Genomic DNA, 144,179 nt, shown 5'->3' on the forward strand with positions numbered 1-144,179 from the left:
TGGGGGACTTGGTTTAGTCATATATTTGGCACTTGCTCCTAACTGGAGGCAGAGCCAGCTGGCAAGGGGTCCCACTCCCCAGGACGCTGATTGGCCAGTGTTCTTTGTCTCCTTCCCCCCACCTACCTACCCAGCAAAACTCTTAAGTATGTTGGCATGGAGATAGAGCATGGCGGTATGTCTCCAGTTTGTCTAGCTGCTTAGATAAGTGTATGCATGATGCTGGCTATCTAGGTGGAAAGAAGGCTTCAGCTTAGCGGAATCAACATTTTATGGGTTTCTAGACTGATTACTTTGAAGGGGGGATGGGAGGTCCTATCTCTGTATTCAGTTGCAATTCTTGTAGAACTTTAACTGTTTCCCCCTCCTTCCCCCCCTCCTCCTCAAGCCTCCTTCCAATATGGTTGTGTTCCAGATCTGCTTAGTATTTTTGTCTGCCTCCATGAAAATTTACAAGCTGTGGACGGGACGGTTCCACTGGACTGGTAATGAATACAGCCAGCACTGTTCTCACGGGTTTGACTCTGGGATGCAACTGCCGTCCTGGTTGCTAAGTGCTTTGACTACAGAGGTACATGTGTTTGGGACACTGATCCTCATGCCTAGAGAGGATTGTGCTCTTCCAAAAAACGTTCTTCCAGGCTGCTTTGGGGAGCACATGTGCCAACATGCAGGTGGACTGTAAAGGTTGCTTCCATGCCTCCTGATTCCTGCTAGCCACATGTTCCTTTCCAAGTGGCTGGCTTATTTGTAGACTGTATCCAAGTGCAAGTATCCAGTGGCTGCTTTGGCTATGCATCTTCCCTGTGCTGACTTGAAGTTGTGTATAAAAATGGCACACCTGTACGCAGAACTTCGGTGGCTATATACAGTGGGTCCACCTTCTAGATGCGTGGCCTTTCCGAAGCTGCTGAACCAACTTTGGTGCTGCCTACACAGATTCCTGGTGTGTTGGAAATGAGTGTGTGTTGCCTGCAGGCTTTTTGGATATGCCTCGCTTTCTTTCGCCAAAGCATATTAAAGTTGTTGTGAATGTTCTGGTTTTTGGGGTTCTTTCAAAGCATAAGAACCATAGCTTCCATTTTTGTCATAAAAGCCATTCCTGATCTGTGCAGCTGTCTGAGCTGCTTTCAGATATGTTAGGTATCGTTGGAAGGGAGAGTGGAGGGTGGAGAGGAGTTGCTAGAATGTAATATGTATATATCAAATTTGTGCATGCAGGGATAACTCGCTTGTGATTTTTGGAACATATGGCATTGGCTACTTGCTAGCATTGATTTGAAACCACAGGATTGCTTTAAGAGCCTGGACTCTTTTCATCTGTCTCTAACTGGACTTGCTGAGACTAGGGGTGCAAAAGAAAACAACCCCTCCCTTACATAAAGCCGAGATCTGATGAAGCTATCAGATGGACAAACTGTTGCAGCCTCATGTCCAGACATATAATCCGTTGATTAACTTACATCTGGGTTCAGCCGAGATGCAGGTTGCTTGTGTGTTTCTGTTAGATGGGTTGTGGCTTCACTCTCGCACCAACGGTGAGCAGTGTGGGAGGCTCTGGAAGCGGGGCTGGTGCTCCATGCAGGAAGCCATTTGTAGATTAGCGACTAATTCTGCCAATCAGCCCACACAGTCTTTTCCACACCATTGCAAGACCCTGCCGGAGAATGTCTTACAGCTTTGTGGCGGAAACTGTGTGATAAAGACTTAAGTGCATTTGCCAGGCTCTCCCCATGCAGGGCACCTGTCGTACAGATGCACTTTCAAGCTGCTTCTGTTGCTCAGAGGAAGCGGGGCTTGGCATCGGTTGGTATTCAGCCGGCATAAAAGAAGATTGCACAATCTGGGGTGGTGGCCTTATTTGGTGTCAACTGTAGGTGCTGCCACTGAATTTTGAAGGGTCATGCTTCTTTCTAAGCTGTTGCCAACTTTGTCCCAAAGCAAAACTTGAGATGGACTTGGGGAGTGCTGTTTAAGAAAAGTATCTATGGTTAATTATAACAGAAGTTAAGAGAATATCAGGAAGGTTATAAGCATTTCTGAGGAGGAGTTCAGATATTTCTTTGTGATATAGTTAGTGGTTGCTGGTTTGGCCCCGGAGAATAATTGACACAGAAGGGGGTTATATTGGGGCGATTTCTGATGATGCAGAGGAAAGCAAGTGTCTGTGCTATACAGGAAGTCTCCTAATCTGCCTGATACTGGCTGTTTCCACACGGCTTACCTTGTTTGGAAAACAAGCGAAATCTCTCGTGAAATCTCACGAGAAGACGTTATCACGTGAGAATAGTGTCTTCTCGCAAGATTTCGCATGAGAACAGCATCTTCTTGTGCGATTTCATGCGAGATTTCGCTGTTTTCTGGAACAAGGTAAGCCGTGTGGAAACGGCCACAGAGTCCTGTATAGTTTGTACATTTGCATAACCTACATCAAAAGCATGCCTTCGCGGTAGTTGCTTGCAGGCCTGTGGATCTGACCTTGCATCTCCCCACCAAAAAATGCCTCAGGATGAGGCAGGTAGGGAGCACACACTGAGCCCAAAAGTATATGTAAAGCTAGATGAGAAAACTGCACAGCCTGGTCTGGTACTGTAATAATCTCTGTCAGCTGGCTCGTAGAATACAGTGCTAAAGCATTTTTCTGACACTGTGCTGAGGTTTTAAGGGGACAGGCTGTGCTGGAGCAGCACATCCCATCTGCTAAGTTCCATGCTGGTATTAGTCAAGAATAGTTCCCTGTTTTGATATAGCTGGAATGTACTAAACTTTGTTTCCAAATCAGCTTGAAAATTGTTAGAAAGATACCAGTGCCCCCAGAGGCATTAGTCCAGAGGCAAGCAGCCTCTTCGTTGCCCTGGGCTTCTTTAAAAATAGCATGGCCTGTAAGGGCATGAATGGGCTTTGGCTTTGTCCATGCCAGCCAGACATGCCCTGTAACGGTTCCTGAGCTCTCTTGCAAGAGGCAGTCGAAAATTATAGCCAAGCTCTTGTGAGGAGAAAGAATCTCGTAGGAGTTTGGGAACTGGCATGCCCACCTTGCCACACTGCTTTTGAAGATGTAACTAAGGACAATTGCCTCCTCCAGCTTTAACTAGGAAATTGCCATCAGGCAGCTGGGCGAGACAGGAGGTTGTCACCTCCCAAGTATGCTGCCTGGGGCGACTGCCTTGGATAATTTCATTATAGAACCAGCCCTGAGGAGCGCAGAGAAGACACTGACGAACATGAAACTGGAGGCAAAATTCAGCTTCCTGAACCTCTTGACTTACATTATAAAGGCCAGTTTCTAATTCTGATAGTCGAGAAGTTATGCTTTCAACTGTAATGCCTGAGGAAGTGTCAGAAGCCAAGGAACTAGTCAAAAAGGATGCATGGAGACATACGTAACCCCAACATGGAAGTTCAGCCGTTGCATTCGAAGCACATATACAATCTTCTTCTCCAAATGGAGCTTTGATGAAGGCGCTTTATCTTATTTGCAACTAAAGCTGGATTTACATAGCTCTCATTGGCCAGCCTCTGGTTTGAGTTGTGACGTTACTTCTCCTTCCCTGGAGCAGACCTTTGCGTAGCACTGGTTGGCTAGCCCTTGTGTCAGTCATGATGGCACCTACCCCAGCTCTGCAGGGCATTTTGTTCCCAGGGAGAAGTCGGTGTGTTGTGGCTTGAATGTCAGACTAGGACCAGAGATACCTGGCTCAAATGCCTTTTCATCCACAAAGCTGACTCGACCTTGGCCACTAGCAGTCTTTCAGCCTAAGCTACCTCACAGGGTTGTTGTAAGAATGAAATTGGGGGAGGGACTGTGGCCCCTAATTTGGATCATGTATGGCACCAGTAGGGTTCAGTATTCTTCAAGAGTGTGCAGTTTCCGAGAATAGTGGGAAATACAAAAAACAGAATAAGAAAATTTCAACTTAACAGTTTCTTTTCACATAGAATGCTGCTAGCTTTTTGCCTAATTAGTCTTGGCTTGGTTCATAGTTCTAGTTGAGTTAATTATACAGTTTCTGTGCTGGACAGATGAAATAGACTAAGGACATACCAGAAAGCAGTTATTCCTTGATGTTAGGAGAAATCATACAGGGGCTGATATCATATTGGCTTGCATTGACTTGCCATCGCCTATAAGTTAGGGGTGCCAGCTCCAGGAAGGGAAATTCTTGATGAATTTGAGTTGGAGCCTGTAGAGGGCAAGGTTTGGGAGGGGAGGAGCCTCAGTGGGGTATAATGCCATAGAGTTCACTTTCCAGTGCAACCATTTTCTCCAGGGAAACTGATCTTTGTCACCTGAAGATCAATTGAAATGCCTGCCAACCTGCAGGTTGGTAATCGTAGTGTAAGTGGACTTCTGCCAAGCATGTTAGCCATCTTTATCATACCTAAGCTTGCCGAGGAAGTAAAGAATGGAATGCCTAGACCTAAGTATTCTTCGACTGTGACTCCCTCCTCTTACAACTGGCTCAGAGACGAGCCTAGAGATGCTAATATAGTCCCATTTGTGCAGCTAAGCCATCTGCCTCTTACGAAAACCCAGTGTATTTCTGTTAGGAAGGATGGTATAAAAGTGTAAGAAGTGTCACCTTTTCAGCCTCATTTTGGTTGACAATTCTCCTGTCCTCAACTTCCTTCTTTAATTTGCTAAGTTGAAGGCTTTTTCAAGGACATAGTTCAGGAGGGCACAGCTGCAAGGCACCCTATGGGCAGCAAATCGCTCATACAAAGGCAGAGAAGTACAGATTTAGCATTAAATTGATGAAATTGAGCGTGTGACTTTTTTCACTATTTTTGAAGGTTGGAAAAATGAATGAAGTAGAACAAGAAGGATTTTTTTAAAAAAGAAAGAAATCAAGTTCACAATAGCCTCTGTAGCCAGCATCCACTGTGCAAACTATAGACGTTCACAGTTTTTCAATTATTATTGCCTCCAGAGCTCACCATGCCATGCAGCCCGTCAGAAGAGCTAATGTCACTCAGTTCTAAATGCAGGACTGCAAAAATTAACAAACTTCGAATCCACCCTGTGAATATGTCTGAGTGGTGGATTGCAAGTCATAGAAGACATCTCAACATGAGAAAAATAGTTGAAGAGTCTGAACATTAAAATAAGCAAGTAAAAACTCTGAGCAAATAAATTCCCTAGCAGGGGGCGGGGCGGGGGCGGAGAGGATATCCCAGCCTTGTAATCTTCCTGTGGATGAATTATTCTTATTCTTCAGCTAAATATTTCCTAGTTTATAAGGCAAGAGCTAGAATCTGTTATGTGCTATAAAATCAGATATTTAAATGCCACGTTGACTACACAGGTTACAGTCTTCAAACTACTTTGGACCGCACCCTTCTGTTAGTTGTTTTTGAACATTAGCCACTGTATTATGGCCTTGAAGGATATCCATGCTTAGGGTACCCTTGCACAAAGAACTTGCCTTCCAGAAATTGTAACAGTCCATATTGTGTGCATGTTTACAGAGAAGCAAGCCCCATAAATCGATTGGGGATTACTGTCAAATGTTCACAGCAGCGCAGCCTTACAATGCAGTGCCCAGAAATAAATCAATAGAACTTAGTCCCTAGTAAGAATACTTAGGAATATAGCCCAAGAGTAAAATCTTAAGCAGAGTTACCCCAGTCTAAGCTAATTGAAATCAATGGGCTTAGATGGGAGTAAGTCTGCTTAGGATTTCACTGTTAGTGTATTTTATAAATGGTTTTAGACCTACATTTGGATTTACCCTGAAAGTAAATTGCCTCGAATCTCAGGGGCGCTTTCTACTCCAGGATACATTAAGACTGAGCACCTCTTCAGCTTGCCAAAGCAGGAGATCAAGGAGGGTATATTTAACCTCAACCAAATATCCACAATTCCTCCAGGAATATGATTTGTAGGCAGGTTTTACACATCAGGGGAAGAGGTGATTGACTCATTCTGGGTTTTACCATTTAGAGTCTCGTGGGTGTGTGTAGGGAAGCCATAAAATGTCCCCCTGAAGTATGAAGTGTAATAAAATATACTGGACCACGGACCATGAGAAGCTGCGTTTGGCTGGGGGAGCCCCCATGCCTGCTTATGATTCATCCCCTTGACCCAAAGTCAGCTGGTCCAATGGACCTGATTTTAAGATTGAATGACAAATCCCAACTTATTCTTCATTAAAAAAAAAGAATTTGCGTCCCGCAAATGGAGGAGGGAGACCAATCTTCTTCCGGCGATATCCGTTCCTTCTGGATGGAGTGGGTTCTTGTTTGACACTGCAACTTGATCCAACAAGGAAGTCTCGCAGGCCTGCAGGCAAAAATAGTAACAGCAGAAGGGTTTGCATGGACATCTGTATTGATGGAAAACGTGATATTGGTCACAATTCCTTAAAGGATTAAGGAAATGTTATTTCGCTCTTTCAAACGGGGAGGAGCCAGGTGGCAGCGTTCAGTTGTTGAAGGCAGGAGACTAGTCTTTCGTGGGGGCAGAGACACTCTTGCAGTGTGCTTATAATACTATATTGGGGAAAGTTAGAAAAAGCCGAACATACGGAGGGCAGTGAAGCCTGTGAAATAATGTTCAGTAAAAAGGTTTTGTCTCTGCATGCTGCACTTTGAGCCATTGCAGACCGTTTTCTTACCTGTTTTCCAAATTTTGATAACATGATGACCTAAAGACTGGTGATGTGGGTTTAATTAACATTAGCTTGGCTCTTTGATGCCATCCTTTAGGACTGGAAATGGTATCGTCATTATTTTTATTGGAGCAGGGGCTGTTTTTACAGCACACTGATAGAAAACAGCCAGCATCACTCATCAGCATCACTGAGCACTGAAACAACACATTGGAAAGGTATTGATGCAGACCAGATAGCTTCATGGTTGGGGCAACAAAGTGCCGAAGAGCCCTACTTCCAAAGAAGCAAATTTTAAAAACAGTGAACAAACATAAGTTAAATGTGGGTTGATATGCATTGAAGATGAATGACTCTGCTGCCTTGGGACTGATTCATTCTGAATTCCTGCTTGCACATGGCTTTCCATAGAGTTAATCACTTTGGATTATGCCGAAAGTGCTGAGGCTATATCAAGGAGATGGTTCATGTGTCTCTGTGCTGTCATAGTGAAGTAGGTACATGTGGATTACTTCTGCATGCAAGGCTGTGATGTGCAAATAACCAGACAAGCTGTAATTGCTTTGACGTTTCCTAGAATGTATGGAAGGATCCATTGGCCCTTTTAGACCAACCCAGCAAATGTAGGATGTGTCACAAGAGATGGGGAGTTCCCAAACCACGCATTTTAAAAAAAACAAAAAGTAGTTTTGTGAAGGTGCAATGGAGAGGGGGGCATACTTACGCCATTTTCCAGCCCAAATGGATCTTCACATGATTCCGAAGAAGCTTACCCTCCGTGACATGAGTATGGAAGCCCATAGGTAGAAAAGCAATTTGGGAGAAGCCTTGAAGAAGGCTACTGGTGGGTAGTATTAGATATCGAGCCTGGTGCTCATAGTGATTTCAGCCCAGAGTGATTTCAGCTCAACAACATGCTTTATTGCCCGCCAGAACAGACAGACAACTCAACAGAACAGAAGGCCCCGATATATACATACAAACCCCGCCCCTGAATTAACCATCAACCAATAGCAACAAACACCTTAGGATACCATCATTTGCATGAATTATATACAATATAACATATTTACATGAATGTGATTGGCCTTTATTTAGAGAGGGCCATTGGCTGCTGCTGACTGAAAACATCCAATGAGAATCAGAGTCAGAGGAGCCTAACTTTTATCGCAGCTAGGGCCAGTACACAACAGATAGCAAAAAGGATTCTATTTCACCACCACCCCACCGCCCGCCCCGCCCCGTTTTTTTGCTCAGAATCTTCTCATCAAATGGCTTTTCCCAAAGGGAAAAAATCAGAAGTGCTGTCAGGTTCAGCTTATACCCATTAGGATGACCTTGAGCCATTGACCCAGCCTGAGGTGCCTCAGATAGTAGTTGTGACAATAAAATGGAGGAAAGGAGAGCTACGTAAGACACTCTAAGCACCTTGGAAGAAGTGAGATAAAAACTTGACAGAGTCGCCGAAGACTGGGGAAAAGAAAACAAAAGTCCAGTGGCAATTTAAAGACTAACCACATTTATTTCGATAAGAGTTTTCATGTGTCAGAGTTCACTTCTGGAGACTCACTTTGGGAGTCTGTCTGTTTCAAAATAGTAGAGTCCAGTGGCACCTTTAAGACTTAACTAGTTTTATTGTAGCATAAGCTTTCGAGAACCACAGCTCTCTTCGTCAGATGTATCTGACGAAGAGAGCTGTGGTTCTCGAAAGCTTATGCTACAATAAAGTTGGTTAGTCTTAAAGGCACTCCTGGACTCTTCACTATTTTGCAACTACAGACTAAGATGGCTAACTCCTCTGGATCTATGTCTGTTTCAAGAATTTGTAATCCTGCCTTTCTGTTTGAAGAATACACATATGGATTTAAGGATATCAGAGGCCTGTTGAATTAGATACAGGAGTGTATTAGATGAAACCAGTCTGCAAACACTCAGTAGTAGGGAAGAATGGAAACGGATGGCAGTAATCAAATAGTGAAACTCTGGTTGTTTGATACCTTTCCCAGAAATAATAGTGCCTTGGGAAACCTCATAGGTTGATGTGGATGGTTTTTGTGTTGTATTAAAGCTTTTCTACTTATTGTCTGTTAGAACACATGAAAAATATGTATGTGTCTATGCACGCACACTGGGGTGGCGGTAATGAATACGTGTTCTGGTGAAATTCCACCCACCTGTGCAGTCTGTTAAATGTCTACTTTAGAAAGGGCAATTCTTCAGCTAACCCTTTAATCCTTACCCCTTGGATTCGTCTCCACTCCTCTGCTGAGCCTCCCAATTCAGAAACTGGCAGAGATAGAAGAGCTTGGTTTGACTGAGCCTCAGTTAATGGAAATATGACTCATTACCCACCTGAGCTGTGCCGTGGAATTGCAGAGGAGAAAAGTAATGACAGAGAGCTCATTTGAGTGGTAGGTTCTATTTTACCGACTTTAATGAGATGTGTAATTGTTCCTAATCGAATCTCTTCCCTGCCCCCCTCAGCGGTTTCTCTAGAACCGTTTCGTTTTTTTCCCCCTTTTCATGTTTTTTCGAAGGCAAACACCCATTCCTTCCGTGCAAGTTAAAAAAGAAATTAAAAATGCAAAGAATGATCTTGAAATGCTGGCGCCGCCTCTTTCCCAATGGTGATATTTAGGCAGACAGCTTCTCCCTCCAAAAAACTGTCTCTGCTCTGCCCTGAGCAACAGCAAATTTATAAGCTGAAAAATAAATCAATAACCAGAGTTAATGAATTGAAGATGTCTGTGTTTGAAACATATCTGAGAAATGGCTAGCTGTTTGTGGTTTATTTCATTGTTATGAAGAAAGAGAAGTGGAAAGCTTACTTTTTTGAGGAACGTTTCTGAGACTGAGAAACATTTCTCTTTGTTTTAAATGTCAGAAAAATGTACTGACTTAGGTATATATAACACATGAATGTATACACACAGCCTTTGTTGTTTTTATGTGATGTTCTTAAGCGTTCATTTTTCCCTCCACTTTCTAGGATGGCTTGTTTTTGTATTATTTTATTTGCATATCCAAAGCTATTCTACTCTTCTTCTATGGAACTCAGTGTAGTGTAGATGGTACATGTGTTCCTTCTCCACCTCAACCACCCCATCTCTTCACAACAGCCCTATGAGGTAGGCTAGTGTGGGCAGGGATGATCTTTATGGCTGAGAAGGGATTTGAACATGGGAGGGGCAGTTTCAACCACTCTGTCCTCTGTAACTGGTAACTTAGTGGTTGTCATCTACCATAATACCTTGAGCACCAGTTCTGGCGCCTACACATGCCTCCAGTGGTTCCCGGGGGGAAAGTCAGAAAGCCTGAAGCCATTGTGAGAGTATTTAAATTTGCTTCTGGTATGGCTGATGTCTTGATATGAGCATTTATTTAGGATTTCCAGGGCATAATTGACAGATGGAGCAACAGTATGAATGAATTCTTGGGAGAGGTGTTGGGATATTTTATTTCATTTATTTTACTTCATTTATACCCTGCTTTCTCCCCTGAAGGGGACCCAAAGCGACTTACATAGTTCTGCTCCCCACCATTTTCCCCTCACATCAAAACTTGTAGAGGTAGGTTAGGCTGAGAGTTTCTGATTGGCCCAAGATCACCCAGCGAGCTTCCATGGCAGAGTACGGCATCAAACCTGGGTCACTCTAGCCACTACACCACACTGTCTCTCAGTGTGATGCTGAGGGTGAGCTTTGGTCTTCGGGCAGCATTCCTTCCCATTGGGATGACTCTGTTTTCAGTCATGCTGACGGGACCTGCACTTGTACATAGGCCTGCCTTCAATACATTCTCATCTCTTCTCTTTTATGGATGCCCTTCCCTGCCAATGGCAAAATCCCCCCGTTACATGCTTTTACTGATCTGTGTAAATTTGGCTGAGCTGACTAATCTGTAGATAGTCCTGTGAACACACAGCTTTACTGACCTTCTGCCTGCTTTGGCCAACAGCCCCTCTTCCTAATGCCATCCCCTCTGGTTACTTGGATGCTGCAATGAAGCTAATGCCTCTCCTTTCCCCCCTTCCCCAGGTCTGAGAGCAGCCTCTCTAAGTTCACACACCGATTATCAATTAAGCAGAAGCAGGAGAAGACAAGGAAAGCTGAGTATGGCTCGGCTGAGCTGCCTTCCCGCCGTCCCAGGTCTCTGAGCATTGAATGGTAAGAGATGCAGGGTGGGCCCAAGAAAGCGCCATTCTCACCCCTGATGTTTCTGCTGCTGCACTTTTCCTTGCAAGATCCTGCCACGGCCACAAAAGTGCTTTGGAAGGAGAGAAACCAGCTTAGCAAAGGCACCAGAGGGCGTGTGCCTTGTAAGTCTGCTATGGGGGCTCAACTAAAAGGGCTCACTGATAGCTGTGAACCTCCACAACAAGCTCTTGAGATGGTTGTTGTGGGTTTTCCGGGCTTTATTGCCATGGTCTTGGCATTGTAGTTCCTGACGTTTCACCAGCAGCCATTTAAATTCACAAGCATAAGCAAAACTTCAACAGGAAAGAAGAAACCTTAAGAATGAACAGAGCATGGTTTCCAGTTCTGAAAAACACCAGGCTAACAAAACACTCTACACCCGACAATAGCCCTGCAGAGAAGATTAGCACATCAAGCACCAATCCATATGCAAAAGAACCTCCTCAGGATACAGTGAAGCCTCCCGCCATTAGCATTCCACACCCTGGGAAACTCTTACAGGATGACTCAGCCCAACCCCACCTTCCTGAGTAGATATAAATGACCTGCCAACATCTTTTCCACATTGTGACACTGAGAGATCTCTGTCTTTTGGTGCTACACCTCTGAAGATGCCAGCCACAGCTGCTGGTGAAACGTCAGGAACTATAATGCCAAGACCACGGCAATACAGCCCGGAAAACCCACAACAACCGTCATTCTCCGGCCGTGAAAGCCTTCGACAAAGCTCTTGAGAGTCTTGTTTGCCAAGCAGAGAGAGCGCCTTTGCTCACACTGAGAGTGCTGGCTGAATCCCAGCGGAGAACGTGCTTTGATGCCAGATACAGATGAGTTGGAATATGTGGCTAGAGGGCAAGCCGGTTGCAGCAGAAAGTGTGCGCGCTGTGTTTATACCAGTGATTACATAACGTGTGTAAAAGGGGGAGATTTGCACCTCCAGACGCACAGTACACCTGTGCCAGGGACCGTGGCTTGCAATGTTCCCTGAGTGTTTGGTGATACCTGCTTGCCGTTCACACATTCCCAGAAATATGCAATTAATGCTGACTTTTATATAAATGTTGCAATAGTGCAAATGTGCAAAGTGCAAAGTGCAAATAACATGCAATGAATACAATAAATATAGTTAATACAATTCAGTTGTGACTTCCTCTTTAGTATATCCCCATTGTGGGTCTGTTTCGGACATTTATATTATGACTTGGACAACTGAATTGTATTAACTATATTTATTGTATTCATTGCATGTTATTTATTTGCACTTTGCACATTTGCACTATTGCAACATTTATATAAAAGTCAGCATTAATTGCATATTTCCGGACTTGTTGCTTGTACTCCTCACTATCCGGTTTTCTCCCCTTGTTTGGCTTAGTTCACACATTCCCGGCAGGGAACGCCGGTGTCAGTGTAGCAAACTGCTGCTCTGGCATTTTGAGGGCCTGCACAGCTATCGAAAAAGCCACCCAGCTGAAATCCTAGTCAGAAGCAAGCTAGATAATTATTGATTCACGGAACTGCTCTATAGCCAGATTGCTTTATTCTTCAGCTTGAGTTACTCCATGCACACAGTATGCTGATCCTCCAAATAATTCATCACAACTGCAGACTTCAGTTTGGCAAACCTTTACCCTGCCCGCGCTGAAAAAGTTTGCAATAGCACGCCAATTGCAATTTATGCTTGTGACAAATTATTGAGATAATACGATTGATTTCTTAAGGTTCAGTCCAGGGTGGAAAATAAGAGCAGCTGGCCATACTCAAAAAGCTTGTGCATACAATCAAGGTTCGGAGATTATTCTCTCATGGGCATTACCATGATAGAACCTCAGGTAAGCTAATACAAAATCCCAGGTTTTTCAGCCTCACCCACTTGCCAACGTGGATCATTCGCACGCCACCGTGTTCCTTCTGTAAAACTGCATACTCTGTCCACCAGAGATAACAGTTCTGCTTTTTTTTTCATGGACACTTTTCCAGATGTAAAGAGGAATAACTCCGAATCTCAGATTAAATTCACTTTAACCACTGATGTGCCCCTGTTAAAATGTACACAGGTAAAAGTGGCCGTGAATTCAGGCTTGAGTTTCCTTGGAAAAGCTCTGGAAGATCATGAGCGCTTCCAAGAATTCTTCATATCTCAAAAAAAAAAAAACCCAAAACCCCAAACAAATTCTGAGATTAACAAGGTGGAGTTGGGGTGGACTCTGCCCCTTAGCGTGAACATGTTCCCTATTTCGCTTTGAAGTTGAAACCTTTACTCATTTGTACTCATTAATGTGTTCAAATGTGTGTCCATAGTTGAGAGTTTCCCTTTGAGTTGTTTGGGAGAATCAACTAGTTTATTTATTGATGGTTGTTGTGGGTTTTCCGGGCTGTATTGCCGTGGTCTTGGCATTGTAGACACTGAGAGATCTCAGATCTCTGTCTTTTGGTGCTACACCTCTGAAGATGCCAGCCACAGCTGCTGGCGAAACGTCAGGAACTACAATGCCAAGACCACGGCAATACAGCCCGGAAAACCCACAACAACCATCGTTCTCCGGCCGTGAAAGCCTTCGACAATACATAGTTTATTTATTTATTTATATTTAATTTGTATTCCGCCCTCCCCACATCAGTAGGCTCAGGATCACAACCAAGTTTAAAAACGTATTTCATCATATATACAATTTAAAATCATAAAACATCCTAATACATAGATTAAAATACATGTAAACATATTCACACACACACACACACACATATATATGTGTATGTATGTATGTTAACACAGCGGCACGTAATCCAAATGACCCCCCTATTTAGCCATCTCCAGAGTATTTTGCTAGGGATGTATGAGAGATGGAGATGTCGCTAGTAGGGAGGGCATATACTGTGCTCCCCCGGCTAGGGGGCACCGCCCGGCATCAACCATATGCCTGGTGGAACAGCTCCGTCTTACAGGCCCGGCGAAGTGCTAACAAATCTCGCCGGGCCCTGGTCTCATTGGACAGAGCGTTCCACCAGGCTGGGGCCAGGACGGAAAAAGCCCTGGCCGATGCCAGGCAGGCCTCCCCAGGGCCAGGAATCTTTAATAGATGCTTATTGCTAGAGCTAAGAGTCCTCTGGGGTTCACATGGGGAGAGGCGGTCCCACAGACCACCGGCCAGATGGAAACCCACTTGCACGTCCTTCTCTGAGGGTTAAAAGAGGAGCAAGAAAACTTTGAGGCTGCAGTCAGCACAGCTATTCCTGTTGGCCCTGTTAGTCCATGCGTTTTTCCCTTGGCCTGTGCAGCAAGCATGCGCTCAGGCTCGTGTGGGCGGCAAGTGATGAATGCTAACTATGCTGGATGGATGCAGCACCAGTCAGAAGTTTTAATTAAGATAATTCTGACTTTCGAGGGATCAAGCCAAACTTTCCACAGCAGTGTTGGACCTCAGCGCAAGAGGCTTTCAGACTTGGCGCATCATTCGTACTCTCCTTTGAAGGGAACTGCTGAATTTAAATATCTCCTTGCAAAACTTTGCATTCCTTAACTACCTGAGGCAGAATAGGGAGCAGACGGTACACCAGGCAGTTTATTGACAGTTCCTGCAACCTGACTCCTTAGACGCTCTTCTAGCTCGGGAAGCCAGCATTATAGCTGGCGTCATGCCAGAAGCACGCACTCTTAATTTGTACGGGGTTCGAAGTTTTGACAAGAAGCAGTCAAGCCTGGTGGTGAGAGCTCTGAGCTAAGACCCAGTGGCGTTTTTGCATGGGATCTGTGTCCTCCTTCTAGAGTTGTGTTCTTCTTGAGAGGATGGACAACTTTGACTTTGTTTGCGTTGTTCTAAGCTGTTCTGTCTTTTAAAAACTGTAACAAACTATCCAAAACTGTGCATTTGTGAATAGTTTTTAGAATTTCTTTATTTATGGGAACAAGTGGGTTTGAATGCTTCCCAGGTCTCTGTTGGAACTGAGCAGACCTCAGGCTTTGAGGGCGGGCAAGGGTGATGGTTCTTGTGAGCCCTTTCTGCTATTTGTCCTGCTAGATTAATCAATGCTGGACTATCTTAATGGACTACCATGTGGTCAATCAACCCTGCAGGTTGTCGGACAAGTGGAGCCCACCCACCCCTCCAGCTCATGTAGCCAGTCAAATGGACATATGCGTGCTTTGCATAGCAAATGACGCACACTAAAGAAGTTGTGCAGAAAAATCTCAAGAGGTTTTAGATCTGCTCTTGTCATTCCTGTGTCACAGCTCTCACTCTCCAATATCTGTTATACCCACCTATACTATGATGTCACAAACATATCTGTCTGGTGTCTGTATCAGCCATTTTGTCGAATCTGTGTCTACTTTGTCCTTCAACTGTTCTGCTCTGATTCTCAAAATTTTATCTTATTTATTTATTTTATTATGTTATTTATGTTCCACCTTTCTCACTGAGACTCAAGGCTGATTACATAGTGTGAGATTAGTACAATTAGTGGCAAGGAAAAGGGCAGGCATTTCCATACAGTGTCAAGAACATTTCCATAAACAATGTCATAGGGTAAAAGAATACAAGTTTACAAAGATAAAGTATTAGCAAGGATCCAGTATGGGGTTGAGGAATTGCTGAAACAACAATTCTAGGACTTACATTGAACAACATAAAGCACAGGTAGGATATAGGAGTACATATTTAAAGCAACAGATATTATGTAAGGCAACATAATGGTGAAATCTATGGTTTCTAACTCATTAGCGAAACATCTGGGATCCCTTTCCTACAATACCACCCTCTTAGCTGAGGAAAAAAGTCCTTTTTGAATAATACAGTTTTGCATTGTTTGCGGAAAGCCAGGAGGGTGGGGCCTCTCCTGACCTCCTCAGGCAGGCCATTCCCTAGGGTAGGGGCCACCACAGAGAAAGCCCGTGTACGGGCTGCTGTTGATATCGCTGGCACCTGCAAGAGCCCCTGTTCAGATGAGCGAAGCTGCCGTGGAAGGACATAGGGAGAGAGGCGGTCCCGTAGGTATGCTGGACCAAGGTCATGTAGGGCTTTGTATGTAATAACCAATACCTTGAACTGAGCACAGTAACTGATAGGTAGCCAATGGAGTGACTGTAGGATGGGAGTGATGTTCAAGCTCCTGCTCGCTCCTAATAATAATGCAATCACAATTTCCCCTTCATCAAACACATTCCAGAAATGAGTCACAACTCAAGATAATCGTCAAAATATACCATCTATTGCAGTTAATTTAACATAACTAGACAAATTCCCTCTAATGGTCATAAATATATACAGTACATATGTCTTGTTGAAATAAGCTGTGCACTCTTGCCCCACTAGTGTGCACTAAACCTCAGTCATACAATGATTCCAAGTTCATCAAAAAAACCATAATAGGTAAGTCTCTCAAGTAAATGTCCAAAACAATTATCTGAGATGTTTCTTCATAAATAATCAATGAGTAATATCCTTTTCAAGTATTGAAGAAAGCACTGTTGAACGCCAAAGAGGCGTCCTTCGCCCAACAATCAGTCATCGCCCCGGAAGAGGTTATACAATGAAACAACAGGCTACAGACGCCGGCCCACACAGTCTTGTGTGGGTTAAATTTTAATGTGTTATTTTTCAGCCATTTTACCAGTTAAGTGTTTGGAGTTTTGTTTGAATTTAGGAAAGGTGGTCAAATTCTTATGGCAAGCTTTTTTTCACCCCAAATAGATGAAGGCATATACATTTATAGGTGAACTGATTAAAATCAAAATATTAAGCAGAAAGACCAGGTGGGAACTGTCAGCAAACCTACTGCGGGTGGGAAGCTGTTTTCAACACAGTGGAAATTTGAAGTTTTCAAATGAGCCTTTGGCTTTCTCTTCTAGAGTCTTCCAAAAGAGTTCATATGTTTTCTGGCATCCATTCAACCAGGGATCATTTGGTAGAAAAAGAGCTGGAGGAACTCATTAGCATAATTCATTAGCATAACTCATTAACCTATGCTACACCGGAAGTGTGTCATTAGTATAACTGATTTGCATATGCCACACCCCCTGACCACCTATTCTGGCTGTTTTGGACCGATCCTGGGCATTCAGGGCCGAAATTGGGCCCAAAATGGCAAAAAGTGGCTGAAAATGGCTGAAAAGGGGCCCCAAATGGTGAGGATCGGGCTGCTGATGAGCGGGAGAGTGATCCACCACCCATCAGAGGCCCGATCCTGGCCGTTTCATCCCCAATCCAGGCTGAAACGGGCCCAAAAGGGCTGAGAGTCAGGTGGACGGGGCCACCTGCCATGTGACCTCTTTGGGGAACTGCCGGAACTGTGTTCCTGTGCGTTCCCTCTCGAAATGAGCCCTGCGTTCAACACAGAACAAGAAAGTCCTCCCAACACACAACCCTGCCCTTTTCAGAAACGGTCCCTTAGCACTGGTATGGAAGGATCTGATGAGAAGGTGGAACTGGGATGACATCATCTTTCTATGCTATAAACACCGGTGTTTGTGTTGATTCAGGTCTCCTCCTGGGCCCACGTGCCAGCCAGCGGGAGGAGTGTGTAATGCATTTTCTTTCCCTCTCTCACACATGCACGCACACGCAAAGAGTGGTTTTGGCAGCTATACGCTTGATTTTGATCGTGCACCATGGCCTGCCACTCACTGCGCCGTCCACGCTTCTGGCCCCAGGTAGTACTGTGGTGGTTTTCAGTGGAGCAGTCACAGGAGGTGGTGAATTGTTCAATTACTTTTGGAAAATGAGCTCTAGGTGTGTGGTTAGCAGCTGGCAATAAAAACAATATTTTGAACCTCATGCAAACCACTCTGAACTCTTCGGAGAAACGAGTGGTGTCGGTGTCATTAATAAATTAATAGTTTTCACGCAAAAGAGACGGAGCCTTGATGCTGTTGAAATGGGAATATTGAAATAGCACGAACCCTCCCCCCCTCTCCCCTCCCCTGGTCTCTGCTTCTCTAGGAAAAGTGGGAAGCCTATAAAGGGACTATTCACTCCCCACTTCTATTAGTGTAGTCCCCACTGGAGTCAAAGGGACTATACCAGTGTAAGTGGTCTGTGACTCACCTTCTTGGCCATCCGTACTCCTTTGGAAAACGTTGCCTTCGGATAATTTCTTCTATAGAGCCCTTCACAGAAACAATTCATGCATTAAATGTTGCTCTGCTCTCTTAGGTGGATTAAGTGTGTCTCTGCTTATTTCCCATGCGGGGGAAATGGAGACGTACAGAGCTTGAAGGCTGTTCATTTTGCTGTGCCAAAACCGAAACACCCAGAGCCCAGTATGCAAAGGTATTGAACATTTGCAATGCCTGAACTCAGAGGAAACGGAGGATTTCAGCAAGTCTGAGGGTCCAAATAAAGATCACGTTTTCCTTTTTTTTTAAATTAGTTTTTCGTTCCAGCTTATTCTGATAGCAGAGTTAATAAAAAATCATACATTTTTTGTTTACATGATATAATACCATGCATTTCATTTCATCTTTACAAATTCCATCATAATTATATTATTTTCCACTAAGCTATTATCACTGTAAGTCTACTTTCTTTAATTCTAGTACTTTTTTTCTTTCCTCATTCATTTAATTGTGTTTTGCTAACATACAGTTATGTCCCTATGTTATACTTCTGTTCAACCCATCTATAGAGCGGGGTCCATTTTTGTTTCCCATCATGTTTGTTTTTTTCTTTTATTAATTCTGTCAGTGTGTCCAGTTCTGCCGTCTCTAAGATTTTCTCTATCAATTCTTCTTTTGTTGGTATATCTGTATTTTTCCAATATCTGGCATATACTATTCTTGCTGCTGTTATTATATGGAATATCAAATATCTATTTTCCCTGTTTATCTCCTCCAGCATTATATTTAGTAGGAGCATTTCTGGTTTGAAGGGTATATTCATTTCTAGCACCTCTTGGAACAATTCATGTATCCCTTTCCAATTTTTCTTCGCTTTTTTACATAGTCATCATATATGGGGAAAGGTGCCCGTTTTCTCTTTACACTTCCAGCACTTATTAGGTACTTCAGGATACATCTTGGCTAATTTTTCTGGTGTCACATACCACCTATAAAACATTTTATATAGGTTTTCTTTGAAGGTGGCTGATTTTGTTATTTTGAAATTTGTTCAGCAAGTCGGAGGGTCCAAATAAAGATCACGTTTTCCAGAGGCTGGAAAATGTCCGGCAAATTTAGTTGGGTCTCCTCTAGTCTGGATGGCATTTCAAGGCTTCTCCTCTGAGGAAACCATTAGGGCCTGTTTTGAGCACGACATGTGTATTGTGTGTATTGTAAGGTTTTTTCATTTGGGCTTTTTTTCTGGGAAAAGATTTGGTGGAACTCAATGGGTTGCCAGCACAGGAGGCAATTGTTGGTGGAAGGTGGTGCCCCTGGTACCACATGCACACGCGCAAAGTGCACACACGCTTCCAGGACCACACAATGATGTCACTTTGGATCAGCTGGAACAAGGGGGGAGCTTTTTAAAGTTTAAATCGCCCTCAGTGAAAATGGTTGCATGGCCGATGGCCCCGCCCCCTGATCTCCATTTATAAGATGACAGTTGCAAACATTTTATAAACAAAATCTGTTCACCTGCCCCAAGGCTTTCTTTGGCCCCCTACCCATAATCATCAGACCCTGAGTAAGCCAGCATCAACCCTGCCAAAAGCCTTGGATCAGAGGACGATGGAGAACTACAGCAGGGTGCCATCAACATGCTACCAAAACCCAATTCCAGACCTGTTTAACCAATCACAGAGTTAGATGGGACTGGTCTGCTTCTGTGCCATTGGGCAGGCTCATCCAAATCCACCTGTTAGTTCCAGATCTGACCGCAACTAACTACAAGCAGAGAACTTCTGCCAGGCAGAGCAAGTAGTTTGAGACTGTGCAGGTGAGTCGAGCACCATGCTTCAGGGGAAAAGCCTCACTCCTTCTGCTGCTAGGCTCAGACTTTGGCCATTTCCACACGTCTTACCTGCCTGCGGAACATCGTGCAAAAGACCCAGAAGACACCGTCTTCTCGCACGAAATTGCGCCAGGAAGACGCTGTTATCCGGGAGTTTTGCGTGAAATGCACATTTGATTGCATGGAGCTGATGGAGACTCAGGCAGAGGTGAAGGACATAACGTGGTTAGGCCCTCAGGTTGGGGGCAACATTAACCCCAGGGTTCCCAATCTCCCCGTGGTGGCTGGAAATCTCCCAGAATTACAACTGAGCTCCAGACCACAGAAATCAGTTCCCCTGAAGAAAAAGGGTGGCTTTGGAGGGTGGGCTCTATGGAATTAGACCCTGCTGAGGTCCCTCTGCTTCCCAAACCCTGCCCTCTCCAGGCTCCACACCCCAAATTTCCAGGAACTTCCTTGCCTGGGCCTGACAACCCCAAACCCCTTCTGTAAAGATCCCTTCCCTGCTACTCTTCCGCCTGTTTAGAGAGGTGCTAGCCTCGTCTGTGCATGTCAGAGAATGAGGCAACAGTGAAATAGTGGGATGCTGAGGTGGTAGAATGGATGGAACCAGTGTAGTCTGGGTATGAAAGAGCTCTATTTTCCCTTGCTTCCCTGCATTAATAGTTCCCTGAAAATGGAAAATTAGCACAGGATATGAAAGGCTAGTCTATACCTTTCTCCTTCATGTGCTAATTTTTTTAATCAGTAGGGAGTTTTTACATGGGGTGCATTAAAAATGTGACACCCCACAGCTGAAGTGGTACAGTTCATTCTTTAAAAAAAAAAAAAGGAGTGCCCTCAAGTCATACCTGACTTATGGTGCCCCCTGGTGGGATTTTCATGGCAGGAGACTAACAGAGGTGGTTTGCCACTGCCTGTCTCTGCAACCCCGGTCTTCGCTGGAGGTCTCCCATCCTATTACTAACCAAGGCCAACCCTGATTAGCTTCTGAAATCTGAGAAGATCAGGCTCAACTGGGCTACTTGGAATTCTGCTGTCTAGATGGGGCCTTCAGTTTTACAGACCTTCACCTGAGTGCATCTGGTGTTCCAAGCCCCATTTTAACCTTCAGGTTAAGAAAATCCCATTCACCTCCGAGAAGTGCACCACCAAGCACACACGCAGCAATGCTGGATGTTGATATCCCCATGAGTCAGTGCCAAGAGGGCTTCCCAGCTCAGTTCTTCTCCCCTGTCACAAAATAGAGGTACCTGGTGGGGTGGCCGCTATCCTAGTCTTCCCGCATGTTCCAGCAGCTACTATTTCAAGGGCTGCAGTGGAAAACTGATCCGTCCTGTCCACTCACCCCACCTGGAATTGCATTGCCCATACGTGGCACCATCAGATTTGAATCCAGGCCTTTCACAAGCCAGCCAACCACTTCTTTCAATTGCATTGACATGGAGCAGCCCCCCACCCCACCCCCAAACTCAGGGTTTTTTAATGTGGCTTTTTTCTTTCCAGAAATGGAGAATCCTAGAAACAAAGCTCCGAAGGGACAGGCACTCCCAAACTTACTCGCTCTCAGAGCTAGCCAGTATCAAAGCACCAAACCAGCACATTTTTAAGCCAGTGCCTCCTGGGCATTCCTCTTGGGCTACAGTGCTGGTTTTATTTAGTCAGCGCAGCGTACGTTTATGTACCTTGAAAAATGAGGGAAACAACTTTTTTTTCTTACTCCAGAGTTTAGCACTAACTATGCACCAAGTCTGCTGAATTCCACTTGTAAAATAAAATAAAATAAAATAAAATTGGGGAAAGTGGCAAGGAAAGACGGTAAAGTATTGAGAAAACACTTATTTCATTCATATGATATTTACTAAAATAAGTACTTCATTATTAGACTTTTCTTGGGTGTGTTTTTTTTCTCAAAGCTGGTGCCACAAAGTCCCTACTGTTAGGGACCTATGAATGTGCTGTGCCATCTCAGACCGTTGGGCCTTCCAGTGTTCTTGGATCTTGCCTCTGGCAAATGTGAATACTTAAAAATTTTCAAGGGCCAGGTATCCAAGCTGCTTGCTGAGCAGGCGTGTGGAGAGACAGAGAGGGAGGAGATGTTGATTTTTTGGTTTTTTTACAAAGATTATAAAGGATGCTGAAGGGTTTTTTTTTCCTTACATTTTTTGTCCTACTCTGTTATTTCTGCGATATTTAGGGTTTGCTGTATATTTACAGGATTGCTCTGGATCAAACTCAGGGCCAAGCTACAAGTGACGAGTGACACTTGAACGGCAAGTGAACAGACTCACATGTATTCCTCCCTGTTCACTTGTGCCCCACTTACAAGTGGAGCGCAAGTGAACAGGGAGGAATACACGTGAGTCTGTTCACTTGCTGTTCAAGTACATTTGTCACTTGTAGCTTCAAGCTACAAGTGACTTTTTTCACGTGGACAACACTTGATCATTTTCGCAAGTTTTCCTGGGCACTGAAGTCCCAGTGTCCTTCTCCTCTCTGTTAGAATCGTTGCCTGTTGATGTCACTACATCAACAGGCTGGGGGGGGTTCTCTGCCTCTTACGCTCCCCCCCCCCAGCCTGTTGATGTAGTGACATCAACAGGCAGCGATTCTACAAGGAGAGCGCAAGTGAACAGGGAGGAATACACGTGAGTCTGTTCACTTGCCGTTCAAGTACATTCGTCACTTGTAGCTTCAAGCTACAAGTGACTTTTTTCACGTGGACAACACTTGATCGTTTTCGCAAGTTTTCCTGGGCACTGAAGTCTGAGTGTCCTTCCCCTCTCTGTTAGAATCGCTGCCTGAAGAGCCAGAGAAAGCCGGCGGCTGCAGCGGCTTTTGCAAATCGTTCCTCCAGTCACAAGCCTGCTCTCAACGATTGTTTGGGGGCGGGCAGCTGCTGCTTTCTCCCTGGGCGTCCTGCTCCTGGGGAGCTGCTCTGGAGAAAGCCGCCGTGTCAGTGAAGCTCCAGCCACAGCGACAGCAGAAGAATCTGCTGCTGCTCTAACATGCCCTCATTCCAGTTTTTTTCTCCAGGAGCTTGGGAGCAAGGGAAGGGCATATTAAAGCAGGAGCAGATTCTTCCGCTGTCACTGCGGCTGGAGCTTTACCGAAACGGCGGCTTTCTCCAGAGCAGCTCCCCGGGAGCAGGACGCCCCAGGGAGAAAGTAGCAGCTGCCCACTCCCAAATGATTGTTGAGAGCAGGCTTGTGGCTGGAGGAACGATTTGCAAAAGCTGCTGCTGCAGCCTGCTTTCTCTGGCTCTTCAGGCAGCGATTCTAACAGAGAGGGGAAGGACACTGGGGCTTCAGTTCCCAGGAAAACTTTCGAAAACGATCAAGTGTTGTCCACGTGAAAAAAGTCACTTGTAGCTTGGCTCTTAGATGCTTGTTGAAGTGACATGATAGCAACTGAATGATTAGGAAAGCAAAACCTGGAAATTCTGTAAGGGATGTATACATTTACACACCCAAAAAGTTGCATTGCAAGAGTTCAAAATAATGGAGATGTTTCATAGAGATAATGAGCATGTTTGGTGATTTTTGTCTTTACAAAAATTCCTCCCCTCACACAAATGTGTATAATTAGGTATTTCTGCTTCTGCATCAAGCCACCATTTTGCCAAATCAGCAAATTACAGTGGACGTTCTTCTTGCCAAATCACACTTTGAACTTGCAAGCCATAATTTGCCAAACTTTGGTTGCATTGTCAAACTTTGATTTATCTTAGAAATATCTACTCAGATCACTGAGGAATAGAAAGAAGGGGGAGTGTAAGAGGCAGAGAATCCCCCCCAGCCTGTTGATGTAGTGACAAACCCTAGTGGGAACCATGCCACAGGATAGGAACCGTGGTAATGTAAGCCTTGGCTATAGCTGTAAATTAATATGCACATCAAACCTTAAGATATGGGTCTGAAAATTTCAGTTTCTGTAGCAAATATGCCTTGTTTGTCTGAGCAGTTACATTTTCAGAATTGTTCTCTTGCGTCTTTACCATGTTTGATGGTGACTAACATTCACATTTTTTGTGATAAATATACATCTGCCACCAAAAGAGACCAGCAAGGTGCACTTCAGCACATGCGAGCAGTTTCCTTGTTGAAAGAATAAGTCTTCCTTTCTGTGTAAGACCTAAAGATTATGAGTCTCTCTGCATGAGATACCTGGACGCATGTTCATCAAGTGCCAGGAGACGCAATGTTACCCGGGAAGTGTAGTGTTGAAAGACAGAGCTAGCGGAGATTGCTCTGGAGGGGACGGATTCCCTTTGCCACCTCTGATGTGCCAGACTGTCTCCCCTTTCAGAGCTTTTCCATTGCCGCCTTCGCTGCTTAAAACTTGAATTAACTGAGCCTCAGCAGGGCAAAGTCTCCTGAAGAAGAGACAGACTGGCACGCCAGAGGTGGCGGAGGGCTTCGAGAGAATCTGCAACCTCCAGACCGATCTCCAGTGGCTCTTTTTTTTAAACCTGCGCTTCTCAGCTAACATTGCGTCTACTGACACATGAAGAACACGTCAGAAGTCTTGTGTAGAGAGACACACAGTCTTGGTTCACATCTGGAACCAAAGGTAGGCCATTTGTGCCTAGCAGGAGGAAAGCCTCATGTTGCTTCTCTGCCCGCAGCATCTCAAATTTTCTGATTGTGAACGGAAAAGGGGGTGGGATGAAGGAGAGGCTTTTCTTTTCCCCTTTCTCATCGAAATGCAGTAGGTCGCCGCTGCTGAAGAGAGGGCAAGTTGTCATATGCAAGGAGGGCTTTGCGTTACCCTTGTCACCACAAGGTTCACTGGAGAAGTGATTTAGCATGGGGAACAAGTGTGTTGTATTCCTGTAATTTTGCCAGTGGAGACATGTGCCAGGGGTCGGCGGTTAGTGCAGCGAGAGTGAAGAAATCCATCTGTACCAATATACATCTTCTGCCTGTGCTGTTGATCTCCATTAGACCTTTTACTAACCAACACAAAAAGCAAAGTGTTGACTAGACGGAGGGAACAAATTTCATCCATGCTTGCCATTCTCTTAGGACCAAAAAGCACAACACAACTCTCTGCTGAATCCGTCAAGGTAATGAAAAGTTGTGTCATCCCTGATACGGTTCTAAAGTGCAATCTAATGTGTGGCCCTCCCTCACATTGTCCCCTTTCTCTGCTCTTTTCCCCAGAACCCATTTAACATCCTGCTGAGATTCATAAAAGAACCCTGGAGTCTTTGCCAGGAATGAGTGTATGGCGTAATGAAATATTGTTATTTATATTAACACTGTCAGTGCGTGCATACATTTACAAAATCAAAAAGAGTCCAGTAGCACCTTTAAGACTAACCAACTTTATTGTAGCATAAGCTTTCAAGAATCACAGTTCTCTTCGTCAGATGCAGATCGTCAGATGATTCTGGAAAGCTTATGCTACAGTAAAGTTGGTTAGTCTTAAAGGTGCTACTGGACTCTTTTTGATTTTGCTACTACAGACTAACACAGCTAACTCCTCTGGATCTACATTCATTTACAAGGTTCCATAAACAAAAAGACAGGCTTTACTTTCACAGAGATTACAATCTACATTGCAGAAGATGGTGGCGGTGAATAGGCTGAGAAGAAGAGTTGGGAGAGGCAAGGGCCCCTTTCACACTTACAGTTTAAAGCACCATTTTTGAGCAGTCAGGACAATCACGGTGGCTTCAGCTTGGCACCTGCTCCTTTCACACAGTTCCCAGCAGTTTCAATTTGGCCTCTTGTGATTCCTTTCAGACCTGCCTGAAAGCCTTTGTTCAGTTTCAGGTATTCGGGGCATTGCAGTGCACGTCACCATTTTTTTTTTTTTTTAAATGTTAAGCATGCATAGTAACATTCCTACGTTACTACATCTTCTGACCGACAAGGCCCCCCATGCCCCCCCTTGAGCCACCCACCCCACTCTCTCCAGGGGTAAGGCACGGTGGGGGGGAGCAGATTCATACCCACCCCCAGCTCAGATGAGACACACCAAGCCATGGCTTGGCTGGGGCGCTGGCTCTCCTGCTCTGCAGCTGCCCCAGCCGAGCGCTGGCTCACTGTGCACTCAGCTGAGACACACCGGGCACCCAGACTGCAGAGCAGGGAGAGCTGGCGCCCCAGCCAAGCCGCAGCTCGGCGCGTCTCAGGTGAGTATGCAGCGAGCCAAGGTTCTGCTGGGGCAGCTCACAGAGCAGGAGAGCGGGCATCCCCAGCCAAGCCACGGCTCAGCGCATCTCAGCGGAGCTGGGGGTGGATATGAGTCTGCTCCCCTGCCACCATGCCTTACCCCTGGGAAGAGTGAGGTGGGGACGCGTGGTTGAAGGGGGGGCATGGGGGGCCTTGTTGGTCAGAAGATGTAGTAACGTAGAAACGTTACTACACTTGCTCAAAGTTTTAAAAAAAGGTGCTGTGCAAATTGAAGTCCTGCCTTACCCGTGGGAAGAGGGGGGTGGGTGTGGGTGGTTGACAGGAAGGCTGCAGAGGAAAGCAGCTGGCCCAGTTGAGCTGCTGCGAGCCCACTCTGCTTGCATGGGAGGGTTGCAGGGTGGCCAAAAAAATGGTGGAAAAGGAGTTCAGAGAGCTGACTTTGGTGGGTGTGGTTGGTTCCACACAAACCAATCAGCTCCCAGGGAAAAGGAGAGGGGGGAGGAACCGCTGCAGAATGCTCACACTTGCATTAATTGGGCCAGCCCTGACTGGGCAGCTGATTAAAAATTAGCATCGCGGTATGTCTGCGGGAGAAAAATCGAGGTAATGGGAAAAAAGAGCGGCACTGCGTCCCATGACTAGCTTGCGTGAAACCCCTGTAAACATGGGATGTGGAACAGGTACGGACACGCTTTAAAATCTGAGTGTAAAAAGTACCAAGGACAGCAAACAGGGACAACGTGGAAATGCAGCTTCACATAAGTGGACTCCCCCACTGAAGGCTGTTAGTAGTTTAATGTAGCTTTAACATATTTATTGTTGAATGTTTTTAATGTTTTATTGTGCACAGTATTAGTGTATCTTACGTTTATTGCAGTTACCCACCATGAACTGTCAGGAGAAAGGCAAACATAAACACTTTTAAAAAATGTGTTATCCAGAATATGATTGCCTAGGGTTCAAAGTCTGTCGTGTGACACCTTTGACGCCATCATAGTGCAGTCTCTCCCCTCCCCCCTCATCCCAGGTTGAAAGACACGCAAATCAGCTGCCCTGCCCGAGCTTCAATGGTCTGGATTTGGGTGGGACCTCTGGTGTGCTGCTTTGAATTCCGTAACGGAAGAAAGGTGGGGTACAAATGTCATCTGCCTCACTGTGGATGTGGACAACCTGGCTGGATATGGTGCTTTCCTGGATTCTGGGATCACGAACAGCACAGGCTTTGGAGAGGAGTGAAAGAAGTTGGACTCCTCGAGAGCCTGCCGTAACATAGCTACTTTCTGGAATTAGTTGGCTGGAGTGTTCTATGTCTGTGCCTGACCCGGTTCACCATCTACATCTAACCACCCCGGAGAGGTTTCCCAAGGCTTGGGGTGAGATGGCATCAATACGCTGATGCAGCAGCCCTCAGCTCTACTTTTCCTGTACATCAAATCCAGGTACTGTGGGGACATCCCTGAATGCCCGCCTGAGATTCATCAGGCACTGAATTGAAGGAGGGGGGACTCAAGTTGGCACTTGGTCTGGGTAAGACTGAGTTGCATGAGGCTTGTTGTGCCAGGAGGGGGTGATGTGCTACTTTTTATGAAGACCCTCCCCAAAATTGTTCCCTCACACTCTCCCATCAGGTGATGCCAGCATGGTACAGACTAGGATCTGGGAGACCTGGGTTCAAATCCTCACTCTGCTGCAAAGCTTGTTTTGTTACCTTGGGTTAGTCACTCTCTTTTTTTAACTTCGCCCTCCGAGGAATACCCATTAGGTCTCTTCCTTGGGTTCATCCAATGAGGGACTAAGGCACTTAACAACAAAGGCCATCTCCTGCTTTTAAAACGCTTCTAAATGTTCGTTACATGAATTATTGTTTTTTAAATTGTTTTATTTTTAAACACGTTGTTGGCTGCTTTAGAGGACTAATTTAAAACTACTCTAATAATAATGGCACTGCAGACAGAAGTCAATAGGAACGTCGAGGTCCTTGGTGCCACTGCAGTAGACGAAGAGATGGATTGTGTTTTTTCCACGTGCAAAACGTGGTCTATCCAGATCTGGAAACATGCCATACATCCTTAACAGTGGCATAGTCCCAAGGGGAGATGTCTAGACTGTGTGTGACAAATGGGTGAAAACTGCATTTGTTCTACGAAGCCTTGGTTGTGCACAGGGCTTTTTTTCTGGGAAAAGAGGTGGTGGAACTCAGTGGGTTGCCAGCACAGGGGGCAACCTTTGGTGGGAGGTGGTGCCCCTGGTACCACATGTGCGCGCGCAAAGTGCACACATGCTCCCAAGGCCGATGATGTCACTTTGGGTCAGCTGGAACAAGGGGGGAGTTTTTAAAAGTTGAAATCGCCCTCAGCGAACTCTCGCAGCCTAGGAGAGAGGTCAAAAAAAGAAGAAAAAAAGAACACGTCGGCGGCACGCTTAAATTGTTGTGTGTCTGAGGTATAGGATGTTGTTTGTGTTGCAATCTGACAACAATATAAGGTTTAACATCAGCTATGATTTTCAAAGTCGGCTCACCTAGGATTCTGTTTTCTCCTAATAGGAACTGAAAGTCCTAAGCGCTTGAGTAGCTATACAAATCCTGGCTGCTCTCGGTGTAAACGTCTGATATCTCCCTTGGTATTCCTCACACAGCTCTCAAAATAATGGTCAGATTCTGCGCCGCCTCCCCAAGCACAGAAGAGTGGGCTGAAATTAAACCGAAGGAGGGGAGGGGAAGGGGCATTAAGCCATTGCTTGGGAACAATGGCCAAGATATGGGGTCATTTGTTCTGGTATTTGAGCAGCTTTGCGTGATTTATGGGATGTTTTGTTCTTCTGCTTGTTGCTGTTCTAACCCCCAGCCCAGCCCTCTCTGTCTTCCTTCTCCATTTCCTCCACCCTCCCTTTTCCACAATTCCCCTAATAACTCTGGAGTCTCTCTGCCTTATGAAGTAATGGTATCTGTGACTTATTGAATTAACTGTATGGAACTGAGCTTTGACACTGTCCTTGTGGTCTGCCGAAGCGTGCGATACTGTGCCGTGGAGCCAGAGCTTGGCAAAAAATGCTAAACAAACGGCAGGGCTTGATCCTGAAAGCTTTAGGCTGGATCTTCGCTTCCATTGCACAGAAATGCCTGAGGTGAGCTGGTCTGTAGAAAGCAAAGCACTCGGTTCAGAAGTATTTATACATTTCTCATCTTCCCCAAGTCTTGCTTCTTAAAACAAAAACCAACACCACCACCACCACCCCGGGCTTGCCTTTTTAGAAGGGTTTTTGCTTAATATCTTTTTCATATTGCCTTTAAATTGAGCATATAAGGAGCAGAACAATAATCAGGTCACTATATCCGGGCAGAGTCCAGTCTTCTGCTTCAGTCTCCTTTGAGAGAGACTGGTGTCTCCCACAGTTCCATGCAGTTTGTGAGTAATTGTAGAGTTATTGTCTCCATCTGCCCTCTTAACATGAGGACAATCTCTTGCTGTTGCCCTGCAGTACTGAAAGGTACATTTTTGTGGGGTGGCGCTGGAGTACCACAGGGAGGAAGGAAGCACTCAGATTGCAAACAGAAATGGTTCTCATTGATAAAGCATTTAGAATTAAGAAAGAGCATCCCCACCATGTTTCCTGTGTTTATGGGCATTTGCATAAGGAAAGCCCGCCTCGGAACTTGCACTTCTGTTTTGATCTTGCAGTAATGCTTTTGAAACCATATTTGGGGGAGGAGCTACTTGAAGAACTCAGGGTGGAGATGGGAAATGGCAGCAAGGGAAAGAGTTAAGCTTCACCTCGCAACGGCTCCTCCCTGAACCAGTTTTCTTGCATTACATAATTTTAAAAAACAAAATGGTATTGGAGTTCTAATACTGGTATATCAGCATAATCTGTGTCTATAGCCCCTAAGTATGCCAGAGACACCATGGGAAGTTGGCTATATAGACTGCATAGTTTGTTCTTGCTTCGCAGCTGGCCTGTTCGCTGCATGCAGTAATAAGTATTGGCACAAGATGAAGCACCCTGTGAAGATCAGATGTGCCGAAAAAGCATCTGATGCTCTAAATTACAAACAGCTTGGGCATGCTCAAAGAGTAGATTCAGATGACCGTGTCGGGCCCTCTGCCACAATGTGCCCTTCCCCCTGCCCTCCATTTACCTGGTGCTGATACCTAGATCGGATAAGAAAAAGACCAAAAAATTTCTCCAACAGATGCCAAGATGTTCTTAGTCTCCACAGATGCTATGGGCCATTTCCAGACGGCTGACCTGCACCCGGGACGTCGCACCACATTTCGGATCGTGCCGGGGAAAACGCGAAATATCGCGTTTTCTTGTGTATCGCACAAGAAAACGCAATATTTCGCGTTTTCCCCGGCACGACCGAAACGTGGCGCGACGTCCCAGGTGCAGGTCAGCCGTCTGGAAGCGGCCATGGTCCAGTCCCGTGTGGCCTTCACTAATGAAAGAAGGCCACTTTGCAGTGAGACCACAGAGGCTGTCTGAATCTGCCCAAATTTCTTAGGGCCAAGTTTAATCTAAACCTTTATTTTTTAAAATAATGAGTGAAAGAAAACTGATTCAGGAAGTGCCATTGAAGTTACAGCACCCAGAGCCTCTGGGTGGTGGGGGTCTTTAAATTATGGCTTTTTGCAGCTTCCTACCTCGCTGAAGGAATCTTAAGCCCTGTTGATGCCTGCAGGCTACAATCCTAGGGATACTTTCCTAGGTGTAAGCCAGATTTAATAGCATGGTAGTTAGTTCTAAGTAGACCTTAGGATTGCTCCCACAGTCACTCTTGTCCACGTCTGCTACACTAGTTGTTCATATATGTGCCCCAACCGCCTGTTATTTTGTATTGTGTTATATGCCCTTTTCGTGGTGGTAAATTGCATATTTTAACATTTCGAAAATGTTCAAGATTCCCGAATGGCATTTAAGCACTTCTGAAAGCAATTTCTTTACTCCTCTCTGCACACTGTGGCCCATTCTCTCACTTGCTGCAACCTGAGCACCCATTTTGACCTGTCAAATGACAGCAGATAGACAGCGAGACCAGCAATTCAACAATTTTTTTTTTTTTGTTCAAAAGCAAGTAATGATTTCTTGTGTTTGTCGTCTGACTCAAGCAGGAGAATGGGCCATCTGGGAAAATAACAGCTCAAAATAATGACTATTTTTGAAGGCGAATATTTTCCAGGTTCACAATGTTTGGAAGTTGGAGTTCATTCCGGGATTCACTTGTCATTAAGAAAACAGAAACGTATAATCATCATTTGTGAAAGTAAGCAGTAGGGTTATGAGTTGCACAATGTCATCTTGCTGTTCCTGGCAAGTCCAGTTCCACCCTGTGATGACTGCTGACGTCACTGGGAGTCCCTAATGGGATCATCTCTCGTTGCAATCCATCATTTACTTTCGGTGGGCTTTGATTGCTGTCATCTTGCCTATTTGACTGATAACATTCTTCTTAAATATATACAAAAGAGGTGATTAACGGTACCATCTTAAGCTTTAATGGACTTCGAAGGGCATAATAGCTCTGCTTAGGATGGCACTTGTAGTATCTTGTTACTTTTATCGGCTTATGTTGGCAAAGGGATTTTGCAGACCTTTCTGTTGCACAGAACTGTTCTTGCAGCAGAAATGGTAAAGGTAATGAAACCACCGAAGGCTATGTCTGAAGTAGCTAAACCCACTAGTGTTCATAACAAACCTTGATGACATTTACAGTGCAATCCTAAGCAGAGTTTCTCCAGTCTAAGTCCATTGATTTCAGTAGGCTTAGACTGGACTAACTTTGCTTAAGATTGCACTGTTAGTTTTGTTTCTGTTAAACCAGATAAAGAGCGTTGTTGTGCGATTTGCTTGTTTGCTCCTGCTCCATCAGAGCTGATGTGTCCAGGTATTCCAGAGGTTAAGGTGCAGTTTAAGGGGCGGTAAGAAAAAACAACGCAGCCCCGCGTGGGCTCCTGTATTAAGATGAGGTCGTTTCATTTCACGCTCTGTGATTTCATGGTTGTTGTTAGGTATATTTCACTTCTCTTGGAGAGGGCTAGTGCATTGGCTTTAGTTTCATACTTCGGATCCAACAAGTCAGCACACACAAGATCTCTAAGGCATTTTCCTCCCCTTTGGAATGGCTGGTGGCTCAATAATTCCCCTCCCTCCCTCTTCCTTTCCTTCCTTCCAGCTTGCGGCTTTTGCTCAAGTCTGCGTGGCTTTTAACAAAACTTTTTCCTTGCCTTGCAGGCCCCTCTGGCATAATGCCGGTAGGTAAGATCTGCTCTTTGCTTGGGCGACACTGTCTATAACCTTCTCAGCTGCCCCTGTCCAGCTGCCCTCTCCCAGTTTTCTTGCTCCTCTTCAGGATCTCTCCTCTGGCCTTCTTCTTCTTTGTCAGAAAACCTCCTCCTCCTCCAACTTGCCTTTCCTGGCTGTAGTGTCCCATCAATACCTTCCTCTCTTCCATAGGCCTTTTTCTGTGCCTGGACAGTGCAAGAGAAGTCTGAAAGGCAATTTTTAGAGACGTGCATGAAAATGCCCTCATATCTAAACAGGGTTGGCCTTTTTTCAAGATGACTTTGGACAAGGCCAAGTCTGGAAGGAGCGAGAGTGAAAAGAATCAGGATTCTGTGAAATGTGGCCAACCTTTTCTGGGTGCAAAATAATGAGCAAGGACCTCTGCCAGCGTGCATCTGGAAACAGAAATGCTGCCTTTAGACCATTCTGTTGTCAGGAGGACCATCGTGATTCCACTGCCCGCCCTTCTCTCCTTGTTGTTTTACTATGTGTTCACAGCATTCATTCCAGCAAAGATTGTGTGCGAAACACACCCAATGCCTAGTTAATCGAGGACAAATTGAAGTAATTCCAGTGTATTTGTTCTCCATTTCCCCATTGTTTGGCTCGCCGCTTCTTACAGGTCACTCCGTGTTAAAGGTACCCACAAGGCCAAGAGAGTGTTTTTTGTTTTGGAGGTGTGACATTTCCTTGCTGGCGTATACAGGAATAACGTCCCTCCTTGCCTCTGAGAAATTAGACTTTGATGGGCGGCCCACCCCACCCTGTTCAGTCTATCACCTTCTGGTAGGATCTTAGATTTTCACTGTAGATTTCACACTTGGGGCTAATTAAATCGACAGGATCCATCGCACATCACAGAATTGTTTGTTCCTGTAGTTTGAACGTATTGGCTTGCAAGCGTCTCAGAAAATGTCCAAGATACGGCATTCGCAAGACTCCTGGGAGTCCAGAAGCTAGGGCTGTAATAAAAAATGGAAAGGAGAGTGTGTGTTTGAGGGGTGTGTGTGTGTGTTCTCCTTTCCAAGCTGGCCTTTCTCTCCCACACAAACATGCTGCACACACCCAAGGAGAAAGCGGGAGATGAGAATTCGTAAGATGGTCAGTTGCCAGAGATGCAAAGGTACCACAGGAAGGAGAATAGCTTCTGCCGAGAATGGGGTGCTCCAGAATAGCCAGGTCTCCAAGATTAGTGACCACTGGCCCAGCAGTGACCTCTCGGCTGAATCGCCTAGGAAGGGGATCCTCGTCCAGGGTGGATGGTGTCCTCTCTGGTCTGGAACAGCAGCAGCTTGTCTTGTCCACCAGCAGCTGTGCCTGGCAGAGAAGCATCTGTGGTACAACCCGCCATTCGTTGTGAGTGGCGATGGTGCCCTTTTGTTTCCCAAGAGAGGCATGTCTGTTCCAGCTTTGCTTGCCAACGTGGAATCGGTGGTTGGCGATGACTTGGAGTGGAAGGAATGAGGCATTTAAAAAAAAAATCTTTGGGGATGTCTCCTGAATTTAGCTCAAGGCTCGAGCGCTTGTCTGTGACAATTGGTGACAGAGACTCAGGCAGGCTGCCTGTTGTCAGAACACAATCTGCCCCCCTCACTGTTTCTCCACCCCCCCTTTCCAGCCCCCTTTCTCAAACTGTGACGATTTTCAGATTAAGCAGTTGGCTCCAAGCAGGCTTGTGTTACCACAGCAACTTGTACAACAACCTGCTTTAATAGCTGCCCCCCCCCGCCGCCCCTGTTTCTTTCAGAGCAGTACAGTCAGAGTTTCTCGCAACAAATGTTTGGAAACCGTGCATGCCCCTCAAATTGCAGGAATGGCTAAAAACGAGGGGCTATCCCTCCACCCCACCTCACCCCAGTGTTCTTCCTTGTTTCTCTCTTCCCTTATGCCCCCCCCCCGCAATTGTATGTTGTATATATCATACTGTAGGAATTGTTTTTCATTGTAAACCACCTTGTATGCAATGACAGATCAGTGGTTTATAAATGTATCAAATAAACATTGTTTCTGTTGTAAGTTATATTTTCAAGGGGGGCAGTAGACGTTCAAGATTCCTTTTTTTACGAAGCAAATTGAAATTTTGATGACTGTGAACTCAGGCAGTTGTTAGGTTGCACAGTTTCCTCTAGAAACTGTGAATCACATGACAAAATCTTCCTTCTAATTCCCCTTATTTTGAATAATAATCCTCATCTCAAAAGTATCACAGACTCCAGAACATAAGCAAATGTACCATAATTCCAAAGCCCCTTTAAAAAGAAAAATCTAACCTGGTGACTACAATCTACGTACTTGCCCAGTGTCCCTTATAATTACAGCATTATGAAAGTTTTAAGAAATCTGTTCATGCTTTGAACTCTTTTTGTTTTCTAGTTCGGAAGTCCCCAAGGTACAAATTATTGTTACCTTTTGAGGTTTTAGTCTGCAATGAAGATGGCCAGAAATTTATGTCAGGGGAAAAAATAAATAAAAATAGAATTCATCATTTTAATAATTTAGAATACGTTGTCAGAAAATGGCTGCTTTTGAGAGACCCAAATAGCACATCCATAAATTTAAGGCACTGGGATTTCTCCAGATCAGCTGGAGTCGTAATAGTCAATTGTGTTCCAGTTCTGGTCTGTGTGTGATTTTGATTAGCTGCCGTGCTGAACACCAGGTAATCTCTTTCTTGCACAGTTGTTGCTCGTTTGCAGAAGGCAGATATCTTCCCTTAAGGACACTGTTCTGTTTTGAAGAGTTTCCATTTCCCCAGCATTCAAACCACATATATTGTTAATGAGAAAATAGTGTCCTTTCCCCCACCCGGGTGGCCCACTATGATTTGGAGCACAAAGGCGATGGTGCCAGTGCCGTCCCTAGTGACAGGTGCTGTATATAACTTCCCCGCGCTTTTAAAGCCTTTTTGAGTCCATTATGAAAATTAGATCTCCTTTTCTTCATTTTACCTCTTTAAAGTGTCAGCATTTGCTAAAGTTTCCATTAAGAGCAGGAACACTTGAAGAGTTCTTGTTAAAATGACACTAACCAGCAAGTTGTACACTCTCTGGAGAAATATGCTGCCATTTTCTTAGAGGGTTGTTGTACTAGTCATCAGATCCGACATCAGGGTATCTTTTTAAAGATCCCCCTCACCACTGCGTTAAGGATACCATTGGAGCAGGGTATGTTGCAGTGCGACTGGTGGGCGGTGGGAGAGTGCAGGCCGAGGGGGCTTTTACTTATCAGAGTAAACCATAAATATGGTTTCCCTTCCTTTAGGCAGGCACTTCAGTTGCCATTGAGTGAAGCAATCAGATTTTGAAAGCACCAGAAGACCACTGAATCCAACTCCTTTGCCGAGGCTGGAGCTTTCAGTCACAACTCCACACACACACACCTTTGGCACAAGCTCAGCTACACCATCCATGTGCCCCAACCTGATGGCAGGTGCTCTGTGAGACATGTTTACAGAACCACAGTTCCAGACGCTAGTGGCATCCAGGTTCCTTTGAGCCTGGGAGCGAATGACTTGAAGCGCTTACCAGTGTCTGCAGCTGATTTGACTGCTATTTCCACCCGTCTTTGTGTCCTTTCCTTTAGCAGATTTCCTAAGTGATGCTTCTTTGAATTCTTCTGAGCAAACACCTCCCCAGCCCCCCCCCAGCAGAAGACGCACACCCCCCCCAGCACAATACAATTAAATAATCAGGCAGTCTTGTGTCCCTTTGAGTTGTCCTTCAGTTCAATTTGCTCCAGATTCCATTTACATTTTTAAAACATCAAACATGCTGCAGGTTAATTATAGTGTATTTAAAGCTTCTCCAACAGTATAAAAACACATACCCACGTAGTGTAATTCTGACTACAGCCTCAATTAGGACTGATTCCCAATGCAATCATAAAACTTCCTGTACAAAAAAAAAAGAACAACTAAAGTAAGCCACATCCAAAGCCTAATAGTGGCCTTTGGTACGCTTTTAAAATCACAGTTCTCTCTCTCACACACGCACGCACGCACACACTATATTACACTTGATCTTAGCCAAAAGGCCAAGAAGCAATCACACATATTTGCATGCACTCTTACCCAAAAGATGAAAACTTATGTGTAGGGCAGGGCGAATTGGACTTGAGACTTTGAATCTGGAGGTTGATGGATCTCTCTTTAGAGAATTATTGGGGGGGGGAGGCGTGTAATTATGGTACAGGGCATGCTTGGGAGCAAATGTGTAGAAGCAGCTCCACGATCTTTGGTTGCATAGAGAGGTAAACATACGGAATAGGCTGGGCGGCCGAGGCCGTTTCCAGCAGATCCTGCAGAGACGGGATAGTGCTGTTATTTCGCTGTAGATCTGAGTGAGAACAGGGAAGGAGAGGGGCTGGAATGTGTGTCCCTCGTAACCCTGGGTTGCACCGATTCCAGTCAGTCTGGTGCCGAGATTCGGGTTTCACTGTGGACTTTAAACCAGCCATATTTAGCTTGTGCTTCTCTGGTCCGTCAGGGAGGGGAGGTGGGGGGGGGAACCCACAGCACAACTAATAAAAAAAAGCCAAACAAAAACAATGTAATTAAAGGGGACTGTGTGTTCCCATAGCAAGAACATTTGCCCGACATTTCCTCACTTCGATATTTAATGTTAAGCAGCAATTAGGGGTTGGCGGTGAGGAATGCTTTGGGGAAAACCCGCCTTGCCTCTCCAATATCTAATTTGGGGGAAAGGGAAGGAGACAGTTCGCCAGCAAACCAGCCAGGTTCTCCTCGCCAGCATGGCCTGTCATCAGAATGTACCTATTAAAAAAAGGTGTGATGCCACCCCCTCGATCCTATTGGTTGATTGGTGCAAATTTCTTACCTAATATTGGAACCTATCCTTTAAAAGTACTTATTTAGTTGGCAGGATACCAGCATTGCTTTTTTTTTCTAGTACAGGACCTGATCCACTTGCTAGGGTATTCAGACTTTTGCTGTTCCGAAAGCATAAGAACTAGATTTGTGTGACAAACTGAAAAATGCAGTTTGTGGCCATTAATGTGGATGGTAAGATGACCAAAATTCTGGGATAAGGTGTGCCAGCCACCAGATCCCCTGGGAAAATAAGCTGGCTTTCATAGCTTACTCACACAATATTGCTCCCTCTGGAGAAAGGAACTGCTATTTATATATAGCAGAATATACTAAATATGTTTGGTATATTGACGGCAACTGAGGTATATTGTCCAGCTCTGCAACAGTAACAATATTTTCATAAAATCACTGGGAAAGGTGTTCGAATGGGGGCATGCCCTGGTATGTCCAACAAGAGACATTGTTGAGGGTGTAGAGTTTGGCACAGCTGCTGTATAAAACTGTTAGAATTCAGAAACAGACCAAGCAGAGTTAATCATATAAGCAGCCTGTAAAACTGTCAATCTAGTTTAAAGCCAGGGACTGGCTGCCTCTTTCTTTTCCAGGCAGTACAGAAGCATTGGGCTTCATAATTTAGTCCCTGACTAGGAGGAGAGAAAAATCCTAGAGGATCCCCTTTCTAAAGAGCTGGTTAAGAGCAAAGATGCAAGAAGAGATTGTGAGCCCGTTCAAACTTTTTTTCTCATGTAAACAATCAAATAAGACCAGTTATTCTCCATTGCAGTAAGAAGTAGCCTGCTAAGTATTGCAGCTATAACAGTGATGATGCTTGATGGAGCTGGATTTTGTACGTGGAAACAGAAGCCATGGATGACAATAGGCGACATTTCAGGACTGCCATCGAAGGGTTCTTTCAAGTCCCAAATTAGATTTTATCATAAAATCACGAGACACACATTTTTTAAGATGTATGAATTTTACTACTCAGTGGGTTGGATCCAGCCAGCATTTCTGCTGGCAAAAATAGGTGGATGGGGTCTCCTTTAAATACCATCAAAGGCTATGATTGTGATAATGGGACCTGCCTGAACAAAAACCATGTGGGACGGGATTCGTAGTAAAAAAGGAGAATTCGGTGAGATTGAGCGAAAAAGCAAACTGGATCCAATACATAATTATGGTGGGCAGAATGGAGTATGGCATGCACTAAAGAGAGCCAGAGAATGCAGGTATATTTTGTTGTATATTCACAGTTTAGTATCCTAAGCAAATCACATGAGTTGGTGGGAGAGGTCAAGAACGACAGAACAAATCATTTTCCTTACTATCCTTGGCAACCTGTCACTATTACTCAAAGAAAGTGAGTAAATTCCGCTAGATCAAAGTTTATGTTTATTTGCCATCATGCATATATCTCAGTATCGCCATGTTTTCATAGTATTTTACAACAACTCTCCACCGCTGGTTTATTTCTGGGTTTCTGGGTTTGATTGCATTATATTTGTGTAGGAACCATAGTGAGTGGTTTCAGCCACAGACTTCCCTGTGAAGACCACCCACAAGAGCACCATCTTGGGCTAGGCCTGGTAGTGATGCCGCTAATTGTTTGAGATGGCAGAGCACTTGTAGAGGCAGAAAGTCTGTGGCCTCTTTTGCCGGAACAGCTGAATCCAGCTTTGCAAAATTGGCAAAAAATACTTTGCAGAGAAATCCATTTTCAGTTGAATAGCTGGTTATCACACCAGTTGTTGACCTTGATTGAGTCGAATGGATTTAAGCTTTATGGAAGCATCTGAAACTCAATGCAGTAATCATAGAGGTGGCCCCAGTATCTAAAATAGCCAAGAGCTGAAATGACAAATGGCTCCTTAGGCATGCAATAAACTCCTGAATTCCAAATAACGGAGGAATATAAAGCTGTAAGTCAATATATTGTAATAGATTTTCTTGGGGTGGGGGAGCAATATAATTTCATGTGGTTATGTGATCTTAGAGATGTTCCTTCACTGCTGCCATTTATTTGCATTTCCTCTTATTTCTTATCTGACATGTGGGTGGCCGAATCCACACGCACTCACCATCCGCTTATCTTGCGCAGTCATGGCAGTTGGGTTCATTCCGCTACCATGCTGTGCATCATCACATTCACCCTCCCAGTGCATCTTCGTGGCGCAATCAGTTCTCCACACGCCACTGAGTAAAGCGTTAGAGTGGGCGGTTCCCTCCTCCGTCATCAGCGTTGACAGCGCGGGTCACTTTCCTTTTTTTTTAAAAAAAAAAAGTTAATTTTGCACTATACCAATATTCCGACTCTTATGTAGGCAGAGCTGGGAAAAGCCAGAGTTTTTATAAGGGGGGAACCAGGTTCCATTCAAAGCCGAGAGTGGAAAGTAACTGATGGACCATCATAAAGGACCATCATCTGTTTCTTTTCCCGGGCAAACTGCTGCTCACTAAAGTAGGTTTTGCGGTATACCAACCTTTCTTTATTGTGCAAATGCGCTATGAAAGCCCTTTAAAAAAAAAAAAAAGGCCGGGCAAAAACAGATTTCTGCCATTATCACATGGTACGGAAAGGAGGCACAATTGTGGCGCGGAGATGGCAGGGAACACACGGAATGGGAAAGCGTGTGAGTATCTGCTTGAACAGTGCCGCGGTTGCGAAAAAGGCACAGAAGTAAAAAGGAAGTATGGATTCGGCCGGTGTAAGCCTGCCATAATAGAAGCCCCCACAATGAGTGGTGTTGGTAAGTTCAGCAATTGTTACTCCTTTTAGAGTGGTGGAGCGTGCCATCAAATCATTGCTGACTTATGGCTATGCCCCTGGCCGAGTTTTCCTGGCAAGAGACTTAACAGAAGTGGTTTGACATTGCTGGCCACTGCAACCCTGGTCTTCATTGGAGATCTCCCATCCAATTACTAACCAAGGCTGACCCTGCTTAGCTTTCAAGATCTGACGATTTCAGGCTGTCCTGGGCTATCCAGAACAGAGCCTTTCTAGATTAGGCCCTAAAAAAATAAGACAAAAAAACCCCCCAGTCTATTACTTGGCTTCCAGTGTCTTTGTGGTTAACTACAGGCCTCTTCTGGAGCTGTGCTGGCATCATTAGAGATGCTGGAGAACAAACAAAAATGCTTTGGCATGAAGAGAACCTCCTATAAGTTTAAGTTATTGTTGTTGCGAGATCAAACAGGCATGTTAACTTCAGTTGAGTTCAAAACAAAAAAACAAGATAGTTTGCCAAAAGGGGGAGGGGGGAGGAGAAATGTAGACTAGATTCTCAGAAGATTTCAAGCCTAGATTCTCATGGGTACATACAGATATTTCATATAATTTTTCATATAAAATGTCTCCATCGCTTCCCTGTTGGTTTGATGGAGTATGTCCAAATTCACATTCCAGTAATGCTGTGTATGGGTGTGCATAGCTATAGCAGAATTATACGGGCAGTAGTAGCCAGGCACAGGGCCAGTCCAGATGACCACATTATCCTAAAGTGAGGCCATGAACCTTGGAGCAGGCTGGTCATCCTTCCAAGTGGTAAGGAAGATATTGCTGATTCTGAAGTGGGGCAAAATAGTAAAGAGTCCAGTAGCACCTTTAAGACTATCCAGGGCTTTTTTTCAGCTGGAATGCGGTGGAACGGAGTTCCGGCACCTCTAGAAAATGGTCACATGGCCGGTGGCCCCGCCCCCCGATCTCCAGACAGAGGGGAGTTTAGATTGCCCTCTGCACCACTGGAGCGGTGCAGAGGGCAATCTAAACTCTCCTCTGTCTGGAGATCAGAGGGTGGAGCCACCGGCCATGTGACAATTTTTTAAAGGTGCCGGAACTCCGTTCCACCACATTCCAGCTGAAAAAAAGCCCTGCTCCTTACAATCCTTTTATGTAAATTAGGTAACGTATCTCATTAAACTTCCAGAGGGAGTACCTCCTATCCTTGGCAGAATCAGACTTCTGCCAAGTTATAATTTTGCACAGCACTGTTCTTTCTTAGAGAGTATAGAAGGTAAAAAGAAATAAATGAAGCTCAGCGTGCGGCCTCTTTTTGTTCACAATGAGTACTTTCCCCTCTGTGTGTCATAGCGTGAATCTGTTTCATATGCACCTTATGTGTTAAGAGGGAAGCAGCAGAATTGGTGTTTGCTTTGCTGAACGTTGCATTGAGGCCAGGCCTGTTTCAGGTTCTTTACCCATTTGTGCTGTGGATTTCTGCACGTTGATTCTGCAAAGGAGAAAATGACACAATTGGCTAGCTTATGAAAATTGTTTGCTGCAGTTGGTATTTAATGCTTGGTGCGTGGCAGGTTGCCTGCCTTGTTTGCTAGCTGAGCAAAGCAACTTCTGACATTTCTCCCTTGACTCCACCGGTTGCCTTGAGGGTTTTGGATAGAGACACTTTTCTTTTTCCCTTGTCCGTGAACCAGCAAACTGGCTTGGATGACGTTGGATGTATTTAGCTAAGCGAGCAGTCAAATCAAGTTCATCTCGGGGGTTTTCCTAGTTTATGAAAATTCTGTCTTTGTGGCTGTGCTCATGAACAAGCAGCAGCCTGCATGAGCAGTAGTAAGAGTATGGCGATCCTTTGCTTTGACCGAGGTTACATCCTTTTGATTTTGGCTTAATGTTTTTGACCATCTTAGGGTTTTTTTGGTTGAATACTTGTTGCATGACTTCCTTCACAACCCTCATCTGTGCCTGCGCTCCAAAATCTGTGACATCTTCGTGGTAGAGTTAACTTGCCATGCCTCATGACTTGTTCAGCTAGTGGTATAAAGTCTCCGTATTAGCTTAGGCCACAAGACTCTCTCTATTAGGGGTGTGCACTGAAAAAAAAAATGGTTTCAGTTTTGAATCTGGTGTTGCTGAACGAACTCCTTTCCATTATCGTTTTTTCCTGGGTGAGCCATTGCTGGTTCGAATCTAATCCGTTTTGGGTTCCCCCCCCCCCCATTTTCAGCCCATTTTGTACACACAAAGTGAGCATTGACTGTGTGTGCGCACATGTACACTATTCTTTTTCGGGGGGAAGCTTGAGGAAACAAGGTTCTCGAGTAGCTGTTTTTGCACATAATGGCACCAAAATCTCACAGAACACAAGCCTCCCTCTAAATCAATGACCCACAGTCGCAACAGTGCCGCTCGAGTCCAATCAACACAGCGGAGCAACAACATTAAATAAAATTATCCTGCTTTATTTTTCCCTTTTTTTCCAAGTGATGATCAGTGAATGTGCCAATAAATTATCATTACCTTTGTCTCCTTGTTTGTTGCCTGCTATCGTGTTTCCTTGTGCTTTGCAGCTCTGTTCCCAATCACACGATGAAGGGTGGCCAGCAGCGACTGCTCCGTTTCGGCATTCTTCAGGAAAATGGGGTGTCTCGTCTTGATCGCTGCCAATTCCCCACTCCTCCCCTTGAAGCCAGCTGGGTGACCTTGGGTCAGTCACAGCTTCTAGGAGCTCTCTCAGCTCCACCCACCTCACAGGGTGATTGTTGTGGGAATAATAATAACATACTTTGTAAACTGCTCTGAGTGGGTGCTAAGTTGTCCTGAAGGGTGGTATATAAATCAAATGTTGTTGTTATATGTCTGCCGTTGCCGAAGTGCAGATGGACAGGCAGGCAGCATCAATCCCCAGCCCACCCAAACAGACCTCTCTTTCCCCATAACTTCTTGTTTTGCAGTGCGGGCAGCCAGGGGCAATTAGGCCAATGGCTCGCAGCAGCAGGCTATGTGGGGAATTGGTTTTTGGCAGTCAGATGCTGGATGGTGGGGAGGGGGTCGTGTTGCAGAAACCTGAATGGAAAACTACATTGGTTGATTCATAGGTGGGAACTGTGAACTAGCTGGGGTTTCACTGGGGTACACATTTGCCCTTTACAGAGAAAGAGCGAGCGAGCCCAGAACCCCTGTGATTGAAGTTTATCAAGTTCTGTTGATCGAACACACCACTTCCGTGACTCCCAGTGGCATTTTCCCTCACAGCGACCGACTGCCGTCGTCAGGGGTCCCGATGGGGGTCCGGGATGAGTGCCGTGGTGCTGCTGGAGTGGTGCATTTCTCTGGCCCGATCAATTTTTTCAAGCTACAGTCCCCCCTTCATTTGCATAAATGATCATTTGCGCTCGTCCTGGAGGATCTCCTGGGTTCCTTTTTTAAGTTAGTTAACCTGTGAGTGGGAGAAGGAGAAGGAGCCGGTGGAATCAGACTCCGCTCTATCCTGTCAGCTCTTATCTTTGACCTTTCTTTGAACGTTAGAACCAAAAAGCCCGGGAAGAGAGGAGAACTCTTTCTGGGCTTAATATAATTTCAAGGGAAACGTAGTTCATCCAAAGGCCTTATTCAAGGCATCATTGCTGTCACAGGAGGCTGGTCAGACAGACCTACAGAAGGAAGTGACTGGCACTTAACTCGATGCCCTCTGTTTGAGCACTTGCAGTTCTTCTAATAATAATGCCCCTATTTTGACCAAAGAGTAGACCCCAGTTTTGCATACCATGATGCTTTGCATCAGGCCCTCGATCTGTTCCTCTTGACTTTAGGACAGGACCATAATGCTCCATTTCATGTCATACCCTAAACATGATAGAGCCCATTGACGTACAGGTGCTGTCCATGGAAGTCATATCTCAGCAGGAGGAGTGGGTGCGGGATCTTATTCATGGGAAGCAGAAGGGTGGCCTTCTTTCTTATCTCTATTTTTTACTGTTAGAAGTGGGAGATTGGACAGGTCACCCAGGCTCCCTTTCTGAATAAAACTGTGAATCCAGAGTTGAATGAAATAGGAGGAGGCAAAGTGACTGGCAAAGTTCTGTAAAAGTGCCTGAAAATAATAATCTAACCTGATCAGTCCTTCCATGTGGAATGCTGGTCTGGAAAGACTTGGGGATGCAACTGTGCACAGCGCATGCTCGCTCAGATTCAGTTAACGCTGGGTTAACAGTTTTAATCAGAGGAGTCTAGAAAAGACAGAAGTCTTCCCAGGCAGGCTGAAGTTCCTCCCGGTGCTCCTTGACCTGTTATCTTTGGAGGACTTCTTTAGTTACAGTGGTGACACCAAAGCAAAAGAGAGCAGTAGAAGGTCACTGAACGGGCAAGCTAGTCCACACGTACCTGGGTCATCCTCAGTGCAGCTCTCCTTTTAATCATTCTTTATTATTTACAATTTTTACCCTAATCTGCATAACATGAACCCAGAGGGGTTGCTTCCTGGGACTGGTATTCAGAGGTTGACTGCCTTTGAATGTAGAGGTTCCCTTGAAGTCACCATGGCTAGTAGCCACTGATACACCTGTCCTCCATGACTCTATCTTGTCTATGGTTGTGGCCATCACTACATCCTCAGGCAGTGAATTCCGTCTGAGAACTGTCCATTGATGTATGATATAGGTATGTGACTTGTTCAGAAGCTCCCACATCGGCCTCCTAAAGTTCAGTCTGTCACACTGCTGTACTTGTGGTAGGGAAAAAACATTCAAGCTGTGCATTTTAGATACTATAGCATGCTCACAGTTTGCAGTACAAAAAACGTACAGTGTGGAATGGAGTAAAGGCTTCTTATCCATTAGAAAGTTGCTTCAATTGTTTAGTGGTATGTGCATGTATGCTTTATGAGTCTCTTCATTGAAAAGCTGGTCATCATCGACAGCTAGAGGGTGCAGTACCACGGGCTACGGGGCTAGAGGTCCAGTCCCCCCATTTCTTTTTGACAGAATGAAATTGTCGTTAGTTAATGCTACCCTGCCAGTTCCACACACTAAGAGTCTCTCGCATGGAGTGACAGCCGTACCCACTAATGTTTACAAACAGCTTGCATTTGTTATCCTGTCTTGCCTTGGCCGTGGCTGGTGCCAGCTCTTGCTATGTGGGGTAGTGGAGGTGGTTTTGTGTGAAAGACTCATTGTGTCATTCCAGTGAAGTGAAATCATCTGAAGCTCAGCTTTCCCTGCCAGAAGCAAGCAAGGCAGAATCTGGCCTGAAGGTTTCCTCCGGCCCAGGGCTTTTATTCTGGGAAAAGAGGTGGTGGGTTGCCCTCAGAGAAAATGGTCACATGGCTGGTGGCCCCGCCCCTTGATCTCCAGACAGAGGGGGCATGAGATTGCCCTCCACGCCGCTCGGCGGTGCAGAGGGCAATCTCAACTCCCCTCTGTCTGGAGATCAGGGGGCGGGGCCACCAGCCATGTGACCATTTTCAAGAGGTGCCGGAACTCCGTTCCACCATGTTCCTGCTGAAAAAAAGCCCTGCTCCGGCCCCTTCAGAACATGTGCTGCGTCAGTGCCTTAGTGGGCAGTCTGTATCCAGTATATATATCAGACTTCTGTGGGCTCCCAACTTGTGTTTGAGGTCTCTGGTATAATTCCCAATATTTGTTTTAAGTATGCCAGTGTCTCCTTATTTTCTTAGCAGAATGCATCCTTAAGAAGAAAATGCAGATGGAGAATGGAGCATGGGAGGGACTGGGCTTGTGGAAAGCTAAATTCTGGCCATATTCTTGTTTTTCTCAAGTCAGGATTTATGTTACACTGTGACAGCCTGTATTGTCCAGACGATTGGACCATATCGTTTAGCTACACAATGGGAATATTAATGACCACAGAACAGTTGCAGAAAGCAGCCAGAAGCTATTAGCATAATGGATTGGATGCAATTTGAGCAATTTGGGTTGTTTGTAAGAGAATAGATTTTTGTATGTACTCGAGTGTTCTAATTTGGGCTCCAGTTTCTTCTTGGCCTCTTCTAATTTTAACATGTATCCATTTACCCATATCAATGGCATCAGTCGGTAATTTCAGAAAATGTCTATAGTGGGCATAAGTAGTATTAAACATACTAACAAGCCTGTGCTATTTTCACTGAATTTAGGACCTTCCTGAAACCAGCCCTTCAGATTGTATGAATAAGTTTTAAAAGCACCAGTCCCAATACAGATCCCAACGGGACCCCGCTGTTTACACCACTCCATTGTGAAAGTTGTCCATTCATTCTTACGCTTTGTTTCCTTTAGCCAGTTCCCAAGCCATAAGATGACCTGTCCTCTTATCTGATGCCTGCCTTGGTTCCCACAGGAGCTCTTGATGGTGGCACTTTGTCGGATCCAAGAACACTGTATCTCTGCAATTCCCCTATCATGCGTATATGGGTATATTCCAAGGGGGCTGTTTTCAGTTGTGGAGAACCATGGAACAGAAAAGCGTCCATAGTGTGCTTTTGGGCAGCACAGCTATCCATGTGCCTGACAAAGAACCCAACTTATGTCAAAACTCGCAAACTCTTTTGGGAGGGGAGGGGGATAAAGAAGTTTGTTGGATCTACCTGAGCAGGCAAAACCAACACTTCCTTTTAATACGAAAGAAACATTCCAAATTTGTGTATTTAATGGTAGCAGAGACAGATTCAGTCAAATCCATTACTGCTGTATTTTAAACATATAGCGTGCTTGTGGCTGGACTGGGTCATAGTTTCGGATGCGTCTGTGTAGTGGGCCAAGCCGTTGCCGAAAAGTGCTCACAAACATGCCTGCATCCCATTCCATTGGTACAGAGAGAATTAACTCCCTTCCTGTGGCACAAACTTGGCTTCATAGTATTTAGAGACTTCACAACCCATTTCAGGAGTTTGCAGGAGCCAATGTTTCAAACCTCAAAAATAGCAGCAGCATTAAAAAAAGAAGAAGAAGTAAAATAGGTAATGTAATTCTGTAGCCCACGATGTTTTAGATACAATCAGAGTGATTGAGGGAGTTAGGCAGGGGTGCTACTATTAACCCTGTAGGGCTGTCTCCCTAAGCGCAATCAAGAGTGCTTTTCTCAGGGTCTCCTGCCATGCAGATCTGAGGTGGTTTTGTAAGGGAAGCAAAATGAAACTGATGTCCTGGCCAGTTTAAGGGCCTGTGGTTCTAGCCAGTGCACCAGACTGCTGGGTGATGTGAACGACCATCCAGATCGGGGTCTGGAATGCAGGGTGGCAGGTCGGGGAGGCGTGTCTGGATGTATGCAGCTCCATTATGTAGCTCAGGGGTGGGCAATTGTTTTGGCTCGGGGGCCACTTTGTGGGAGCGGAGGTTAGCGGAGGGCCGCACCTTTTAAAATGATTGCATTCATTAGTTAACTTTGCGTTTCAGAAAAGGTATAAATTGTATCATAAAAATTTTTCTGACTGTCTTGGCGGGCCACAAAAAACTCTGTAGTGGGCCGCATGTGGCCCGCAGGCCGCAATTTGCCCACCCCTGATGTAGCTCATAGAGTGCTGGGAGGGGAGGTGGAAGAGACAAGGTGATATCCATGCAGGTCAGCCTGCCAAATCCACCACCACGCTCTCCAAACATAGGGCTTCTTTTATACACATGGAGCAGAATGAGATGGTAGAATCATGTAGTGGCGAAGTGGACTGTTCTACTTCATGCATCTGACGAAGAGAGCTGTGGTTCTCGAAAGCTTATGCTACGATAAAGTTGGTTAGTCTTAAAGGTGCTCCTGGACTCTTTTTGATTTTGCTACCACGGACTAACACGGCTAACTCCTCTGGATCTACTTTAGACTGCTGTCTTTGTACCTCTAGGCTGGTCCAGTCGGCCGTACAGTGGGACGTGTTAATAGTCGTCATTTGCAGCTATCAAAATAACAATTGCACTGTTTGTGGCTCTCCTGCAGACATCTCTGTCGGATTATAAACAGACCTTTCCTTTGTCTCCTGCTCTGCCTTCATTCTACCATCAGTAAATGTCTCTCTCGTACGCAATTCCTTGACATTCGTTCAGGATTCTAGACTGCAGTGAGAAGCTTCAGAGCCAATATTTTTTGATGAACACAATCTGGTTTCAGCTGTTGGAACCAAGTGATACAAATCAGGAGCTTCTGCAATTTTTTAAAAGACTTTATACACCATCCAGTTTCCGATAATGATGACAGCATTTTTACCTGTCTCAGGGACTGGGAATAGTAAATAGTTGTGCGTATGAAACATCCACTTGTCACAATTGGTTGGGTCAGTTTACTCTTGATTTCTCCTGAGGATGTTGACATGTTGCCTGGTGTTCTGGAAAGCTGCCACATAGACTCTGGACCCCTGCCCATCACGGCTGGCAAGAGCCAGCTGGAGAACTGGCGAGCTTCTGGCTAGAATGGTGAACGCCTCTTTGGAGGAGGGTAGGGTGCCACCCGCTTGTTAAGGAGGTGATGTCCCACCCGTTCCTTAAGAAGCCATCCATTGTGTAAGGAGGATATGGACTCGTTTTGAGACCTGTCCCTTTTGTAGAGAAGTTGGCAAAATGTTCAGTAGCAGAGCAGCTCCTGGCATTTCTGAATGACTCATCGTTCCTCGACCCTTTTCAATCTGGCTTCTGGCCTGAATTATGGGATGGAAACAGTTTTAGTGGTCTGGTAGACAGATCTTCAGAGTGATAAGGGGAAACCTTTTCTCTCAGTTTCCTTGGATCTCTCAGTGTCTTTTAGCGTTGTGAATCAGGGTGTTTGGAACAGCTGGCAAGGAAGTTTGAGCAGGCTTTTAATTTTGATCGATCTCTGTCTTTCACACACACACGTTGTATCAAGTAGCCATTGCTGAGGTGAACTTGGCTCTGCACTATTGGGTATGAAGTGTCTCACAGAACGTAGTATCTTTTTAATACCTACAGTAATTCAGGTAGGCAAGGAAGCAAGCTTTTGAGCTGCAAAGAACTCTTTTTCAGGCAGGAACATTCATGGGACTATTAGACTTCCCACTCCCTGTTCAACCCAGTACTCCCCCGCCATTTGCCTAGCTGTTGTGTCTGTTCATCCGTTCTTTCCTTTGTGTCTCATCAGGTCTTCCTCACCTAAAATGACACAGCAAATGAGAGACTTACAACTTACCCAGTCAAGGAAGCAACCAGGGCCCTCCTCTCCAAATGCCGCCAAGAGGCTGTACCGGAACCTGTCTGGAAAATTCCGCGTTAACTACATGTCCTTCGATGAAGGTAGCTTCACAGGGAGGAGTGAAAAGGAGAAGCTGCGGAAGTCCTACCTTGTGAGTGCCGTTCTCTGCCTGCGAGAGTTCTGCCGCTGCAGATTCTGTATGTGAAGAGAGGAAAGACTCACAGGAGCCACTATTCAAAACCCATTTAAATATATAATCACAATCAAATATATTAATGCATTTACTACTCAGTGTTATTGATCACAGTCAAATATATTAATGCATTTACTACTCAATTAGAAATTAGCCACGCCCAATCTGGGGCCGGCTAAACTCAGATTTCGTCCCCTTCTTCAGGGGCGTGGTTCATAACTGTTCCATTCACTATTATTCAATTTCAATTGGCAAAGACGCTTATTTTTCCCCAGCACCTGGACGGCGGCAGTTGTATCTTCTCCTGCGCTAATTTCTAATTTGCTTTGGAACCTGTTCCACCTGATAATTTTTCGTTTGAGAAGACTTTGTGAAGATTCTGCTGTTCCTCGTGGCCAAAGAACATACATATATACACGATGGAAACCCTGGACTAACTTTATTGAATAGCTCATATATGCTTTATAATATTGAGTAGTAAATGCATTAATATATTTGACTGTGATCAATAACATTGAGTAGTAAATGCATTAATATATTTGATTGTGATTATATATTTAAATGGGTTTTGAATAGTGGCTCCTGTGAGTCTTTCCTCTCTTCACATACAGTTTTGAACAGGAGCAGCCTCTTTCTTTTTTTTGGTCTGCAGATTCTGACATTTTCTCTTCTAAGAACTGGATGACGTGTGCAAGGAAAGGGTATCCCTTCAAATTGAGTTGGGGGATTTCTTTAGATGTTGCTGCCGGGCCCTTTCTGAGGTTCCCCCACTTGTTTGCTCCCAGCGGTGGCTTGAATAAGGTGGGGAATAATTGCTTAGTGAGCAGCGTAATAAAACTCTTCACCCCAGAGAGCTTGAAAAAGACCCGGAGAGGCAATTTCAGCTAAAGATTGCCTTCAGAAGGAACCCTGAGAGCACAGTGGCTGGCTTTTGTGGCCACAGTATGGGAGCAGCTTTGGATTGTGGCTACCTTTCTGCCCCAACAAATCTCTTATGTATGTATTTATTTAAGAGATTTATATGCCGCCTCTCCAGAGAACCTGCTCAAGGAGGCTTATAGAATAAAACGTGATGAAAAACATAAAAGAGAATACAGGATAGCTGTTAAGAGGGGAAGATAGATCTTTACTTGATATTAGTTCGAGATTGAATTATGATATTGTATAGTTAGGAGTGATATAGTATATTTTATAGTAATGTGGAAATCTAAATAAGAGATGTATTTCGAAATTAGTAGATATAGATTTATACTATATATTATAATATAGAAATAGGTGTTAATAAAATAGGAGATAGGGAAGTAGTATATATAAGGGGAATGGAAAACTGTTGGAAGTCAACTGAAAAGGGGGGGATGGGTGGGATTATTATAATGTGATGGATATTGAAGTTATGTATTAGGATTGGTGTATTTTGACCCAGCCAATAAAAAATCTTTTAAAAAAGAGAGAATACAAATCATTAAGAATTAACAAACTGTTTAAAAACCCAGCATAAAATATTTAGTTGCCTATAAAACTGTTGATGGGCTAGAAGAAGATTGTAAAAACTTTTTAAAAACCCTTAATAGAAGCCTAAGCAAAACACACAAACACACACACATATATACATACATACATACATGTGTGTGTGTGTGTGTGTGTGTGTATTATAGATAGATAGATATAGCTATAGATATAGATATAATACGTATTATATATACATATATGTATGTATGTATAGATGTGTGTGTGTGTGATAGATAGATAGATATGCACGTATATATATGTTGTGTGATAGATAGATAGATATATGTACGTGTGTGTGTGTGTGTGTGTATTTTATGGCCTGACATTTTAAAAAGTAGGTTAAATGTTAGGGAGCACAGAGAGCAGGCCGTGTGATCTTAACTGATGGACTGACCAGTAGAACTGTGTCTTGGACCTGGGCCTTACAATAACTGGTCTGGTGTGGAGAAGAGCCAGGTGGACTGTTGCTGCACTTGGCAAATCCACTTTGCCAAACTTCTTTGTGCCCCCGGAATTCTTGATTCCATTTCCAACATCCATACCCAGCAACCATAGAAAAGATTCAAGTTGGTCATTTTAGGCCGTCTTCCTTGCTAGTTTCGCTCTCGCTCTCTTAAATGTGACCAATGTGCTTTTAGAAGAATGAGAAGCAGCTGCTGGATGAGCAAGACTTTTGAATTCTCAGTGCCTTCACAGTTCTCGAGGGGGCAAATTAATCACGTGTGTTGGGTTGGTTTGTGATTCATAACCTGCATTTACCCCGTGATGTGCAAGGTAAATGCGGCGTTTGTAACATTCTGCTGTGGCCCTTTTTATTTGGTGGGAAGTGGCTGAGCGGAGAAGAGACTGTGAAATGAGCCACCTGCCCTGCTTCAGCAGATCTCTCTGGGTGCTTCTCTCCGCAGTTCCAAGGCAACGCTGCACTCTTTGAGGCCGTGGAGCTGCAAGACCTGGACAAAGTTCAAGAGCTGCTTAGGCAGTACAGCCTGGAGGAGCTGGACCTAAACACCCCCAACAGTGAGGGGCTACTACCCCTGGACATCGCCATCATGACCAACAATGCACCCATCGCCAAGACGCTGCTGCTGGCCGGAGCCAAGGAGAGCCCGCACTGTAAGTCGCCCTTCGGTGGCCCTGCTAGCCATGTGCTCTTCCAGCTTACTCTCGCCATTGCTCTTAGGAGCATGGGAGGAACTCTGGTTGTTGTGGTTTCCTGATCAACAGGGACTGCGAATGCCGTTTTATGCTCCTCTTCTCCATTTTCTTCTCACAGCAACCCTGTGAGGTAGGTTCAGCTGAGAGTGTGTGATGGGTCCAAGACCATCCAGCAAACTTCCCTGGCAGAGTGGGAATTCGAACCTGGGTCTCCCTGACTGTTTATTTTGTTTTTGTTTCCCCAATAAGGATCCAAAGTGGCTTATAATACAAAACATAGGAATAAGATAGCACCAATGGGGGAGGTCTGAGTGTAGAGCAGGTCTTCCTCCCTCTCTCTTCTCACTTCCTCCCTCCCTCTGCTAGCAGATCTTGAAGCCCTTGATTTCTATAGGCTACAAACCTCAAGCTAAAAGCCAAAGGATAAAAGCCCTTTCGCTGTTGCTCTTTGGTTCATACCTCATGGCATGCCCAAGCTTTAAATACCTGTAGGAGAGGAGAGACGAATGCAGCTAGAACGTACTCAGCCACTACTAGCCAGCTAGGAGGGTAGTTTCCGTTTCTTCACTTGCCTACTGATAGTTTCTCCTATTACTGTGGCACTGTGGTGTGAGAAATCATACCTACTAAACTCTTGTGTAGTCTGGAATGGTTAAAAAAACAGGAGTGGTTCCTGGGCTTGAGGAGCTGGGTGTCTTGCAGTCGAGATTCGAAAGCGTAGCTTTCAGTCTATGATGGTATTCAAAAGAAAGGTATGACGAGGGCAGTTGCAGAAGCAAATCCTTGAGAAACTGCAGATGTCAGTCAATCACACTGGATGTTAGGAGGGGGAGGCAGTGAGGAACCCATAAGGAGCGATGGTTCCATTCTTTGCTGCCTTTGCAGCTCATAGTGGCATGTTCTAAGGAAGATCACACAGAATCACAGAGTTGGAAGGGGCCATACAGACCTTCTAGTCCAACCCCCTGCCCAATGCAGGATGAGCCTAAAGCATCCCTGACAAATATTCATCCAGCCTCTTCTTGAAAACTGCCAGTGAAGGGGAGCTCACCACCTCCCTAGACAGCTGATTCCACCTTTGAACTACTCTGACCGTGAAAAAGTTTTTCTTAATATCGGGCTGGTACCTTTCTGCATGTAATTTAAGCCCATTGCAGGGCCGGATCGACAGGGAGGCAGGGGGGTAGTTTGCCCCCGGTGCCATCAAAGAGGGGGAGCCAGGCATAGCTGCCAGCCCCCAGGAGCACGCAGGCGGCTGAGCAGAGGGCAGTGGGAGCCCGCCCGCGCCATTTGCCTGCTGCGAGAGCAGGGGGCGTGGAGCAAGCCTGCCGCCCCATCAGTGTGCCACCCGCACAGCAAGCCGGCTGGGAGGCCGCCCACGCCATTCACCTGCCCCGCAGGACAAGGGGCCCGTGGAAAGCCGGACATCCCCTCAGCGGGGCAGGCAAATGGCACGGGTGGCCTCCCAGCTACCCGCGCTGCCGCCGCCAGCTCTGCAGTGCACTGGGGTAGCTAGCTTGCCGCGCAGGGCAGCACACTCCACAGTGCATGATGACATCACAGAAGTGACATCATCACAGAGCGCCGGGAGCGCACATGCACCTCCGGACTTGGGTTGCCCTGGGCGCCGGCAACCCTAGATCCAGCCCTGGCCCGTTGCTTCGGGTCCTATCCTCTGCTGCCAACTGGAACAGCTCCTTAGCCTCCTTTGAATGACAGCCTTTCAATTATTTAAAGAGAGCAATCATGTTCCCCCTCAATCTCCTCTTCTGCAAACTAAACGTTCCCAAGGCCCTCAGCCTTTCCTCGTAGGGCTCAGTCTCCAGACCCCTGATCATCCTCGTCGCTCTAGTCTGCACCCTCTCAGTTTTGTCCACATCCTTTTTGAAGTGAGGCCTCCAGAACTGCACACAGTACTCCAGGTGCAGCTTGACCAGGGCAGTATAGAGAGGGACTATGACCTCCTACGATTTCGATGCAATGGCCCTTTTGATACAACCCAAGACTGAGTTTGCCTTTTTTCCCACTGCAGCACACTGACTGCTCATATTTAGTTTACAGTCCACTCTTACCCCAAGATCCCTTTCACATATACTACTGCCCAGAAGTGTATCCCCCATCCAGTATTTGTGCTTCCCGTTTTTGTGGCCCAGCTGTAATACTGTGCACTTGTCTTTGTTGAATTGCATCCTATTCACAGCTGCCCACTTCTCCAGAGTATTCAGGTCTTATTGAACTTTAACTATCTTCTTGGGTGTTTGCCACTCCTCCCAATTTGGTATCATCAGCAAATTTAATGAGTCGCCCGTTTACCCGTTCATCCAGATAATTGATAAAAATATTGAAAAATACCGGGCCCAGAACCAAGCCCTGTGGCACCCCGCTGGACACCTCCCTCCAATCTGATGAAATGCCATTGACCACCTCTCTTTGGGTGCGGTCCTCTAACCAGTTCCCTATCCACCAAACTGTCCTGTAGTCCAGTCCGCAGTCTTCCAGTTTGCCCATTAGAATGTCATGGGGGACCTTATCAAAAGCTTTACTGATATCCAGGTAAATCATGCTGACAGAGTTCCCACGATCCAGTAAGTTTGTCATTCGATCAAAGAAGGAAACCAGGTTGGTCTGACAAGATCTGTTGGGGAAAAAACCATGTTGACTTCCCCAGATCACTAAGCGATCCTTCAGATGCTTACAGATCAATCCCTTTAAAATCTGCTCTAATACCTTCCCAGTAGCAAGGCAGCCTCTTTTTTGGTTTCACATTATGAGAAACAAGGCAGCAGAAATGGGAATGGTTTGAGTAGATTCTCTTGTGTTACTGAAATCCCCGCATCATATGAATGACTGAGAGCTAAGCAACGTGACGAATGACACTTGAATGGCAAATGAACAGACTCACATGTATTACTCCTTGTTCATTTGCGCTCCACTTGCTCAAGTAAATGGCAAGTGAACAGACTCACGTGAATTCCGCCCTGTTCACTTGCGCCCCACTTGCTCACGTAAACGGCAAGTGAACAGACTCACATGTATTCCTCCCTCTCCACTTGCGCTCCACTTGATCACGTAAATGACAAGTGGACAGACTCACGTGTATTCCTCCCTGTTCACTTGCGCTCCACTTGCACTCCACTTGATCACATAGTTGAGCACAAGTGGAGCACAAGTGGAGCGCAAATGAACAGGGAGGAATACATGTGAGTCTGTTCACTTGCTATTCAAGTGTCATTCGTCACTTGTAGCTTGGCCCCGAATCAACGCAGAAGTGTGTCTTCCTCGAGTAGCCCTGCTTGGCTTGGCTTCTGCCACGTGAAATGTTCAGTCTTCTCTGATCACGTGAAGTGAAATGTAAAGAAGAGGAAGAGATTCAACCTCGCCTCAGAGCAGCAGGGAAATGTCTGTCTGGCTGCTGGTTATTTGCAGATAGAAACGAATGGTTTCTTCGTGGCGCTGCTGGCATTCGGGCGAGGAACATAATGCCCCTTTCTTTCAGCGAAGGCATTCCTGTGAATGGGAGAGCAGAAGAGGGGAGTGACTTTGAATAGATATTTATTAGCACTCTGTCCCGGGAGATGGGGATTTTTCTCCCACAAGCTTTCAGACACACACACACTCTAAATAGGTTGTGCTGGCTACAACCACTGGGGTCTCCTGCTTGCTGGGTGGCCCACACAGCAAGTAGCCACAGGCCTAGCTGGCAGGGTGTGCGATAATGGAGTGCAGTGAAAGGATCTAGTGAACTTGGAAAGAGGAGTGTGTGTCTTTGCTGTCTGGCCATAGGAGCCAGGCAAGCTCAGAGGTCCCACTGACTAGAGAGCAAGCAGGGTGTGTGTATGCGTGTGTTGTGTGTGTGTTTGCCTCTTGTTCTGAATGCTTGTTGGCTGAGGAAGGGCAAGTATCCCATGTATGCAACTTGCAGAGGTTGTGCTCCAGTTGTGGATCGTGTGCTACAGGTTACACGTATGGCTTTTCAAATGGCAACCAATCAAGGAGAGGCGACTGGCCAACCCATGTGGTTACAGGACTCTTGGTGTGTGTGTGTGTGGGGGGACTTATCAGCAAATAAGCTGAGTTCCCCGGCTGCTGCAGTTGCCCTCACTAATACACTGCTGCAGCAGCCCCCAGTATCAAGGCAGGCAGAGGTGTGTGTATGTGGTCAGTGCTAAAGCTTCTTTAGGTGTTGCTTATCAGCTTAATATTAATTCTGGTGATGGAGGGTAGGAAGGTTCCTCCTCTAAGCTTCTTTGTCCTTAGATACTGGAAGCAGAAGGGGGATCTCCAAACAGCACACTTTGGCCATTGTCACACTGCTTACCGGCCACGGAACATCGTGCCGAGCTCCCGGAATAACAGCATCTTCCTGGCACAATTTCGGATGTTCCATGGCCAGTAAGCAGTGTGAAAACGGCCTTGGTTTTCTGAGGTCTTCCAAGAAGGTATTAGTTCCTGCTGGAGGCAAAACTGCAGAATGCAATTTGAATGCTTATCATCATCTTTGTTTTAAAGTGGCAGACGCTGCATGATCCTTCTGGCTGGGATGTACTGGCCATAGAGAGAACTCAGTTGCCTAGAGAGCCCCAGATCTCCTGAGGGTTGGGGACACTTTTTGAGTATCTGAATCTGCAGTCAGAATTGTTGGCCTGCAGAGGTAGTTGAAGGTCTAACTCTGGGGAACCGCTTCTTTTTTTAAAAAAGAAAAGCTCTGTCGGCACACACTTTCATTGCTGGTGGACCTGCCCTAAAATCCAGTCCTACTGGGTGAAGTTCCTCTTGCGTGTTTCCAAGATGACAGGGTATAAGGTTCCTTTATCACCTGAAACAGCATAAAAGGATCCCCCGGGGTCTTTCCGTCCTGTTTGTTCCTAGGCACATGTTTTCCTCCTCCTCTCTTCTTGTGCATCATCGTAACCGTTTTTTCCTCCCCCCCCCCTCCTTTCCAAAGTTGTAAGCCTGGAGAGCCGGGCTTTGCACCTGTCAACGCTGGTCCGGGAGGCCGAGCAGCGGGTGAACGATCTCACGGCGCAGGTGGTGAACGAGGTGCCCACTGCAGACGGCTCAGAAAAGGAGAAGCAGCTGAAAGCCTGGGAGTGGCGCTATCGGCTTTACAAGCGCATGAACGCTGGCTTTGAGCACGCTCGTGAGTTTCTAGTGGGGCACAGGACACCCTTTCCCCAAGTAGATCAAGAATAAGGAGTGTGTTGACTCCATAGGGTGGTTGAGATGCAAAGACTTGCAACTAGGCATCCTAGCAGCTGAAGATCATCCCAAGCCACCGCTTGAGCATTGGAAGCAGGGTTCACCTTCCTGAGCACCCCTGAAAAGCGATTCCAATGGCTGACTCTTATGCCTAGGACAACCTTCCAGAATGTCTGGATGATGACCACTCCCTTCAAGCCCCTCCTTAGTCCCCAACTTTTGACACAACCAGGTGGCCCCTCTTCCTTAGTGAAGCTAACCCTAAGCAAATGGGTAATTGGATTGGTAAGTCCATGAAAACTTACGCTGAAATTAAATTGTGCTGGCCCTTAAGATGCCTGTTTTTGCTACAGCAGGCTGGCTCAGCTGCCCCTCTACTTCTTCCCTCCCTTCTGTTCTTTATCCCTGGCTTCACTTGGTTATGTCAAATTATAAATCGTACGCTCCTAGGGATAGGGTCTTCTTGCAGTCTGTAGATTACCATTTACATTGTTGGTGCACTAATAATACTAACAAAAATAATAATGTGCTTAGTTAGTTCATGATAGAAGAAAACATCTTAGAAGACTGTGGTGGGCCACATGCAGCAAGAAGAAGGGTTAAAGTACACCATGTCAGATCATTTTGGTTTTCAGTAGAATCAAACCCAGATGGCTCCAAGCAGTAGTAGGTGAAAGCAACACTTCTTTCCTTTTAAGCCATGTGATTTTTTTTAAAAAAGGGAAAATCCTTTCTAACAGGCACAGTGAGTTCTTAAATAGGAAGGCCCAGCTGCCAGGCTTCGCTGAAAGAAACATTTCTGTGTTGCAAACCTGCTATTTCTGATTGTACATCCCCATTTGCAGGGACCTCTAATGTTGCAGGAAAAATATAGGAAACTCAGAGTCTTTTATTCTACCCTCTTGTGCTGATTCAATCTCCCCTATACTCACACTACATGTAGAATTCAGTACATTTCTCAGGAGCACCCCCCCCACGTTTTTTTTGCACAAAGAAAGCCACCTCGAGTCTTTCTGCCTCACCTCTTGGGGCCTGTCTCCGTGCATGTGATAATTCTGATTAGAAACCAGAGTGAAGAATCCTTCCACCCTTGGACGTGTCCCCATTGACATTTATGCTCTCTATTCTCAGGAGTTCCAGATCCACCCACGAATGTTCACCTATCAGTGGCCAGCAGCACTTCTGTGGAAGTTGTCTTCCAGGAGCCTCTGAGTGTCAACTCAGCTGTAGTCACCAAGTACAAAGGTAACGTTGTGAGTTGCCAGTAGCAGTATTTCCCAAGGATTTTAGTTAAAGGGCCCACTCAGTTGACTTTCCCCCTCTTGGACTGGAAATCCTCTCCTAGTTGGTTCCTGGAGATGTACTTTCGTGATTGATTTCTCCAGCAGCTTAAGACTCAACAAGAAAAGTGGACTTTAAAGGAAGTTAATAAATAGTTTCAAAGTTACTAATGCACGGATAGCGACTGAAGATGGGAAAGCTCCAAGTTAAAAAAGAACAGTATCACCATAGTTCGTAAAGGATGTAAAAATCAACACCTAACCTTTAGTCCAGCTGTCTTAGATAATACGGTGGTTTTAATTTCGTAATTAACAAGTTTCTAGCCCTCATGAGTGAAGATTTCTGGGTTTGCTCTGCATAAAAGCTCAGAAACCAGAACAAACCTGTATAGATGTTCCAGGACTTTTCCCCTTCACGTCATGCCAGTTCATTTCCCTCAGTTACCAGTGACATGCAAATACCAAATCCTGTCTCTCTCTCTTCCTCTCATTATTGACAGCATTTTGTTCATTTGAAGTAACTTTTAAAAATGGAGTTGATGCATTTTCTCTCTGCCTAAAACTGTATATGGAGAAAAGATTCCCAGTTGTGGATGCTGAAGAACTTCCGAATAGAAGTTTACATGCTTCCTGTCCTAGGCCAGCCCCTTTGGCTGAATCTCTCTCTCCACTTTGCCATCATCATAGTAATAATCAGGGCTTTTTTTCAGCGGGAATGCAGTGGAACGGAGTTCCAGAACCTCTTGAAAATGGTCACATGGCTGGTGGCCCCGCCACCTGATCTCCAGACAGAGGGGAGTCCAGATCAGGGGGCGGGGCCACCAGCCATGTGACCGTTTTCACCAAGGGCGATTTAAACTTTTAAAAACTCCCCCCTTGTTCCAGCTGACCCAAAGTGACGTCAGTGTGTGGTCCCGGGAGCATGTGCGCACTTTGCGCACACACATGTGGTACCAGGGGCACCACCTCCCGCCAAGAGTTGTCCCCTGTGCTGGCAACCCACTGAGTACCACCACCTCTTTTCCTAGTAAAAAAGCCCTGATAATAATAATAACATTCGATTTATATACCGCCCTTCAGGACAACTTAACGCCCACTCAGAGCGGTTTACAAAGTATGCCATTATTATCCCCACAACAAAACACCCTGTGAGGTGGGTGGGGCTGAGAAAGCTTTGAGAAGCTGTGTGACTGACCCAAGGCCACCCAGCTGGCTTCAAGCGGAGAAGTGAGGGATCAAACCCGGCTCTCCAGATTAGAGTCCTGCTGCTCTTAACCACTACACCAAACTGGCTCTCATGTGCTGCTCTGGAATTTTTGCATAAAGATGATTGACCTTCCCTGAGGAATGTGATTAGGAAAGAAGCAGGATTTTTTCCCCCAGTGGCCAAATGCTGGTGGCCCCACCCAAGGCAAAGGCACCTTTCGTCTTGGTCCACCCTTCCCCAGAGCTGAGTACCATAACTCAGTCCTATCTTCCGATTGCTGTTTGGATCCCGTCTTTTTGGTTTTAACACCTGCTCCCCCCCAGCATAGATTCCCCATCAGTATAAACCCTGTTGTGCCCGGTCGTAATGCAGGATTTCAGAAGAATGTCCCCTTTTCCAGTCACCGTCAAATCCTGCCACGGAATCTAATTTGCCTGTTTCCCACGCACCCCAGCCCACCCCTCTCTCCGTTGCCTTTGTTTGCTCCACCTGTTCTGTGCTGTCTTTTATCTCTGGGTTCATCAGTCTGCCTGTTGAGCCTTCTCTTGCTGGCCTGCCTTTTGCTTTCCATGTGTGGATGATGGATGTCTTCTCTGCTGAGACAGACAGTTGAAGTATCCCTAGTTAGAGAGGCTTCTTGGCCAGATAGCAGGCAGCTATTACATTGCAAGTTTAGCTGGGGCTGGTGGTGGGGGGGCTTTGAATATGGGAAAGGTGTGCCCTGTTGTTGCTCTCTCTTGCAGTTAACACCTCCCCCCGCCCCCCCCAGCTCTTCCATTCCTTTTTTTCTCAGACATTTTTCCAGCCCGCACAGCTGGCCTTGCCGTAGCTGGTTCTTCAGTTTCATAGTCAATCCCTTCGCAGCAGCTGGTCCATCCCTGGCAGCCCTCTAATCTAGCCTTGTCTGCCTGCCAAGCGCTACCTCCTTCTCCTTGCTGATGAAAGACTCCCGGTTACTGACAGCGTGGCTGTGCTTCTCTCTTTGTTTGCAGTCGAGTGGAGCTGCTCCCCCACCTTCTCCCCACCACTGGGCGAGGTGGTGATCGACAAGCTGAAAAACCTACACGTCACCATCAGTGGCCTTGTCTCGGTGAGTGAGTGGCTCCTTTGAAGGCAAAAAACCCTGTCTCTGCTGAGGCCCCCCCAGTTGACTTGTTCTCAGGGCCAAGCTACAAGTGACGAATTACACTTGAATGGCGAGTGAACAGACTCACGTGTATTCCTCCCTGTTCACTTGCACTCCACTCGATCATCGAGTGGAGTGCAAGTGGCGCACAAGTGAACAGGGAGGAATACACATGAGTGATTGAGTGGAGTGCAAGTGAACAGGGAGGAATACATGTGAGTGATCGAGTGGAGTGCAATTGGAGCACAAGTGAACAGGGAGGAATGCACGTAAGTGATTGAGTGGAGTGCAAGTGAACAGGGAGGAATACACGTGAGTGATTGAGTGGAGTGCAGGTGGAGTGCAAGTGAATAGGGAGGAATACATGTGAGTCAGTTCACTTGCCGTTCAAGCATCATTCGTCACTTCGAGCTTGGCCCTTAGTTGCCAAAATGGAAGGCCATGCAGCAACGACCACTCTGCCCCTAGTCGCATCAAGTCACACACAGACATTGAAATACGATTTCCAGTCTGTTTTCCTTAAGGGACTATACTTGTTGGAGGGACTGGGACTCCTTGCACACACACCCCAGGCACTCAACTTAAGCATGCAACACTTGTGGGCTCGCTTTAGCCCTCCACGATATGATGCATGAGACTGCTGCAAACTGAGGCCTCACCCTGTGCATTGAAGGGAATTTCTTCCAGTACAGACCCAAACAGGGAATTGGGAACTTCTCTAAATTCTATGTTCTTCTCAGCTAATGTTTTCCTTGGCTAAGTGGAAACAGCTTGCGCTCCCCTCTTGCTACCAGGGCCATAAAGACAAGCTTTACTGCTAGAAAATCCAAATGATCTGCTAGAGCAGTGGTTCCCATCCTTTTTGGTATGGTAACCCACAAGTCCAAATTTACTTGGTATAGTGATCCACTTTTTTAGAAAAAAGCCGAGTATGCACAAATCAAAAGCTTGGGACCCGCTTTCCCAGTGCCTGGGCCCACAGTGCTACGGCAATGCATTGAGGCGTAGTACTTTCTCGAGTGGTCTACAGTGGTGCAGCTGGCACTAATGGGAAGAAGCTCTTTCCTGGTGGCAGTGAGGGTGGCTTTCTTTTTTTGGATGACTCCTGATAGAAAGGGGCTTCTTTCTCAGCCTTCCTGTTTGGGTCCTGTCTGGTTCACAAGCAGGTAGTTGCTGGCTGTGCATGTTAGAGAGCTGGGTGGCTCTTCTCTCTGACAGTCGCTGGCGAAGGGGGCCAAGAGGGAGGAGGAGCAGAAGCAGTACGTCGTGGGGGCCAGTGCTTGCCAAATGGCATGGAACAGAGCCCACCAAGAGGTGGTTTGGTGCATTGTGGGCACATGGGCTGGATTGCACCTGAGCATAGCAACACTAAAGCCCTTGTTGAAACTGCAGCTGGAAGATTGTATATTGTATGTTCTGTCCACAATGTAAATATAAAAAACCTTACTAGACATATTAGCCATGGGTTCTAGCCTAGGCGACTCCTAAGCCCGTATCTCCTTTTTGTGGATGTTACAGAGGTCCTTCTGGGCGAATAGTATGTTACATATATATATGTAGTTCTTTTTTTTCAGTTAGTATATGTACCTATTATTACTTATATAATTTTTATATTTTTAACTAAGATAAGCAATATAGTTAGTGTAGATAGTTAAGATAAGTAAAGAGATTTGATTATGTATAATATAGATATACATTATAGATTTTAAGAATTTATATGATACACCTTTTAGATTAAGTTGGGTATGGAAAACTGCTGGGAGTCACCAGAAAAAGGGGGGGGATGGGGAAAATGCAATGGGGTGGATAATGATAACGATTTTTATGTTTATGTTTGTAAACCCATCCAATAAAAAAATCTTTAAAAAAAAAACAGAGGTCCTTCTGGGCACAAGCACTCCAAAACTGTGGGCAACAGTGCCTCTGGCTGTTCTTGAGCACAAAGGAGAATACCAGCAGGCTAGCAGTGGAGGAGGGAACCTCATTTCATGCTCTTTCATAAGTGTTAGGAAGCATTTTCTCTTCTTGATAATTCTGGGCACTTATGAACACATCGGTGCCATTTAGATTTCCCCCCGCACCAATTTTTCTTTGTCCTCGGCCTCGTTTGCCCGCTGCTGTTTAATCCTCCTTGAATTTTTTCCTATGACATCACAGTGCTGCATCTAACGTGATGACGCCACTTTATGTTCACGGGTTGCCGGTATCTAATTCGTTGAAGCAAATTGATTGAGCAAATGACCTGGGAGTGTAGGTAGATGAGACCCAGGAATTGGGAGGGCAACGGAGGAGAGAAATGGAACCAAGAAAGAAGCAGCAGCTGGGACAGGAAAGTGAGCCAAAGTAGCCCCCCCCCCCACCAAACTTTGGAGCCTTCCTCTGACTCAAATGCCTCTTCCTCTGGCATATATTTTGTGGGGTAAGCAAACATAGGAAGCTGTCGAATCCTGAGCCAGACCGCTTATCTCAGCGTTGTCTGTTGGGAGCGCAGCGGCTCTCCACAGCTCAGGAACAGACATCCCAGCTCTGGAAGCACCAGGGATGAATTGTGGGACTTTCTGCCTGCACAGCACCACTGAGCTATGTTGGGGTTTCCGTTCACCTCTTTTTATTTTTCAAGCAAACACTGAAATTAGAGAACACTTGGCGTACTCCTAATGAAAGGAAATTGTGCTTGGATCGCCACTTTTCACAAAATGCAAAGGGCAGAAATAGTTCCTGGTTCTCAGCATATCTACCACGTACAATATCAATTGCTCTGGACAGTAAAGAGGGAAGTATCTTGAGGCAGAAATTTCTGTGCCCTGAAGAAATCAAGGGAGAGGTACTCACTAAGCCATGCAGTCTGTGTTTTTTGTTCTTTATGCCATCCCCCCCTGCCCCCAGTTGGCACTCTAGCTCACCTCCCCCGCCCTTGACCTATAAATCAGAAGTTGCTTCTCCCCCCAGTGCCGCCACCTGCAAAGATCAAACCCTCTCCACCAACTCCATGGCTAATTGGAGATGAAAATCAGTGACTCCGCTACAGCCCGCAAGTGTATGGAGGTTACAGGCTGGCTGGGTCCTGCCCCTACCCCTGCCGTTTTATTTCTCTGGGAACTACAGGACCCATGCTGCCTGTCAGCTGTCCCTTCCCCATTGTGCAGAGGACAGCTTCCAAGAGCACAAACAGGAGCAAGAGGACATGCGTTTGAAATAAAAGGGCCTTAGGCTGGCTTGGTTTCCCCAACTCTCCTCTCTCTTTGCAAGCAGAGAAAAGAAGGCCTAAATTAAACAGGTTATTCCCAACGGAAATATTTTCAAAGCCAGTTGTGAAACAACAGCTAACCTTATTGCTCAGCCGGCTGGGGCTGGGGCCCTAAATAAAAGTTTAATTTTTGGCCACGAGCCTTTGAAAAACTCTCCTGTAAATAAGAAACAGGACTGATGGGTCTGGACAGATTGAGGCCCTGGATTTGGATAGTTGAGAAAGTCTCTGACATGGCTTAATGGGCTGTGATTACAGCCCACTTCATTGCAGTGAAATACTATTTATCCCGGAGCAGAGGCAAATGAAAAAGGCATTTCTTTTAGGCAACCCATGATGCTGGGTGGTCTTTGGGTTAATTACCTGCATGCCCATCTGAATATCCAGAAAGTTAATCTAGCTTTGGCTTGCACCTGGAACTGTGCCCCTGGAAGCCATGGTACAAGGTAATGACCGCCATGTGCCAGGACCTGGGACTCTCAAATGCTGCTGCTGTCTTCCTGACCCAAAATGCACTCTGCCTCACCACTGATGGGTAATGCAAAATGCGAGGAGGGTCCTGCTTGCAGTGGGAAGGCCACAGCAGGACGTTGGGCCTCCAGATTCTGGCTTGTAGCAGTGATGTCATCATGACAGACTTCTGGGAAGCCCTTGCACTACCGGGATTATTTTGTACCAAGCACGGGCGCCACACAATCTGGAATCGAATCAGGAATAAATCCACAGGATCCAGACTGTTGGAATCTGGTGAACAATCTGGGTTTTCCCAAAGTTCTTTGGTAACTCAAATCTGCATGGAAGGGGTCATCAAAGAGTCATTAGCCTGAAGGGCCCTACAACACCATTGTGATAGCCTTGCGCTGTTTTGACAAGGTCACTATGGGCCGTGGGGGTGGAGGGTGGTGAATCACACCTGCTCTACTTTTCCTTCATCGGTAGCTGATCATGAAGAACATCTGGGAAGAGGCAGCTGAAAGCAGTCCTTTACCTGCCTGGTGGCTGAGTCACAGGTTGTTCTCTCCCCCCTGTGACTGTTTCTCCCTTGCCCTTTCCCCACAGGGTACTGCTTATTACGTCCAAGTTTCTGCCTACAACATGAAGGGCTGGGGACCGCCTCAAACTTCAATACCACCCTTTGCTATTCCCTCAAGTAAGTGAGAATACTGAGACGCGTTGTATATGTCTTGATGCTCCTTTGCTGACCTCAAGATCAGATGCGCATACTTGAGTTTTGTGGCTTTCCTGTGGTATCTAGATCCGGCAGATCTGGAGGTCACATGCATGGGGTGGGGTGGGGAGAGAACTGTGCATCACTTCTTTTGTGAGAATTGCCTGGTCATGAGAGAAGTATATTCAGGATATTTGAATAATTACAAGTTTGGATCAATAGTTTGAATATCATCAGGGCTTTTTTTCTGGGAAAAGAGGTGGTGGAACTCAGTGGGTTGCCCTCGGAGAAAATGGTCACATGGCTGGTGGCCCCACCCCCTGATCTCCAGACAGATCAGGGGGCGGGGCCACCAGCCATGTGACCATTTTCAAGAGGTTCCGGAACTCCGTTCCCCCTGAAAAAAAGCCCTGAATATCTTGATGAGAAAATTCACTGTTTAACACATTCTCAGGTGAAATTCCTCCCCCATTGCACTTTTTTTGGGGAGGGGGAAGGAACAATGCATAAAGAAGTAGCTCTTTTAGGACATTGTCACCTACACATTAGTAAATGGTCTCTCCAAAGAAGAGACCATTTGCAAGCTTCCATCACCACCACCACCCCTATAAACCAAAGGCTCCTGGTGTTTAAAACAACCCCAGAAAAAAATCAATCATGTTTTGCAATGCAGGTGGGTTTTTTTACCTCAGAAATGTAATGTGTTAGGGAGAGGTATTGGCGTTGTTTTTTTAAAAAGCTTTAAGTGCTCTAGAGAGATACAGCCCCTCCCTCCTTTCACAGGAAGATGGACTGAGAGCACCACGCAGAACTTGTGCGATTTATTCAACAAGCAAAAAAGGCAGGTGGAATGTAAACCAAAAATTTTAAAAAAATGTTTATCTAGTCTTCAGCTGTTTGAAACAAGTTCTGAAAGTTCGAAACACACATTCTTCAACCACCAAAACTATTTTGGAGAGACGTCTTTCCACCCTGAGATATCTGGCATGGGGTAGTGCATACACCCCAACTACAATTTGTGTAGGTTTGTTCACCGGAACTGGCACACGTGCATTGTTGAAACAGGTTCTCAGATTCTCCTCTGTTGATGGCCACTTTCAGATAAGGCCTTGCGGTCCAAAAAAGGCAGTGGCTGGAGGAAGAATCCATGCCTCCTAGGGCTGCGAATCTGTTGTGAACAAGTTGGGGATTGCTTTGGAGTTAGTCTAGCTGTTTTGCTTTGTATCTTGGTGCAGTGTAATTACCTAACATAAGCTATAACATTCAGCCCACATTCGAACATAAATGGTGGCTGGCTTTCACATATTAAATAAAATATTTCTCCCCTAAATAATTAAAAAAACAACTTTTGTCACGTAAAAGTGTGAGGCACCTCCCTGGGTGTTTTTAAAAGCACCTAAAAATAGCACCAGGCCTCAGCCAAAGTTAACAGAGCTGCTCTTTCCATGGAAAACAGCAGCATGGGGGAGTGTACAAACCAATTAATGTAAAGTTAATGTAAAAGAGCTGTCCCCGCACACAAACACGCACACACACTCGCCTGTGCTGTTCAGTAGCTCTGCCACCTCATAACTAAGGGCCAAGCTACAAGTGACGAATGACATTTGAACGGCAAGTGAACAGACTCGCGTGTATTCCTCCCTGTTCACTTGCGCTCCATACGTGATCGAGCGGAGTGCAAGTGGAGCGCAAGCGAACAGGGAGGAATACACGCGAGTCTGTTCCCTTGCCGTTCAAGTGTCATTCGTCACTTGTAGCTTGGCCCTAAGAAACGTGGGGGAAGAGGTTCTGTTTATAATATTCGCTGATGTGAATTTGATTCTCACTGTGGGTCTGAAGCCACTTCTACCCAGTCGAGGGCTGGTGGTAGGGACGAGCTTGTGGAAAGACTGAAGAGAGCTCTGACAGACTGGACCCTGTTCACCATAAGTTGCCCTCTCCTCCTGCTGGTGGCAGATGTTAAATCCCATCATCCTGGCCAGCAGTTCCTACTAGTGGTTACTGCTGTGGCCTTTTGCTGCCTCTTTGTTGCATTTCTTAAATCTGAAATGGTGTCATATGATGTAAAGCGAGGGGGCATCTCTGTGTTGCTAGGCTCTGCATTTTGTGCAGGAACAAAAAAATACAGCATCATGTTGGCTCACGCGGCATGTTGAGAATCCCTTCTCAGAATGTTTACCAGGCCTTGGGAATCCCCAGCACACCTGGAAATGCTTCGCCTGTGCATGGTGAAGACTCACCCCAAGAAGCCAGAGTGCAGCTTTTTGTGGTCAGGGAAGAGGAGGGGCCTGTGGTCTGCTTCGCCCCTTTTTGTGGCTAATAAAAAAGCACAATAATATCTAGAGCACATAGTAAGAAAGTGTGTGAACATTTTCTTAATCTGTATAATTTATTCTGGCCACAGAGTTTGTTGTTCATTGCCATACAGTTTCGGGACTACATCAATGCCGAATTTGGGTTTTTCGAGCAGAGCCAAGAATGCAGTTCCGATCGGGCTGCAGACGTAATCTCAGGCAGTGGTCGCCAGCTTCTCCAGAACCCTTTGAACCCCAAGTCTGCAACGTGGGATCTGACACTTCACTGTACATGCTTTCCCCTCCTCCGTCTTTCTCCCGCTCTCTTCTGAATGGCAGCCAAAATGACAATTGTTTTAGAGAAGGCAGTGACCTGGTTGTGAAGATTGCTGGTTTAAGATTAACATAATAACAACAACAACAACATTCGATTTATATACCATCCTTCAGGACAACTTAACACCCACTCAGAGCAGTTTACAAAGTATGTTATTATTATCCCCACAACAATAATCACCCTGTGAGGTGGGTGGGGCTGAGAGAGCTCTGGAAGAGCTGTGACTGACCCAAGGTCACCCAGCTGGCTCCAAGTGGAGGAGTAGGGAATCAAACCCGGTTCTCCAGATTAGAGTCCCGCGCTCTTAACCACTACACCAAACTGGCTCGCTCGCTCACTCACTCACTCATTATCCCCACAACAATAATCACCCTGTGAGGTGGGTGGGACTGAGAGAGCTCTGAGAGAGCTGTGACTGACCCAAGGTCACCTAGCTGGCTTCAAGCGGAGGAGTGGGGAATCAAACCCGATTCTCCAGATTAGAGTCCTGCCACTCTTAACCACTACACCAAACTGGCGTTCATGGCCCATCCACACCCGCCTGCCAACTGGCTCCTTGTGTTTGAGGAAGGCCACAGTCTGAGAAATGTGGATCAGCGCTATAGCTTATCAGGGGTGTGTACTGGTGGTGATTCCCCGAACAGCACGGTGACGGAATGAAAGAGGCTCCTGATGCTTTGCACTGCTGTGCCTTGATTTTCCTATCACTTTCCCATTTCAGACTGGAGAGAATATGACGGGCGGGCCCCACGGCGAAGGGGGCAAGCGGAAGCTTTAGACCACCTTCTCACCCAAGTGAAGACTGTGCACCAGCACTGTGTGTGTCACGGTGAGCCCTAGTTGTAGCCGGTGAGGCGCAGTGGGTACCGGCCGCTGTAAGATGCAGTACGGTTCTGCTGAGGGAGAAAATAAAATCGGTGGGAAGGGGAGATGCTGCTAAGTATTTGCATGGTGCAAATTCCTCTTCCCAGGGATAGTGTTGGATTAAGGAGTGCTAGGAGCAACAAAATGAAAAGCGGCTCCGAAATTGATTTGTGTCTAGCTTCTGTAGAACAACCATCGGAACAGGGCTTTTTTTCTGGGAAAAGAGGTGGTGGAACTCAGTGGGTTGCCCTCAGAGAAAATGGTCACATGGCTGGTGGCCCCGCCCCCTGATCTCCAGACAGAGGGGGGTTTAGATTGCCCTCCGCACCACTCGACGGCGCGGAGGGCAATCTAAGCTCCCCTCTGTCTGGAGATCAGGGGGCGGGGCCACCAGCCATGTGACCATTTTCAAGAGGTTCCGGAACTCCGTTCCCCCGCATTCCCCCTGAAAAAAAGCCCTGCATGGGAACATTACTGCTCTGTAACTATCGGAGGCTGCATAGGGGTGGGGGACAGGACTGCTGATGGTCCAGGCGTAAGTGGAAAGCTGGCGCCTGATGGCAAGGAAAGAAGCTGCTGGCACCTTCAGAAAGTGCATCTTAATCTTGTGTCTAATCTTTAATTGTGTCTAATCTTTAATTGTGTCTAATATTTAACTACCTGCTGGTGAGTGCAGCTGTGCTAGGCAATAAGCAAATGCTGAAAAGAGGCTCAGTCTATCATGGGCTGGTTCTGAGTTCAAATTCCAGTACAGGGATAGCATCCTGGACAAAATGGATAATTTCTGGAGAGAGGATTCATGTATAATAAGGGTGCGAGTCCAGTGACTGCTTTTTACTTCTGTCTGCATCTATTTTGGAAAAAATGGTCAGGTTGCCATCTCTTTGGGGATTTTCCCCCGCCTTTTAAATTAGAATAATGATGGCATCCCTCACAGGGTTCTTAAGATTGAACGTAATTATAGAAATGTAAAGCACAATTAAAGTAATATATTTAATTGTGCTTTATAATTCTTATCTTTCTAAACACACACACACACTCATACACATCTATATGGTGCATTCAAACTCGTTGTTGCTTGTTTCCTTTCTGCTAGACATGGAACCTTCGTAAGCATTACCTTCAGAGGGGGAAGATCTAAGAAAGCAATCTTAGGCAGAGTTATACTCTTCTAACTCAATTGAATGAGCTTGACTTTGCTTAGGTTTGCACTGTTCGTTACAGAATGGATAGTGTAGAATGGGCAACCAGTTCCAGACACTGTAAAATAGAAAAGAGTCCAGTAGCACCTTGAAGACTAACCCACTTTACTGTAGCATCAGCTTTCGAGAATCACAGTTCTCTTTGTCGGATGCGTCTGACGAAAAGAACTGTATTGTCGAAGGCTTTCACGGCCGGAGAACGATGGTTGTTGTGGGTTTTCCGGGCTGTATTGCCGTGGTCTTGGCATTGTAGTTCCTGACGTTTCGCCAGCAGCTGTGGCTGGCATCTTCAGAGGTGTAGCACCAAAAGACAGGGATCTCTCAGTGTCACAGTGTGGAAAAGATGTTGGCAGGTCATTGTGACACTGTGACACTGAGAGATCCCTGTCTTTTGGTGCTACACCTCTGAAGATGCCAGCCACAGCTGCTGGCGAAACGTCAGGAACTACAATGCCAAGACCACGGCAATACAGCCCGGAAAACCCACAACAACAATCGAAAAGAACTGTGATTCTCAAAAGCTTACGCTACAGTAAAGTGGGTTAGTCTTAAAGGTGCTACTGGACTCTTTTCTGTTTTGCTACTGCAGACTAACACGGCTAACTCCTCTGGATCGAAGACATTGTAAAGAATCCCTGGAGGTAGCATGACTGAAATACAGAGCAAATAGGCCATAGGGAGAGAACGTGCAGGCTCCTGTGGAAAGAATGTACGGAGAAACTAGCGAGGGGAAAGAGACTCCGAAGTGCAGGAAACGGAAGCAAAAGAGAGGTCAAGAAGAAAGGGGGGGGGCCAGGAACTGCAAGGTGTATGTATAGAAGGCAGAGACACAGCGTGGGTCAAGGGGAACAGATTTCCTGTCTTGATTTTAAATAGCCCGTCAAGTCTCAGACTGCAGGTTTCTGGGATATATATAAAGCCTTTATAAAAGGAGGTATGGAAGATGAGTGGGTTCTTACTGAGCACCTCCCATCAGACCGTTGGAATACATTCACGGGTCCTGGTTGGGATACAGAGAGAGATGTGCCCTGTACATCCTTCAAGCTTCTCTGGGACCATCCGGGTTATGAAGGTCTGCATGTTTTGGGGAAGGGTGGCTTAATGAATGGGGATGGGGAGGCAGTAGCCTGAGTAGCAGCTTCTGAGAGCTGTCTTTGCTTCTCAGAGCCTTGCAAGAATCAGCCACAGAGCAGGAAACACTCGGTCTCCAAGAGCCTCAAGTACCTCTTCCATCCTGGGAGCAAATTCTTAAAAACACTGAAAAGGTAAGAGGCTTGCTGATTAAGCCAGCAACTAAAAAAGTTGATGCACACTCTTCCCCGCAGGGCATACACGGGCACCCTACTTATTTGCTGCCTGTCCTAGATAGCAGGGTGAGGGGTGAACCTTTCCTTTCCCACCTTTCCGTTTCAAAGTTTCTCAGACGCTCCTTTGGAAAATGAGCTCCTCTACGTTCCTTTGGACTTCCCAGAATCCGTCCCAAGCGGTGTCCTTTTTTTTTTCCTCCCCAGGGGTCTCTATCTGGCTTCCATATTCTACAAGGATGACAACATTTTGGTGACACACGAAGATCAGGTCCCTGTCGTGGAGATAGATGACACCTACTCCTGTCTGCTCATGCAGGACTTCCTCTGGTTCACCAAGGTGACTCCTTTAGTGCTACACGAGCTCTGAAGGTCCATCTTGTCCGTATTCTGGACAACTGGATGCCTCCAAGCAAACCCACAAGCAGGACAGGGCATAAGGGCAAAAACTCCCCTTCTTTTCTCTCCCCACCACCCACTAGAGCAGGTTTAGTCAAAAGCACACCGCTTCCGAATCTTGAATTGACTGTGGCCAGTCTGTCCTCCGTGAATGTGTCTGTCTGCTTTTAAAGCCATCTGTAGCTATTGACCATTGCTGTATCTCGTGAACTGGTTAATTCCATTAGTTAATTAGGCATTGTGTCAAGAAGTTACTTCCTTTCGTCTGTCCTGAATTTATTACCAACTGGGTGATTCAGAGTCCTAGTATTATGGGTGAGGAAAAGGAAGCTCTCTCTGTACCCACCTTCACCATACCAGGCATAATTTTATAATGTTTTATCACACGTCCCACCCCAAAGGCTTATTTTGCCTTCCTCAATAGGGAAAGCACTCCAACCCCTTGGTCCTTTTTAGGTGCCCTTTTCTACACTAGCTCTGAGAGACCCTTTTCAAGATGGAGCAGCTGGAACTGTATATAGTGCTTCTAACATAGCCACAAGAGTCTGATCTTCAAAGTGTTATGATCTTCAGAGTTCTGTTCGCTGTCCTTTTCCAGATAATCCCTCGCATCGAATGATTTCCGCCGCACACACAGAGCACTTTTTAGTATCTCCAGGTGGGAAGCAGCCTATCAATTTTATAAATATATCTGTCCTTAGGGCCTAGTGCATCATCCATTTTTGGAGCGTTCTCATTTACATCAAGTTAACTCACTACCTTATTGCCACAAAAACTGCAATGCAGAGGGGAGAGAGTGCCTCTGTAGGGACTCCTGGCAAACCCCTTTCAGCTATACCTGTCCTTGAATGGCCAACAAGGATAAGGACCACCAAAAAGGGGTGCAAATGCATTTTCTCTTTTTATTTCAAAAGATGCTGCAATTCAGGTTACTTGGCTGGGCTAGAGAGTCAGAGGAGTCCTAGCCTGACCTAATTGGCATCGTTGCTGTGCTTGGTGCAGGTATCTTGCATGTGGGATGAAATCCTCTGGCTGCGTCAGTGTGTTACCGTCTCCCAGTCATCCTGCTCCTGCATTCTGCAAACACGCTTGAAGATGCTACTGGCCATCTCACAGATGCAGGTAAGGAACAGGATCGAGGACCACACCTTGAGTCGCTTGCGTTGTGCCAGTAAGGAGCCTCTTCCGATTACTGGCTGCATAAATGGAAATGTTTTGTTGCAGTGGGATTGCCAACCTCTTCCAGGTACTTGCAGAGCTCTCTGAAGAGATGTAATCAGGGCTTTTTTTCCAGCGGGAATGCAGTGGAACGGAGTTCCGGCACCTCTTAAAAATGGTCACATGGTCCGTAGCCCCGCCCCCTGATCTCCAGACAGAGGGGAGTTGAGATCTAAACTCCTCTCTGTCTGGAGATCAGGGGGCGGGGCCACGGACCATGTGACCATTTTTGCTGAGGGCAATTTAAACTTTAACCCACCCCCTTGTTCCAGCTGACCCAAAATGACGTCACTGTGTGGTCTTGAGTTCCACCACTGAGTTCCACCACCACTTTTCCCAGAAAAAAAACCCTGGATGTAATGAACTCCAGTTATTGCTGTTCCCATGCAGAAGTCACTTGTGTGTCTGGTTAGGAGCGTTTCCAACAGCGCCCAGAATCTATGGACTGAGCCAGTGGAGGTCATTAAATGCTGAGCTGCAGCTTCGTGGATAGCTAGTTACTTGCCATCCACTGAGCAGTCCAGGCTGCTAAGTGGGACTGAAGATGTAAGCGGATGCCTTTGTCAAAAAGCAGCAGGATAGTTACAGTTGGAATGGTTGATAGCTGAAGTATGAGAGGATGAGATTTCCCAGATGTGGTCTTGGCTGTAGAGGCTCATTCTTTTGTTGCCTTTTACAAACAAAGTATAATATCTGATCACTCTGTTTTCTACTTTTTGGGGTGGGCGTGTGCGTGTTGTCAGAGCAGAATAGTTCTTTGTCTATTGTTTTTACATTAGATTGTATACACACACCCCAATACCTGGCATTTTCAGGACTGGCAAACTCTACTTTGATTAACATGTGCAATTAATTAAAACTTCCGTTGCAAATGTGTGAAGCATAAGAACTACTCAAGAAAGTCAGTAACCTTCTGCAATAGACTCCTTTTATGCTTGGAAAGTATCCAGGATTGAGCAAAGGAACTACAGATCCTGGAGGGCAGGGGGTGTATAGCGCTGTAAAAGGATTGCAGCGGCCCTGGTGGGCACTGGGAATTCTGGTGGCCCCTTGCAAATGGCTGTGCTTGTAGGATCTTCCCCCCGTCATGTGCAGCCCACCTCCACACTCAGTTAAACTGTGTGCAAGCCTCCACAAACTATCAAAACCAGGGCTTTTTTTCTGGGAAAAGAGGTGGTGGAACTCAGTGGGTTGTCCTCGGAGAAAATGGTCACATGGCCGGTGGCCCTGCCCCCTGATCTCCAGACAGAGGGGAGTTGAGATTGCCCTCCGCGCCTCTGGAGCGGCGCAGAGGGCAATCTAAACTCCCCTCTGTCTGGAGATCAGGGGGCGGGGCCACCGGCCATGTGACCATTTTCAAGAGGTTCCGGAACTCCGTTCCACTACGTTCCAGCTGAAAAAAAGCCCTGAGCAAAACATACATTTGTGTTAATGTGTGGCACAACGCTGCAAGAACAGCCGTTTGGGGTGGCTGCTGTGTGCCTGATGGCCACGTTAATTAGCCATCACATTGAGGAAAAAACTGTTGCCCTCGTTCAGGATCTCAAGCAAATCTCTGGAGGGGTGGCAGACAAATAGTTATTAGAATCATCAGTCATTTGGCAGCCTTGAAGGTGGCCTTAGAGCAAAGAAGAGCTCCTGTTTAGACACATTCTTGCCCAAAAACCTGTTAGCAGCCCCCCCTGGACCAGTTGGGCATGGTCTAAAGGATAGGTCATCTCAAAGCGGACTGCCGTTGCCCTAAACGTGTCTCTTTTTCTTCTTCCGGTATCTGCAAAGGGTCTGCTGGGAATCCAGGACCTGGGACAGGTCTTTTTCGAGCCCATCAAAGACAAGCAGGGCAACATTTTGGTTGTGACCTTGAAGGAGGTGAAGACCAACCAGACCTTTGAGAGTGTCCGCTGGGTTCCCCTTTCCAAGCTGCAGACAAGCCGCAAATCTGTCTCCTCTCCTGAAGAGCCTACCGCTCTGGACGCGCTGTTGATGACTGTGCAGGTAGCTGGTCCTTATTTTTCCACGAGGGATGAAACACCACACTGTGTGCTCATGTTCAGATGTTGTTGAGGAGGATCTGCGGTTGAGTTTGCTGCAAAAAGATCCCAGATTCAGTCTCTACTTAAAAGGGATCTCAGTCAGGGAAAGTCTTCAGAGATTAATAGTCTCACTGTGAGCCAAGCTACAAGTGACGCCTTACACAGGTTGGACACTTGTCAGCTTCCCTCAAGTTTTGATGGGAAATGTAGGCATCCAGGTTTTACAGCTTGGCTCTCCATTACAGCTGCAAGACCAGGATGCCTACATTTCCCATCAAAACTTGAGGGAAGCTGACAAGTGTCCAACCTGTGTCAGGTGTCACTTGTAGCTTGGCTCTCAGTCTAAGGCAGGCTCAAATCTTCATATTGCATAAGGCAGAGCTCTTGGTTTTCAAACAGCTTCTTAGAGCTAAGTCCTGGTGGTGAGACCTTGCTCTGGCGGGTCATATCTGCAGAGGTTCATCAGAGCAGGCAGTGCCGCGCCCCTTCATTGCTCCAATACGAGAGTGTGTACTCGTGGGGTTCCACAGCTGCCACAATTTCCCCCCACCAGGAGCTGTGTTTGCTCTCTTCCAGGCCTTCGCCCCTCTTTCTTTTCTACATTGTCATCATGTTCCCAGCCCGTGAGCAGATCTTAGCAAAGGATCCCTTCCCCAGGTGCCCGGCCCTTTCCTTCTCTTGCTCTGACCCTCTCTGGTTGTTTCTCCCTCCTTTCACTTCCTCTCCCTAGGCCGAGTGTCTCCGGCAACAAAAGCCACTCCAGCACCTGTACAAGGGGCTATTGAAACTGCTTATTCAAAGCCTTTGGCAGGATTAGCAAAAGGCCAAACTACTGAAGGGCCAGTTCAAGGCAGTCTCTGTTCCTGGAGATTGCAGCACCAGTCTGGATATCTGACAACAACAGCCTCCTTTGTCAGGCTTCCGGGGCCTCCCGCCCTGTGCCAGTCTGTCTCCTGGGGCTTTTGGCCTGGTTTTCAACCTGGAAGCTGGAGATGAAATCGCTGCATGGAACTTTTTAATTCAAGCCACAGAAATCGTTCATTATGACCAGCTGCTTGTTTTATCCCACCACAGCTTCATCTTGCTCGTCGTAGTTCCCCGTGACTTTAGCCCCTTTGCTGTTGTAGCGTGAATTTTGCAGGGTGGTTTTACAGCAAGAGAAAGAAGTGCTTTTTCTATGCACCTTTTCTCTCCTCAGGACAAGCTGGCTTACCACCAGAAAAGCAGCCAGGCTCTTCCCCCTGGCCTCTACTTGGGTTACCTGAAGCTCTGCAGCGCTGTTGACCAGATCCGAGTGCTGGTACCTGAACGGTTGCCTAACATCCTGTGCCATGTGAAGATACGGAACAACCCAAACATCTCCAGGTAGGGCGTTCAGACCAGGCACTCAGGATTAACTTCTTCAACCTAATTTCCCCACTGCTTGGTGTGAAGCTGTCAGGAGCTCAGGGTGACTACAGTCACTTTGGGGGCTGGCTAGGGCAAGAGAGCAAGGTCAAGAAAACGCAGGGGAGAGTCCATGGGCCATGTGAGGTTGCCTATGTTTGACAGAGACTGATTTGGCTATACAGGGCAGGACAGAAGTTGACAGCTTCAGATAGTGCAAAGAGGAGTAACTTCCAGGTTATTATTCTGACCCCGAGATGTGCGATTGCTCCCCAAGAGGCACAACACAAGGATGGGTCTTTGTCGAGCCTGTGTGAGGCTAGAGGGATTCCATGCTGCAGAACACTGGCCCAAAGAAGGGTTTTGTTCCTTTGCTCAAGAGAGGGGTATGCAGTTTATGCTTTGCGTTAATTCCATCCATGTTTCATGTCAAGAATGAATCATTTCACCATTGGAAGCCGTAGGTTGGGCTTTCCAAGACCCTTCCCCAAATGTTCAGCTTTCACTTAAAAAAGAAGACGATGGTGATGGAAGCAGGCAGCATGCTGCCTTTGCTCAATAAGAAGCAAACCTGTTCCTGCCTTCCAGTGTTCAGTCCAAGGAATGCCAGGGCACTAGGCTACCTGACTGGCACTAAAAGTAACCATTACCTGACTAATATGCAGTTAAATAACTGGAGACATACAAGGCATCTCATATTTAGGATTCTGAGTGATTTGCGTTGATATCCTCCTTATCCGATATACTCTTTAGGCCCTCTTATAACAAAATCCCTGGGGACAAATCTGTGCTGCGTGTGAATTGCCCTGCTGACGTCTAAGCACCAAACATTTATGCATGTGCATGGGAGCGCGTTTATCAAGAGGGCTAGAGTGCGCACCCTAGGAAAGCCAGCCGAGTGCACGCAGCAGGGCCCCGCGGGGTTTCCCGCTTTTGCTTTTCCGCGGCTTCATCCCTGTCACCTCCTCTTCCAGGGAAGAGTGGGAGCAGCTGCAGAACCTGGCTGGCCTGGAGGAGCCTATCCCTGCAGAGCAAGGTCTTGAGACCGCAGCCCAGAACTTCTTGCTCCAGGAGCTTCAAGGGGCGGTCAAAGAGCTGATGCAGCTGGTGAACATCTCCTTGCATGAGGTAGGTTCCAGGTGGGCAGCACTGTGGGTGTGGCGAGAGAGAGGCATCACAGAATCCGTAGCACAAGCAACAAGATGCATCTGTACGGGTGCCAGTCTAGATTTTGGGCAAATGCTGTTGATCAAGAGACAAATGAGAAAAGGTGGAGGGAGGTTTATGACAAGATCTCTCGGAAATGCTAATAAATCAGGTTGAGAGAGACCTTGAAATGTGCACATGGATACTTCCAGTCTGAAAATATAACCCAAAAATACCTTACTGGTATTTTGGGGGTATATTCCAGTCAGCCAAAACAGTATTTGGGATTCCAGAATACCTAATATTGATTCCCAAAATAGCCCTGAAATATTTAGGACTATCCAAGAATATCCAAGGCTGCCATTTTAAAGCTCCCAGAACGGCTTTTCTCTTGTTTTGAGGGGTTACCTGGCAACAGGAGAGAATGGGGAAGAACAGGGAGTTGTCCCCTGGTGTTGTGTTTGTGATGCAGGTTGCACACACCCCAGCCCTAAAGTTTGCCTCGTGGGGCAAGACATACGGATAAACTTAGAATGTGTTCCTCCCGCAGAGCAAAGAGCAGCTCAGGAGAGGAGCAGGGACGTGGATCATGAGAAAGGCAAAGGGAAAGTTAACTCCACATATCCCTTGCTGCACCCCCGGCCCAAATCCCCACCCTCACTCACCACAGATGATCCTGCGTTGGGTGGGGGAGCCACAGAAGATTCCATCACAACCTTCTACTCTCTCATCTAGCTGTGCTGTCACTTCTTTAAGTACAGACAATGCGGCTCTAGTAAGCCCTACTCTGGAATCCTTTCCATTTCTAGTGCACTCTGCTGTCTGCCACAACTCCACAGTGAAACCATGTTCGCAGAGCAGATGGAAGCAGTTCCTACACAGGGAGAGGTACAGACGGGCAAGATAAGGCACCTCAGAGCCAAGCGACAAGTGACGCCTTACACAGGTTGGACACTTGTCAGCTTCCCTCTTGATGGGAAATGTAGGCGTCCTGGTTTTGCAGCTTGGCTCTCCATTACAGCTGCAAGACCAAGCTGCCTACATTTCCCATCAAAACTTGAGGGAAGCTGACAATTGTCCAACCTGTGTTAGGCATCACTTGTCGCTTGGCTCACAGGGGTGATCCAAAGGGCTTTGTGGATATTTCCTAGTGAAGACCTGTCCCTAATTTCCTTGACGGTTTGACACAAGTGATGCCTGCCAAGATGTACGGAGGAGGGACTGGAAAAACAGTTAGCTCGTGCTAAATCCCCTAAACTGGATCTTTGCTTCTTAAATAGGGCAAGCAGCCGTTGCGTTCGATGTTACTTTCCTAGAAGCCTGTAATAGGGTTTCTAGGCAACTTACAAAGAGATCCAAAAAACGTCTCCAAAGCTGTCGGATCATCTAGAAGGAAGACATATCTAAAAGGTTACAGAAAGAGCGCCCACCCCCTTGTACACTTTTACACTTGCCACAAGTGAATATTTAGTGAAACTTGGTTTCCTGGAAGAGTTCAATGTTCGATCCATTTTCAGCAGTCATTGGACAGGCTAGGTCTTGACAACTTGTCCAAAGAAATGGATGGATGGATTACATTTATAATCCGCCCTCCCTGCAAACGGGCTTAGGGCCGATGACACCAATAGTAAATTTACAATCAAATTCACATTAAAAACCATATTTAGACAGTTCAATAACAACAGTTCCAAAACAGCTCTAGATGGTAGCTCATATTTCCAACCCCCAATCAGATATTCTATGGGGTGGGTGATGGAAGAGCCGCAGTAGTCCAACCAATGGAAAAAGAGCAATGACTGAAGTGCGTGGTGCTTTTTGGACCCTGTTGCATCACCTGGTCGTTTGCTTCCCATTGTGTAGTAAGTGCAAACTTTGCAACAAAGACTAATCAAGTGGTTGTCTGACTCCGCTCTCTGTGAACGGGCATAGTTAGGTGGGTCGCCGTGTTGATCTGCAGTAGAACAGCAGGATTTGAGTCCAGTTGCACCTGAGAGACCAACAAGATTTTCAGAGTGTACGCTCTCAGAAGTCAGAGCTCCCTTCTTCAGACACAAGCAGGAATAGAGATCCTTGAGCCTTTATATCTCAGCCAAAGGTATGTGGGTTGTTACCAGGGAGGATTCTTATCTCACTACAGATACTAATTTCTGCTCTAATCAAGCTGCATTGCACTTTTGTATCCCAATGCCCTCCCTTGTTAACACCCCAGCCATCTTTGCCTGGGATATAAAAGCTCAGGGATCTCCATTCTTGCTCGTGTTTGAAAAGGAGAACTCTGACTCTCAAAGGCTTACGCTCTGAAAATCTTACTGGTCTCTAAGGTGCCACTGGACTCCAATCCTATGTATGGGAAGAAAACTGCCTGTCCATGTTCACCTGGCTGTTGTGATGCATGGTTGCCTAGAAAACTACACCCCCACGACAATAAATTCAACATTTTATCATGTTTGACTCCTCTAGGCCAAAGATTTCCGTCTGTACAGTCAGGAAGTTCTGGACTTTGGAGGACAGGTCTCCTTTCTCTTGCTGCTGCCGCCTTCTGACGATGTGTGCACTGCTCCAGGGCAGAACAACCCTTATACTCCTCGGTCCGGCTTTTTCACTCTCCCTCTTCAGATTTTTGAGCTAGGTAAGGATGGCAAAGGTGGGGCCAGCGGAGACGTGCAGACTTCCTTTCTTCATCCCCTGCAAGGGACCCTCTCCTGCCATCCACAGAGTCTCTTGAAAGGGGCACAAACGGTGCTATGAAGGGGATGGCCTACCCTGCTAGAGTTGGCATGAGGCATCATGTATTTTACCCTCCCAAACTAGAAGGGATGACTTTGTCTCCTGGAGGAAAAAGGAAGAAGGAGAGCTCACGTTTCCTAAAAGCAAAATCAGGGGAAGATACGTAATAAGCATCCAGACCCAAACACTCTTGCTAAATTGGAGAGAGGGAGAGAGTTCTTTTGAAAATGACTGAGAGAATGGCAAGGATGGGGATATGCAGGGCTTGTTTTCTGGGAAAAGCGGTGGTGGAACTCAGTGGGTTGCCCTCGGAGAAAACGGTCACATGGCTGGTGGCCCCGCCCCCTGATCTCCAGACAGAGGGGAGTTGAGATTGCCCTCCACGCCGCTCAGCGGCGAGGAGGGCAATCTCAACTCCCCTCTGTCTGGAGATCAGGGGGCGGGGCCACCAGCCATGTGACCATTTTCAAGAGGTTCCGGAACTCCGTTCCCCCGCATTTGCCCTGAAAAAAAGCCCTGGGCATATGTAAGAAATATACCCAGAACAGCTTACATTTTTCTCCTTTTCTCCATTTTATCTTCACAACAACCAGGTGAGGTAGGTTAAGCTGAGTGTGTGTGACTGGCCAAAGGGCACTGTGGCCCTTTCCAGTGGAAGGGGAATGTTAAAGGCCCCTTTCATGGCGTCACAAACTCCCTGCCAGATAGAGAAGTCGATGCCTTTAATTGGTACACACCAAGCACAGCACAGCTGCGCAAAGTTTTCTCCTCTCAGGCTAAACCCTAGCCCTCTTGGGCTCCCTTCTTTAGTGCTGTACTCCTGCCTTCTTTGTCCACTGCTCCCATCTCTTCCTGATCTTTCCCTGCTCTGGCCCTCTTGCCCTTTCCTACTGTTCCACCCCCAGTTGTCTCCTGCTGCTTGGCCTTGATAGCCTGGTCCTGCTTTGGTGCACAGCCCTGTCTGGGGCCTTCCAGGGTCCTTGCAGCCACACCCCTCCCAGAATTGGTTTGAGCACAGGCTGCTCCCCTGTCCTCAGCCAAGTCCTGCTTCTTGTGTGCTACCACTGGAGGCAGCTGCCTTTCAGCCATTCCTGGGCCGTTTCCAGATGGCTTACCTTCTGCCGCTCCATGCCGCAACGTCGTGGCTCGTCCTGGGGCGAACGTGAAATATCGCGCGAGTTTTGTGCGACGTTGCGCAAAACTCGCGTGAGAAAATGCGATATTTCGCGTTTTCCCCGGGACGAGCCACGACGTTGCAGAATGGAGCGGCAGAAGGTAAGCCATCTGGAAACGGCCCTGCTATCCGTGGCAGCTGAAAATTTCCCCTAGCCTCTCTAGTGTCTTCTGAGAGCCAAGCTACAAGTGACGAATGACACTTGAACGGCAAGTGAACAGACTCGTGTGTATTCCTCCCTGTTCACTTGCCCTCCACTTGATTGCCACGTGGGATGCTACATGATCAAGTGGAGCGCAAGTGGAGGGCAAGCAAACAGGGAGGAATACACGTGAGTCTGTTCACTTGCCGTTCAAGTGTCATTCGTCACTTGTAGCTTGGCTCTGAGCTGTCAGCCCCCACAGAAGGCTGGTCCTTTGGTGCTGCCTCCACAGAACTTCCACAGTCACTCAGCAAGCTTCCATGGCAGAATGGGTATTCAAACCAGAGTGTTCCAGATCCTAGGCCGTTTCCACAGTACTTACCAGCCATGGAACATCGCACCGAGCTCCTGAAACGGCAGCGTCTTCCTGGCATGATTTCGCTCGAGAACAGTCGTTCTCGTGCGAAATTGCGCCAGGAAGACGCTGTTGTTCCGGCCGGCAGCTCAGCTCAATGTTCCGTGGCCGGTAAGCAGTGTGAAAATGGCCCTAGTCTGACTCTGTAACCACTATGCCATAAGGCTCTGAACAATGCAATCATAGTACATTAATGACAGCCTTCTGTTACCCTTAATTTCCACCTTTTCCGCTTGGTTTTCACCTGCACACCTCCCTCCTCAAGTGGTCCATGGCTTTGACGAAACATTACCCAAACGAATCAGCTAGGTCTTGAGGCGCCATCGAGGCCCTTCAGGCAAAGCTGCTGTCTCTTTGCTATGCAAAACCAATATCGCACCTCCCCTTGCTTTTCCCTATGCGAGTAGCATTAAAAATGGGCCGAATCCACACGGCTTACCTGAAGCCGGGACGTTGTGAAACATGCCGGGAAAAACGCGGAAGATCTGTGTTTTTTCCGGCATGTTTCGCAACGTTCCGGCTTCAGGTAAGTCATGAGGAATCGACCATGGCAAGGTTTGCAAAACACACTATTAAGATTAGCTCTGCTTTCGGTTGCATGTCATTTTAAGGAGCATCTGTCATGATTTTGCAGTTAAAATATGTGATTGATTTGACTAAATTTAATTTAATGTATTAGATTTATGTTCCGCCCTCCCCACACCAGCAGGCTCAGGGCAGATTACAATTTACATACATTTAAACAATTACACAGTTTAAAATTATAAATATATAAACATCCTAACATTTAAAATACATATACACGTAAATCAACAGGATAGATGCAACGGAGGGTAATAGACACAGCTGTTAATACTGAGCTGAAGACTGGTGACGTGGTGTTGGTACCATTCTGCAAACACATTCTGTGAACAGTTTGGTGTAGTGGTTAAGAGCGCAGGACTCTAATCTGGAGAGCCGGGTTTGATTCCCCACTCCTCTGCTTGAAGCCAGCTGGGTGACCTTGGGCTAGTCACAGCTCTCTGGAGCTCTCTCAGCCCCACCTACCTCACAGGGTGTTTTGTTGTGGGGATAATAATGGCATACTTTGTAGGCCGCTCTGAGCGGGCATTAAGTTGTCTTGAAGGGCGGTATATAAATCAAATATTATCTTGCTGGTGGATACCGCCTGGAACGTAGAACATGCTTGCCATGAGATCACAGTGTGTAATGCGGGCTGCCAGACGCTTTAGGGAGCTTCTTTCCTTTCAGTATGTCACTTCTGTTCTGCTGGCAATGAAACTTTGTTTCTGCAATGCCACTTAATCCTCCTCCCCTCTCTTTGTTTTTCCAGTTCATTTTTTCACTTACGACCACGAGTTCATTAGTCAGTATTGTCAAGTGTCTGCGCTCTTGGAGTTAGAGTCGCTTCTCTCCCAACAGAGCCTCAGGGAAGCTTTCTCCGATTCAGAGCTAACCTCCGCCAAGCAGAGGCATCAACAGGTTCAGGACTATATGCAGGTATGTTGCCATGGAAGGACAGAAAGCGATGCCCAGGCAGGGGACGTGGCTGAGTGTTAGAGCATCTGCCCGGTATGCAGAATCGGGTAATAGGGTGATATGGAAGGCCTCCCCCGAGAGCCGCTGCCCGCTGGAGTAGACAAGAGTGATCTTGATAGGCCTCTGGTCTGACTCATTCTAAGGAAGCTTGTTGTGTTCATATCACCATGTGAGATACGCAGGGTGGTGTGCTAGAGTACAGCATGGCTTGCTAAGATAAATAAATAAAGTATGCTAATTCTGTGTCTTTGTGTCGGACAGCAAATGGAGGAGATCTGGCGGGAAATGCGTTGGATGATGGACGCCCTGCAGCATGCCCGGTACAAGCAGCTATCTTGCGGCATTCCACTGGTGTGGTTCCTCGAGGACTCCAGCATGGCGCTGAAGGAGAAAACTCAGTCAACCTCTTCTCACTTGGACTTCCTTCCCTCGCCTACCCCGTCTCCTGAAATGAGTCGCAAGCTCAACTCAGGTGAGAGATGCTATCAGCTGAGGCCTTTATACCCACTCTCTGCTCTGAGACAGGCCCAGGGCTTTTTTTCTGGGAAAAGAGGTGGTGGAACTCAGTGGGTTGCCCTCAGAGAAAATGGTCACATGGCTGGTGGCCCCGCCCCCTGATCTCCAGACAGAGGGGAGTTTAGATTGCCCTCCACGCCGCTCGGCGGTGTGGAGGGCAATCTAAACTCCCCTCTGTCTGGAGATCAGGGGGCGGGGCCACCAGCCATGTGACCATTTTCAAGAGGTTCCGGAACTCCGTTCCTCCACCTTCCAGCTGAAAGGCCTACCTTGTCCCTCAAACCAGCACAGCCTAGCTTTCTAGGCTTCATTTTCTTTCATTCAGAACAGATACGCTACTCCTTCGAGAGTGGAAATGCAATTGTGCCGTGCTTTTTACACCATGATTCCTTTGTGTACCCTATTTTATGCACCCCCAACTCTCACTCCACTTTTCTTCCAAGTCACTTTTCATGCTCTGTTCCTGACCCCCGCCCCCTGATCTCTTCACTGGCCTCAGGAATGGCCTGTAAGGATTTACATACTAGGGGACTTTTTCACATTTGACACGGCAGAAAACCTGGGTTCGCAACTATGGGCCATACTAGGCAAGAGATGGGAGAACTAGAATCAAATTTTCTTTCTCCGTATATTTTTATAGCAGCCACAGAGGATGTGTGTGTAAATTGGGTTAGAACCATAGTGCTGAGGAAGGGGGAAGAGATTCCCTATTGGAGCAAAATGCAGCCAGGTGGGGAAGTAGGCATTAGGAAAGGGGCGGGGGGAGATTAAGTTTCCCTCCTCTAGCATTGTGGTCCCAATCCAGTTCAGAACCCTTTCCACCCTCCACAGCAACTGACGTTAATAGAAATGTTAAAGAGAAGATGGCTGTGATCCTGGCCCTGAACTGTATGGCGTTACAGTCAGCCCTGAATCTCTGGGGCGGTGCCCCAATTACAGACTGAATTAAAGAGCTGAATCCAGTAGCACCTTAAAGAACAACAAGATTTCCAGGATAGAAGCTTTCAAGAGTCAAGCTCCCTTCGTCAAAGACCCTGGAAATCGTGTCGGACTTTGAGGTGTCACCGGACTCAAATCCTGCTCTTCTGAGGCAGACCATGACAACCTTCATGAGGCTGAATCCAGACCTCCTCTGTGTCCTTCCTGAGGGCTGTTTGAGCTGGAGCGCCCCCCCCCCCCCAGTCCATTCTCTTGCTGCAGGAGTTCCCGAACATGCAGTGTTTCCCCTGAGGCCAGCGAGGTTTCTTTTGGATTCTGACATTGTGCCAGGTACAAGGGAAGTATCGAAACCATTCGTGAGGCAGTCTTCACTCGGCCAGGAAGTCCATGTAGCCTGTGCCTGTAGTAGACTGTCAGGCAACTGAGCCTTTGAGGTATGGCCAGAGACTCTGATTGACCAACACAAGTACCTGGGGAAAGAGAGGCAGGCGGGAGACCACCGTCTCAAGGGAGAGCCCACCTGGAGTCATAACGTGGGTGGATCTGGAGAGAGGCCATTTCCACACGTCTTACCTGCCATCGCGCGAAAGACCCGGAAGACAGCGTCTTCTTGCGCAAAATCGCACCAGGAAGACGCTGTTATCTGGGAGTTTTGTGCATTTCGCGCAAAACTCCAGATAACAGTGTCTTCCTGTCACGATTTCGCACGAGAAGATGCTGTCTTCCGGGTCTTTCGCGTAATGTTTTGCAGGCAGGTAGGACGTGTGGAAACGGCCAGAGTCAACAAAGCAGTACAGAGCCGGAGACCAGACTGCTCTGCTCCTCAGCCAAGGTGAATATACAAAGTAGGAAACAGTGGAGAGATTCAGGTAGCCGTGGGAAGCCCTCGAATAAGCAGTAGCATCTTCTAAAACAGTTGCTAAGGGGACCTATTGTAAGAGGAATGGAGCCGGGACCCCCCTGCCCGCCACTCCCTGTAATTGAAACCCTCTCTCTGGAGAACATGCTAAAATAACACTGGTGTTTCCATCTCTGTCAATTACATTTTTAGACGTATGTTTTACAAAAAAGTCTTTTGCCTTGAATTGGTCCTGAATCTCTGGTGCCCTGGGGCTGTGAGTCCTGGTTGGTGGGCTGCAAAAGACTGGAAAGTCCAGCTCGAGCTCTGTCATGCGCATTGAAATCGAGGGAGAGGAGGAGTGTAGAACTAAATATAGACATTCTCCCATCCCTGCTGTGGATGGACTTTTGTGGGCCATAGTTTATCTCATAAAAAGTAGAATCGGGCAACAAACAGCCAGTGCTCCAAATCCTGCTACTGGGCCACAGTCTGTCTGAGGGCCTTAAGCTGGGTGAGCCTAGCAAACAGTCCCTCTAGAAAGACTGGGGAAAGGGGGGGTGTGGGGAGAGAAGGCTCAATTGGACAACGTCCCACAGGGCCCTTTTAGATGGGGGGCATGCCCTACGCACAGCAATGCTTCAGTGAAATTCTTTTTTACTGACCACAGAACAAAAAAGTTCCTACATGGCTGGTTCAGACATTGCTATAATAATAAGGCAATAATTTTGAAAGCCTTCCAGTCAAGCCACTTCTTTACTTGAATATATCAACATTGAGTTCTCCTCCTGCCATGAAGGGACTATCCCATATTTTCTCAACCATTGTACATAAAGTTGTAGGTGCCGTCACGATGTTCATTATCTAGATTAAGTTGTCTTTGCCATTACCAACATTTTAATAAGAAAACTCATATCATTAACCTTAATGAGGCCTCCCAGATATCCTGACAGCACAACTGGAGAATCTGTTGGGATTTGATACGTTGTAATCTTTATAATCATCTCAGATACCTCTTGGCAGATGGTTGTGAGGAATATCACAGAGGCTATAAATCTCCCTTGTACGCTTTCTTCTCCAGAAAGGATATTTGCAGAGACTGGCACAGCAGCCTTACGTGGGATAAAAACATACTCAAGGCAGGTTTGGTTGAAAATGGGCATTGGAGAGAAATGGGCACAGTGGGTTATGCCAGGAGTGAGAAAATAGCCTATGGAAAGATTTAGTTCCCATTGGCGCATGGAGTTTCTGATTATTGGGTATCCGTCACTTTGAGTTCCAGTTTCTTTAAGATGGGCCAGTGAGCCAATCCGAGTTCCGGGACAAAGGAGGCTTGCTTGGTTGTCACCATTCCTGGCCTGTTCCAAGTCTTTCCTCCAGCCATGATCAGCCCTGGGCAACCAAGCCACTTTTTTTCTCGTCTTCTTCCTGCAGATTCACATGGGATATCAGATGAGGAAGGCTCATCAGAGGTGTTTTTGGCCACAGACAGCGACTATGACTCCAGCAGGGCTCAGAGCCCCCGGGAGCTGGACCTTGTTTACTCGACTTCCGGGCCGGAGTGCTGCAGCAGAAGGAACCCCCGCCCTCTGAGGGACAGTGCTCCCGATGTCCTGCAGAGCCACGAGCTAAAGACAGCCCCAGTTCTGCCAGAGGAGCGCCGGCCTCCCCCCGAGCTCTACGACAGCGACTTTGTGCTCCCCAGCCGGCAAATAGAGCTACTGCGCATCACCGAGAAGCGGCAAGCGTACTGTGTCCGCACCAGCAGCCTGGATTTTCCTAAACCCCTTTGCCACGGAGCCCGGAAGTCCTGCCCTGGTTCTGTTGACAGCTCCCCGACAGAAAGCAGGACTGCAGGCCGATGCAGCCCTGTCAGGGTTGGGACTGGCTTGGCCTTCAGCCCCAAGCACGGCTGGCTTGCCGAGAGCTCGCATCCTGTCTTTCGGACACGATCCGTCGAGTGGACTCGGACCTTCCAAGAGGTGCCTGAGCCGGGGTACATAGCAAACCAGGGCAAGTCAGCAGGCTCCACAGCATTGCGTGTGTGTCCTCAGTATGAAACGGGACTCTCCGAAGAGACAAACGTTAAGGTATCGCTGAAATCCTGGTCCAGCCTATTCTACCCAGGGTAGAAGGCAAGGCTACAGGAGAAGATGGCTGCCTTTTGCTGGATCCGAGTATATGTGTGGGGGGGGGGTGTTGGGCTCCCAACCATGCGCTTCTGCACTGGCTCCAGGCCTCAGCCCTGGCTCTTCACCTTCTCTGTTTCTGGGGGGAGATGGTGACAGGTCTAGCAGCAGGCAGATCCATGGTAGGGCCTGCTGGCTCAGGGGGCAGTGCCCGTTCTAGTGAGAGCTCTCTTTGGGGAGGCATGGAGGAATCCACCGCCTCTGCCAGGGCAGGGCTCAGGAGCAGGCCCTCCTCCAGTGAGGACTCGGTCCTCCCTGCTAACCCAGGGCAGCCCACGACATTCTGGCCATTGTCATCATGGGTTCAGTTGCCCTTGAGTTGTCTCCCAGTAGTGTCTGAACATGCTTTTTTAGGATGCTGCAGATTTGGAGACAAGCCTTCCTCCATGTTTATTGTGTCAGCATTAAGTAGATTGCCAGGATGTATAAAAAGAACCAATTTCAATCTGACTAAACTTGGGGGGGCAGAGATCCATGCTGTTGATCAAAACACGGCATTACAATGTACCCTCGGGATGCAGGAATATGGGCGCCCCAAGAATGAGTTTGACTCAGGGGTGGGGGGAATCCACATTCTGTGGCTGATCTTACTGATTCAGATCACTGCAGCAGGGAACCTTTTGTTCATAGCTAGCAAAAAAATATCAGTCACTAGAAGGGCTTTTTTCTGGGAAAAGAGGTGGTGGAACTCAGTGGTGGAACCCAAGACTGCACAATGACGTCACTTTGGGTCAGCTGGAACAAGGGGGGAGTTTTTTAAAGTTTAAATTGCCCTCCGCGGAAATCGTCACATGGCCGGTGGCCCCGCCCCCTGATCTCCAGGCAGAGGGGAGTTTAGATTGCCCTCCGCGCCACCGAGCGGTGTGGAGAGCAATCTAAACTCCCCTCAGTCTGGCGATCAGGGGGCGGGGCCACTGGCCATGCGACCATTTTTAAGAGGTGCCGGAACTCCGTTCCACCGCGTTCCCGCTGAAAAAAAGCTCTGGTCACTAGAGCAAGGAGGGCTGGGATGTGATGTTGCCTCGGCCTCACAAATCAATCTCCTTTCCTCTCTCCATTCTCCTTGCAGGACGCAGAGGCATTCTCTCTGTTACGTCCTTTTGTAGTCCAGAACAGGAGAATGAAGAGATACATTCCCTTAACAGAGAAAACGATGATGAATATAAAGAATTGTGACATGCCAAGGTCAGTGCAGTTTCAGAGTAACAACTGCGGTTTAGGAACTAGAAGCGGGCCATAGGATCCTCTTTCAGAACCAGGATTATGAATTGGAATTTTGGAGCTCCTTTAATCAAGGTTAGCAAATATCTTGCGTAGCCCCAACTAGAATAGAAGGGGATTTGGCAGGGCAAGGGGAGCTGACCCTGAGAGCAGAAATGTGACGGACAGGGAATCATCAGCTACTCTCAACTATCGTTGCTTGTTGTCTCTGCCAGTTTTCAGTCTGATTTCTCAGAGGGTGCTTTCGGGGTAATTAGACAAAAATCAATAAGCAACAAGGAAGCCAAGTGACTTAGGGGATTTTCATCTGAAGTCCAAAAGAGTGGCGGTCCTGTCTCACATATAATCACTTTATTTTGCTCAGTCTATAGTAAAGATTTAATATTTCTGCTAATCATGAAAGCAAAACAACAAACCTACAGACAGGGCCGGCGCACCCACTGAGGCCAGGTAAGCGGTTGCCTCAGGGCACGGAGGAGGCGCTGGGGGCAGGAGCGCATGCCACAGAGCTGCAGCCTCCCAGCCCTCCCGCCCTGCGCTGCCGCTGCCATCAGCATACACCCCTGGCCGGCGCAGCAGCCACAGGCAGGCGTCTGGAGCGGTGCAGGGCCGCCCGCTGCAGCAATTGGGTCGGCTCGCGCGTGCACCCGTGATGACGTCACACGTGACATCATCACGCAGGCTGGTGTGCGCGCACGTGTGCACGCGCGCCCAGCCCGCCGGCAGCCACGAGCACCCAAAACCCTGGCGCCGCTTCTGCCTACAGACGAAGATACGAGTTTTTGTATACTTGGATGATTCCCCAGGTTTGCAGAAAAAATAATGGCTTTGTAATCGAGACACAGGGAAGGGGGAAGAACCCCAAACGGTCTGATTTTGGGATTTCCAAATTGTTGCTCATGTTTGACCATTCATGCCGGTCCCCATCTTCTCCTTCTGACAGTAGAGATGCAGTGGCTCCGTGTCAAATTCCAGAGCATCCCAGTGGTGCCATGAACAATGAGGAGGGGCATATCTATTAACATCAACAAGAAGGGGGTGCTCCAAACCCCGACAAAAGACAGAATGGGGGCTGGCTGAGTGTGCCAGGCTGCTTTGTTAGGCTGCCGAGGTACCTTGACTTCCTGAGAGGAAAACGAACAAACCAGCCCTCCTCCTTGCTCCACTTGTTGATGCTCAGAGCGATGCTTTCATTTAAAGTTTCAGGGTTATGGTGGGAAGGAAGGAAAACATCTCTGTAATGTTTCACAAGATGGGATGCAAGTGACGGAGCAAACACGTTATTCTCAGAATTTTGAGCATGCCTGAGGATCCATTGAAGGGAGAACGGAGGGGGGCATGGGCCTGCTCAGATTCCTCAGAGCGTCCTGCAAAGGGAAGATTTGAGGGAGGGTTAATTCATATCAGTTTTATCTATCTTCTTCTCAAGTTTAGTAACGGACCTCCAGATTGGCCATTGGCACACAGGCTAAGTTTCACCAGTAAGACAGCAAAGTATGAAATCTCAGCCCTTGAGTGGGAATCAGTGTATTTTTAAATACAGAAAATATCTCCCTCATTGCTTTTTCTCTTGCTTTGGGGGCAGGGGTGGTGGTGGAAAGAAGAGGTCTTCTTATTTTTATGTCCTGCCATCTTTCAAGGATGCTTGCGTGTTATCACAGTCCAACCCCTCCTCCTTTTCCACTGGTATGTCCCCAAATGAATGATTTGGGCTCTTGTGCCACATCAGCAGAGCAGACCCCATAAAGACCCCATCATTGCTGGCTCTGCCAAGACTTCTCCCAGTTTTGCCCCGAAGTCCCATGAAACGGAATACCGTATGTGCTAAACTTAATCCAGTTAGCTCTCTAGGCTCCATTAGGCTTGAGTGGGGTCCTCTTAGATTCACTTCTTGACAAAAGTTGAGATATCCCAGGATGTTCCTTTGCACTGAGTAAAGTTAGAAAAGACATTTCTCAGGTTGGTATATGTATATGTCTCGGTAGGAGGAGACATTCCCCCCGTCCCCAATTTTGTGTGTCCTCTTCTTCTTCATCTTACATATATTTGTCCTTGCACAGCTGCGCATCACCAACAAGATGTCGGCAGAAGAGGTGGTGAAGCTTGTGGTGGAAGAGATGAACGAGGTCTCACGCAGTGTCCTGGGAGATGCCGATGCTTTCTGCTACAGCGAAGAGCAACTGGGACACTTCGGACTGGTGTTCGTGTCAGACGAAGTTGAGCAGTGGCTCCCCAATGACTTTCTTCCTTTTTCGCTCCAAAAAGCTTGGCCCGATGGGAGGTTCTACGTTCGGATCAGAGAGACTTCTCCTCTCTTGTTTCAGTACGGACCTGCAACAACTGTATGAGAGGAGGGGAGCGGGGAGGGGGGGGCAAGTAAGAAACATCTAACTTCCAGTGAGCAGGCAGCTCATCACCAATGCTTCCTTCTTGAAAAGACCGTTTTGTGCCAGATACCACAGGCCAAAATGAGGAGCATTCTGGGCAATGTGTTGCTTTTGTGTGTGAGTGTGTGGGTTTATTTTAACCAAAGAGACAAGAAGACTTGGATGTTACGACTACATGAAGTAAGGGTGATGGAGTTTAGGGGCCTTCTGGATAGTGGAATGAATCTTTTTACAGACTTTTTAGACAGGAGAAGAGCTGGTGGGGACAAAGAAGCAATATATAATTCTGTTTTTCTTTCTGAAAAAATGAAGGAGGGAGGAAATGCAGTGTTGAAGGAAAAGCTACCAAGATTCTGGCCAGGTTGGGCCCAGAAGTTTGGGGCAGCACGGGGGTGGGGATGGGGGGGTTGAGCTCATAAAAAGTTTATGTCCTGTTATCTGTTCTTGTTTCGCTTTCACTAGAGAAATGGGAAATTGCACATAATTCTTTGAACATTCCATTTTTTTCCTTGAATCAAAGAGATACAGACCACAAAAATGGCAAGAGTTGTTCAAATTGTATGAGAATCGAAAGTCCTTTCATTCCTTGGAATATGGGAGCCATGCTGTACACATGGGCAAAACATCCTCCTGGTAGGAAAATCAGACCAATCTATCATGTCAGCAGGAGGAAGAGATACTTACTTTCCTAAGCCAGTCTTGTCTTTGTAGCAAGAAGGAAGGTATGAGGGCAGAGCTCCCAAGAGATCTGCAGTCAAGGTTTCCGTAACATTTTTCTCCTCCTGCTTTTCTTTTCCAAACATTCGTTTTCTTCTTCCTCCTATCTTACCCAGCGATCAAAAAAGGGGACACAGAAAAAATGTTGGGGAGCAGCCCTAGCGCTGAGTCAATCTCCATGGAAATGACCTGCTTCCCTTGCCTACTTTCTCCTGTGAAAATCGAGCTGTGTATGGAAGCAACAAGCATTTTTCCTTCTCCTAATGGGCATTGAAAATTAGCAACAAAGCAATAGTCTTATCAGCATGGTGTACCTCTTCTTGTCATTAATCCATCCCCTTTCCTCCTCAAGGCTAGAAAGGCAGGAGGCAAGGTTTGGTCATAATCAAGGAGCTACTTTCTCCCTTTCGTCAGATCCTGCTGGCTAAGATCTGCGGGTGGCTTCACCCTAGGCAGTTGGGAGAGACCATTGTTGCTGGCTGTCCTGGTTTGAGAACCTTTGAGGAAGAGATTCTAAGGATTGTAAGAGTCAGTCTGGGAGAATATAGAGGCAAGCTATCCCCAGTCTCTTAGAGGAGTCCGGCTAAGCCTGAATTCTTGGGTTTAGTAAAATAATTACTGGCCAAGGAAATCATAGGTTCATAAATCCAATATAATCAAGCTGAACTTTCATTCTCTAAGCCCAAACATGGGGGGAAATGCTCCTCTTCTAGGGATTCATGTTCCAGGTCCCTGTCACACCAAGAAAGGCAATCTGCCATCCAATTTGGCCGCCTCTCCTCCCATGGAGGAATAAAGAAATCTTTCTCTGTTTGACACCCCGATCCTATTACCCCATTACAATACATAGGGTGTCTGTAGTAGTGCTTTGCTCTCAGGTGGGCCAAAGTCTGCATCAGAATCATGTATACTCAGAGAAACCAGAGAAGGATGTGCTTTTGAGTCCAAAGCCCCCAAGGATTGTTTCATTTGAATCTTCAAGGCTGAGAAGCCCAGACATAAATCAGACTTCTTGGTCATACAGTAATCATAGCCAAAGGCGCATTGACACAGTAGAACTAAAAGTTTAGACTGGCGCTGAAGGCTTTCTCACTCGAAGTACAGAACAATCAAGTTTTCGGATGAACTGAAAACAGCTCCCCAAATAAACAGGTAAGGACACCCTCTATCAGTGTTGCCAATAGCCTCAGCCAGAGGTCATTTCATAGAAAAAGAACTGGAGGAGCTCATTAGCATAACTCATTAGCATATGCCACGCCTCTTGCCATCACCAGAAGTGTGTCGTTAGTGTAACTGATTTACATATGCCACACCCCCTGACCACCTATTCTGGCTGTTTTGGACCCAATCCTGGGCATTCAGGGCCAAAATTGGGCCCAAAATGGCGAAAAGGGGCTGAAAAGGGGCCCAAAATGGTCAGGATCAGGCCGCTGATGAGCGGGAGAGTGATCCACCACCCGTCAGAGGCCCAATCCAGGCTGAAACGGGCCCAAAATGGCCAAAGGTCAGGTGGGCGGGGCCACCTGCCATGTGACCTCTTTGGGGAACTGCTGGAACTGTGTTCCTGTGCGTTCCCCCTCGAAATGAGCCCTGGCCTCAGCAAAGAGCAGCCTTGGTTCCATCAGGACAGGGCATATAACAAGGATCTCCAATGTGAGAATGGCCTGGCTGAACAGTTGAATGGAAGCTGCACGCTCAGGAAGTCCAATGGGTAGCAAGAAGGATCATGGTACATGGTGGACCTCTTGGCAACTATGAAAAATAGCTAGACAGGTTCCTGTCTGGTGCCTCCGAATGTATGTGGTGTAGTCACTCGATCCAAAGTTTTTCCTTATGTAGTTCCTCCCATCTCACTCTCCCTCTGTTCCTTCAGCACGTTTGGGATCATCACATGGAAGTAATCCCATCTGGCCCCCCTGTGACTTCAGACAGCTCAGTCTTTGGAGCTGTCAGTTTTGTCAGCCAACTGGGTTTGGACCAGCAAGCTGGGCTTCCGGTCTCAACCGGCTGATGCTTCATCTATAGTCTGAGCAGTTCCAAATCACAGCTCTGTGGTAGGACTTTGAGGAGATTGGTAGGACCGCAACCTGGACATCTGTTATTACACTCATGACGAGGCGTTGCAAAGTGGATTGTTCTCAGCAGATACTGCCTTTGGACCGAAGATTCTGGTTCCCTGAGGTGCAGTCCACTCAGGAGATATTCATACTTCCTATATCCCTGATACCGAATCTGACTGCTTTCCTTCTGAGAGAAAGCAGGAATGTTTACTTAGCATAAATTCCGTTCCATTAGAAGTAGAGAGGCCACTATTGAATATGGACCAGTTAAAAACAGTCAAAGGCATATGTGGGGGGAGATGGGATAAGGATGTCCTGTCTCTACTTTGTCATTTATTTGTGTTGGTAGATCCTCGTTTTCTGTGATGAGGTATAACTTTCCCCCCCAGTTAATTATGTTTACTTCTAACGGGGGGGGGAGCGTTTCTTTTGCCCATTCGAGATTGAGACAGCAGAAATCTCCATCTCCTGGTGAGGTCAAAGGTTAACCATCTCTTCCTATCGGGAGGAGTTGATAGCTGTAGAAATTGGCCTCTTAAAAGAACAAATTTTTTGGTAAGTTTAAAAAATCCCTTTAAATTTGTTTTATAAGAACAAAAAGAAACCGTTAAGTGTACGGACTTTGCTGTCATAGGTGTGCTGCAAAGGCATCAGTTGTGACAACTCTTGAGTTTACTGGGTTTTTCCTTTTCTCTCTCGGTTGTTTTTTTTGTTTCCGTGATTGTGATCGGTTGCTCTTGTACATCCAATAAGCATGATGTTTTGTTAAGCCACTAAGTCTCTTTGTTCGCTGCAATTTATTATCAGAACTGTGGTCCGTAGTAAAGATGGCTGTGCTGCTGAGAATGATCCCATCTTTCCTTCTCGTGCCACGATGCCCTTTTTGGTGAACACCTCTGCCCTCCCATGCACTGAGGCAATGAATGTGTTGAGCTTAAGTTCTGGGTTTAAATAGATGTTGTTGTCTCCCTTGAAAAAGTTTTCAGTCCATGGACAAACAAAAACTTCACAGAAACATGGTTAGTTGGATACAGGGCTTTTTTTCAGCGGGAACACGGTGGAACGGAGTTCCGGCACCTCTTAAAAATGGTCACATGGCCGGTGGCCCCGCCCCCTGATCTCCAGACAGAGGGGAGTTTGGATTGCCCTCTGCACCGCTGAGCTGCACAGAGGGCAATCTAAACTCCCCTCTGTCTGGAGATCAGGGGGCGGGGCCACATGCCATGTGACCCTTTTCGTCGAGGGTGATTTAAACCTTTAAAAACTCCCCCCTCGTTCCAGCTGACCGAAAGCGATGTCATTGTGCAGTCCTGAGTTCCACCACTGAGTCCCACCACCTCTTTTCCCAGGAAAAAAAGCCCTGGTTGGATGTATTTAAATACACTAAGAAACTGTTTTGGTGAGACGGAGCCAAATGGTCTTTTGCAGCATTGGCATTCAAAGTGGAAGGATCAGAAAGTGAAATCAGCTATGAAAGTGGACGGGAACTTTCAGGCCCCCTCTCCGTGAACAAGATGCATGAACATTTTTATAAATACGAGCTCAGCCCCGCAACTGGAGCTCTCGTGTGTGTGTGTGTGTGTATATAAATAACATTGATCATATCCTCTTTAATTGCTCGAGTTCTCTTTATTCGTAGTTGGGGCTGCGCTTCCACAATGGTCTGCTAGAAGTTTTCTCTGTGCAGGACTCCCTGCAGGATTGGTGCCATAATGTCTGCACATGCTGCCATTTTGAGGGTTGCCTGAAGCCATCTGCATCTAAATGTTCTTTTAAATAGCATTGCTGAGTGAATCCAATAACACTTTATTGCAACACAAAGAAGAGCAGAACCCGACAGCATTTCGCCCCTGCTGTCACCCAAGATCATCAGCTGTGACGAGCTGGGTTAGCTGTGCTCCAGTCCCCAAAGTGTTGCAAACTTGACTTGGCCACATCTTTCCAAGTTAAGCATGACTTTGCTTTCGAAGTTCACTGCAGTATGAGAAGAACTGAACCTTAATCCGAACAATCCCTGTGGAATCAGTGGACAGAAAAGAGCCTGAACTTTGCTGAGAAATGCCCCATGCATTGAAATTGCCCTGTCAAAATATGTGTGGTGTTTGTGTATTACATTCTCAACCTGTTCTTCATCGAGGGAGCTTAGTGTGGCCATGTGGCCCCCTAACAACCCTGGGAGACAGGTTATGCTGAGAGTGGGCAAGTTGTCCTCGTCTAGATTCAAGCCACTGAGCTGTGCTGGATCTCGCGATTGCACTCACCATCCACCAATTTATTCTTTGCTCACAAATGAAAACAGGTTAAGGCAAAGATCCATTAAATGAGTTGCCTAAAGTGACAGAGCCAGGCAGTGGCGGAGCCAGGATTACAATCAGGGAGTTTCCAGATTCTGTGCTCCTAACCCATTAGTCTCTCCTTGCCATAATTTGAATGCCCTCTCGTTACAAACCGGTGTGCTGACAGGCCAGAAAAGACGTGAGACTCCCCCTGCCCCAACATGCACATAGACAGGGAATTGCTTGGGGGGCAGGGAGCGGTGTTTCTATAAGACGTTTAATAGCCATGCCTTATCTTCAGAGTGGCTGCTCTCCCCTACTAGGCAAGTTAGCAAGGCTCTAAAAATATTTTAGGTGGCTTGGGTCTGCAGTGGATGCAGCTCCACCTCAGCACAAAAGAAGTCATGGCAGCTCCAGGAATCCTCACACAGTTGGTATGAGATGCAGATGGGAAGGAATGGGCTCCCTTCCATGGGACACTAAGACATTGGGGGGGGGCTCACGAGAGCATGTTGCATGCAGCATATGTATCAGGACTCACACCACTCTATGCTGTCATTTCATAGAATCAGAGAGTTGGAAGGGGCCATACAGGCCATCTAGTCCAACCCCCTGCCTAGTGCAGAATCAGCCTACAGCATCCCTGACAAATATTCATCCAGCCTCTTCTTGAAAACTGTCAGTGAAGGGGAGCTCACCACCTCCCTAGGCAGCTGATTCCACTTTTGAACTACTCTGACCATGAAAAAGTTCTTCCTAATATCCAGCTGGTACCTTTCTGCATGTAATTTAAGCCCATTGTTTTGGGTCCTACCCTCTGCCACCAACTGGAACAGCTCCTTGCCCTCCTCCAAATGACAGCCTTTCAAGTACTTAAAGAGAGCAATCATGTCCCCCCTCAACCTCCTCTCCTCCAAACTAAACATTCCCAAGGCCCTCAGCCTTACCTCAAAGGGCTTAGTCTCCAGACCCCTGATCATCCTCGTCGCTCTTCTCTGCACCCTCTTGATTTTGGCCACATCCTTTTTGAAGTGAGGCCTCCAGAACTGCACACAATACTCCAGGTGTGGCCTGACCAAGGCAGTATAGAGGGGCTATGACCTCCTGCGATTTCGATGCTATGGCCCCTTTCATACAACCCAGGATTGAATTGGCCTTTTTTGCCACCACATCACACTGACTGCTCATATTTAGTTTACAGTCCACTCTTCCCCCAAAATCTCTGCCATTTGAGGCATCTCAGACAGCAAACCAGGATGGCAAAAGAAAACGTCATCAAATTAGAACTGCGAGCATTCCATCGGTCTTTTTCTTTGTTGAGCTTGATATTCCCAACACATTTTTATTTTGCATTATTGTCATAGATGAAGGTCTACAATGACTTCTCTTGACTCCCTTAGTTCAACATTCTGCTTTTGGCAAGATCTGGAGTCTGCATAACAGTGCTCTGGCTGCCATTCACTGCAGGGGTTGACGCTGCCATTATTTAGTCCGACTGTGGCTGTCGTGCTCCCTTTCATATTAGCGGCTCTCCAGACCTTTCAGTCCTAGAATCCTTGCAGGTTCCAGGTCAACAAATGAGCCTTGGGAATTTCTGGCTAGCAGGAGTGATGGCCTCTCAGCCAGAACTAGAAGCAAGCCTGCTGTCTCCTCCATCCTCCCCCTGGGATTTGTCATCACAGGGTGATGACAATAAGAACATACCCAGTCTAGGCATTCTACTGCAGTGTGCCTGGGTGGTTTGGTCTCATGCGTGGGCTGTTGTAGTGTGGTGGCCTCCTGAACTGCGACAACTTCCCATCCTCAACAGAGGTTCATATCAGTTAAAGCAAGTGCCAGGTGAGGTGTCAAAGCTGCGCCGCAGGAAAGGGGAGGCCAGCTGCTGTCATCAGTAACAATTGTCCCCGCTTGTTCGATTTCGTCACTCGCCAATACTAATAACACTGGTGACAGCACTTTGGCAAAGGGGAAAATGTCCCGTAGAGCATTTTGCAATCTATCGATCCTCTCGCAAAAACTGCCAGCGCAAGGAGGACAATTTGGGATGGCTTTGTGTTCAGTAGTGCACATTCCCCCAAACAGCAAGGAGAAGACAAATTAAGGGAGGAGCCACAACTCCAGGCAGCTAGCATTAGTCCCTCTTACTCTCTGAGGGCATCTTTTACTCGAGATTTTATCTTAAAATTATCAGTCTGTTTGCTTAACCCAAAAGCCATTCTGAAGCCACAAGCGAAAACATAAAAATCCGAAAGAAATCAATGGCTCTTAACCACAATTGTTTCCTAGGGTGGGAGGACTTCCCCACGAACATACCTGCAGTGAATGAGCCACAGAGCATGAAAGCCGTGTAGACAAAAGGCACCATGAGAGGAGGTGTGTCTGGCAACTCCCCCTTCGTCCAAATTCCTCCAAAAAGAACAGCAGCTGCCCTACTCTGGCTTTGGCTTCACCTTTCAAGAAAACATGGGTGTTCTTTTAAGTGGACTAATTATTTTGTAGGAAAGAAACCCCTCTAAGAATTGCTTAAAGGGATATGTTTTTAAAGGTTATTTTAATTTTTGATCTAGTTAGTTGCAGCTGACATCCTATTCAAAAGGAAACAAGTTGGCTTATGCAGAAACAGGTGGCTTGTCCACCCCCCCCCCGCACCCTGATTCACAGAGGATGTGTGTTGTTGTGTTTCCCTAAGAACCTGTTCAGCTCCAGTACGGTTGTTAAAGCTGACCAGAACTTCACTGCTACTACCACATGCAGGTAGATGGAGCGTCGCTGATCTACAAGCCTGCCATTTCCTTGGATTGCTGGGGAAGGAGAGAGGTTTGCTCTAACCTTCAGTGATGCTCCCTGAAAGCAATGGTAGAGAGTTCCAAAGATAACTGGTGTGAAGAAAGCACATTGTTCCACTCGTCGTTGGAACAATGGTAATGATAAGGAAAGCTGAAGAACCTCTTCTGCCCTGTCTCTTTCTGGCTCCTAACCTGCCATTCCTCAGCATTGCTAAGAAATAAAAGGGAACGGGTGTTCCCAAAGACAATGTTGAGGAAGGCAGCTCCGATTCTTGAACGTCATGCCCCGAAAACCGTGTTGGTCTCTAAGGTGCTGCAGGACTCAAGTCCTGTTGTCCCCAAGGCAAAGCTCAGTTGGCATCAGGATAGGGTTTTCCTCGGAATAAAATTGTGTCTGAGACTGGGGCAGCCCTTGTAACATAACCCGTGTTGCTTCCCTTCCCATGTTGTGTATCCTGTAGTGAGATCCAGTAAGCTGAAACCAGATTAACTAAATTTATCTGAAAGGGGCTGGGAAGAGGCTAACTAATTATAGACCCCCAAAACATTCCTAAGGCAAGAGGGTCATTTGGAGAGAAAGGTGGTTGATTCTGCTTAAACCTTACAGGCCTTATGTACATCAAACAAGCTGTAAGACGTACATCTGTATTATATAGCATCTATATTATATTCTGTATTCTATATGTTACATAGCATCTGCAACTCATCTTTTTTTTAAACATGTGGTGCCTTTTCCATTATTTGATCTTCCACTAAGACAGGTGCCACACAAAACTAAACTGCTTATGGAGCTGTGATAGATGCCTCCTCTTCGTGGTGCAGGGGCCACCCGATGTCATCTTCAGCAGGCACGCCATTTCACACATCCCTCCAAATCTCATCAGCAAGTGTTGAGCAATGGGAGTTTTTTCTTTCAGCGATTACCTTGTTTTTCTTTAATTTTGCTTGTCTGTGTTCCCCAGGCACAGCACGCTTCAAGGAATGCCAAAGCAGTGAGGCGAAATTTCCAACTGTTAAACAGCCACAGTCAGTGTTTGATTTCCCTTAGAGAGGAGCACAAGTTGAGCTAGTTACTCACATTGTTTAAAAGTTAGTGAACAAATCGGTTGCAAATGTCCTCTGGAGTCTGGAGTCCTGGTGGCTTGGTCCGTTTAAGATGCTTGATCCATACCAAGGCCTCAATCTGGGAAAACTCTGTTTTCAAGGATTCCCCGTCACCTGCTATGATGTCATAGCAGCATTCCTGATAGCACAAAGGACAGAGAGCTCTAGAGAGGTTTTCTCACCCAGCCACTCAACAAGGAAGGAGAGGGGGAGGCATAAAGGAGAAGTTGTGCAGATTGAATTGCAGTCGCAACCGCAAAAGAATTATCTGTGCCATAATGCTCACCATGCCCTGACCTGGATAGCCCAGCTAGCCAGATCTCATCAGATCTCATTAGCTAAGCAGGGTTGGCCTTGGTTAGTAATTAGGTGAGAGACCTCCAATGAAGACCCAGGGTTGCAGAGGCAGGCTATGGCAAACCACCTTTGTTGGTCTCTTGCCATGAAAACCCCAGCAGGGGTCACCGAAAGTCAACTGACTTGAGGGCACTGTCTACCACCAATGCTCACTATGGATTGAAGGGGGTGAACAGGAACTTAAGAAAGCACCTGTGTGTAAGTTAATGGAGTCTATCGAATGAACTGTGCACAGACTCCATCTCGGCACTTCTGTTTACACAAGGATTCTTGCAGAAGCGGCGGCACAGCTCGCACTGTGATCCCATTGCAATGGGTAGCATTTATCATTTTGACGTGGAATCTCAACTTTTACAAGCGTTCTTCAATAGTGTTACACCAGATGCCATTTAAACAAAGGGCCTTGCATTGTTCATATTAAATCAAGTCGTGTGGAAGCACACGTACATGTTGGGATGCAATGAAGTTTTCTTTGTGCTACAAACTGCCTGCACTACAAGCTACATCTAGCAAAATGGCAGAATGCAAATGGCACTAGCTCGGTATCCATCCGGGAGAACAAATTCACCCCCAACACACATTAGAAAACAAACTATTGGCTTGGATATTTGAGACAGATACATTCCATCTAGCCAAATAGACCACAACAACTTGCTATTTGGGAATTATGACATTCCCTTCCGTAAATGACTGGCTTTTGGTCAGGAATACATGCACCAAGCTCCACAGCACAGCTTGTTCTAGGCTTAATCTGTCTCACAGATGCTATATTGACCATTTCGGCCCCATGTCTGCTCAGCATCTCATTGAGTAATACTCAACACTTCCCATGGTTCACAGTTAGACTTGCTGCCCGCAAGGCTCAGCAGATACCATTGTCTCACCAGTCAGTTTCTTTGTCCAGTCTGTCAGAAATGGCTTTCTGTATACATTGGCTCCTTGGACTGCAATATTTGTAGCAGATGGCACAGATGTTCACAACTTCACACATGCCCTTTCCAGGTGTAGTTCCTGCAAACCTTAAGTTGCCTTTAGAACCTGAGCTCCCGAGCAATTTACCATTCCAACCTCAATGCAAAACTTATTTTGATACAGGCAGAAGGGACATAAATTCACTCGCAGAGGCAATAAATACCAGTGCTAGGAGAGAGTGTATGGGAAGGAATTGGCTTCCTTGCCCTGTTGGTCGTCCTGGATAACTGGTTGGTCACCGTGTGAAAGGGGATGCTGGACTCGATGGCTCGTTGGTTTGAACCAGCAGGGGTCTCCTGATGTCCTTGAATCTGCTTTGCGGCATGCTGCTCCATCCACCAGCCCTATAATTGGTGGTCATCAAGGAAGTCTGATAGAGCTAGGTGACCAACTATGACTGGCGACAAGGACAACTGGACAAGATGTTTGAGCACTTCCTCTGCATTCTAACATGCAAAGCTGACACATTCCCCAGAGGCCCCTTATCTGTGTATTATGTTTTGCACATAGCCCCTTCACACATTCTTTTTGGAGAGTGCATCTAATAAGTGTAGAGTGTGTGTGTTATGTGCCATCAAGTCACTTTTGACTTATGGCGGCCCTACGAATGAATGAGCTCCAAAATGTCTTATCGTGAACAGCCTCGCTTATATCTTGCAAACTTGGAGACCATGAGAGTAATAAATAAAGGCAAACCAGTATTTATCACAGCAGTCCTACACACACTTCCCTGAGGACAACAGCATTCTTCTGCAGGTATGCCAGCTAATGAATCAGTCATATGAGACCATGATGAAAGAAAGCAGGATTGATTCCCTGTAAATGATGTTCTTCAAACAGTTCTCTGAGTAGTATTACTCCCCACAACCTTCCTCGCCACTTATTGCCGATCGCTTTGGCCAAGGTTGTAAAGGACTCCCAGTAAGGTGTTCTCTCTTAAGGTATGTAAGGTGCTTTTCTTGACAGGAGGGGAAATCCTCACCAAAGAATCCATGTGTGTGTCTATGCCACTCCCTTAGCTAAAGCTAAATGACCCTGTTTTTCTTGCTGGTGTCCCCCGCAACAAACCATAAATTGGTGTTTTACTAATCCGCAGGAGTGAAATGTGCATGTTAAAATTTAGATTAACTCTAAATATGATCAAGCATCTCAAGCTTGCTTTTTTTGCAGCATTTTAGCAATGTGCACGTATCCAGTGGGGGAAATGCCGAAGAAATTAGGAAGTGAAAGCTGTTACAGACTGTGCTAGTTTAAATTCTGGAATTCCTGTTAGAAATTTGAATTAAACTAGAATGATAGAGGAGAGAGATTTATTTGTTTGCTATTTAAGCATTTATACCCTGCCTTTCCACATAGCTCAAAGCGACTTACAGAACTATTTAAAAATTTGCAAACAAAACCCAAGATAAAATCTCTTCCCACCCACCCCCCTGCCGCTCTGCAAAGCACAACTGCAGAACAGTCAAGGAACAGAACAGGGGAAGCCCATTACTTACCTAGTGTTGGTGTCCAAAGGGAGCGATTTGTGTTATCTTAATTTTCCTCCTTTCCAGATTATATGCAGCAACCCACAATTATTTCCAGGTGGGTGTTGCTGACTCCGAGTGTGTCTGTCTGGCAGTTCGCCCATGCTGTTTGTTCAGTGCATTAGCACCTAATTTGGGACATGCAGAAAGTGGAAAACGTCAGTTTCTGAACAACAGTGTGTTCTTTCTCATAATGAAAGCAACAATTCTAAACAGCGGGCTACATGGGGATCAGGTGGTGTTACCACCACACTATCTGTTTAACAGTCTCTCATTCGGGCAGCAAATACAACATTCAATGAAAATTCTTTCCCCCTCTTTTTGTTGATTTATCATCCGCAAGGAACTTGATACGCAGGGGGGGCACCTTTGACTTCAATTAGAGCAAATGATTATGGACTACACTATTATTAAAGTCTTATACCAAAGCAAATGTATTAGAGGAAACCAGATGGTGATGATGACATTTATCTAACCTAATTCCTGTTTCAAGACACATTCGGCTTGCTGACTCAGTCCCTTTTCAATTTATATATTTAACAATGTCGTAACGGGTTTGCTAGGCAGCCAGTATTTCTGAGCAGTCATATTCCAATGATTGGACCCTGCTGTCTCAACCAGTGCTTGGGATTAAATGGAATCAGTAAGATTTCGGCAAATAAAGCAGGAGTTAATAGTATACCTGGCTTTTTCTCCCAGCAAACAAAAGTTCTGTATTTACTCTAAAGGAAGACTCAAACGTTATACACAAAGACATAACTATAACTTGTATGTGGATTTAAGGCAATTTCCTTCCCTTTTTTTTTTTGATGGCATACCTTTGGAAAAAACCCTAGGCCCTTTTCATACTACTTACCTGCTCCCAGAACGTTGCGAAATATCATGCAAAAAACGCGGAAGACAGCGTCTTCTCGTGAGAGTTTTGCGCGATGTTGTGCAAAACTCTCGCGAGAAGATGCTATCTTCTGTGGTTTTTTGCATGATATTTCGCAACGTTCTGGGAGCAGGTAAGCAGTGTGAAAAGGGCCCTAGTCTTGCATTTGTTTGTTTGTTTGTTTGTTCATTTGTTCGTACGTTCGTTCGATTTGTAGTCCACTCTCCCTGCAAGCAAGCTCAGAGGGTAAATACTGTACTCAGGGCTTTTTTTCGAGGAAAGGAGGTGGTGGAACTCAGTGGGCTGCCCTCGGAGAAAATGGTCACATGGCTGGTGGCCCCGCCCCCTGATCTCCAGACAGACGGGAGTTTAGATTGCCCTCTGCGCCACCAAGCAGCGTGGAGGGCCATCTCAACTCCCCTCTGTCTGGAGATCAGTGGGCGAGGCCACCAGCCATGTGACCATTTTCAAGAGGTTCCGGAACTCTGTTCCACCGCGTTCCTGCTGAAAAAAAGCCCTGACTGTACTTACTTTCAGTAAAAGTCTCATGTGCTTAAACGGAACAACTGAAGGCGATGTTATCCAATGAGTCACTGAGTTCCAAGTTTCTTGGACTCTTATTTTCATGCCATGCCATCCAAATCAAGCACCACTACGCCACCAAAATAATATAAAGTGGCAGAATGATGCCTACGATACAGAAGCCACACAGGTAATACGATGGTTTCATTTCTTTTGTATTTCCATGGCTAAAATCCATTCAGCATTTTCTCCACTCGAAGAGTCTGAGAGGTGTTTCAAAAAAAAGAGCGAGTTCAAAGGATTTTTTATTTATTTATTTAGAATGATCTCCAACCATCACTGAGTACTCCAGCGCGTTATTAAGAGTGCCGCACGCCAAGAACTCCCCACCCAACAGGCTCAGAGCCATATTTTTCTTTTTTTTTCTTTTCTTTTGGCTGAAAATGTATAATATGGTGCACAGAAGACTGCTGTATCTTGAGCACAAGATTGAAAAGGTTTTATTGAGGACCTTGGTTATTGAAAATTAAAGAGTTATTTATTTGAGGGGAATTGCATTCTTTGTCCCCCCCATAAAGGTCAACTTGGTTCTTCTGCAACAATGCCTGTTTAAAATTAGTTTGCAAGATGCTACAGCAAACTGGACATTGCGGCAGAGTCTCTGTCACATTTCTCCCTTTGGCTACCTTTCCCCGCCCCCCCCCAGACATCCCGTTAAAAGGGAAACTTATTTGTGCTTTCTCTCAACTTTCTCTAAGCAATATCTTCTAACCCCACTTAGGTTTTGAGTGATGCCTACGAGAATGCTGGAGTCCTGTTTGAGACCTAGATTTTGTTTATCTGCCGACTATAAATGCTCATAGAGGGCAGCAGGGTAGCTGTTTATGGTGGTTTGGATCACATGTTCTTCCAAAATATCTAGGTCTCCAGTTAGGCAAAAGCATTCATAGCAAGTGTCCTCAAAACACACAAATGTATCTGTTTAATTATTGATTTATTAATAGCCCTGTCCTAAGCAGATTGACACCCTTCTAAGGGTGGAAATACACGTTACTAAAAACCTAGGAATGCTCAAGTGAACCTCATTTCACATGTCCCCCCTCCAACTTTCCACTTGCTCACACAGTCACACTTCAGTTTGCTCCACATCAATACATTCACCTGTTTGAGATCAGTTCCTCCTCAACTGCTAAAAGTAGCCCAGTTTGCCGCACATCCATTCATTGGAATGCAGATCTTGCTGAATTGGTGCTTTGACCTCTGGAATCATTTGCAGAGGCAGTCACACAAAGGGAGCTCCTGTGAAAGCGGCAGGGCTCACTTTGAAGGGGAACGCTCAGGAATGCGGTTTCAGCAGTTCCCCAAAGAGGTCACATGTTGGGCCCCACCCATCTGACTCTTGGCCATTTGGACATGTTTCAGCCTGGATTGGGGCTGAAACGGCCTGGATCAGGCCTCTGACGGGTGGTGGATCACTCTCCCACTCAGCAGCGGCCCCATCCTGACCATTTTGGGCCCAATTTCGGCCCTGAATGGCCAGGATTGGGTCCAAAACAGCCAGGATAGGTGATGTCAGGGGGTATGGCTTATGCAAATAAGTTATGCTAATGACACTTCTTGTGATGTCAAGGGGCATGGCATATGCTAATAAGGTATGCTAATGAGTTCCTCCGGCTCTTTTTCTGTGAAATGACCCCTGGAAAGTGGCATTCACATGTGCCGAGCAAGAACAGCCTGCATGTGAATTGAAGATTACACATAAAATCCTGTGCTTGAGCATCCCTAGGCACTTAGTAACATGTATTTCCACCATAAATTCAATAATCAGTGGGCTTAGAATAACAACAACAGCAGCAACATTCAATTTATATAAGGCACTTCAGTACAACTTAACGTCCATTCAGAGCAGTTTACAAAGTAAGTTGTTATTATCCCCACAACAAAACTCCCTGTGAGGTGGGTGGGAATGAGAGAGCTCCAGAGAACTGTGACTGACCCAAGGTCACCCAGCTGGCTCCAAGTGAAGGAGTGGGGAATCAAACCTCGTTCTCCAGATTAGAGTCCTGCGCTCTTAACCACTACACCAAACTGGCTCTCAGTGTCACTCTGCTTAGGATCACACTGTAAAGCATTTTATAGCCTGCATTTCTATCAAATTCAGGCCTTAAAGTATGTTCACAACCCAAGTTTAAAACAACAGTCCATAATAGTCTGTATAATAAAAACTAACTAAAAACAAATTATAATTATAATTGCGCTTATATACCACTCTTTTAGACAGACTAGTACCTCACCCAGAGAGGTGAACAAGTTAGGGCCAAGCTACAAGTGACGCCTGACACAGGTTGGACACTAGTCAGCTTCCCTCAAGTTTTGATGGGAAATGTAGGCATCCTGGTCTTGCAGCTTGGCTCTCCGACTGATGTCCAATGGACTTTTCAACTGTCACTTGTCCAACATTCCGCCTGGCTGCCTACATTTCCCATCAAAACTTGAGGGAAGCTGACAAGTGTCCAACCTGTGTCAGGCGTCACTTGTAGTTTGTGTTATTATAGTGTTATTATTATCCCCACAATACAGCTAGGGATTCGAACCAATAGAGTTCTGATTCACAGCTGAACTGCTTAACCATTGTGCTACAGCACAAGCCAATGGCAATGAGAGGGTAATGTAGGAAGGATTACTTTCTACATTAGGTTATTTGGGAATGGTGAAACAAGCAGACAACATATGACTCAGAAGCACCCAGTGTGGATCTGAACACACAGATCACACCATATGATTAACAGGACATGTGTGCCCCGATATGCACAAACCCTTCAGATGTTACCAAGATGTTTGTGTAGGGTGGTGCATTTTCCTCCATTCCCCGTTTTTGGGCAATTAGTAGTGAAAAGCAGCTAGGGAAGTAGACCTTAACAGGATCTCAGTGCAAAACAGGGAAGCCCCTGAAGAACGTTCTCTCCCCCAACCTTGCTTGGGTCCATTTGTAGACAGTTCCCCATTTTCTCTGTGTAGCTGATGCCCCACCAGCCAAATCCTTTTGAAATTGTGAGCATCGGGGGTGACATTATAGGGCTCCATAGACTCCCATTCCATCATTTTCCATCTGTGGGTGACTTTGATCTTGGTGTTTAATGAAGGCATTAATTGATAGCACCTGCAGGAGGAATTCACACTGTCTCTCAAGCTGTCTGAATTCCTGGAGCCTTAAGAAAGAAGCGCTGGGAGGAGGAGACAAAACAGGATCAGAATTATTAAGAAACAAATTGAGTTTGTGTATTTATATATATAATTAAGATCATATTACTGCCACTGCTTGCATAATGTGAGTGGCGTAGATTAAATTGGTTACTGGCAGAAAATAGCAAAGACTTGAAACGACTACTAATGAAGGTTAAAGGAGAAAGCGCCAAAGCAGAATTACAGCTGAACATCAAGAAGACAAAAGTAATGACTACTGAGGAATTACAGAAGTTTAAAATTGACAATGAGGAAATTAAAATTGTTCAAGATTTTCTATTCCTCGGCTCAATCGTAAACCAAAAGGGAGACTTAATTTGAGACTCAGAAGAGCGGCTGTAAGCGAACTAGAAAAGATCCTTAATGATAGAGATGTCTTTGTGGGGACCAAAATCAAGATACATTACTATGTATGGATGTGAAAATTGGATGGTGAAGAAAGCTGACAGGAAGAAAATGGATTCATTTGAAATGTGGTACTGGAGGAGAGTTCTGCGGATACCATGGATGGCCAAAAAGACAAATAAGTGGGTTCTAGATCACATCAAGCCTGCATTCTCCCTAGAAACTAAAATGACAAAATTGAGGCTGTTGTACTTTGGTCACATCATGAGAAGACAAGATCTTCTGGAAAAGTTAGTAATTCCAGGAAAAGTGGAAGGCAATAGGGAAAGAGGAAGACCCAAAACGAGATGGCTTGACTCAATAAAAGAAGCCACGTCCTCCAGTTTGCAGGACCTAAGCAAGTCTGTTAATGATAGGACGTCTTGGAGGTCTTTCATTCATAGGGTCACCATAGGTCGGAGGCGACTTGACGGCACATAACACACACACATATTAAATTGATACTTATCTCTGGGACACTCTTTCATGGATATAGTTAATGAGTCATAGGAGATCTGATACCAAAATGCACTGAAGAGATTAATATTAAAGGCTACTCAACGTGGGTATCAGCAATTGCATCCTTTTGCTTTTTACAAATCTTCCAAACGTTATGTAGTTGAACACCATAATAAACTAAAAGAGCCTGGCGTACAATCTTCCAAAGTATCTGATTCCAGTTAGTCTTAGCAACAGAACTCTGATAGATTGCTGATCTGACTTGATAATATTTCTCTTATGATAAGTCCATGGGGAAAACTACAGTCTAAGCCCAACTGTTCATTTGTTGTTGTTTTGATGATCTGATCATTGGATGATATGCGATAAGCTTAATGCGTGTCTTAATGGGTATTGCATCCACATGGATGGAATGGCTTTGCTCAACCAAGCTAACATTTGATAGCTGTCATAATGCGAGTAAGACAGTGGTGGCAAGTGGCCATGGGAGTGGCTTCCCTTCTGTTCAGATATCACATGCTGTTCACCAAACCAGCCACACACACACACACACACATCGTATAAGATACGTTTTTTAAAAAAAATTGTTGAAATTTGTATACGGCCTGAACATGAAAGTTCAGGTCTTAGCTATTGTTGTTGCTACTCGCATCAGCTGGCTTAGTCTTTATGTATTAAAAACACTTCTAGGCTAGTATTCAGTGGTGATTGATTCCATAAGCTGTTTATGAATTTTTTTGGAGTTGAGACGTATTGTTCACATCCACCACATAATTTAACATACAATATGCTTTACCATTTTCTTCACAGCCAACCTTAAAGCATCCTGTGAGATCATTTTTTTCCCCTATTTTACTCATGGGGAATTGGGGTTGTGTAACACTTACTTGTCCAAAGTCCAGCCAAGAAATCTCTTGACAAAACCTAAGTATGAACAGGGCCAAACCCCAAATGATATCCGCAGAAACAATCAGCTATTTCAGATCCACCCTATCTGGATCTGCTTCTGTTAGTAACACTTCTAGGGCCAGACTTTTATTTGGCATACAGTCATAGGGCCTCAGCTTAGTCATGGCAGCACCCAGCAGGCAGCGAGAGCCTCCGAGTCTCGAGAACAGAGACTTCAAGTCTACACAGCAGGCATTTCCATGGATGAGAAATTCAAAATGACCCCAAACTGCATTAAGATCAACAGTGATCATTCAAGCCAAACCCAGTGTCGTGGTCCAGGCAACTGTGTAAATCTCAAAGGGAAGAAAAGCTTAATATTCCTGATAGCTGGATCCAATTTATAAGTCGTGCAGCAGAGACTTTAGTCAAGGAAGAGACAAACAGTCTTCAGACAATTAAATTTAATTGTTCCATCTGAAGATTATTTATCTCCTTCCCTGATTATTGTCTTCTCCAAGAAGTGAGTAAATTGGAACCAGCTACCAGCAAGAGTTTCTCTGTTCCTCCAGAATGGAGTGCTGAAGAAACGTCAGGCTCTCAGATCAACAGGAAGCTTTGTTCTAAACAGGGCTTTTTTTCTGGGGAAAGAGGTGGTGGCACTCAGTGGGTTGCCCTCGGAGAGAATATGGTCACATGGCCGGTGGCCCCGCCCCCTGATCTCCAGACAGAGGGGAGTTGAGATTGCCCTCTGTGCCGCATGGTGCGGAGGGCAATCTAAACTCCCCTCTGTCTGGAGATCAGGGGGCGGGGCCATCAGCCATGTGACCATTTTCAAGAGGTTCCGGAACTCCGTTCCACCGCGTTCCAGCTGGAAAAAAGCCCTGGTCCTAACAAGTTGGTGGCTGCTGTAGATCTGCCATCGTTTAACATCATTCTACCAGGCTCCAAAGCAGCCCCAGTGCATTCTGGCATCCTTCTTTTAGACCCACACTGGGCAGCACTGAATTCATGCTGCCAACTCACCAGGCCTCAAGTAAACTTTTAAAGCTTGGTTTGTATATAATGTTGCTAGTTTCTTCGTGAGGTTGATGGATTTCCTCTCCATTCTGCTGGATGTGGTGCTTTCCTTGGTCATATTGATCCAGAGGAGTTAGCAATGTTAGTCTGTAGTTGCAAAATAGTAAAGAGTCCAGTAGCACCTTTAACTAACCATAACCAACTTTATTGTAGCATAAGCTTTCGAGAACCACAGTTCTCTTTGTCAGACATCTGGCAAAGAGAGCTGTGGTTCTCAAAAGCTTATGCTACAATAAAGTTGGTTAGTCTTAAAGCTACTGGACTCTTTACTATAAGCTTAGACATGGCATAAGCTTTTGAGAATCACAGTTCTCTTCGTCAGATGCGGGTATGCTACAATAAAGTTAGTCTTAAAGGTGCTAATGGACTCTTTACTATTTTGTAACTACAGACTAACACTGCTAACTCCTCTGGATCTATATAATGTTCACTGAAAACAGATAATTTCTCTAATGTGTGTACAGTTATTTATTTATTTATTTATTTATTTATTTCGATTTATATTCCGCCCTGCCCGCAATAGCAGGCCCAGGGCAGTACACATACACACAGAGAGAGAGAGCTTTTAACATGATTTCGGAGGGAGCATGAGGCCTAAATGAAGACTTTCAATAATAATAATAATAATAATAACAGCAACAGCAACAGCAACAGCAACAATAACAACATTCAATGTATATACCACCCTTCAGGACAACTTAATGCCCACTCAGAGTGGTTTACAAAGTATGTTATTATTATCCCCACAACAACAATCACCCTGTGAGGTGGGTGGGGCTAAGAGACCTCTGGAAGAGCTGTGGCTGACCCAAGGTCACCCAGCTGGCTTCAAGAAGAGAAGTAAGGAATCAAACCTGGTTTTCCAGATTAGAGTTCTGCCGCTCTTAACCACTGCACCAAGTGGCTGATTTTTGCTGTTGTCCTGAGAATATCACTGAGTTCAAACCACTATTGCCAGCATTAGGAAAATACTTTATGTTTCCTGACTTGCTAAAGTGACTAGAAGGTATTGCGTAAAAGAACAACATTTCTCAGGTTTGAAAAGTATGCTGGCTGTCGAAGGAACATTTAGTTTGTTGGACTAACTTGTTCTGTCATGGGTGACAGTGGGGAATCTCTCAGGCAGTGGAAGAAGGCCTTGGATCTGAGAGAGTCTAGGTGTTAGGAAAAGGAGGAGGACATAATCCATTAGTTTGCTAATGCAGAAACTGTCCAAATCAGGGGTATAAGAGGGGGAAACCGAGACCTTTTTCACACTTCTTACTGGCCACGGAACGTCACGCAAAGCTCCCGGAACGACAGCATCTTCCTGACATGATTTTGCATGACAGGAAATCGTGCCAGTAAGACGCTGTTGTTCCGGGAGTGTGATATTATTTTTAAAACATTTCTATTCCTCCCATAATAAAACAGATACCTGCAATGATTAAAAATAAATGTAAAATAATATCAACATACAACACAAACATTACTTACAAATTAGCAGCCAACTAAAAGGGTAAAAGAGAACTCTTCAAGATATAACCTCTTCCCCAGAAGTAATGCCAATAAGAACATGAACAAGAGTCTTGTGTTATATTACAGACCAACAATTTTACACCAACATAAACTTTTGAGGACTAAAGCCTGCTTCTTAAGATGCAGTGCCTTTAATGTGACACAAGACTCCTGCTTGGTTTTGCTGCAGCCGACTCACATAGCTGGGCCCTCTGGAATAAAAGCAAAATTAACCAACCATGTAAGCAGTTAAGAAATTCCTCAAGAAGGCCAAATCGGAAGGACCATCAAGGGATGGTGCCACATAGCCTTTCCTTTGGTGAGTGATTAAGAATTGTGGCTCTGCTTCCTCTTTAAACTATGAACATGAAGCTTAGATATGCTAGCTCCAGCTTGTGAAATTCCTGGAAATTTGGGGGTGGAGTCTGGGGAAAATGGGGTTTGAGGAAGGGGAGGAACTTCATCAGGGTATATTGCCATAGAATGCATTCTCTAAAACAGCCATTTTCTCCAGGACTAAGCTTTCAAGAACCACAGCTCTCTTCGTCAGATGCATGAAGGGTATGAAGAAACTGGCCAGAGTTATATAGGTGGTGAGGGGAGGAGGGAGAGGGTGCAGGGAGTGAGGTCTATGTAGATACAAATCAGCAACTGATTTGTATCTACATGGACCTCACTCCCTGCACCCTCTCCCCCTCACCACCTATATATATCTCTGGCCCGTTTCTTCATACCCTCCATGAATCTGACGAAGAGAGCTGTGGTTCTTGAAAGCTTATGCCTCAATAAAGTCGGTTAGTCTTAAAAGTGCTACTGGACTTTTTACTATTTTGCAACTACAGACTAATATGCCCAACTCCTCTAGATCTATTTTCTCCAGGAGAACTGATCCCTGTGGTCTGGAGAGCAGTTGTAATTCCAGGTCTCCAGATCATACCTGGAGACTGGCAACTCTAATTATGCCAGATGCTGTGGCGCACATCATATGACTCCCCCTAGATGACCTCAGGAGGCATTGGAACGGGAGGAGGCGATCCTTGAAATGCTGTGGCCCCTCACTTAGGGCTTTCAAAGTCACCATCACTTTTCAATTAACTGGCATCCAGTAGACTCCCGGTAGCTCACCATCAACCAACAATCTGGCAGCTGCATTTGTGGTGGGATAGAATTCCTGAACACTCTTTAAAGGCAAGACTTGCAGAGTGTTAATGTTGTTTAATGGGTTTCACTGAAAACGGAACATATATGAGACTGTCAGGAATAGCCGTTCAAGGGATGGGATGGATGGGATGGGATGCCTTCCTATGTGGGAAGCCAGAGGTCTTGATTAGAAGATGTTCCCATGCACTCCCCCCCCCCCCATACCATGACCCTGTCAAATTGCACATGGATTGAGTCTTTTAATGCACGGATACACACATATACACAGTGTGGAACAATGTGCACAATTCAAGGTGCATCCATATTTATGAAGTTTTTTATAAAGTAGTATAGCATGGTTTGCAACTCACAGTGCTATATCAGTTTTTATTAACCAGAGTTCCAAGGCTTTTCAGTTATGTATCTCTAGACAGGGACTTGTGATTCCAACAGTAACAGACAAAAGCAATCCCTCGGCCAGGGAACAGATTGAGTTTCATGATTGGGAAATGGATTTTTTTCCCTCAGTGCTCGTGTCTTTATAGGTACATTACATAATATAAGAATAGAAAAAGTCGGCAAAACGGTCATAAATTAAGCTGCTGCATGGACAGTAACGTGGAATATCCCATTTGAAAACTGTTAATGGGGTGGACTTCATCTTATATCTAGGGAATGCAGGACTGTTGGAACTGCTTTTCTTTAAAATACAGGTAAATCCTAATTTTATTTAAGTGGACAAATTCTAAAACTAAACTTTAACATGTGGGTCCAGGATGTGGGGCAGGGGAACCTAGCAAGCTGTGTGCGTAGGGAAAAGGAAAAGGGTTCTTGAACTGGATAGCTAGGAAGAGCCAGTCCGGGATGGGGCCGAGAGCAGCTGTTCTCCACAGAGCTCCAGCTGAAACGACTGTCTCTGGGAAGCTGATTTTGGCTGGAATCATTCCAGTTAATTTTTCAGCATGGCTCCGGGCATAGGCCTGTCCCTCGATTCTCACCCTTGGGAGGGTTACAGATGGGACATTCCAGACGGGTAGCTGTGTTAGTCTGTTGCAACAGCAACAACCAAGTTAATATAGTCTTGCGGCACCTTAAAGATTAAAGTATTTTGGCATAAGCTTTCGTAGGCCAGAGCCCACTTCACCAGACACATGTTCGTTTTCCTTCCCAAGAGTCTTGATGAATGATCTTAGATACAAGGATTTGAGCGTATCTATTTATAGCAGTAAAAAAAAAACCTTTGCAGGGTATTAAAACCAGCTTCTCAAAGGAAAGATACAGTGTCGTGTAATATGTCAGTCTGTGGAGTTCCTAGAGGCTTGTTTGACTGCCTCCATTATTGTATGCTATATACAATGCACACTGCCGGGCCTTTGGAAATCTTACCCAGAAGGGATGGCTGTATGTCCTGCTGGTTTGTTTTATGCTGCTTTTATAGTTTGTGATTGCCCTGGAAAGTTTCGGGGAGGGGGGAGCTTGCAAGACCAACCAGCCGCCTTTCAATAGGCTGTAGCTGCATTTGCCAGATAAACGCAATTAATTTGGGTTTATCCAACACTGATTTATTTGGTATCTTGATTTCATTCAGGATTCCCTAATGTTATTTGGTATACCTAGATAATACCAAATCAGCAATTATTCATAAGTATCTGGGCATACCAAATACAAAATTGGGCACCCCTAGTTACTTGCAGTGGCTGAATAGACACTACAAGTCCAAAGAGTTTATTGTCTATAGCCATAGGCCGCCACAATTCACCAAACACTGACTAATAAACAATTAAATCCATTATAACAGTTTGTCTAGGTTACTAAAATTAATTTTAAAAATACAGTATGCCAAACTATCCCAGGAGTCACGAAACAGCCTCATTCAGTACCACCTTAGATCTTATCTTTTTGGCTGCGAGTGCAAACTGAGAGACTCTATAGGACAAATGATTATCAGTGTCAGATAACAAAAACACAATCTTCTCGATTTCAGAGTATGTGTTTGTCACTGGTAGGATTCTGGCCAAAAATTTAGCTCTGGGTACACTATATAATGGACAACAAAGTAGGTAGTGGGAAAGGTTCTCCACTGTAGGTAATCCACAAATGCAGGTGCGATGTTCCATAGGGGTGTGAGAATAACTCCCTGCCAAAAGAGCTGTCTGCATCATTGTACTCACTTGAAATGGCAAGCAGGGGGCTGTTTAGTATTGGCCAACCTGCACCCAATCAGACCTACTCAGGGCTTTTTTTCAGCAGGAACGCGGTGGGACGGAGTTCTGGCACCTCTTAAAAATGGTCACATGGCCGGTGGCCCCACCTCCTGATCTCCAGACAGAGGGGAGTTTAGAGTGCCCTCCGAGCCGCTCGGCGCTCAGCAGCGCAGAGGGCAATCTAAACTCCCCTGTCTGGAGATCAGGGGGCCATGTGACCATTTTCACTGAGGGCAATTTAAACTTTAAAAAACTCCCCCCTTGTTCCAGCTGACCCAAAGTGATGTCATTGTGCGGTCTTGAGTTCCTCCACTGAGTTCCACCACCTCTTTTCCCAGAAAAAAAAGCCCTGGACCTACTAAAAATCAAGCGTTCTAGCTTCCCATTTGAGTTTCAAGGTTCGCTCAGGATATATCACATTTGGAGGGGAGTTTTCCACTAGGAAGGGCGACCCAGATCCCTCCCCAGCTGGTGGATCCACCCACCATTTTTGATGTGCACAACCAGGCAGGTGTGCATGCTTTTTAGAAGCAGGTCCATATTAATTTGCTGAATGTCCACCAATTCCTGACTAGATTGGCCCCAACATGTGGCAATTTCATCACTGCTGGGGCTGCAAGCCCAGTCCCTTCTGCAGTGCACAAAGGAGCCCTTTCCCACTGTCTTCCCTCACTCTAACTGTTTACTGCCAGAACAGGGGGAGTACGAGGGACTGCAGGGAATTGCACACACCCATTTCAAGATGTGGGATCCAAACTGAAGAAGGGCAAAATGCTTAAAATCTGATGTCTGATTCCAAACCCCAACACCATTTTGGAGGGGTTTTTTTAGCATCACTACCAACAAGTAACAATTGCATGATATGGTTTGCCAGGTCCAGGTTGGGAAATTCCTGGAGATTTGGGAGGTAAAGCCTGGAGAGGGTGGGGTTTGTGGAGGGGAGGGGCCTCAGTGGAGTATAATGCCATAGAGTTCACCCTTCAGAGCAGCCATTTTCTCCTGAGGAGTCATCTCTGTTTCCTGGAGATCAGTTATAATTCTGGGAGATCTCTAGCTACCACCTGGAGGGGAGCAATCCTGTGTATGTACTGTACATGTTATATGTATGTACCCGCTATAGTTTTGCCTCTCACCAATGAATTGCCCAAGTAAGCTCCTCAGCCGAGCGGGCATTGAGCCAGAGTATCCTCCCACATCTTTTATACCAATAGCCAAGTGGCCCTGATCTGTAGATACTTAAATCAGGAAATTGGAGCCATGAATGGACAAGACAGATCTTCCTACACACCTGAAAAATGCCCCAGGTTTGTGATAAAATCTGAAATCTAAAAAAATACATGTTTTTTAAAAAAAAAAGACAAAAAGAGTGCCTGTTGATTTAACTAGATGCCCTCCGTGGCTGTTTCTAGGCAACCCCAACAATTTAGCCAGAATTCCAGGCTGTTTTTTTTGTCAGTAAAAGGCAGAGGGAGGGGGCAGGACCCTTACCAGGTCTGTTTGGGCCTTTGAAAGAGGACTTACTGGGGCCAGGCCAGAAGCAACCACTGGGCAACTAAATACCACATAATGTGTAAGACTCACCTAGGCCTGACTGTTTGCTATGGTTCAATAGGAGCCTTCCAGAGCCAGTTTGGTGTAGTGGTTAAGAGTGGCAGGACTCTGATCAGGAGAACTGGGTTTGATTCCCCACTCCTTCACTTGAAGCCAACTGGGTGACCTTGGGTCAGTCACAGCTCTTCCAGAGTTCTCTCAGCCCCACCCACCTCACAGGGTGATTGTTGTGAGAATAATAATAACACACTTTGTAAACTGCACTGAGTGTGGCATTAAGTTGTCCTGAAGGGTGGTATATAAATCGAATGTCATTGTTGTTATTCCCTCCAAATGTCAGTATAGTATAAGAGCCAGAGTTTCAGAGTAGGATGTGGGAGACCCAGGTTCGAATCACCACTCTTCTATGGAAACTCACAGGGTGACTTTGAGCCAAACTGGACGAGACAAATTATATGAGGTCATGCAAGTGTCTAGAATCATGTCTGTTCCTACCTGCCCGTGTCCATTTTACCTGATGAACATGTGTCCTGTAGCCCTAGTCTGTGCATGAGTTGGGTACCTGGTGTGATCACAGTTGCGAGTATCCATAGTCATAATCAGCGAGTCACCATTGCAGAGTGTCAATTTTGAGTGGCTTCCGCTTCCCTCTACCCTCTTTTTGCTCTTAGATCCATCTTACACTCAAACTGTTTTGCTTTTAATCTGGCAAGTTTTAAATTCTCCCGTTTTCTAGTTGATGCTGCCACCTCCCTACTCCTCCTTCCTGCACCCCTCTTAACTTTCTCCTCCTCCTCTTCATGCAGCATCTTTGGTCAGGATAAGGAGGCGGTGGGAAGAAAGATTGTGACAACACAATTAAGCATCTGAGCAAGTCACCTTCAGTCTCCATTATTCCCTGTGGGGAAAACTAGGGGAGCTATCTAGGGGGGGTAGGGGTGGCATTTTGCAAGCAAAATCCACCAAATTTGCAGGGGAGCTAGTCCTATCTGGCCCCTAAACACCTCCCATGTTTTAGGAAGAATTGACCCCGGGAAAGGCATGATCCATGGGTTTCCCAGTTGACATCAAGAAACTCTGCTGCGGCTTCCAACATGGGGATTGCCTACCCCCCTTTGTATAGATGCCCCCTCTTTCTGGCAGGCCAAGCTGTAAGATCTCAGCAGAGGTGTGGATCCCTCATTCCCCGCCCCCAGGAAACCCAGTGTTTTCCCCCGCAATGTCCAATTGAGTAAACACAGTCTCCCTCTCAGAAAAGTTGCAGAGGAAGGTTTGAGCATGTGCAAAGAGAAGGTGCATCATGGGATACCATCTCTCATCTGGGAGGAATGGGGAAGAAACACGTGTCAATCTGAGCACAGGATCAAGTGAAATGTGGCTGCATTGTGCGAGTGAACAGGAAAGCAACAGGGAAACACATGTAAGTGCATTCACGTTTCATACACGTGTAATTTGTCTCGTGTAGTTTGATCTAGTCACACACTCTTAGCCTAACCCACCTCTCAGATTTATTGTGAGGATAATATTGAGGCAAGGAGAATGATGTAAGCTGCATTGGGTCCCCATTGTGGAAAAAGGTGGGGTATAAATGTAGAATATAATTGATAAATATGGGTGAAGATGGGGGGGGCAGATAAAAGTTGAGTTGTTTAATGGGTTTGAAGGAGAGAAGGATGAAGGGAAGCATATGGAGGCTGCCAGGAAGAAGGAAAGAGGAAATAGTGTAGGGAAGGGGATACAGGTAAAAGTGAAGTACCCCCTGCAAATCCTTGTAGGTTCTCTACCATGCAACTGGGCCACAGGGGAAAGGCTGCAGGGGTGAGAGGATGAGTGAAGATGGGAGCAGACAAAGGTGGGTGGGAAGGAGAGAAGAAAGCAAGAGGAGGAGGAGAAGCTATGGGAGGCGGGGAAGGGAAGGAGGATATGGTGGGGGAGGGGAAATGAAATACCTCTGCAATTCCTTGTGGTTCCCCCACTTGTCTGAGCCTAATATTTCAGCTATTCCATCATGACTTTATCTAGCAGATGTGCAGTCCTTGCATAGGATACATAGCACACTTGGTACATCCTAAGGAATACTGAGATGAACGGAAAGGTTTCTTGCCTTGAGGCCAAGGGCTTAGACAACGGGACTGCTAGGCTCCTCTTCAGTTCTATTTTTGTTGTGCATCTCAAATATTCCTGTTTTGGTTCTTATAGCCCAATACAACAGGAAACTCCCTGAAATATATTCACGACAGAAAAGGATATAGTACAACCAAAGGACCAGTATTACCAAGAAGAGGTTTGCTTAGCATCAGGAAGAAGAAATTGGGTGGAGAGGGGGGGGGGTCTATCCACGAGCCATCCAGGTCCTTCTTATAAAATTAGGCAATAAATACAAGGCAGACGCAACTTTGGCCTGATTGTACAAGCAACTGAAGTGGCTGCGTAAAACAGCAATATTGTCTAGGTACGTAATAATGTAATTTGCAACCCAAGGGCTGTACCCCACAATCCCTTGCAGCTCTTTATTTTAAAATTTTAATAATAAGAAAAAAAACCTCATAAAAAAGTCACATCGACAACACCAAAGTGGTTAACAACAGATCAACCAGTACCATGACTCCTTGCAGCTCTCAGACTCCATAATGCAGGGCCAGGACATCTCCTAACTAATGACTTTATGCTCTGGACACTAGCCTCACCATGCTTTGCTCCGTCTGCAAAAGCATGATACCTCTTAGGCATGTAAGACAATGAGGGGATAACTGTGCGGTTTTGGTGATGACTATATTTTCAAGCACCCAGAGAAAACCACAGAGTCGCCAAAGAATTCAAGTCAAAATGATAGCTGTTCTTCAATGCAAACTTTTGTAACTAGTTGTAGTTTTTCTTACACACCACAGGGGGGTGCTCTAGCAGGAGGAGACAGGAAGGTTTGAGAAGACATTGTCTGCCTCTGAGCATCTACAGAGTTAAATTCTGAAATTTTTCAGAACCTTTCTTCCTGCCCCTCCTCTCTTCAAATTTCTCTTTGATCAAAACAGAATTGATTAGAAACTGATTCCACACTCCTTAAAACAGGGAAAGAAACAGATGGTTGGATTTAGGGGCGGGGGGAAGAGGAATTAAAAGAATTTCTCTTAACAATGCTAGGTAGTAGGGTTGCCAGATACCCCTCACCTCCCGTCAGGAAGGTGGCGTACTTGGGACTTCCCTTGTGTCTTGCACGAGGACTTTGCACGTGCACACCCCGGAGCAGGTGTGATGATGTCACTGATGTCACCACGCCAGCCACGCGAGGGCTCCCACGCTCTGCATGGGGCTGATTCAGCCCGTTTGGGGCCCAAATAGGCCCCAAATGAAGCGTGAAAATGCTCTCGTGGGCAGTGCAACATCACTACCATAAGTGCCGTCGCTGCGCTGGTTGGGAGCGCGCACAGTGCATTCTCCTGAGGTGCCTGCCAGTGGCGGGCAAACTCTGGGAGCATGCCCCCTCCCACCAATCACTGGGCAATCGGCGGACGAGGGGGCAAATCCCCGGGAGTTTGCCCACCACCGATGGGCACCTGGGAATCCTACTATGTAGTAAGGAGTTGTCATAGGGGAAGCAACATATTTCCCCAGGTGTGCTTTGAGTCCTTTGTGATATCTCCACAAAAAAGTGCAACACTAAGGAAGACATGTGGATCAAGTGCAACAAATGAGTAGCAAATGTACTTTTATTGTGTGTGTGGTAGGAAGAACCTTATGTGGAACAGGCCTTATTCCTAAAGTTACCACCGCAGGACCAAACTGAATGTTATTTTTTCTTACTCTCACTTTAAAATGTAAACACTTGCTGCAAACCTTCCAGTGCCAGCAGATGCGTCTATCAAAGCCCATTAAAAGTGTGATTAATATTCAGAGCTCTGAAGTTAATTTAGACACCATGTGACTATTGAGGGGGGTGTTGATCATATGCTTTTGAGCAGAACTGTATTGCACATTATGCTGAGTGTACTACAGAGCAGGGTACTTGTCAGTTTGAAGCTTTCTTGTAATGCTAGTTGTAATGACCAGAATGCATCTTCCTGCATCAGGACTGCATAGCAAATATGTCTACAAGAGTTCTAGCCACAGGAGGGGTTTTTTTTGGTGGGGATGGGGGGAGAGATTTGCCTATCTCTACATATTGGTGTTAGCCTAAAGATACTCAGTGGTTTGGGAGCTCTCTCAGCACTGTTCCCCAATGGAGTACATGCCCCATGTTTCACAAAAGTGGTCAAGGCCCTTACCCAGTGGGGTTTGTGGGTGGCATTTAGTTCCCTGTGGTGCAGGCCTAGAGCCAAGGATGTAAGTAAATGTGGCTCTTTCGGCCGGTGGTAATTACAAATGTGGCTCTCTGCAAGCCACAGAGTGAGTACCATTTGTGATAAATCTAAAAGGAAGAAGTAGAAACCGCGACCACCCCTCAACTGACAAACCTTGCTCTGTCTGATTGTTTTGAGACAATAAAACAAAATCCCAATGGCAATTTAAAGAATATCATTTATTTCGGTATGAGCTTTCACAAGCCTCGGCCCAATTGTTCAGACATGTGAAGGGGAGCACATACTAGGAATTCTTATGCTGTGGAAGGTTTTGTTCTTATTCTCCTCAGCAAGCAGAATAATTGCTGTTTTCAGGCTGGGATTACGATTCTCTCCTAATTCTTTTTTTTTTTTACTAGCTCAGTAGAGGTTCTGTTTAGAGCCCAACGGCTGGTCACTGGTATAACAAAAGAGAGGTAATAATGTTTCCTGTTGTAGGAAAATTTCAATTAATTGTCATCAGGAAGGAAGCTAGGATAAGGAGGCTGGAGGCAGAACAACTACCATGCCCGCCCCCAATATTTCAGGCACTCCTCTTATCAAAGTCTCTCCCCTCCCCACAATAAACCCAAGCTTAAAGCTTTTAGTGAGGAAAAAAGTGCAAATAACCCTTGAGGAGGCCAAACAGGAGTATTTCTCCTCAGAATCTCCACAGCACACAGAGGTCAGGCCTTACAAGGCGGACTCGCCCTTTGCCACATTCTCATTAGCTTTTGAAGAAGACCCGTTTAAAGAGTGTGTTGGCACCTGAAAGAGTAGCCGTTTTTATTCCCGCTTTTTTATGGATTCGAGCCCACTTCTTTGGGCAGACCTTTTATTTAGGAGGCATGAAAAACTAGAAAGCAGCAGAGTTAAGGGGACTCAAAGGGCAAGAAGTACAGGGGGAAATGACGGTAGATTTATATCTAAGAAGGAAAAGGATGCAGACCATTTGCTAGTTAAGTGGGCCTAACATCTGTAACTGAGACCAGCTTTATATCCCTGATGGGCCCTGAGGTCTGGTTGGTACATGCAGGACTGAGGTGGTAGGGTCTGACTCCTGACTCCTGTCCTGAGGACTCCACATGGGATAATAGTTTATGCCACTTCCAGACTGCCAACTAGTGGGTGGTCAAATTTTTAGTACTCCCCTACCTCAACCCAAAAAACGTCTGCACAAATGGAAAACTATAGCACAAGGATGTGTAGCACAGAGATCCTTTTTCCAGTGATCTTCATGCCAGGTTAGAGCTGGCACTGACGGTTCTGGACAAGAAGAGGACAGTAACCTGGTCTGGATGATCCCAGAATTATTGTAAACATAATTTGCTGCTTTCCCCCAAACATTTATTTATTTATTAAGAAATTTATTAAGAAATTTAATCAATTATTAACATTATTTACCTTTATTCTATAACTAGTAACAAAGCCCGTTGTGGGGGAAAATACAACGGGCTCTAGAAAGGGGAGGGCGGGCAAGCGGGCATTGCCTCCTCCTCCGTGACTGATCCCAGCCAGGTGAAGGCAGGGGGCGGACATTGCGGACCTGTTCTGCTTCTGATCCCAGCTGGGTGAAGGGGGGTGGGCATTGCCTCCTGCTCCTTGCCTGATTTTGGCCGAGTGAAGAGGGGTGGGCATTGCCACCTGTTCCATGCCTGATCCTGGCCAGGTGAAGGGGACAGGCATTGCAACTTGCTCCACGCCTGATTCCGGCAGGGTTAAGGGGGGCAGGTATTGCCACCTGCTCCGCTCCTGATCCTGGGTGGGTGAAGGGAGGATGGGCACTGCCTCCTGCTCCTTGTCTGATTTTGGCTGAGTGAAGAGGGGTGGGCATTGCCACCTGTTCCATGCCTGATCCTGGCCGGGTGAAGGGGGCAGGCATTGCAACTTGCTCCACGCCTGATTCCGGCAGGGTTAAGGGGGGCAGGTATTGCCACCTGCTCCGCTCCTGATCCTGGGTGGGTGAAGGGAGGATGGGCATTGCCTCCTGCTCCTTGCTTGATCTTGGCCGGGTGAAGGGGGGCAGGCATTGCAACTTGCTCCACGCCTGATTCCGGCAGGGTTAAGGGGGGCATGTATTGCCACCTGCTCCGCTCCTGATCCTGGGTGGGTGAAGAGAGGATGGGCATTGCCTCCTGCTCCCTGCCTGATTTTGGCTGAGTGAAGAGGGGTGGGCATTGCAACCTGTTCCATGCCTGATCCTGGATGGGTGAAGGGGGGCAGGTATTGCAACTTGCTCCACACCTGATCCTGGCCAGGTGAAGGGGGGGCAGGCATTGCCTCCTGCTCTGCTCTGCTCCCAACTGATGAAGGCGGGAGTGGGCATTGCCACCTGGTCCACTCCTGATGCCAGCTGGGTGAAGGTGGGGACAGACATTGCCACCTGGTCCACTCCTGATGCCAGCTGGGTGAAGTCGGGGGATGGGCATTGCCATCTGCTCCGCTTCTGATCCCAACTGGGTTAAGGTGGGGGCAGGCATTGCTGCCTGATCCGCTCCTGATCCCAGCCTGGGCTTCCTACTGCGGTGCGCTTTCTGGAGAGATGGGCTGCCTCTTCTGGGCTTCCCTCCACAGCAGTGCTCTCTGGAGGCACATCAGGGTAGGAAGTGAGTTGTCTGGAACACGGTTAGCCTTTTATATAATAGGATGTAAGTATTTAAATGTGCAGAGTAAAATGCTTGCTGCCCTAATGTTGGCCTTCGTTTCCCCAGTCTAATTTTTCTAGAGTCACTTCTGGTTTTGAAGAAACAGGATAAGTACTCTAAACTGATAACTGCCACACAAATGAAGCAGCAGGAACCTACAGGATCTCACCTGAGATAACACTGAATGAGCTGTTCTAAGGAAATCCCTGGCAGACAATAAAAGGACTTCGTGGCATTCAGCAGTCTGTGAATGACTTGGCACAGGAGAGGTTAGTAAAGAAACACTAGTAACTAGGTGGGTTGATGGTCTTGTATGCGTGGTGATGTTCAGGGAAATGTTTCATAAAGAAGTTGAATGTAATTAATTTTTTTTAATGTCATGAACTTTGGGTGTAATTAGACAATTCAGAAAAGTCATGTGGTGCAGCCTTCCCGGGAATTGGATCACTTCAGGGAATCACTTCAGGGAATCCTTACATGTCCTAAACTGTACTACATCAAGAGAAAAGTTGGGCTAGACATCATGCCGTGCCTTGCTACATTTTCATGAATAATAAAGTGTTTAAATAGAAGTAGTAGTATTTAAACACGGGATTCCCCACCTCTAATGTGAAATAATATAGTTTGTGTTTGATGGTCACAGGTTAACCCTTTCTGCAAATGGTGGCGCTTTCCTTCATCGCAAGGTCTTCTCTTGGTGCAAGAGACTCTTTGCGTGGGAGAAGAACACCACTGTTAGAAGAACAGATCTGTGGGATCTAGCCCTACATGATTGATAAAAATGCCTAATACTGGGATTCATTGGTCAAATCCACATTCACCCATTACCCGCATGTTTATCCGATATCTTCCATTTGCCTCCAATCCGCGATTTTTTCCTCTTCGTTCACATTCCTGCTTCCAATCCATCTTTCTCGCGCGTCCCTCTGGTCACAAGGCCGCTTGAAAACCGCTTTTTTGGGCGGGACCTTTTTTCCCGCCCATTTTTTTTTATTTTTTTGAGCGCACTTTTCCGTTATTTCAATCTTGCCTTATAAAGAAACATCATTGAAGATAATGATGCCTCTCTTTCCCCCACTGACAGCACTGATGGCTCTCTCCTGTTTCTTTTTTGGAAATTTGGAAGCATGTAGGAAGCTTTCGTGGGCATTTCCTATGCAGGACAGTTCAGTGCCTGAATTTTACTGAAGTTTCACTTCCTTGGAGTGTCATTATTTCGATATTTCGTAATTTCGATATTACAGTAATATAAAATAAAAAAAGTAAAAAACAGTTAAAAAACAGTTTCACGAGTCCGTTCTGAGGGTGGATTCACCCCAAAATGATTTTTCAAACTACCAGATTTGATTCAGAAACAGCATAATCAATAAATCCAATGCTATGAAGTCAAAAACAGTCTTTTGCAGACTACGGAGCACTTGCAAGTTGAATCAGCCAATAGGAACTCTTGGAACGGCCGGAGAGACAGGAAGGGGGGTGGTTTTTAAAAAAAAACCGTGTAAATTGCGCATTGGCCCATTCACGGCCACCGTGAAACTCCCGTTGAAAACCTGTGACCACATATTCGGGAGAAATGCGAATGAAATGCGTCTGTTTAATGAGGTAATGTAACCGGCTCTCGGGATTGCGTGGGGAATGCGGGGAACATGCGACTTAGAATGAGTAATATGGATTTGCCCATTCTTAATGTGAAATAATGTACTGACAGATATGTTGCTTGTTAACATAAGGGGAGGAAAACAATATATTTTAGATTTTCTTAGTTTACTATGACCCAGTGGGAGACCTAATTCCACAATTCTAGATTCCAGTGTTGTGCTTTCTTCGCACTTGTGGTTCCTCCTCTCCAAACCATGTTTTCACTCATGGTAGGAAAGAGATGGAAACTCTTATCTTCACACTTTGCTTTTTACATGTCTGAATTAAGATGTTTTAAACATACATCTAAAAATATAAAGCATGAAGGTGACTAATGTTTACTTGCAAGCCCGTGTATCATGCTAGTAAACTATCAGGGGCTTGTGATCAGCTGCCCCTGATAGTTTCTCTTAAGGGTGCATTTGGTGGCAACCCCATGTTTGCTTTTGTGTAATGTATGGCATGTTTTTTTGTACTGTGATGTGAATGGAAAAACCTACAATGGCTAAAATGCACATTTGATATAATAACGAATCTTGAGGGAGGAGCCATGACTCAATGTAGAGCATCTGTTTGGCATGCAGAAGGTCCCAGGTTCAATTCCCGGCATCTCCAGTTAAAATGACCAGGTAGTAGGTGATGTGAAAAACCTCCACCTGAGACCCTGGAAAGCCGCTGCCAGTCTGAGTAGACAATACTGAACTGAATGGACCCGTGGTCTGATTCAGTAGAAGGCAGCTTCTTGCGTTAACTTGTTCCCCCAGAGGACGCTCCGATTGGGAGAGAAACACCCAGGGCTTTTTTTCAGCAGGAACGCGAGGGAACGGAGTTCCGGAACCTCTTGAAAATGGTCACATGGCTGGTGGCCCCGCCCCCTGATCTCCAGGCAGAGATCGGCTCGGCAGCGCGGAGGGCAATCTCAACTCCCCTCTGTCTGGAGATCAGGGGGCGGGGCCACCAGCCATGTGACCATTTTCGAGGGCAACCCACTGAGTTCCACCACCTCTTTTCCCAGAAAAAAAGCCCTGGAAACACCTATTGTTGGTCCCTAGCCCCAAGGAGGCCCGCCTGACCTCAACCAGAGCCAGGGTTTTCTTGGTCCTGGCCCCAGCCTGGTGGAACTCTCTGTCCACTGAGACCAGGGCCCGGCAGGATGTGTTATCATTTCGCCGGGCCTGTAAGACAGATGTTCCGCCAGGCATATGGTTGAGGTCAGGCCTGGCCTCCACCAGCTGAAAAATGAAAAATGGAGAAGTATAAAATCTAAATCCCTCCCTTGTCCGCCACCTTACTGTGTTAAGCTCTCTCTGCTGCTATTGATTGCTGCCATCTGAATGTATATATTATATTATATTATATTATATTATATTATATTATATTATATTATATTATATTATATTATATTATATTATATTATATTATATTATATTATATTATATTATATTATATTATATTATATTTTTAACAATCTATGTATGTTTTTAACTGTATAAATTAATTTTAATGTGTTTTAACATGTTGTAATCCACCCTGAGCCCTTCGTGGGGAGAGCGGAATAGAAAGCCAAAGAAAATAAATAAATTAAAAAATGTTCACACAAACAATTATGCCCCGGGTCTCAACACAGTGTTTAATTCCAAGTGTACAAAAAACCTGATCTACTTTTTTTTTATTTTGAAAAGATGGCAAAACCTAAAACTTTTGGCTTCTAGAATGCAGTGAAATACAGTGCTCTGTCACAAGCAAGCATGGCTTGTAGAGACATCTGAGCAGGGAGGTTGTGGCTGGGAAAGAGGGAATATTCACTCTGCATAGAACATCCCTGCTGGATCAGAGAAAAGGTCCAGCTATTCCACTATCTCGTTTTCTATATAATGGCCAATAAAGATGCTTTTGGGAAACCCATGAACCAGGCATGTTGGTGATAGCCAGGGCTTTTTTTCAGCTGGAACATGGTGGAACAGAGTTCCGGAACCTTGGAGAAAATGGTCACATGGCTGGTGGCCCCACCCCCTGATCTCCAGACAGAGGGGAGTTTGGAGTGCCCTCCGCGCCACAGCACAGAGGGCAATTTAAACTCCTCTCTGTCTGGAGATCAGGGGGCGGGGCCACCAGCCATATGACTATTTTCTCCGAGGGCAACCCACTGAGTTCCACCACCTCTTTTCCCAGAAAAAAAGCCCTGGTGATAGCCCTCATGTATTGTTGCTTCTCAGCAACTGCTGCTCAGTGATACCGTCTCGAAGCATTGCGGTTCCATTTGCCATCATGGCTAATAGCTTATCTTCCATGAATGTGTCTAATCTCCTTTTAAAGCCATCTCAACTATTGCCCATCACCAAATCTTCTAGCAATGAATCGCTCAAGATAATTACGTGAGAGCTTATACCTTGCGGAATGGAGCTTTGACTCTTGAAAGCTTATACCCTGGAAATCTCACGGGTCTTTAAGGTGCTCCTGGACTCGAATCTCAAACATCTACTGTATTCCTTCTTCCGTCATCTTTTTTCTAAAGTAAAAAAAAAATGCTTTCACCTTTCAGTTGGTTCTGAAACTCATGATGTTCCTTTAAAATACTTTATTCAAATTGTCTTGTGGTCGGGTCATCTTTATAAATATTGGGGAGAGGGGGAATCTGAAACAATAGTGGCTGTAGCAAATGAGGGGTGGTGGTGGAATAGGAATAGCGGGGGGGTGGGGTGTTTCAGGGGTAGGTTTGGAGGTCATCCGTGGGGCTTTGTTTCCGCATGCTCTGTGCAACAGCTGCCTGCACCACGACTGCCTTTAAAGTCAGTGTTGACAACGCCTCACTTTTATGGGAACTAAATTTACCCAGGCATATGGAAAATAAAAATAACAAAACGACCGAGGAATTATTCCACCGGCTTTCCTGACTCTCAGCCTGGATTAGCAGCGAGAGGCTCACAAATTCTTCTGGGGTTTTAAGGCAGATTTCTTTCCCGTGTTTCCCCCTCAGGAGCTGAAACCAGGGGAGTGGTCGGTGAGCTGCCTCAAGAACACAGAACAAAAACGCTTCCCCCCCATATACGGATAACCCAAGGACTAAACACTTTGCATGCACAGAATGGGATACTGGGCTAAATCTGTAGTCTGGGCTGTGCAAATAGCTACAGGATAAATGCAGTAGATCTGGTACTTTAGCATTAAACTGCATCACCACTGTATTGCTTTAATGTATGTATCTGTAGCTAAGGGTTGCCAACAGCCTGGAGAAAAAAATGTCCTGTTCCCTCCAATTGAGGCTTAATGGGATGATATTTACAAGGAGATGTTACTTATCTTCTATGCCATGAAAAGCTTTAACGGCTCGTTTTCACACATTAAGCCTCTATTAAGCTCTAGGGAGCCAATGCGTTTTTGTGGTTAGGGTGTCAAGCTAGGATCAGAGAGGCCGCGGTTCAAATGCTCACTCTGCCATGGAAGCTTGCTGAGTATCCTTGGGCCAGTCACATACTCACAGCCTAACCTACCTCACAGGGCTGTTGTGAGGATAAATTGGAGGAGGAGAGAAGAGTTCCCCTTGGGGAGAAAGGCAGGCTATAAATGAATAAATATTAAAAGAGCAGAACAAAAGAGCAGGCTGTTGGCAACCCACAGTTTCATTTATATCAGTTTCATGCCACCTTTTTGCCGTTGCGTTTTCAGGTAGGTTACAATTCAAAATATCACCCACAGACTCATTTTCAACATCACACAAGACCATTAAAAGTAACTAAGGTTAGTGGGATTGTCTGCGTGCAAGCTACTCAGCTGAATACACATTTCATTTCCCTCTACTTCAGGTTCTCAACACTACATTGCAAAGACTAGAGATACTTCCGAATTTCTCATAATTCAGTCCCCCCCCAACCCCCGATTTTAGAGTTTTAAATTATCTGTTCTTGCTTCTGAAGTGGAATGATCTTCAGGAACCCTCTATTGTTTCATGATTTATTTCTGAAGTTTTTACAGAGCTCTGTGTGTGTGTGTGTGTGTGTGTGTGCGCGCGTGCGTGCATGCGCGCCAGAGAGGAAAAAATCTGGATCAATTTATGATTGTATTAAGATGCTTGTCAAGTAGTGGGCCGTTTCCACACGTGTTTTACTTCATCTTCAGATCTGCAAATGTGTATCGGTAAAAAACATAGCACAGAAGAGCCTTTATGTAGCCATACATGCAATTGCCTCGTGGTTGCTTTTTTGTAGTGTTTCATCAATTATTAATATCGGTATAGTGGGAGGGAAAGTGGGACAAGATGCTTGTGCTGCAATTCCAAAATTATTTTTAGAAATTATCTTAGTTCTCCTGGGGAAATCTGGTTATCCTTAGCAGGGACTGCTAACACACCCAGGGAATCACAGTGTGGATTAACTATCCTGGCCATGTGATTTTGGTTTTGGTTAGCTTTCTCTCAGAAAATGTTCGGGGGCACAGATTGCTTGCTTGAGCTATCTGGAAGCATTTTTTCCAAAAACTGTTCCTTCACTCAGGGATCTCTCTGGTTCCTTGCGCAGGGCTTTTTTTCTGGGAAAAGAGGTGGTGGAACTCAGTGGGTTGCCCTCGGAGAAAATGGTCACATGGCTGGTGGCCCCGCCCCCTGATCTCCAGACAGAGGGGAGTTCAGATTGCCCTCCATGCCGCTGGAGCAGCGCGGAGGGCAATCTAAACTCCCCTCTGTCTAGAGATCAGGGGGCGGGGCCACCAGTCATGTGACCATTTTCAAGAGTTTCCGGAACTCCGTTCCACCGTGTTCCAGGTGGAAAAAAGCCCTGTCCTTGCTCCTATTTTCTATTTGCTGCCTAATAGCATGTGAGTAGAATGGTCTCATCTATTAAGTCGTAGATAGTCATGGGCAAAGTTTAAATAATATATTCAGGTCCTTCTTTTCTATCCTATAATTATGTATTCTTACAATGTTATAGGCAGGGATCCAACCCTGCACCTCCCGGGTTCTAATCTGCCATCACTGAACTACACTGACTCATACTTCTCATTTAGGGATGCTTGAATACTGGCTCCTTCAGTTCACATCTTGTTCGCTGAATGTGAACATGGAGATGATTTTTTAAGTTTTTTAATCATGGATTTAACTGCTCCTTGACCTCTTTGTGACTGTTCACAGGTTGCTTCACTGTATTCCTGCCTAACCCTGCAGTGCAGCTCAAACCGCTTTTGCGTATGCACTTCCTCATCACGTTCCCACTCCTTGCCACATGACTGCTGTGCTCAGCAGAAAATTGTTTAAATAGACCATTAGATCAGTCACAAATCATATAAATCAGTCATAAATAAATGTCACATTTTATGAAATCTTTGCCTTTCTGCATTCATAGTCCCTGGCGATAGTCAGGGCTAATGATTGGTGTGCCCTTGTGCAGTTTTTGCCAAAGCCTGATGCCAACCCGTTCAATATTTTTATCAATTATCTGGATGAAAGAGTGGAAGGGCTGCTCATTAAATTTGCTGATGATACCAAATTGGGAGGAGTAGCAAACAGCCAAGAAGATAGAATTAAAATTCAACAAGACCTGAATACGCTGGAGAAACGGGCCGCTGGGAATAGGATGCAATTCAACAAAGACAAATGCACAGTATTACAGCTGGGCCACAAAAACGGGAAGCACAAATACTGGATGGGGGATACACTTCTGGGCAGTAGTATATGTGAAAGGGATCTTGGGGTAAGAGTGGACTGTAAACTAAATATGAGCAGTCAGTGTGATGTGGTGGCAAAAAAGGCCAATTCAATCCTGGGTTGTATCAAAGGGGCCATAGCAACGAAATCGCAGGAGGTCATAGCCCCTCTCTATACTGCCTTGGTCAGGCCGCACCTGGAGTATTGTGTGCAGTTCTGGAGGCCTCACTTCAAAAAGGATGTGGCCAAAATCAAGAGGGTGCAGAGAAGAGCGACGAGGATGATCAGGGGTCTGGAGACTAAGCCCTACGAGGAAAGGCTGAGGGCCTTGGGAATGTTTAGTTTGGAGAAGAGGAGGTTGAGGGGGGACATGATTGCTCTCTTTAAGTATTTGAAAGGCTGTCATTTGGTGGAGGGCAAGGAGCTGTTCCAGTTGGCAGCAGAGGGTAGGACCCGAAGCAATGGGCTTAAATTACATGCACGGAGGTACCGGCTGGATATTAGGAAGAACTTTTTCACGGTCAGAATAGTTCAAAAGTGGAATCAGCTGCTTACGGAGGTGGTAAGCTCCCCTTCACTGGCAGTTTTCAAGAAGAGGCTGGATGAATATTTGTCAGGGATGCTGTAGGCTGATCCTGCACTGGGCAGGGGGTTGGATTAGATGGTCTGTGTGGCCCCTTCCAACTCTAGGATTCTATGAACAGGTGTTTGTGGTGGTTTGTGGTTGTTCAGCATGAACCAAACAGACCATGTCAGATCAGCACATTCAAACATGGTAAATTTGACTGATGGTCACATTTGCAGCATCCCTATTCTTGATATGAATAAGCTAGAATACTTGCATAGCTGTCCGCTCTTAATTGCTAGATGAAGAGGAACTGGGACTTTCAACTATGATCCAGAAGCCCCCCCTTCTCAGCAGATCCCCTGAAGCAACGCAGGAGTGCATGAGTCACAAATTTTCAGGGCAGGAGAGGATCCTAAGGCAGGCAAAATGTACTTCCCAGTGCCCCGTGGCGCAGAGTGGTAAGCGGCAGTACTGCAGCCCAAGCTCTGCTCACGAGCTGAGTTCGATCCCGGCGGAAGCTGGGTTCAGGTAGCCGGCTCAAGGATGACTCAGCCTTCCATCCTTTCGAGGTCGGTAAAATGAGTACCAAAGTTTGCTATCAGAGATACCTCTGTGCCCAAGCACAAGACAAGAACACCTTATCACAAGACACCAAAGGATGGTGGGAATCTCGTTCCACGGAGAGAGAATATACTGCAGCACGTGAAAGCCCTCTTTGTAAAACTGGACAGACCTGAAGGCGCTCCTGGCAGAAGGCTCTAACTGATCCATGTGGAATGTATTCGAGCCGCTGTCCCACCGTAACCTCAGTCTGGTGGAAAAGGAGCTAAGAAGAACCTGTTGTTCTGAAATGACCAACCTACCTCTGGACAGGTATTTTTCGCTGCAGGGTGAGCTGAGCTTTCCGACACCCTTTTACTCCTGTATAGGCGCACAATGCAACCTGCGGATCGAATCCAAGGGACTGATTGCGCTTCCTCAGAAGCAAGAAGGGGAAAGGCGCTCGGAAAACATGCAGCTGGTATACTCTTTTACTACTAATTTACTTGTCTGAGAACTCACTTGCCAGACAAATGGTTCCCAAAGCCAAACTTCAGAGCAAGTTTGTTCCTCCGCAGGCAAAAATCTTTGAGAAAGTTCAAGGGGGGGCTGAAAGAGAACAAAGACGACAAATGAAATTTCCTTGCCAGGTACAGGGGTGGGGTGGGGGCTGATTTCTGCACACCATCTTTGCATCCCTTTGCTTGGGAACAGGTCCCAGGGCTGAGCCACCAGCTCAACTTCAGCCTTCTGAGCCTGAGCAGTCGGTGCTCCTGTATTGCCTGAGCCCTGTTCACACACATTGCATCCCTCTGACAGCGGGAGGTGGGTGGTGGATGGAGGCAGCAGGCACGCTCCTCCTGGGGGACTTCAAAGCTAGCCCCATTGTGCGGGTGTGCTTGCTCCCCTCCCCTAAGTATGACGGTCATGATAGATGTGACATCAGCTAGAGACAATTCAGAGGGACAAGGGCTGGCTTTTGTTCTCGGCCAGTGTGAGGTGATGTCCGTCGCCTAGGAACCAGGGGCAGAGCTCCGGAGGCATGCTTTCATCTCCCTGACCTGCTCAGCTGGCAAAAACGCCCCATCCAAGGCACCAGCCTGGGGAGACATCACCAGCATGCAGCAGAAGGGACACGAGTGAGAGGCAGACACAGAAGCACAACATTTTATAGACATCATTAAATGCTTCTCCGTCAGCCCTACCCCCGAGGAAGGGACCTGCTACCAAATTTTTTTCTCTTCATTGCACCAGTTCAAATTTCGCTTATTTATTTTGCATTTTTCTCCATTCTGATTTGTCCTCCACTAGGCTCACTGGATGCATAGGAGTACAGGGCTTTTGCGTCTTTTTAACTATTATGTAGAAGAGGGACTGTTGGTAAGTGCCGCATGGGTGAGAAAACCTCCCTGTCCTGCATGTCTCTTCTACACAACTGTGAAAGGTACAAGAGCCCCATCTACCTCTGCAGTCAGCCATTCTATCTTCCACAAACTGTGGTGCAAAGCCAGGGAACTGGTTGTAAGTGACTAGAAGAGAGATCCATGAACTGATCTCTGACAGCAAATAGCATGTGTCGTTGCATGAATAACTCCCTACGCTAGGTGAGTAACAGCTCCAGAGGGCTCTTTAAGGATGGGCAAGTGGCATAAGGGGAAAGGGTAACCCCTTTTTCTGCAACATTTATTATTTATTTATTTTATTCGATTTACATTCTGCCATCCCCACATCAGCAGGCTCAGGGCGGATTACAATGAACACAAATAAATATCGAAAAGAGTCCAGTAGCACCTTTAAGACTAACCAACTTTGCTATAGCATAAGTTTTCGAGAATCACAGTTCTCTTCATCAGATGATACATCTAATGAAGAGAGCTGTGGCTCTCGAAAGCTTATGCTACAATACAGTTGCATCTGCCGAAGAGAGCTGTGGTTCTCGAAAGCTTATGCTACAATAAAGTTGGTTAGTCTTAAAGATGCTACTGGACTCTTCGATTTTGCTACTACAGACTAACACGGCTAACTCCTCTGGACAAATAAATATAAAATACATGTACCTTTAAAAACCAATAAAACTCCTTAAATACTTAAAACACACACCAAGCAATACAGCAGCACATTTTTAAGAAAACATATAGCAGCAGATTTGACCTTGATCCAAAAGTGTGTGGGGAGGGTATCTTTGCAGGTGCTTTGTTAAAATGTGGGGCGCTAGTGATGGAGCTCTGCTCTTTTGTTCAGTTGACTTTACAGAACAGGCACAGGGCAACGCCAGGCTCCGCAGCCCGAGTCTCCAGGACACAGCAGTACCTCAGCCGAAGGAAGAGCAGATCGATTTAAAAGAACCCTTTCCTAAAAATGCACTCTTGCTTCTTCAGTGACACGAGGCTTGGATTGCCCTTTGAGTAATCCAATTTCCTTGCCAGCTCCTTTCTTTATAGCACCCGCTTTCCAGCTGTGCCACCTGGGTATCTGGAGAGATCAGAAGCTTTTTGTAATGCTTAACCTTAGTCTATCTTACTGGCTATAATCAAGCAAAGTGTTAAGTGTCCTTATACTGAAATTTGCGGTTTCATCATGCTTGACTCTGTTTGGACCATGACCGTCGCTTCTTGTGTTATCCTTTCTCTCTCGTGTTGCTCCTGTTCTCTCTGAAAGCTTTTCAACTAGTTGCTACTGGTCAGCCCATATTCCTCTTTAAGACTCTGTTCAGACCAAACATGGTTGAATTAAACTGGATATGGTTAACAATACTGTCTGAATATGGGCCACTCCTCTAATTATGGATCTGAAACCCCAGCTGCTGAGATAAAACTCGAGGTTTACTCCCCAGCTGCTGGGATGCGTGGCTCGGCCATGATCGGTAGCATATGCTGTAAACTTAGTAATGCAAAGGCACTTCTATGAGACTACAGTCGTGACTGTGAAACCATCATCCAGTTTAATACAAAGCAAGGGTCTCTCTTTTCTAAGACCAAAAAGACATAGGCTGTAAGAATTGTCTGATCGTTTCTGAAGCACGTCATTACATTTAGTTATGTGCCATAACAAACCCTTGCAAATCCTGGAGAAGGGAAAGAAGCAAACTCTGAGCGCTTTAGGCTGGGCCAGCATGCTGCTGGTTTGCGTTTGAGCTGCAGCTAGCTCCCTGCTGAGATAAAAAAAAAGTTGCCCTCCTAGATCTGAATAGAGGCAGCCAGCCAGGCCCCACATGTCAATCGCAGAAGAGTTTGCACAGAGCCCCCACTCCATTGTCAATGTTTTGTCCTGTAAGCCCACCCTATAATCTGCCTGCTGACTCTTTCCAACAGGCAAGAAGCAAGCGTACCTCTATCCCCCAGCTTCAGGGCTGCCTCAGAAAGCCTTGGATTTTTAAAGCTAATTGTAGGGTCAATCCACACACAAACCCCAAAGGTAGTTTTCAAACAGATGATTTCATCTTCTTCTTCCTAGCATGCCAAGGCTGTATCCTGATACCCAGGGCTTTTTTTTTTGGGAAAAGAGGTGGTGGAACTCAGTGTGTTGCCAGCACAGGGGGCAACTCCTGGCGGGAGGTGGCGTCCCTGGTACCACATGCACACGCACAAAGTGCGCACACGTTCCCGGGACCATGCAATGACATCACTTTGGGTCAGCCATGGCACAGAAGGCAAGCTAAACTCCCCTCTGTCTGGAGATCAGGGGGCGGGGCCACCAGCCATGTGACCATTTTCAAGAGGTGCTGGAACTCCGTTCCACTGCGTTCCGGCTGAAAAAAAGCCCTGCTGATACCGCACCTACATTGTGTGCCCACTGAAGTCAGCAAAGCAGGCTGCTGATGAAAAGACCATTTTGGTGTGTGTTTGTGTTAACATCCATCCTAATACAGAGTTCTGGAGAACTCGGGAGCTACACCATTGAGTTATTTTGTTGGGTCATAACAAAAGGTATGATATGGGCTGGGGGGGGGGGTGGATTTTGCTACGGACCAAGGCAGCCACCCAGTTGTTTTTAATTCACGCATGAATGTTATCTCTTGATGTTTGATTACTCGATGTAGCTTGTTGTAACTACAGAAACCTGTTGTCACTGAATGCACGGGAAGGGAAGCAGCTACCTTCCCCATGACCCTGCCCCGATCTCTGCATGTTGGGCTGAACCCATGAACAAAGTCTGTGCAGATACTTGTCTTTCAAGTGAATAAGATCAGGTTAAGCGGGCAAGGTCATCATAACTTGGAATACCAGGACTGGAAAAAGTTACTATATGTGTCATGGGAGAATGGAGCTCTATCCCCTCCCCAGGAAGGGTAAACCAAAGGTGTGGGCTTTGCTGGTAGCCCACAGAGTGTAGACCTGGTGAATGCCGGCCTCTCCTGTCGGCTGATGCATGGTGGGTGGGGTAGAGCTTGAGGCTGCTCATTTAAGGACGCTGGTGCGTTGGGTGAGCAGGTGTCCATGGTTGTTGCACTTCCTCATCTTGCTGTAAATAAAATAAAATTGGCCCTCTGTTTTCTCTCCTGTTTCTGCCTGCCAATCTCTTATTGGGAAGATGTACCGCCGGCTGTTGGAACAAAAGGAAGCGACCTGTATCCTACCAGATCCCCACACCCACTTTGCTATTATGAGCTTCACTTGGGAGGGGGCAGCAAATTTTGACACGAGCAAAGCTAACAGAAGAATTATTTTACATGAGGTTGTGATACTGCTTTATCACCCGCTCCCACCCAGTTGCCAGACCACCTTGATGTACTGATCAAACCACTTCATAGGCTCTCAAACACAAAGAGCCCTGGCGCTTTCCCAGAATTCCCCAGCTCATCGAGAGGACAAACTCTGGCTCCAGCTGAGTTAACATCTGGCAGAGGCATGTTACACCTTCTCTTCAGAGAGAGAGAGAGAGAGAGAGAGAGAGAGAGAGAGAGAGAGAGAGAGAGAGAGAGAGAAGCAGGATTTGGTGCAGTTGCGTGCTAAACTACATAAGCCGTTCCAGTCTAGTTAGTTACTCTACTGGCCTTATTTGCCTACAAGATTATCTGCTCTGAAAAGGCCTTGCTTTGGCAAAAAGTGGAACTTAATTATCAGTCTACTGTTAGTTGAGGAGTATTATTCCCGAGGAGGGAAGCTCTCAGCAGGCTTTGTCGAGGTTACACAGAAAGCTGTTGGTGGCATGAAGTCTTTGAGCATTCCTGTCAAATAACTATGGTCAGTAATCACCTTCCCGAAGATGTGCTGCTGCTGCTGTGTATATGGTGTGGCTCAAACACCAACTTTGTGGCATGACGACACAGTGATGAAACACGTCTCACTTGTTGCTGTCCAAGCATTGAGGTAGAAACACATTTGAAGACTTGTGGGCCCTACATGGATATGCACTTCCATTTCCTTACTTCACAACCTGTGTGTCACATTTTCCCATCCTTGTGCATTTGTACACCCTGACCTGGATAGCGCAGGCGAGCCTGATCTCATCGAGAGTGATTCCGCACACGTTGGATAATGCACTTCCAATCCTCTTTATAGATCATTTGAAACAGATTTTTTTGTGTGCGGAACAAAAAATCCACCTCAAACGATTGATAAAGGGCATTGAAAGTGCATTATCCAATGTGTGCGGAATCACTCCAGAGCTCAGAATCTAAGCAAGGTCAGCCTTGGTTGGTAATTGATTGGGAGACCTCCAGTGAAGACCAGGGTTGCAGAAGCAGTCAATGGCAAGCCGCCTCTGTTAGTCTCTTGCCATGAAAACCCCGCCAGGGGTTGCCATACGTCAGCTATGACTTGAGGGCATTCACCACCACCAAGCATTTATACAGCAGCTTAAATAGCCCTGACTAGCCTGTTCTCATCAGAGCTTGGAAGCTAAGCAGGGTCAGCCACGGTTAGTACTTAGATGGGAGATCACGAAGAAGGCAATGACAAATCACCTCTGCTCATCTTATGTCATGGAAACTCCATGAGGAATCACTATGAGTCAGTTGTGATTTGACAGCACAGCCATAATTATTTATACACAAAGCTAACAGCGTGAAATACATTCAGACATATCCTCAACCCACACACTGGCCTGTTTTATCCTGGTGTGCATTTATCTTTTACAATAGAAAAGTGTCATACCCTAAGTGGATTCTGGTCATTGATAGAAACAAAAGATTGTAATTAGCGGGCAATTAGTGAAACGGATCATCATTACTTGCCCTGGATGGCCATTCTGTCACCACACAAGGAAGGTAATACACATTTCATACCTTACAATTAGACGGTCCAGTAGCTGTATTTCAGTCTCCCACCTGTACTTGGTGTCAAGTAGAAGAAAACTGAAACGGGTTTGCTCAAGTGGAATATAGAATGTGTGCAAACAAATAGTAAGCAGCAATTTGGGGAGATCCTGCTGTACATCTAATACAAACTGTGTGGTTGCCTCTACACACTCATAATGTCCTCTAAAGGTAAAGGTAGTCCCCTGTGCAAGCACTCAGTCGTTACTGAGCCCCGTGGCGCAGAGTGGTAAGCTGCGGTACTGCAGCCCAAGCTCTGCTCACAACCTGAGTTCGATCCCGGCGGAAGCCAGGTTCAGGTAGCCGGCTCAAGATTGACTCAGCCTTCCAACCTTCCGAGGTTGGTAAAATGAGTACCCAGTTTCCTGGGGGTAAAGTGTAGATGACTAGGGAAGGCAATGCCAAACCACCCCGTAAAAAGTCTGCCAAGAAAACGTCGTGGTGCGACGTCCCCCCATGGGTCAGTAATGACTCAGTGCTTGCACCTTTACCTAATGCCCTCTGTCAGTTTATAAATGAGTTCATTTTAACAAACAAGGAATAAGTCTCCACTGCTCTCCACTGGTCAAGGCGAGGTGAACATCCCTTGGGCAGGGACCACCAGCAACTGCTTATCTGCAGAGCACAAGCCCCTCCAAGGGACACATTGGGAGAGGTGGTCCCTCAGGTATATTGGTCCCATGCTCAAAGAGTCAGTATCAGGTCCTTCGCAGCCATTTCATGAGAATAATAATGAACTGAATGAAGAATTATAATCGTCAGCTCAGCTTGGAGAGGCAACCGTCTAGGGGGGAATTTTGTGGTGAAGAAATGGAGAGAAAATACATCCGGCATATGCTTTATAACCTGGGCTGTTTGTTTTTGCAAGATTCAGCCACATTAGCAAATGCATATGCAAGATGTATGAATCTTGCTGCTGTGCTCTGACTAAAAGCACATAACTATCCTCTTAACAGTTAACCGTGAGATGGAGAGGGACCCTCAAGAAAGCCACCAAGCTGCTTTCTAGAGAATCCCAGCTCTGTTCAAGTCATAATGGCCATTTTTAACCAATCAGTTAACCGTGGCTGGGCTGAATGACAGGATTTGAGTCCAGTCACACTGTAAAGACCAATACATTTTTCTGGATAAAAGTAAAGCTTCCTTCATCAGATACCTGGGCTGAGGCAACCTGTGGCTCCTCTACAATTCAGTACTTGAGAAGAACTATTGCATTATTTATTTATTTATTTATTTATTTTATTCAACTTATTCTCTGCCCTTCTCGCAAGCAGGCTCAGGGCAGCTTCCAACAAATATACTGTTAAAATATAATAAAAACCGTATTAACACATTAACCCATTAAAATTCAGGTGCCGTCAGACAGATAGGCTACTGCAAGATCATCATAAACCCTGGCCACCACCATGATGTAACTCAAGGGCGGCTGCAAAAAGAGGGTAGTGTGGTCAGAAGGGGGATAAAAAGCTGGCCCCTAGTCAAAGGCCCAGTGGAACATCTACGTCTTGCAGGCCCTGCGGAACTGTAAAAGGTCCCGCAGGGCCCGGATCTCCCTTGGGAGAGTGTTCCACCAGGCTGGGGCCAGGGCAGGAAGTTGAAGCCAGCCAAATGTCCCTCGGGCCGGGGACCACCAGAAGCTGCTTATCTGCAGAGCGCAAGGCCCTGCGGGGGACATAATGGGAGAGGTGGTCCCGTAGGTATGCAGGTCCCAGTCCATGGAGGGCTTTAATTACTAAGACAAGTACCTTGAACTGGATCCAGAACTCAACCGGGAGCCAGTGCAGCTGGTACAACACAGGGCGGATATGCATCCAAAACAGCATCTCTGTAAGGGCATGTGCCGCTGCATTCTGGACCAGCTGTAACTTCCGGGTCAGGCTCACAGGCAGCCCAGTGTAGAGCGAGTTGCAGTAGTTTAGTCTAGAGGTGACCGTTGCATAGATTACCAAAGCAAGGTCCTCGGGCAAGAGAGAGGCTGCCAATTGCATGACCTGCCAAAGATGAAAAAATGCAGATCTGGCAACGGCTGCAACCTAGGCCTCCATAGAAAGTGTGGCATCCAGGAGCACACTCAGGCTCCTCACTGTTGATGAAGGCTGTAGCTGCACTCCAGTGAGGGCAGGGAGCTGGATTCCCAATCCCTCACCCCACGACCCAGATACAGAACCTCTGTCTTCTGGGGATTCAACTTCAGGTGACTCTGACACAACCATTCCGCCACGGCATCCAGACACTGGGCCAAAGAGTCCGGGGCAACATCTAACTGGCCGTCCATCAACAGATAGAGCTGGGTGTCATCAGCATACTGGTGACAACCCAGCCCAAAGCTATGGACCACCTGGGCAAGGGGGTGCATACAGACGTAAAAATAACATTGCGGAAAGAATCACCCCCTGAGGGATGCTGCACACCAAAGAATGGTGTGCGGACATCCGTTCCCTAAGTGCCACCCTCTGTCCCCGACCATGGAGAAAGGAGCTCAGCCATTGCAAGGCTGTCCCACAGATCCCCACAGCGGCGAGGCAGTGATTCAAAAGATTGTGGTTGACTGTGTTGAATGCTGCTGTAAAATCCAAAAGTATCAGCAGTGCTGATCCGCCCCAATGCAGGTGTCGCCGCAAATCATCCGTTAGGTCGACCAGAGCTGTCTCCATACCATGGCCAGGCAAGAAGCCAGACTGGAACAGGTCCAGGGTAGAGGAATCATCTAGGAATACCTGTAACTGTTCCGCAACCGCCCTCTCAATTACCTTGCCCAGGAACGGAAGGTTCAAAACTGGGTGGTAATTGGCTGGATCAACTGGATCCAATGATTTTTTTTAAATAAGGGCCTCACCACTGCCTCCTTCAATGAGTCCAGGAAAACCCCAGAACTCAAAGAAAGAAGTCAGCTAAAGGGTCCCGAATCCTGGCACCGCTGGCTTTCACCAGCCATGATGGGCACGGGTCCAATGGGCACATGGTAGGCTTCACAGAACACAGGATCCTATCCACCTCATCCTGGGAGAGTATCAACCCTGAAGGTAGCCAAGTGGCCTCTGGTTCACATACTGTCTCAAGCATTGCTGGCAGATCCTGGTGGAGTGACAAGATCTTATTCACAAAAAAGCTTCCGAATGCCTCACAGCATAATGCTGAATTAACATTTTTTCTTGAACCCTGCGAGAGGGACATTAACGACCGAATTACTCTAGACGATTGTGCTGGGCGGGAGCTTGCGGACGCAATGGAAGCCACATAATAATCTCTTTTTGTGACTTCCACCGCCATCTCATAGGCTTTCGTAAACGTCCTATAAGATGTTCTTCGTCATGACTCCACCACCACACTCGCTCTAGCCATCTCAACTCTCATTTAAACTGCCGTAGCTCCTTGGTATACCAGGAGGGTACTTTGGTCTGGGCACAAAGAGGGCAACAGGGAGCGATCTAATCGATGGCTTCAGAGAGACGGGTATTCCAGTCCTCTACCAGCTCATCTAACAAGCCGCCAGGGGGCATTGGATCCCGCAGGGCATTCTGGAAACCAATCAGATCCATTAGACCCCGCAGGCAAGCATAAATATGCTCGTTGCCCAGACCTGGGGAGCGGGGGTTGAGATCCACATCACCACCATGCACAGAGCTAGACTGAAAACAGAGGCTGCCGGTGCAACTGTCCAGACTTCACACCACTTCATCTCCTCATCCACAACGTCAATTTGTGTTCTCGGTCATGGAGAAAAGTTTGAAACTAGTCTATGTGCTTGTGAAGGGTGCCAAGTATGGGCTTTCCCCCTCTTGTGTGTCTCCTGTTATCTTTAACAGCTGTGTGATATATTCACCACATGGAGCTTTCGCCAGCCTACAAGTATATTGATGGGGAAAACCATCTCCGCTTTAATTCTTTCCTGTCACATACAGCTACTAATGGCACAAGAGCTCTCCAGGGGGAAGAAGTTAGAAACCCAAGAGTTTATTCATTCTTCTTTAGCACTAGAACCAATCATAGCTATCATGCATATCTCCAATTTTCCATTCTTTCAATAATCTTTTTAACAGCCCTGTCAGGTAAACATTATACTATATTGTAGACAGACTATACTCTATTCGGATAGACTTTGCAAATGTGACACGGAAAAGATCGATTCTTTGCCCCGTATAACACTGGAATGCCCTTGTTATAATTCTTATCGTGAACTGTGGATTACTCCTATTTTAAATAAACGACCACCTATTCTACCAAAAGACAATATAGTTCCTTATTTGCTGGTGGCGAGAGACCCAAGGAGCATGCTGGCTTTGGCCAAGTATCTCTCCTCCATATTTTCCTTAAAGAAATAAAAAGTCTGTATCCACTGCTCAAGAAGATCATTAGATCAAAGGAGCTGGAAAGAAAAGGAAAGGATGTAGACAGAAGCTGGCCGTTTCCAGACGGCTTACTGGCCCCCGGAACGTCGTGCCACGTTGCAGGGAAAACGCGAAATATCACGTTTTCTCGCACGAGTTTTGCATGACGTCGCGCAAAACTCGCGCGAGAAAAAGCGATATTTCGCGTTTTCCCCGCAATGTGGCGCGACGTTCCGGGGGCCAGTAAGCCGTCTGGAAACGGCCGCTGAGCTGCTTAAAATATCAGAAGATATTATGGAGTACGTTCATGTTGAAGTGAGACTAGAACTGGAGGCTCAGATCCTTACAGACTGCATTGTATCAGGTCTCTACTGCCTGCATGCACTCTTGCTGCAGTTGGCTTCTTGGGATCAGGCTGTGCGTTAGAGCCAAGCTACAAGTGACGCCTGACACAGGTTGGACACTTGTCAGCTTCCCTCAAGTTTTGATGGGAAATGTAGGCATCCTGGTCTTGCAGCTTGGCTCTCCATTACAGCTGCAAGACCAGGATGCCTACATTTCCCATCAAAACTTGAGGGAAGCTGACAAGTGTCCAACCTGTGTCAGGCGTCACTTGTAGCTTGGCTCTGAGAGAGAGAGAGCTCCTGGTTCTTTTACTGATGTTCAGAAGGGAGAATTTTACCTGATTGGCTTTCCCCATCACATTCCTGCTGCAGTGACAGGGAGAAGGCAACACCTGATGAATAACCCTCTCCTGAGCAACTGTCTCAGGATCTCAGTCTAGTAATCCTCTTTGCTCATGATAAAATGGTGTTCCATTTCTACTGGAAAATCCAACAGTAAGTTCCTCTTGCTCCCCTTGGGGTGCACGAAAGAGACAGTGTGACCATTTCTGCTCTTGGGCAGAAAGAGTTGGATAGAAAAACATACTCCCTTATGTAATAGGTCTGGAATAGCCACTGTTTCTCAACTGAAGTGGTAGTGGAGGTGTGCAAAACACCACGATGGCAGCAGGAACTACATAATAGTTTCCCAGTAGTAAGATCATTGTCTGCAATGATGTTCAGCGGGGCTTTTTTTCCTGGGAAAAGAGGTGGTGGAACTCAGTGGTGGAACTCAGGACCACACAATGACATCAGTTTGGGTCAGCTGGAACAAGGGGGGGAGTTTTTTAAAGTTTAAATTGCCCTAGGTGAAAATGGTCACATGGCCGGTGGCCCTGCCCCCTGATCTCCAGACAGAAAGGAGTCTAGATTGCCCTCCGCGCTGCACCGTGGAGGGCAATCTAAACTCCTCTCTGTCTGGAGATCAGGGGGCAGGGCCACCAGCCATGTGACCATTTTCAAGAGGTGCCGGAACTCGGTTCCACCGCGTTCCTGCTGAAAAAAAGCCCTGATGTTCCAAGAGAAAGAAGATGGATGGGGCACTCCCTGGCATGGAAACTATCTTCTAACCCT

General features: G+C 46.2%; 1 protein-coding gene across 1 annotated transcript; it reads left to right on the plus strand.

Annotated features, from left to right (window-relative positions):
- The first annotated feature begins 10,752 nt into the window (after positions 1–10,752).
- Positions 10,753–91,486, plus strand: LOC129339059 (ankyrin repeat and fibronectin type-III domain-containing protein 1-like). Its single transcript, XM_054993664.1, has 19 exons — positions 10,753–10,777; positions 48,755–48,956; positions 51,413–51,620; positions 56,608–56,802; positions 57,993–58,106; positions 60,341–60,438; positions 64,781–64,871; positions 68,242–68,349; positions 70,752–70,851; positions 71,098–71,230; positions 72,292–72,411; positions 74,287–74,502; positions 75,739–75,905; positions 76,901–77,054; positions 79,533–79,701; positions 82,864–83,030; positions 83,331–83,541; positions 86,797–87,452; positions 90,833–91,486. Exons 2-19 carry the CDS (start codon positions 48,771–48,773, stop codon positions 91,118–91,120), a joined length of 3,381 nt encoding a protein of 1,126 aa, XP_054849639.1. The 5' UTR covers positions 10,753–10,777; positions 48,755–48,770; the 3' UTR covers positions 91,121–91,486.
- Positions 91,487–144,179: the final 52,693 nt, after the last annotated feature.

This window comes from Eublepharis macularius, chromosome 12, assembly GCF_028583425.1.
Source record: "Eublepharis macularius isolate TG4126 chromosome 12, MPM_Emac_v1.0, whole genome shotgun sequence".
Taxonomy (NCBI): Eukaryota; Metazoa; Chordata; class Lepidosauria; order Squamata; family Eublepharidae; genus Eublepharis; species Eublepharis macularius.

Excerpts from the sequence above, each read along its gene's own strand:
- LOC129339059 (XM_054993664.1), top strand. The coding sequence starts at position 48,771 with ATGACACAGCAAATGAGAGACTTACAACTTACCCAGTCAAGGAAGCAA. Across the intron at positions 58,107-60,340 it reads TGTAGTCACCAAGTACAAAG|TCGAGTGGAGCTGCTCCCCC; the intron begins GTAACGTTGTGA and ends CTTTGTTTGCAG. Across the intron at positions 68,350-70,751 it reads CCAGCACTGTGTGTGTCACG|AGCCTTGCAAGAATCAGCCA; the intron begins GTGAGCCCTAGT and ends TTTGCTTCTCAG.